The 121,896-nt window shown below is 42.5% G+C and overlaps 2 protein-coding genes across 2 annotated transcripts in view; both read right to left on the bottom strand.

Moving 5' to 3' along the window:
- Nucleotides 1-1,334: 1,334 nt before the first annotated feature.
- Nucleotides 1,335-108,691, bottom strand: LOC121002530 (collagen alpha-1(IX) chain-like). The gene is made up of 28 exons (XM_040433975.1): nucleotides 108,484-108,691; nucleotides 90,540-90,829; nucleotides 90,133-90,139; nucleotides 88,214-88,561; nucleotides 87,056-87,179; nucleotides 85,249-85,642; nucleotides 84,453-84,542; nucleotides 83,390-83,476; nucleotides 82,184-82,237; nucleotides 78,298-78,351; nucleotides 70,373-70,426; nucleotides 66,701-66,754; nucleotides 63,654-63,707; nucleotides 56,372-56,425; nucleotides 55,112-55,165; nucleotides 47,090-47,143; nucleotides 41,736-41,789; nucleotides 39,308-39,361; nucleotides 22,497-22,550; nucleotides 20,814-20,885; nucleotides 20,681-20,716; nucleotides 11,906-11,950; nucleotides 7,707-7,739; nucleotides 6,122-6,268; nucleotides 5,342-5,518; nucleotides 3,478-3,568; nucleotides 2,234-2,311; nucleotides 1,335-1,525 (listed from the first exon to the last, which is right to left on the bottom strand). Exons 1-28 carry the CDS (start codon nucleotides 108,689-108,691, stop codon nucleotides 1,335-1,337), a joined length of 3,012 nt encoding a protein of 1,003 aa, XP_040289909.1.
- A 9,712-nt stretch (nucleotides 108,692-118,403) lies between these two features.
- The window catches only part of SNRNP48 (small nuclear ribonucleoprotein U11/U12 subunit 48), a 23,808-nt gene continuing 20,315 nt past the window's right edge, over nucleotides 118,404-121,896 (bottom strand). The window contains exon 9 of the mRNA XM_040432108.1: nucleotides 118,404-118,695. Within this exon, the coding sequence (XP_040288042.1) occupies nucleotides 118,647-118,695 (49 nt within the window). The 3' untranslated portion in view covers nucleotides 118,404-118,646. The remainder of the gene's footprint in view (nucleotides 118,696-121,896) is intronic.

Genomic DNA, 121,896 nt, shown 5'->3' with positions numbered 1-121,896 from the left:
ACAGAGGGCTCCTGCATTGTTGTGTGTATATACTTTTTACTGAAACCACAAAGGTGCAGCACTCTACACCAGGCATTGCCAACCTGCGGCTCTCCAGCTGTTGTAAAACTACAACTCCCACCATGCCCTTCTGTAGGCTGATAGCTGTAGACTGTCCGGGCATGATGGGAGTTGTAGTTTAGTAACAGCTGGAGAGCCGCAGGATGGCCATCCCTGCTCTACATCTTTGGGTTTCATAGGCTCTGCTTGCCTTTTTTTTAGCATGTGGAGTACAGATCCCATATGCTTTCTATGGATCCGTACCTCACATACTGGAGAAGCAGAGCAGATGAAACCCGAAGGTGCAGAGTGCTCTGAGAAGCTCACCTGCCCATTTGTGGTTTTAGCAAAAGTTTAGGTCCCCTTCAAAACCTTCATCAGGAGGACAATGCCAAGAAGATAAAATACATATCATTCAAGCTTTGAGAGCCCAAAATTATTGTTGATTAGCACTCCCTGGCCAAAGCCTTGTCACATCATGGTTGCGGTTTTTTTTTACTACGTTGTTTATGATCATGCTGCTTTAAGAACATTATTTCTCTATTTCTATACCTATTGCATATTTCTTTTGTGTACCATAAAATTAAACATCAGCACACCATGGAGATTCTGAGAATACCACAAGCCCTTCATTGTTTCCATAGGCACAGGCTCTAGTTCATATGAGTGACTGTGCCTCGTGCTGTGGTACTGCCATAGTGTACAACTGCTTACTATGTAGCATAACTTCTCAAAATAAAATAACATTGAGGAGGTCTACACATGAAATAGGACACACATTACATACTTGTAAATACATATATCCTGAAGGAAGGGTATTGTAATTAGTTTAGAATATAAATCAAATATTCAGGAAAAACTGCAAAATGAATGTAGGTTTATTTATTTGGCACCTGATCCTTCTTGGCACATACACCACAATTTTATTCTGTATTACCACTTGGAGCACAAAGACGAATCCATGACTGAAATACAGTATGTTCTTTTTAGTTACAAATACTCAAATATTATTTTAAAAATTTCTGGAATCTTCATGTAGATCCAGGTGCTTCATTCTATTCAAGTTGGAGATGAATTTGGTAAAAATTGGCAGATGAAAGAATCCTACACATATGAGATCAGCAGATGCAGAGAAGCCAAGATTGTTTCTGTAGTCTTCTTTAGACATCTTCTTTATTAATCTGCATGTCCATTAGCCTAATAGGTAATGTTTCTACAGATCCATCATGTTGCTACCACACAATAAAGGTAGAATAAGCACCCAGTTATTGTCCTCTTCTGTGTCAGACTTTTACTCAAAATGGCATCCCCAGCCCCTGCTCATTTAGCATTGATGGAGCATTAATACCACAGTCCCTGGCTTCACAGAATCCTGGGACCCCTGCTGGGCCTTGTATCCCCTGCTGGCCTGGAGGTCCACTGTAACCAGGAGGACCTTGTGGTCCTGGTTGTCCTTCCTTGGCAACTCCTGGGTATCCTGGATAACCTATAAAATTGAAATAGGAATAGTTAAAACTACGTTGCAGTCCATAAGATGAATCAATGAGAATACACACATGCAGAGCGACTGTTTTCTCAGCGTGTGAGGTATTTTACAGGATATGTCAAAATGACAGGAACTGGTACTGAGGAATAAGTCATGAATGTTCCATATAGTTACATTTTCCATTCCATGTTCTGGCCAACCTAAAATCTACTAAAGAGCTATTCCTACAGATAAAATCAGGCAAAAGTACACATTAGTGTTGCACCCCATAAATATATTCCATTTATTGTCACCAAGTATTTCAAACTTCGTGGGTATTTATCTTATATATTAGATTTTAGCATTAGGTAGATAACATTTAGTTTATATAAAAAGAATAACAATTAAGCGAATGGGTGGAATAAATATACCTGTACATGGGCTGGTTTAAGATTTTTGGAGACACCATGTGATCTACTCTTGATGGTGAAGGATTTTAGAGATGTTTTTATCATGGGCTTCCAAATATTTCCTAGCCCCTGGTTACAAAGTTATCAGCAGATGATTGCAGAACCTAGTGGTAGGGATCCACAAGCTCTTCACCATTGTGAAATATAGATCTCAATTCGAAGGGGGTCATTTTATATTCTTGGCATCATTCAAATCTGCTTTTTCTTAAACAATAACTAAATCACAATATATTAACGTATACAAACATTCCGTTTTTACCTCTAGGTCCTTGAACTCCATCCGGGCCTGGTAGTCCTGTGCCTTGATTTCCTGTCTGCCCTTTCACACCCTTCTCACCTAAAATATGAATGCATGATAAACATAAAATATATAGAAACCGCATTCTTTTACAAAGGGAAGCTTCCTGGATGATCAAGACTAATGCAATGGGTCCTCTGGGATTGTGCGATAGAAATGATTTAGCTGTATTATATAACCGGACTCTTTATATCTCTATATTGTGTTGTTTTAATTGCTGTCTTGGTTACCATAGTGATGGCGCTGGCAAGAGCATAAATAGGCACATATGCCGACATCATGTAAGGCCTGAGGAAGCGCAGTACGTGCAACACGGCTGTTGCCTACCAGTTACGCTGCACCCGCGTCCGCTATGTTTTTATCAATGATGACAAAAAGCTGCTTAAGAATCGGTGAGTGCTGCTATTTATTTCTACCAAGAAAATTTTGCAAACTTGTTTAGCTGAGCACCAGTGTGTTCCATATAATTGAGGGCCGCTGATCCTGTTTGTTACCACATGGATGGCAGTGCCGACCAGTGACTTGCTATACTATAACATACATAAACCAAAATAGCTGTGAGTTAAAAGCTATAGTAAACCTGTTAACATTACAATATCTGAAACATCCAGCTTGGGAACTTCTCAACAACCTTGGCCTCTTTTCCCTTGATGTTATCCCCAATGGTGGATTTGAGTTGATGCCATGAAATTATACAGACTATGGCTTCTTTCACACTCGAGTTAGGCTTGTCAGGCAGGCTGTTCCAGCACACTGTGGTTTTTGTCCGCCCGCCTCTCGGCTTGTTTGCCGTGCTATGGCCTGTTCTCCGGCCCGTCCCCATTCCCTCTGCCGGAACAGCCTACAGGACAAGCCTAAAGTGAGTGTGAAAGAAGCCTATATTAGGATAACTTAACCATTAGTGAAGGTAATGTTCTTTTTCACGTTATCCATCCCACGCTTTAGCTAGGCCCTACCATATTTTTTCTTTGGTCTGTATTTGTTGGACGAGTGTGTATATTTATTTCAATAATGAGATGGACACAAGCTGCTGACACTTAAGACAGCTACTTATCCCTCAGCAGAACAAAGGGTTAGGCATGATAAAAATCCAACATACCCTATCCTCACTTTCACATCGGCTATCTGGCGAAATTAGGATGGCTAATACTGGAGTTCTCTAATATGTATGGATATGCCAAGTGTTTACGGTTTAACTAACTTACCTTGGTCACCCTGAGCGCCTTTTTGTCCAGGTACTCCAATGGGTCCTCTAGGGCCCCGTTTTCCATTCACTCCAGAAGAGCCTAGTTTTCCCTAAAAAAAACAAAAAACAATCCAGATTTATAAAGAAATTGTTGATGGATTTAGTCTCTCAATTATTTAGCCTCTGATGATGTCATATAAATAGATAATAGGCAAAGATAGCAGCACCCTCTCCACTTTGATTGACATTAGGAGTAGTCAAGGCCAGGCATGATGGCGTTTAAACTGCCTGGCCCTGTCAATCAATGTGCAGGGAGCACAGCAGTTGTAGATAGAGCAGAGTCTCTAGGTGTTCATCATATGAACATGGGACCAACACAGATGCCTTCAGCTGCCAAGTGCACATGAAACAAGTCAGACAGTTTCATAGGTACAAATCTACTGACAGATACCCTTTAACCATGTGCTTTTCATCTTTGTTCACCAGTGATCTCCCAGCACCAGATATCTCTGAGGGGCACAGTAAATGAGGTTCTCTACCAAATATCACTAACATAACACATGAAGAAGTACAGCCGCATCTGAGCTAATTAAAAATTGATCCACAAGTATTGAGGAAATTGAACTCCAGAAGACCACTGTATCTCTTCTTAATTTCTCTTGTAACAGGGTCAGTGCTAGAGGATTGGAGGATGGCTATGTTCAACTAATATTTAAGAAAGGTAAAAAGGTGGAACAGTGGAACTACTTTCCTCTAAGTTTGACATCTGTGGCGTGTAAAATATTTGAAGGTATAGAAGATGTGCTGCAAATGTATATAGCAGTTAATTAATTAATTAATTAATAAATGATAACCAGCATGGATTCAGGCAAAACAGGTCATGGACTAGGGGACAATATAGGCAAATGGGTAAAGGATTTGATACGGTGCAGAAAACAAGTAATTGTAAATGGTACAAAAATGGGCTAAAGTCAGCGGCAGGATTCCACAAGGATCTGTGTTAGGCCCATTTCTCTATAATCCCTTCATTAATGAACTTCTGGACAGGATTGAAAGTAAAGGGCAAGTTTTTGCAGATGACACTAAAACTTTGTAGGATACTAAAAACTCAACTTTATTGTAATGTATTACAGAAAGATCTAGATAAGCTGGGGTCATGGGCAAGAACGTGGCAGATGAATTTTAATGTTGATAAATGTAAAGTAATGCACCCATCATAATACTACATATACGCTAAACGGAATAAAACTGCAGACCACTGAATAAGAGAAGGATTTGGTTACATATAAGGTAAGCAGCGCTACTCAATTTCAAGTGGTAGCTACAAAAGAAAATAAGATTTTAGGGTGTATAAAAAGATAAAATTCAGTGATCCCAATGTGATATTACCCCTGTATAATATATCCCTTCAAGGCTAAATTTTGTAATATGGGATTCAGTTTTTAGGATTAACAAGGAAGGGGACAAATACTATTTTACAGCACTGTATATGACCATGCATTGATTTAGAGTTGCCTATGAATTTAGTTAAATCTTAATTTATTGTATAATTTATTGTATTGCAGGGCAGTGGTTTTAATAGAGTATACATAGCTGCATAGAAAAAGAGATATATCCAGCTCACCCATAGTTATCCTGTAATAGGTGCACAGAATGACCCAAGTAAGTCCTTATGTATTCTCATAAAAAAATTGAAATCCAGCACCAGTGTAGATCCTTTTGGTCCGGTCTTTATTTCACCAAACTTTGTTACTTTGGTGAACCAAAGACCGGACCGAAAGGATCTACACTGGTGCTGGATTTCAGTTTTTTTATGAGTATACATAGCTGTAACCAGTTTATGAACAGTGGTTGTATACTGCAGCTTAATTGCTTCTTCTAACCTTCTTTCCAGCTTTTCCTGTAACGCCCGGAGGTCCTGGTGGTCCTATCAAGGACACCCCTGCTGTGGGACAACCACTGGCACACTTTCCTCTTATGCTGGCTGCGTACTTTATTGTTGCCTCTATTACAACCTTGCGGCACAATTCATACACTAGCTGATCTGGCATGTCAGGTCCCTGTTAGAATAAATGAAAGAATTCAATGAAATAACACATAACTGCTTGAGATAACACCAACGATCGTTAACATGATGTGACTAATGCTATACTTGACCATAAAGAATATCTGCTCACAAAACCTTGAGTATCCCCAAAAAATAGACTGTACAATACCAAAAAATAAGTAGCTTTCAGTTGTAGTAATTATGAATTTGTAACTATGATGCACAGTAAACCATTTAAGGGTATATACAGATTATATTATATTAATATTATACTTTTTCATGTAAACTAAATAACATTTAGTTTATCAACATTAAATAAAGATTTCCCCAATTGGCCACAAAAATGAATAAAGCATAACTTTTACCAATTAAAAAACAACCTGTCATTTAACTGGACTTTTGGCTCTCTAGCGGAGGGAGTAACAGCACCATTAGGATAAATCCCCAATATAGTCCAAGAAAGCTCTAAAAGATTACAGACTGCTGTCTATTTAAGCCCACAATTGAACAATACTGATGTAGCTAGTGACTCCCTTCACTAAAGCCCAACAAGGAACTGTACAGCTAATTGTGTCACCATAGAGTGAGCTATAAACAGTCTAAATTATTTGTTTACTTGTTGTCCAGGTACTCCAGGAGGCCCAGGAGGACCTTGTTCTCCACGATCTCCAATTGGTCCAAGATGGCCTCTGGGGCCTGGTGATCCAGGAGCGCCTGTCCTGCCCACCTGACCTGATGGTCCTGCATGACCCCGTTTTCCTTGCTGTAGTAGAACACAAAAAGTTTTTAATTAGTTATACATATTTAATAATAATTTTTTAAATGTCCAAATGGATTAGAGATTTGATAAAATTAGAAATTTTGTTACTGACTATTGATTCATCACTATAGTAACATAGTTTAGGCCTCTTTCACATGGGTGTGTCCGGATTAGGTCCGGATGCGTCCCGGTGCATTGCGGCAAACCCGCGCGAGTAGGAACGCAATTGCAGTCAGTTTTGACTGCGATTGCGTTCCGATGTTCAGTTTTTATCGCGCGGATGCAATGTGTTTTGCACGCGCGTGATAAAAAACCGACTGTGGTACCCAGACCCGAACTTCTTCACAGAAGTTCAGGTTTGGGTTAGTTGTAGTGTAGATTGCATTATCTCCCCTTATAACATGGTTATAAGGGAAAATAATAGCATTCTGAATACAGAATGCATAGTAAAATAGGGCTGGAGGGGTTAAAAAAATAAAAAATGTAACTCACCTTAATCCACTTGTTCGCGCAGCGCGGCTTCTCTTCTGTCTTCATCTGTGAGCAATAGGACCTTTGATGATGTCACTGCGTTCATCACATGGTCCATCACATGATCCATCACCATGGTGATGGATCATGTGATGAGCGTAGTGACGTCATCAAAGGTCCTATTGCTCACAGATGAAGACAGAAGAGATGCCGGCTGCGCGAACAAGTGGATTAAGGTGAGTTAATTTATTTTTATTTTTTTTGCAACCCCTCCAGCCCTATTTTACTATGCATTCTGTATTCAGAATGCTATTATTTTCCCTTATAACCATGTTATAAGGGGAAATAATAATGATCGGGTCCCCATCCCGATCATCACCTAGCAACCGTGCGTGAAAATCGCACCGCATCCGCACTTGCTTGTGGATGCTTGCGATTTTCACGCAACCCCATTCATTTTTATGGGGCCTGCGTTAAGTGAACAACGCACCAAGAGGAGCATGCTGCGATTTTCACGCAACGCACAAGTGATGCGTGAAAATCACCGCTCGTGTGCACAGCCCCATAGAAATAAATGGGTCAGGATTCAGTGCGGGTGCAATGCGATCAACTCACGCATCGCATCCGCGCGGAATACTCGCCCGTGTGAAAGGGGCCTTATAAGGCTGAAAAAAGACATTCGTCCATCCAGTTCAGCCTGTAACCATTCACAATCCAATAGTAATTCAAGGATAATATCAGCTATAGCAGATGGGTAATGTTACATGGACTATACTAATGTACTGTATAAGTCACTGGTTGTGTAATGGTCTACATGGAATTATTTGGATATTGTAAAATAAAACTAAATCTGATGTTGAAGGGGAATTGCATTAGATAACATTTATCAGCTATTCACTGTGATAATTATTCTCCACTGGAATTTACCTTTAACACTAAAAACGGAAAAAAGCAACTCAGAATCACTTACAGAACCCTTGTCTCCAGTGTCACCTGGATCCCCCTGTTGTAAAACAAATTCAATCTTTAGAAATCCACACAAAAAATATACATCAATCTGCTCAGCTCCTCCTGCTCTATAACATGCTGCCTAAAGATTGCACTGAATGTTGTGGTTACCCTAAAGGGTTTCTTTAAGGTGAGCAGATCACAGATGGTCCCCAGCTGGAATCCCCATGGGTGAAAACCTATTTGTAAAGTACTGAACCGTCACTGGGGCTGCTGGAGGAGCCTGATGGCTAGCCTCCTTCCTACAGACTATGGACCGAGAACAATGGAGACCCCCTCAGACCTTTTGGGGTTACAAGGAACTATGAACCCTGATTTATGTGTGTAATTTATATGCCACATATTTCCTATGGCCCATTAAAAAGGCATGGTGTGGATTCAGCAACACAAAAAGGGTTAACTCTGCACTTAGACTCCCACTGATTGTGTTAGTGATGAGATTAAGATAGTTGATTATAATAGCAGCCAACTCCTATGATACACACACTCAGAAGATAATCCCATCAGACGTGTCTCCTCGTCCCCTATTCATTCATTATGGAGGGGGTGAAGATATCTGTTTGCATGTTAATTGTTGATTGCGTCAAAGACAATGCCAGTGTGTTTGTTAATTGCGTCACAGACAATGCCATTGTGTTTGTTGAATAGGGTTAGTTGTGTGTTTAAACTGTACAGGATTGGCTGCTATGTCATGTCCTCAGTATGTCATGTGTATATAAGACAATGCTGTGTGTTCAATAAAGAGTTCCTGTTTTACCCTTCATCATGTTGAGGCTGGTGTTTGGGTAACTGATCGACACTGGGGATTGCTATACGCTGAAGATTTTCTATACTCCCCTGGCTATACTATTAGCTCTTGTAAGAGCTGTTCCTGCTCTCTGGATTTAGGAAAGGTTCACCCACTGGAGCCTGGAGCCTTGTCGTAGGTTCAGGGTGGGTAGGAGACGGTGAGACCTCAGCCAAGCTTCGGCGGTTCGTGGGGTCTGCAGTGCTTACGGTGTCAAGTGGAGTGCTTGGAGTAGTCGGGAAGCACTAGGAGCATCTATCGACTGAGGTACCCGGCCGGGGTGCCAGGAGATCCGTTACACTATTATTAAAACCCCTTTACATGGTCCAACTGTGCAGGCAATTATTGGGAACAAACTGCTCATTCCAAATAATTGCTTGTCTGTGAGCTAAGGCGACAGGTACATTCACATGCAGCAATCACCTCCGCTGTATGAGGGCAAGGGAACTGTACTGCGATCGCTCATCCCCATACAGATTCATTGTTTCTGGGCAGCAGATTACTGTTTACACAGGGCGATCTGTTGCCCAGAAACAATAATGCCTTCATCCAATTAATGAACATTTGCCCATTCATCAGGTGATCAGCTATACCTTTATACCACAATATGCTCACATCATGAAGGATGCTGGTTTCTGAAACCAACAAAACATAATCCTTGCCCTCCACTTCTTTGCCCATTCAAATCTACATCAAAAAATGTTTGTTGCCAGCTGCTTTGAAGCCACCCATACACCCATGTAGAAATGCCACACGCTTGCGAAGGGAGGGGGTCAGCCCGCAGAGGGATCTGTGTTCTGCTCTGAAGGTTATGTCAGAGAACAAGTAACAGTTCTGAGAATCAGAGGGTTCAGTACTATTGAAAGCTAGGGAGAAAGAACAAAAGAATAATGCATGTTTTTTTTTAGAAAAAAAACATTGTAGTTCCATGTTGATGTCCAGGAAAAAGAAGAAAACAAAAAAGTTTAGACTATGAAAAGGTATTTAGAAAAACATTGATCTTCATACCCATATGTTAATCTAAAATCCATACCCTTTGGCCTAAAGGTTTATTCATACATTGTAGTCACATAACTTTTTTGGTAAAAATATGTCCATAACAGGTTTTTAAAAGTGGATTTCATTCGAATTTGTGGGTAATAATGAAATAATTAGTTAATCTCATATCTATTGGACAACTCCTTCTAAGGCCCTACGCACACAACCGTATCCACTTTGCGATTCGCAAATCACTGATCTGCAAAACATGGATACTAGCCGCGTGCATTCCACACTTTCCCGTTCTGCACGCCCCACCCTATGTTAAAAATGCTTATTCTTCTCCGCAAACGGACAATAGGACATGTTCTATACTTTTTGCGGCACGCACATACGTTGTGGCCCCATTGAAATGAATGGGTCAGCATCCAATCCGCAAAACAAGGGTAGATCAGATGTGTACCAAAAATACAGTGGTGTGAATGAGGCCTAAAAGAAAACATTTAAAGGGTTTCTGTCACCACAATTATCCCTATTAAACAGGCTGAAATTATACATGTGCAAACGTCAGCTGAATCTAACTGCTATTTTATTTTATTCTTTAAGTATGCCCCTGTTTTTGCGCAAGTATAACTTTTATTATATGCAAATTAGTCTTTAGGAGCAGGGGGGCGTCTCTAGGAGCAGGTAGAGGCTCAGTTTTTCCACCTCACTCCATGCCCTTCTACTGTTGATTGACAGGGCCCCGGCCAGGGTTTGTCTCCTCCTGCTGGCCCTGTGTGTTGGGGAAATCTTGCACCTGTGCCATCCCGTTCTGTATTCAGCGCAGGCACAGTGAGGGAAGGACGCTCGCCAGCTGCCAACTTCCTTACTACGCCTGCGCCGAATACGTCACAGTGCTCCTGGAAGAGAAGACAACCGTCATTGCAGAGAAGAAGGAGGAGAGTGCTGTGACGTCGTTGGATCCTCCTATGTGGTAAGTATTTTCCTAATTGGCCAGCGCTTTATTCCCACTGATACCACCAATGATCAAAGGGGGCATTAAATGAAACAATAATTTATATAAAAAAGCAATACTAATAATTATTAGATTTATTAACACTATATCACCAACGAATCAAATTAATTTGGCCATCAGATAATATATACATATATTTAAATATATATTTTTACATACAGTACAGACTAAAAGTTTAGACACACCTTCTCATTCAAAGAGTTTTCTTTATTTTCATGACTATGAAGGCATCAAAACTATGAATTAACACATGTGGAATTATATACATAACAAACAAGTGTGAAACAACTGAAAATATGTCATATTCTAGGTTCTTCAAAGTAGCCACCTTTTGCTTTGATTACTGCTTTGCATCTTGATTGGGTTCAGGTCCGGTCACTGTGGAGGCCAGGTCATCTGGCGCAGCACCCCATCACTCTCCTTCATGGTCAAATAGCCCTTACTTTCAAAGTTTTCCCAATTTTTCGGCTGACTGACTGACCTTCATTTCTTAAAGTAATGATGGCCACTCGTTTTTCTTTACTTAGCTGCTTTTTTCTTGCCATAATACAAATTCTAACAGTCTATTCAGTAGGACTATCAGCTGTGTATCCACCTGACTTCTCCTCAACCTGGTCCCAACTCCCAACCCCATTTATAAGACAAGAAATCCCACTTATTAAACCTGACAGGGCACACCTGTGAAGTGAAAACCATTTCAGGGGACTACCTCTTGAAGCTCATCAAGAGAATGCCAAGAGTGTGCAAAGCAGTAATCAAAGCAAAAGGTGGCTACTTTGAAGAACCTAGAATATGACATATTTTCAGTTGTTTCACACTTGTTTGTTATGTATATAATTCCACATGTGTTAATTCATAGTTTTGATGACTTCAGTGTGAATCTACAATTTTCATAGTCATGAAAATAAAGAAAACTCTGAATGAGAAGGTGTGTCCAAACTTTTGGTCTGTACTGTATATATATATATATATATATATACTGTATATATATATATTATCTGGTGGACAAATTAATTTGATTAGTTGGTGATATAGTGTTCAAAAATCTAATAATTATTAATACTGCAATTTTTTTTATGTCAGCCTGTTTAATAGGGATAATTGTGGTGACAGAGTAGCTGACCATTAATATAACAGTAGCCATAGGCGTAAACTGACTCAGATTCTAATAGGAGGTTGTTACAGGGGCTTACATGCATTAGTATATGCAACATGAATAATTTCCCATATTCTGTAAATCTCTTTTCCAGTGTTGTATATATATTTTACATGTTCAATTTCAATAAAATCTTTGATCACATTGCCTCACTATGTAACAGATGAGAATTTAGTGCAGTAGATATACTGTTTATGGTGGCATGATTAATATGTTATGTACCTTGGCTCCAGTCTTTCCTGTTGCACCTTGTCTCCCCTTTTCACCCTAAAAAATCAAAATGAAATGAGTACATGTAGACTTTACTAAATAATAATTTAGAATTTAGGTATACCATTGTTTTTATTAATCCCCTGATAGACATTGCCTGCCTATTTCTGGTATTGCTGACTACTGGGAATGGGTAAGGTATTATAAGGTACGTAGTGAGAGGATGACCAAACTTTGTTTTAATTTATGCTCCGAGGTGAAGAGGAATTTAAATGTGAAAGGGAAAAATGCATAAAACCAATGATAATAAGCTAATTGGTCTTATTAAGACCAACCAGACAGTGTTGCTTTGATTTTGGAAGTTAAAATTAACAAAAGCAACACAAGTATTTTACTAGTTGTATCATCACTGGTTTTCAGCTTCAGTGAATTTATACATGGCCAAGATACTTTCTGTTTCACAAACTGCCAATACCCACCATACTGATGGCTAGCTTTCATTTTTTTAAATAAAGAATCATAATGTCAAAATATCCTAGAATTTATAGTCTTATGTATAGTCTTATGAAATCAGATATGTCAACAGGTTATAACAGCTGGGGCTGGTAATTTGGACTCCATCAGTTCATGAAAAAATGGTTTTTGGCACCTACTTTCAGTAGGAGTTGTTGAATCCCCCCTCTAAGGCCTCATGCACACAACCATATGAATTTTGCGGTCCACAAAAAAACGAATCTGCAAAAAATACGGATGACATCCATGTGCGTTTCGTATTTCCGGAACAGCTGGCCCCTAATTGAACAGTCCTATCCTTGTCTGTAATGCGGACAATAATAGGACATGTTCTATTTTTCGGGGGAACGGAAATACGGACATAGGGAAACAGAATGCACACGGAGTACCTTACTTTTTTTTGCGGACCCCTTGAAATGAATGGTTCCGCATACGGTCCGCAAAGAAAACTGAACAGACACGGAAAGAAAATACATTCGTGTGCATGAAGCCTAACACTTGTCCCCCTCCAATCCATCCTCTTCTCTGCTCTCCAAAGAATCCACCTGTCACTTCATTCCTCTAAAGCCAAAGACTTGGGCCCAGCAGAAGAAATGGTTTGGAGGGTCCACCCTTTGAATATAGAACCTTAAGAACCCTGTTTTATTAGGGGTAAATTATAGTCAGAGCTTGGGCCCACCAAAAGGATCCTCGGGTATTCTGGAGAGCCAGTCCAACCCTGACCTCAACATATCAATTCAAAATATCCACCATTCAAACTTTCTGAAAAGCTCACAAGCATACATGTAACCATCTTCTACTTTCACCAACATCTCTTTCCCACTTTCCAAGCTCTTTTTCCTTTCATACCAGCCTGTTACTCAGGGCCGTATGTAACAAGGGGCAAAAAAGGCAGCTGCCCCGGGCCCAGTTGCTCCTGGGGGGCCCAAGGCAGCTGCCTCTTGAGCCCTGCTAGCCACTGCTCTGGGTGTCAGGCTGTCAGCTACACAGGGGGTGCTGCCATGCCATGCCATGCCTGCCGGCACTCCAGGCAGCGTACTGTGAGAGCTGTGATTCTCTAGGACCTTAGATGACATCCTCACCATGTGACCAGTAACCTAGCAATATTACTGGTCACATGGCTATGAGGTCATCAAGGTCCTTTCTACCAGGAGTGTTGCTGTAGAAGTTTGCCTTAACTGTGGAGCTTTTTTTGTGAAGATTACATCAGAAAAAGGTGACAGGGGCTGTTATGCTAATATACTGTAAACTACTGTATAGTGGGGTGCTGTATAGTGTGGGGGGCTGTATACTGTGGGGGGCTGTATACTGTGGGGGGCTGTATACTGTTGGGGCTGTATACTGTGGGGAGCTGTATACTGTGGGTGCTGTATATTGTGCAGTGCTATACTGCTGTACTGTATAGTGTGGGGGGCTGTATACTGTATACTGTGGGTGCTGTATATTGTGGAGTGCTATACTGCTGTACTGTATACTGTGGGGGGCTGTATACTGTATACTGTGGGTGCTGTATATTGTGGAGTGCTATACTGCTGTACTGTATACTGTGGGGGGCTGTATACTGTGGGGGGCTGTTTACTGTGGGGAGCTGTATACTGTATACTGTGGGTGCTGTATATTGTGGAGTGCTATACTGCTGTACTGTATAGTGTGGGGGCTGTATACTGTATACTGTGGGTGCTGTATATTGTGGAGTGCTATACTGCTGTACTGTATACTGTGGGGGGCTTTATACTGTATACTGTGGGTGCTGTATATTGTGGAGTGCTATACTGCTGTACTGTATACTGTGGGGGGCTGTATACTGTGGGGGGCTGTATACTGTATACTGTGGGTGCTGTATATTGTGGAGTGCTATACTGATGTACTGTATACTGTGGGGGTCTGTATACTGTGGGTGCTGTATATTGTTGAGTGCTATACTGCTGTACTGTATAGTGTGGGGGGCTGTATAGAGTGGGGTGCTGTATCGTGTATAGTTTGGGGTGCTGTATATGGTGAGGTGCTATACCGCTCTACTGTATACTGTGAGGGGGCTGTATACTGTGGTGCTGTATACTGTGGGCTGCTATACTGCTCTATTATATACTGTGGGGTACTGTATAGTGTAGGGTGCTATACTGCATACTGTGTGGTGCTGTATACTATAGGGTTCTAGACTGCATACTGTGGGTTGCTGTATACTATAGGGTGCTATACTGCATACTGTGGGGTGCTGGGGTGCACTGTAACACTAGGGTGAGCCGAGCTCTGGTCTCCTTCCTGCAGAGCGGTGCCCACTTCCAGCCTGAGCCCAGCTGCCCAGAGCACTGATCCTGAGCTGCTGGAGTCTTCAGAACTGGAAGTATTTACAGTCATTCACTGTACTCTACCAGATGTGTGGATTTTTTGTGTGTGTGTTGTGGTGGAGGGCGTGATTGCCTGCTAAGGTGTGGGAAGGCGGGATCCAGGGGTCCCAAGTAAATTTTTGCCCAGGGTCCAATCAATATTAAAGACGGCCCTGCTGTTACTCAGTAAGCTCATGATTATTGTACTTGCTTGTTTCTACTGTTGATTCATGTTATGTACCGTATTTTAAATATACAGAACCCTGGAAGTTGAAGGGGTTCTCTGGGATGTACACATTTATGAGGACCTCAGGATAGGTTATCAATATAAAAATGGTGGGGGTCCGACTTCTGGAATCCTCCTGATTAGCTGTTTTAAGAGGCCACAGCGCTCCCATGTGTGCCATGGCCTCCTCACAGCTTATCAAGAATTGGGCTGACCTGCGCCTAGGCCATGTGACCGATGAACGTGCCATCACATGACCTAAGAAGAGGCCTAAGCACTCACTGAGTGCAGCAGCCTCTTCGTACAGCTGATTGGCGGGGGAACCTGCCAATCTCATATTAATTACCTATCCTCAGGATAGGTCATCAATATGTAAATCCAGGAGAACCCCTTTAATGACATTAAAATAATAAAATAAACCTGATTATACTGAAAAATTTTGCTTTTTATTGTTTAATTGGTTTATGTAAAGACTATACTATTATTAAAAATAAACCAACAAATATGAGTAATGCTATGTTCCTTTAAAATGAGCTTTTATTGGACATGATTAAAAATAATAATTATCACTTCATGATTAAAGTAGCGCCATTGTACATAATCGTTACACAACCATGAATATACAATAGTATAAAGGTGCAATAATTTTAAGTGTAAAGTCTATGTAATTAGAGTAAGGTATGACTGACTACCTCTTTTTATATAATTCATACCAGCGGTATATGGGGTCAGCGTAACACATCCTAGGCTGTTCAATACAGCCTTCTGAACTAACCCCTAAATAATTATTAGCCTTCCCATGCTCAACAATAAGTGATAGTGAACTAATATTGTATAGATAGACTACAAGTTAACCTTACTACAGGGAGTGCAGAATTATTAGGCAAGTTGTATTTTTGAGGATTAATTTTATTATTGAACAACAACCATGTTCTCAATGAACCCAAAAAACTCATTAATATCAAAGCTGAATATTTTTGGAAGTAGTTTTTAGTTTGTTTTTAGTTTTAGCTATTTTAGGGGGATATCTGTGTGTGCAGGTGACTATTACTGTGCATAATTATTAGGCAACTTAACAAAAAACAAATATATACCCATTTCAATTATTTATTTTTACCAGTGAAACCAATATAACATCTCAACATTCACAAATATACATTTCTGACATTCAAAAACAAATCAGTGACCAATATAGCCACCCTTCTTTGCAAGGACACTCAAAAGCCTGCCATCCATGGATTCTGTCAGTGTTTTGATCTGTTCACCATCAACATTGCGTGCAGCAGCAACCACAGCCTCCCAGACACTGTTCAGAGAGGTGTACTGTTTTCCCTCCTTGTAAATCTCACATTTGATGATGGACCACAGGATCTCAATGGGGTTCAGATCAGGTGAACAAGGAGGCCATGTCATTAGATTTTCTTCTTTTATACCCTTTCTTGCCAGCCACGCTGTGGAGTACTTGGACGCGTGTGATGGAGCATTGTCCTGCATGAAAATCATGTTTTTCTTGAAGGATGCAGACTTCTTCCTGTACCACTGCTTGAAGAAGGTGTCTTCCAGAAACTGGCAGTAGGACTGGGAGTTGAGCTTGACTCCATCCTCAACCCGAAAAGGCCCCACAAGCTCATCTTTGATGATACCAGCCCAAACCAGTACTCCACCTCCACCTTGCTGGCGTCTGAGTCGGACTGGAGCTCTCTGCCCTTTACCAATCCAGCCACGGGCCCATCCATCTGGCCCATCAAGACTCACTCTCATTTCATCAGTCCATAAAACCTTAGAAAAATCTGTCTTGAGATATTTCTTGGTGGTGGTCTTTCAGTGGTGGTCATCTTTCAGCCTTTCTTACCTTGGCCATGTCTCTGAGTATTGCACACCTTGTGCTTTTGGGCACTCCAGTGATGTTGCAGCTCTGAAATATGGCCAAACTGGTGGCAAGTGGCATCTTGGCAGCTGCACGCTTGACTTTTCTCAGTTCATGGGCAGTTATTTTGCACCTTGGTTTTTCCACACGCTTCTTGCGACCCTGTTGACTATTTTGAATGAAACGCTTGATTGTTCGATGATCACGCTTCAGAAGCTTTGCAATTTTAAGAGTGCTGCATGCCTCTGCAAGATATCTCACTATTTTTGACTTTTCTGAGCCTGTCAAGTCCTTCTTTTGACCCATTTTGCCAAAGGAAAGGAAGTTGCCTAATAATTATGCACACCTGATATAGGGTGTTGATGTCATTAGACCACACCCCTTCTCATTACAGAGATGCACATCACCTAATATGCTTAATTGGTAGTAGGCTTTCGAGCCTATACAGCTTGGAGTAAGACAACATGCATAAAGAGGATGATGTGGTCAAAATACTCATTTGCCTAATAATTCTGTACACAGTGTATCTATGACATACCTTAGGTTAAATGTAAAATGGCGACTTCCCCTAAACGCGCTTTTCGCGTCACTGCTTCTTCAAGAGGATTATTATGCGATATGTAGAAGAAATAATCTTGCGGCACTCACCAGATTCCTTTGCAGTTCGTTTATTCAATGTTAAAACATGGTCGCTGGTGCGGGCACTCACTCAGGCTTCAGGTGACGGCCGTTTCGCGCTGACCTCTTTTCGTCTCGACGGCCAGACGGAGCGCGGTCAGCGCAGAAGGGCCGTCGCCTGAAGCTGAGTGAGTGCCCGCACCAGCAACCATGTTTTAACGTTGAATAAACTAACTGCAAAAGAATCTGGTGAGTGCCGCAAGTTTATTTCTTCTACACATCGCATGTGAATACAGTGTGTATTGCTGAGCACCACCTGAGGGCCACACGACTGGTGCGCAAGTCCCCTATAATGTACACTGGAATACTTCTCAATATCACAACTATACTTTTATTACTACTGTTAGGGATAAAAGAAGAATTTATCATCTGGCAAACACAGCAGTGTAATCATCTGTTTTGTATATATTTGCACGCTACACACCCTTTTACATGGGCAGAGGATTGGGTCAATTATTGTAAACGAACATTCATATGTAAAGGTGCCGCCACTCCAGTGGCATAACTACCATGGAGGCAGAACATACAACTGCCGTGGGGTCTGGACAAAGTGGGGCCCAGTGCTGAACTGCTTCCTCTGTTCTCAACATAGATTCATTGCATTTCCTGCAGTAGCCACTAGGGAGAACTAGGGAGTGCATAGAGATTTTACAACTTCTATTGAGTGCAATGGTAACTAAAAATGAAAATGCTGACCGCTCCCTAGCAGTGGCTACAGGCAGACAGATTTTTCAAGCACCAAGTAAAGGGAAAAAGAGGATTTAGAGCTGTATGGGGGACATTTACAAATGTATTTATGCAGTTGTCTAGTATAAATACATTTAGAAATATGGTATTCAGAATGAGCACCATATTCATGTAGCAGCTGTTCCACTTTTTCCAGCACAGTCAGGTAAAGGCTGTGAGATGGAGCATTTTTGTTTATAAATTCCTTCACTAATTTTTATTTTTATTTTGTCTGAAATCTCACAACGGTGGGTGGCCCATACCAAGTTTTGCTCTGGGGCCCTATGAGATCTGTGTACACTTCTATACCGCTCATTTGCCTAGGTGACCGCATCATTTGCACCAAATATAATTGTTTGTTGGTAGCACATCACCCTGTGTAAACCGGTTTATGGGGTGCTGACAATATGCAAAGTGAATGGGGAGGAACGATCGTAATAATTGATCATTTGTTCCTCATCCACTTTGTCTCTAACCATGTAAACGAGTGCCCATCAACTTGTATATCATCAATAGGTACTCAACTAGTGCTGTAATCACCAACTGTAAAAGGACCCTTATATTACACTGTGCATTATCACAAGTCTAATTACTTTCATGTGCATAACCTGTGTCGTAGGTCTGGTCATAGAAATCTCTTTCTGCATTCATTGCAAGTGCATAGTAGCTATGGTATGAGCAAAGTTTGAGACACCTCAACCCAAGCTTTAAAACTTCTGGGAAATAGATTATAGTAATAACCTGACTGCACAAAGGTGTATAGAGGAGCCCACCAGCATTATTGTTGGAAGTGAAGGGTCATACCACCTGGGCCAATGTTTGCTCTAGGAAACTATATTTCTATGCAGAATAGTAGAAAGCCACCTGCAAATATTTCCAGTGAATGTTATTTTGTGTGTTCTATAAATGCTTTGCTCTAGTAAATCAAAAGTATTAATCTTCATTTTGCATTTATGACTACACTAATGATGGTATGACTCCCAGATAAAAAGTGTGCAATCAACATACCAGAAAGGGCAATGAATGCAAAACAATATAAACTGAAAATTCACAAAACTATCAAACTTTATAGTATTTTCTTTATTATTTTTAGGAATTCAGATGTCCAATGGAGCTGGACTGTACATATCGCTTTCCATACTGTCATTGTGTTGCTTGTCTTTTTTGATTCAGCCAGATAAGTAATATTTAATGTGTCTCTAACTTTTCAGCAAACTCTGCATTTATAAGTTGTACAGTGTGTGTACATAGGGAATAACACTATTTAGGGCCACTATATGACTTGCAGCTGACATTTTTTAGCAGTTTTCCTCTGTGCATGCTGAATGTCTAGTTTGCAGTTCTCTCAGACATGGTGGGAAGAGTCTAGCTGCCATCAACTGCATACAGGAAGTAGAGGAGAATCTGCTTCCTAACCTTCTCTTACTCTCTCAGAAGGATCATGGAGGACATTGTATGGAAATACTGCATCGCATCCTGAGATGGAATCAAAGCATTTTTCAAAGTGAAAAGCAATTAGCAAGGGTGCAGTGGTAAACAGCTGATAACATGAAAACAAGCCTTTTCTTACTGATAAAATATATTACAGAGTTTCTTGTGGTCGCTTGTACTATTGATTTATGCAAAGTTACGTGAAGTAAGTGATCATTTAAATGTGTCCAGCATAGTGAATACTGACGTGCAACAGTGGCATACATTAAATAGAGAGGCCCTAATCAAATATCAAAATGGGATCACGTTTTGTTGGTTCACATTACCATACACCCCCATGCTGGTAGAGAGTGGAACATTTGCTTAGGTTCTAATCAACCCCTTTCTCCATGAGCCCTATAGCTGTATGAGTTGCCTCTATGGTGTGTGCGCCCTTGGCTTATATGACCAGTTTTTCTATGCATGGATTTAAAATCCCTGTTGTCAATTCTTGAGGAAACTGCAGAAAAACAACTGAGGGTAGCCACACACGGATTATCCTCATTGAATGGGGTTAATCTGCATGCAGATCCACAGGAGTGCAAATATAATTTTCTTTCAAATCAGTACTGGATTTTTCAGTCAGAAAAATCTATTGTCTAAATATGTCCTAACAGAGAAAAGTTTTATGACACCCAACACTGCACCCTTGACTCCAATGAAAATGGAAAAGATCTGTGTGTAATTAACTGGTATGTGTGGACTCAAGTTTTCAGCCTCTCTGGTTAACACTTTAGAGGCTCTTTAATGGTGCCCTCACATGTGGCAGATTTTCTTGCAGAAATTTCTGCTACAAAAAATCTGTTCCATCTATTTGAATGGGACTTGAAGAAATCCATGTGCTTCTTGCCAAAACAACCGCCTTCATGTAAACGGAACTGTTTTTTAGTCGCAGAATTTTCCGAGTACAACTGCACCAATTAACTGAATTATATTCCTAAAAAAAAACTGGTAAATAAATAACACAAGACTGACAATACCTGTATGCCATCATCTCCAGTATCCCCTTGTGAACCCTGTATAAAAGGACAGAAGGGAACATTACACCATATACAATACCCCGTAATAATGAAGCACTTACAACCAAGATTCATTCAAAACATGTTTGTTTACCTTGGGACCTCCGAGACCCTGTGGTCCTGGTTTTCCAGGGATCCCATCATCACCTCTTGAACCCATGGCACCCTATAATGACAATAAGCACGAACCAAACTTGTTAAAAAGTTAATATTTTATTGAATTTTTATTAGCTGATTGGATTTGTATCTTGTCAGTTTCCTAACTATTGTTAAAGCATATCTGTGCTCATCTCTCTACTAATTTCCAGATATATCCAGATTTTTACACTATTCTACAGTTTCGTTTTTTTTTATAATGGTTGCACCATTTGGAATTAACTATTTTTCCATTTACAGGCACAGTAAATTATTTCTCAGGTCTAAAGGTGGATTTATTACAAGAAAATTTAGACTGGCATATTCTTATTCATAGTCATAGGTGCATATCCATAAAGCAAACCTAATTTATAAAAAAAATTATGGCTGCACACACATATAAGCAGTAAAGCTGAGAAATGGGGATCATTCTAAATTCAAGTGGTATTATACCTACTATAAATGGATCAATGGAAGCTCTTAGTGCACATTTTGATCAAACTTGTGTCGGGCCCATCTACCAAGCGTCATGCAAGCACCTAACTTATCATTTCTGGGCAGCAGATTGTGCTGTCAAAACAGCAATCTGCTGCCTAGTAACAATGCATGAGGTCCTTGTACTGTGGAGGAGATTACTGCATGTAAATGCAACGCTTCACCCCCACTTAACAAGCAGCTGTTGGGAAAGAGAGCTTCCTTCACGACAATCTGCTGCTGCTTGGCATGTGTAAATGTGCCTTAACATTTCCCATCAGATCTGATGAAAATTGATACATTTCAAACCTAGTCTAATCTTTAGATGACCCGACAGAAATCTGAATTTCTCCTGGCAAGTCTGAATTAGATTTGGGGAGCTCCATGACACCATTTAATAAGGGAGGTGCTTTAAAGAGGTTTTCCAGGTCTTCAATATTGATGGTCTATCCTCAGGATAAGTCATCCATATCTGATCGGTGGAGGTCCAGTTTCCAGGACCTCCTCTTATCAGCTGTTTAAAAAGGCAGTGGTGCTATGGTGAGCACTGTGTCCTCTTCCTAGGCTAATGATGCTAAGTTGATCAGTTGATCACTCACAAGGCCTAGTTGCAGCTCAATCATAATTGATATGCAATGTATGGCGCTGTGCTTGGTAAGCTGCAAAGAGGCCACAGCGCTCACTGGTGCACAATGGTGTCTTCAAACAGCTGATCATTGGGGTGCTGGAAGCTCGATCACAAATTTATAACCTATCCTAAAGTAGCTGAAATTACATGGATTATGGAGAATGTAGCAAGGAATATGACTGAGAATATAATGATGTGAAGACCAGGGAAACATGACAGTATCATGCACATTAGGAGGGAGACCTGCCCGTGCAAGCTCACAGTGTTGGTCAAGGTTGACCAACTTGGACATCAACTTCTTAAAACTAAGCCACTCTGAGAAACTGCTGATTTATGTGGCTCTAAATAGGTTATGAATATGGTTAGAGAAATATAGAACAGGTTCTGGTTTCCACGCTCTGTGACTACCAACATTGATAGGATACATTCACCTTAAAATGATGTTCCTCTCGTATTCTCAAACTACAGTTCTAGCATATATTCTCAAAGAATTTTACATATGAACCTGCATAGTATACCTAGTAAATATACCAAACTTACCTCTGGTCCTTCAATACCTGGGGGACCAGGTGGCCCTCTGTCTCCCTTGTCTCCCTGTAATGAGAAGAACATATTTTTCTGTAAGCATACAATTTTTGAGAATTTTTCTGTAGGCATACAATTTTTGAGAATATGAAAAAACTAAACAAACACAGCATAGTAGCAGAGAAACTTCATGAAATCCAGCTTCTCCTTGGGCTATATATATATATATATATATATATATATAGTGGCCCCTCAGTCAGGGGGGCCCACGGGGCCCCCCAGGAGAGACAGAGTAAAGCCTGAGTGATTTACAATACCGGCTACGGGCGGCTAAGTAAGTTCACATAGGGTGGGGGCGGAGGCAGAGCGTGTGTGCGTGTAGGCGCAGCCAGGAGAGGGAGTGGTCTCGCTCCCGTCCGGCAGAGTTGTACGGGTCGTCAGGTGTGGAGGAGCTGAAGCTGCGTGCCGTGCACTGGAGTGAGTGAGGTGAGGCGGCGCTGTGGGTGGGCACAGACAAGGTGATTGGTGCCCACCTCAGGGGGTAGGAGCTGGTGCCTGGCAGTTGATCTGGATCTGGCAGCAGGCTGGCGCCTTTGGGTGATGGCTGGCATGCCAGTCTTCAGACCTGCGGACCCCCCTCAGTATGGCAGGGCAGGGGTGACCTGGATCTGGCAGCAGGCTGGTGGCTGTGTTTATTGGCATGGTAGGGCACTGGTACAGCAGGCATTTCCCAGCTGCTGAGCTGATCATTTGGCACACTCTGCTGTGAAGGGGCAGCACCACCTCCTGGGGGCAGAGGGTCTTATGCTCATACTCTTATGATGGGCAGAGAAGGGTTAATAACATACTAGTCCTGCTCCTGCTTGTGCCAGTGCTGATGGGCATGAGCTGGGATTATCTTGGCTGCAGAGCTGACATGTTTACAGCTGTACTGATGGGATATAGTGCACAGGTTTATGCCCTCCCTTGGCTGCAGATCTGACTCTCCCTCTCCATGCCTGTGCCTATATTGATGGGAATGATAATAAAAAGCCCTCCCTTGGCTACAGAGCTAACACTCTCCCTCTCTGTGCTTGTGTCTATATTGATGGGTATGACAGTACATAGCCTTCCCTTGGCTGCGGAGCTGACACTTTCCCTCTCTATGCTTGTGTCTATATTGATGGGTATGACAGTAAATAGCCTTCCCTTGGCTGCAGAGCTGACTCTCCCTCTCCATGCCTGTGTCTATATTGATGGGTAGGCATGTTATTTTAAATGTGATATCAGTCTCTTTATGTAGTTCAATTGTACGCTTTATTATAGATTGTATACTGTAGGTATTATTGTACCAGAGATGTGGTTGTTGTCACACAGTATAAAATGGTGTGTATTTTTTGACAGAACTATTATATCTATATCTGCATCATGTCTCACCATATGAGTGGTGCTCAAAAACGCAAAAAGAAAAGGGAGGAAGAGGAGAAATCTGCCAAGCTTACTAAAATAAGTAGTTTCTTTAAATACCTGGAGAAGCAAGTACATCCTCTGCCTCTCACAGTACAAATGAAGAAACTTTATCAACAGAAAATGTAAATGTAAGTCTTGGCAGTAGTGTGCAGACACCATTGCATGAGAGTGTATCAAGTCTAGATAAAGGCTGTAGCACAAGTGCAACAAAGGAACATATAGAAAGTCAATGACAGTCCAGCCTTATAGAACGTTGTCTAGCAGAGGAGCATGTAACAGACAGAGGCCATTACCCTATTCAAGATGGAAATCTGAAAAAGATTTATTATAAGTAATGGTCCATGTAGACCTAAAGGGCCATTTCTTCGAGGTGAAAAAGATCAAAGGTGTTTCTCAGCAAGTTTCTATAAGAGAGTCACTAAAACGGGCCTTAAAATACCTGTTACTTGGCTATGTTATTCACACAAACTTAATGCAGCCTATTGTGAACCTTGCTGGTTGTTTGGAGATTGCAAGAAACAGGGATTTGAACCAGCATGGGCAAAAGGTATCCAAAAGTGGCAAAGGTTGTCAGCGAAAATCCAAATACATGAAACTAGTCAATCCCACATAGAAGCCTGTATAATTTATGACCAATGGAGATGTCATAAAACCATACATGAGGAAAATGAAAGACAAATAAGAAGAGAGACTACATTTTGGAGACAAGCTTTACATAGAATTGTTAATGTTACATTAACAATGGCTATGGCCAACCTTGCTTTTCGTGGTCACAGGGAAAAAGTAGGGGAGGTAATTAATGGCAATTTTCTCACCATAATTGAATTACTTGCAGAGTATGATACTGTACTAAAGGACTTTTTGCAGAGGCCCCAAGGAACAGTTAAATATCTCAGTCCACAAATACAGAATGACCAGATAAGTCTTCTTGCAAACAAAGTGGAGGAAGAGATTGTTTCTGAAATCCAGAAATCACAGTTTTATTCTATAATTATGGATACAACCCAAGACATTGGGAAAATTCATCAATTAAGCCAAGTGTTTAGATATGTCATTGTTGAGAGAGATGAAAACCTTAGGACAACTGGTATTAAAATAGAGGAAGCATTTCTAGGTTTACAATGTGTTGAAGATCAATCAGTCGCTGGCCTTGAAAAACTATTATAGAATCCATAGAAAACAAAGGTCTGGATTTATCAAAATGCCAGGGCCAGTGCTATGATGGAGCTGCCAACACCTGTGGCATTTACACAGGTGTTCAGACTCGCTCTCAAGAAAGAAAAAAAAATGCTCTTTACATACATTGTGCTGCCCATAACCTCAATTTAGTTTTGCAGGAAGCAGCTTCAAATATAACTGAAATTTCAAATTTTTTAGACACTGTTCAGTCTTTGTATACTTTCTTTGGTGAAAGTGTGTAGAGATGGGCATTAGTGTTGAGCGAGCATGCTCTGCCGAACTGCTGTTGAGCTCAAGCATTGCTATGCTCGGCACATCCGAGTGCACGGTCGAATACTGCGGGTGCTCGAGTACAATTTAATACAATGAAAGTCAATAGGAAACCCAAGCATCACACCAGGCACCCCCTGCTCTGAAGAGAAGAGGGTGTCTGTTTAACAAAAAAAGGTTAGAAATTGATGGAAACCCCATCAAAATGGTTTGGAAACAGCATTAAGAGGGTGGCTGGATGCATCATAACGAGAGGCCCATCTTATTGGGCAAAGCTGTTTTAAAGTTAGGGAAAATTTAGAGTTAAAGGATGCTAAAAATGCCAATTAGTGTTTATCGAGCACCAAAGTGCTGGTGTGCTCTACCGAGCACAATGGAAGTCAATGGGAGAACCCCAGGTGTTTGTTTCACAAAAAAAGGTTAGAAATTGATGGAAACTACATCAAAATGGTTTGGAAACAGCATTAAGAGGATGGCTGGATGCATCTTGGACTCCTATTATCTATAACATACAATAGACAACGACACAAAGGCTATATGCCAGAAGCCAGGTATATGCAAGCCATCAATCTATCCATGAGACAGATAACAGGCTGAGTCAGCATACCTTACAATGGCAGCCTTGTGCACTATGAGACATTCCAAACCAGCTCTCATCTGACTGAGAGCCAGTAAGCCTCAAAGTTGCTTCACATCTGTCAGATGGCTTGTGTGGACCTGCACACCTAGATCAATATCATTAGGGAGACAAAAAGCTTTCTGATTGTCCTAACATAATATTTAATAACCTTTCTACACAGTTTTGTCATGTAAAAACTCATTTGCATAAACATGGGCATATGGGAAAGAAATGCAAATGAGCAGAATCTGCCTTGTTTTTCAGCTGAAAAACCATTTGCATGGAAAATGCAAATGTAACTCTGAGGCTTACTGACTCTCAGTCAGATGAGAGCTGGTTTGGAATGTCTCATAGTGCACAAGGCTGCCATTGTAAGGTCTGCTGACTGTTATCTGTCTCATGGATAGATTGATGGCTTGCATATACCTGGCTTCTGGCATATAGCCTTTGTGTGGTTGTCTATTGTATGTTATAAATAATAGAAGTCCAAGATGCATCCAGCTATCCTCTTAATGCTGTTTCCAAACCATTTTGATGTAGTTTCCATCAATTTCTAACCTGTTTTTGTGAAACAAACACCTGGGGTTCTCCCATTGACTTCCATTGTGCTCGGTAGAGCACACCAGCACTTTGGTGCTCGATAAACACTAATTGGCATTTTTAGCATCCTTTAACTCTGAATTCTCCCTAACTTTTAAACAGCTTTGCCCAATAAGATGGGCCTCTCGTTATGACTCAGTGCGAGCACTACGGTTTAGGTTTTCAGATATTTTACAGGCTTTGTCAAAAAGCCAAAAGAGAGAGATGAAGCTAGTGCATTGAAGGCAAAACTGGAATCCTTCGATTTTATTTTAATAATTGTCCTGCAAGCCAAAATTTTAGAAAATATTAATTCAGTTTCTAAAATGCTGCAGTCAAAAGACATGGATCTCTCTAATGCAACTAAACTACTACACAATGCTGCTCAAGTTCTCAGCAGGTTCTGAAATAATTATAAAGAGGCAAAAAGGACAGCAGTTTCTCTAGCGGACAAATGGGGCATTTAAGCGAAATTTGAAAATAAAAGAGTGAGGAAAGTGAAGCGACACTTTGATGAGCTGTGTTTGGATGAAAGACTACAAGACCCAGAAGAAAGATTCAAAACCGCAGTCTTTTATCGGTGTTTGGATATTGCCATAAGTCAGCTACAAAATCGGTTTATTGGCATGAATACTGTTCTACAAAGATTCAAAATTCTTCAGCCTGCAACACTTTCAATAGAATCAGATGATGCAGTCTTAAACCCCTTAAGGGCCGGGCCATTTTTGACCTTAAGGACCGGACTGATTTTTGCAAATCTGACATGTGTCACTTTGTGTGGTAATAACTTTAAAACGCTTTTATTTATCCAAGCCATTCTGAGATTGTTTTCTCGTCACATATTGTACTTCATGACACTGGTAAAAATGGATTAAAAAAATTCATTTTTATTTATAAAAAATACCAAATTTACCAAAAAGTTTGAAAAATGTGCAAATTTCCAAGTTTCAATTTCTCTACTTCTAGAATACATAGTAATACCTCCAAAAATAGTTATTAATTTACATTTCCCGTATGTCTACTTCATGTTTGGATCATTTTGGGAATGCCATTTTATTTTTTGGGATCATTACAAGGCTTAGAAGTTTAGAAGCAAATCTTGAAAAAATTTTTAGAAAATTTCCAAAACCCACTTTTTAAGGACCAGTTCAGGTCTGAAGTCACTTTGTGAGGCTTACATAATAGAAACCACCCAAAAATGACCCCATTTTAGAAATTACACCCCTCAAGGTATTCAAAACTGATCTTACAAACGTTGTTAACCTTTTAGGTGTTCCACAAGAATTAATGGAAAATGGAGATGAAATTTCAGAATTTCACTTTTTTGGCAGATTTTCCATTTAAGTAAATTTTTTCCAGTAACAAAGCAAGGGTTAACAGCCAAACCAAACTCAATATTTATTGCCCTGATTCTGTAGTTTACAGAAACACCCCATATGTGGCCGTAAACTGCTGTATGGTAACACGGCAGGACCGCTACATGGCTTTTGAAGGGCAGATTTCGCTGGAATAATTTTCAGGTGCCATGTCACATTTGAAGACACCCTGAGGTACCTCCACAGTGGAAAACCCCAAGAAGTGACCCCATTTTGGAAACTACACCCCCCAAGGAATTTTTCAAGGCATGTAGCGAGCACTTTGACTCAACAAGCGATTCATAGAATTTAGAAATATTTGGCTGTGAAAACGAAAATATTAATTTTTTACAAGAAAATGTTTCTTTAGGCCCACGTTATTTATTTTGACAAGGGGTAACAGAGTAAATTACACCCACAATTTGTTACCCATTCTCTCCTGAATATGGCAACACTTTATATGTGCCTGTAAACTGCTGTATGGGCACACTGCAGGGTTCAAAAGGCAAGGACCGCCATATGGCTTTTGGAGGGCAGATTTCGCTGGGATAATTTTCAGGTGCCATGTCACATTTGAAGACACCCTGAGGTACCCCTACAGTGGAAAACCCCAAGAAGTGACCCCATTTTGGAAACTACACCCCCCAAGGAATTTTTCAAGGCATGTAGCAAGCAGCCATCCTCTCCTGAATATGGCAACACTTCATATGTGTCCGTAAACTGCTGTATGGGCACACTGTAAAGTTCAGTGTACTGATAAGCAATACCTGATGTATTCGGTATCCTACAAATTTTATAGGAGGAAGGCTCCTGTGTAAGAGCCGAAACGTCGCAACAGCCTTATGGGTAAATAAAGTTATTTTTCATTTTTATCTTTAGGAGTGCTGCCCCCTTTTTCATTACTCCTACAAATTTTATATATATATATATATATAAGCTTTATATGGTAGGACATAGTCGCCAAATATAGCAGCTAAAAGAAACAATTGTCTCAAATTATATCAAAGAAATATGTTGTATATTATATGTCATCACATTGCAGAGGCACTGAGCTACCAGAACATACAAAGTTCTAGTCCCCTTTTGTAAAACAACACCCGTCAAGGTATTCATCTAGGGGTGTAATGAGAATTTTTAGCTTTGTTATGGGTTTTATTAGAATGCCAATTGAAATGTGGAGAAAAGGGAAATTAGAATTTTTACCAGCATACAGTTTCAAGGGGGTGTTTTATAAAATTATCAAAGAGGGTTTAGTTAAAAGTCAACAGAGGTGTGGTAGATTCTAAAACAATCTTTTATGCAAAGACCCGGCTTTGAGGGGCACGTCTCACAATGATGAATTGTGTCTTTCCTGATTCCATTTCTGGAGCATACCCGACACCTTTTTTGTGGCCTTCTCCGTGTCTCTGTGGGGGGAACTACCCCAGGGAAATGCTGTCCTCGTATTATTCTGCTCTCACTTCCTTAGGCCCTGCTCCCTTCCCCTTCCTGTTCCCCAAATAAAAAGTTCTTTATTACTTTTTCTTGAAAGTGCAGGAATTTTCCTCTGTTTCCTGAAGTTCTGTATATTACAAAAGCATTATAGAGGGCAATTTGCGTCAGGTGCAATGCCAATTTTTTATACCATGCCTGAGTTTTGCGGAGGGCAGTGTATGGTTGCAGTACCTGGTCTGACAGATCCACCCCTCCCATAAACTTATTATAGTCTTGGATGCACACAGGTTTGGGGACTGATTCTGTGGATCCACGAACTGGAACAGGGGTGGATCTGTCAGCATGCATGGTAGTAAGTACAAAGACATCACGCTTGTCTTTGTACTTAACAAGCATCCTGTTATCATTTCAAACTACCCTGCTTTCCCTAACTCTTATCCTTTGGTCTATAAAATTTTTAGGCAGATGTTTTTGGTTTCGTCTGATAGTTCCGCGTGTCTCTGGAAAACAGGCATTTCAGTAGTGGGACACTTGTGTAGAAGTTGTCAAGGTACAAGTTGTACCCTTGACCTAGCAAGGGGTGAATCAAGTCCCATACTATTTTTCCTGCTATTCCAAGGAGAGGGGGGCACTCTGGGGGTTAAATTTTTTTTATCTTTTCCCTCGTAAACTCTAAATTTATGTGTATAGCCACTTTGGCTTTCACATAGTTTGTAGAGTTTGATGCCATATCTGGTCCGTTTGTTGGGCAGGTATTGGCGAAAATGCAGTCTGCCCTTGAAGTGCACAAGGGATTCATCAATGGACAGATGCTTTTGAGGGGTGTAGACCTGGGCAAACTTGAGATTATAATGATCTATAATGGGCCTAATTTTGTATAAACGATCGTATCTAGGATTATTAGGGGGTGGACAATCTGCATTATTGTTATAATGTAGAAATTTCAGGAGACTTTCGAATCGGGTCCTGGACATAATGGTGTGGTATATTGGCGTGTGATGTAAAAGGTCATTACTCCAATATGACCATAGTGATCATTTTTTAATTATCCCCATATTAAGTATTAGACCCCCAAAAATTTTTATCTCCAAAGGGGTCGTGGGAGTCCACTGAAGGGGTCTTGCATAGTATGAGTTGGGATGGGCGGCTAAAAATTGATTGGCATAAAAATTAGTTTGCTCCACCATCATGTCTATCAATTCATCAGAAAAAAAAGGTGGAAAAAATCAGCTTCCGTGAACCCTGCAGTGTTCACATGAATGCCGATAGTGGCCGTAAAGTCCGGCACCTGAGGTACAAAGTTAGTTAGCAGAAGTCTAGCTGTGGTCATTTGTAGAAGCTGATGTGCTGCTAACTCTACTGCGTCTGTGAGAGGGTTCGTCAACTGAGGAATCAGATGAAGAGCTATACACAAGAAAAGATTCTTCTTCTCCACTGTCAGAGTCAGACTCTGAGGCTAGTATGGCATAAGCCTCCTCGGCGCTGTACACCCGTTGAGACATATTTTTTATTCATAAATTTTTTTTAAAAGAAAAATGCTCCAAAAGCAGCAGAGCTTTATGTCACTGGTGACAGAAATTTGTCACTGCTGGCAAATTCAGTGACAAGGACTGGTCACAGATAGAAGATAGAGGTTCGGAGGTATGGGGGGTTTGAAACAGAGTATTTATAATCGGGGACAAGTATATATATTTATTTTTTTTTTTTTTCCAAGAAAATTTTTTATTTTCAAAAGTAAGGACATATACAAAGTACAATTCAGAAGCATTGCATATTTGTTACAAAATATTTTCAGAAAACAGACATTTATGTCTATGTATACAGTAGAGACTCCAAACAAGTTGTCCTTCACTTCAATTATTTTCCTGACCTTTCAAAATAACCCCCCCCTCCCCCACTCTGAGAAAACTCAATTGCCCTCCCCCCCCCCTACCCCTATTCAAAACTAACTATCCTCCTGCCAAAACAATCGCCATACCTTTCGTCAGACATGGTTTAAAGCAATGATATCATCATATTAGTAACAATGTGGGTGTTTGTAGGAAACCTGTTATTGTGCCAATCGGCCTAGCGACCCTTTCAACTGCTCCTCCAGATACCATTTTGTCAAAGTGAAGGGTCTCATGATGTGTTCAATATCTGAGTCAGAGAAGAACTGTGTCAGAAAGCCTCTCCACCTCTTTAGAAATTTGCCTCCCTTTCCTTCCTTATGTTTCATAACATCCCCTCGCTCCAGATTCAGTAGTTCTTTAAGGCATGTTAATATGTCATCCCTTGAGGGGACCGAAGGCCGGAGCCAATGTTGTAAAATGCTCCTCTTAGTTACCATACAGAGTGCATGGAAAAGGGTCGGCAGTCTCCGCTCCAGAAGGACTCCATCCTTTAGCTCCTCCCAATAATGAAAGAGAAAGGTCATAGGGTTCAACGGGACCGTCAAATTCCAACTATCCTTAGATATTTGTGCCACCTGATTCCACAGATCCTGTATGCGGGGGCACGACCAAAGACCATGAAATAGATCAGTGTGCATGACCTTACACTTAGGACAACTAGTAATCCTGTCTAACCTGTTGGGGCCTGCCGGGAGGTTAAAAGCGTAAATAGCATTATGCATTATCCTGAAATGTGTGTCCCTCCAAACTTCATTTATGACTGAATTCCTCATGGCCCACCAGCCCTTAAGAATCTTCTCCCCTGCCTCGTTGTCCTCTAATATACCAACCCATGGGCGAAAAGCTAGACGTGGTAGTCCATCCCCCAAAATCAACCTTAATTGGGAGTACAATAGAGAAATGGATTGCGGGCCTGTACCCTTCATTACTATCTTATCAAAGTCATTCGTCACAATTTCCTTAGAGACATCCCTCAGCCTATCAGTTAAGAATTTATTAACCTGGGAGTATTGGATAGTTTGAAAAGGACTCAGGTGATAAGCATCCCTAACCTCCTGACATGATAACCATCTATTCTCATTCTTGTGTAACAACTGCTGGGCCGTCAGTATTCCTTTCTGCTTCCATTCCTTAAATAAAGCATTCCTCCTTCCCTGTTCAAATTCCGGATGTCCCCACAGAGGTAAGTATTTCGAGACTCCCTGACACAGTCGTAGACTCTTCCTAATAGTTCTCCATGCTGCCCATGTGTGGCGGAAGATAATCGAATTCCGCAGATGCATGGGTAGGGCTCTCAAAGCCGTATGTAATAGGGTGCAGGGATCCCATGGTGCGCAAAGTTCCCTCTCCAAAGAATAATCAGAGTGGAAACTTGTGTGGCGTAGCCAGTCAATAATGTGTCTAAGAAGACATGCCTGGTTATATATCCTGACATCCGGCATGTTCATTCCCCCTTTCAGTTTCAGGGCCATCAGCTTCCTCAGACCTATACGTGGTCTCTTTCCCTTCCAGATAAAGCGTGTCACCTCACCATGAAGTCTACAGATGTCTACATGCTTAATCAGCAAGGGCAAAGTCTGGAGAGGATAAAGGAGTCTGGAGAAGCTGATCATTTTGACTAAATGGATTCTGCCCAATAGGGGCAGGGGCAGGTTCTGCCATCCTCGCAGTTCCCTAGTCACTTTACTCAATAAGGGGGTATAATTCAGGCCGTATAATGAATCTGCCCTAGAACCTATCTTGATACCTAAATATGTAATGTGACCTTTAGCCACCGGTATCCCCTCTAGAGTGCTCCCAGGCTTTAATGTATTTTCCCCTCTCCCAAGCTGTAGAAGCGCACACTTGGCTGTATTTATCGTGAACCCTGAAAACTGACCAAATTTTGCAATGCTGCTCAGAACTACCTGTAGGTCTGTCACAGGGTTGCCCATGAATAGAAGTATGTCGTCTGCAAAAAAAATTGCCTTCAGTTCAGAGTTACCTATTTTAATACCCTCGAAAATCCCGCCCGAGTTTAGGAAACGGACCAGAGGCTCTACCGCCAGGTCAAACAACAGGGGGGATAAAGGGCAGCCCTGCCTTGTACCCCTATGTAAGCTAAAAGGATCAGAGAGAAAGCCCTGCATGCCTATCCTGGCCATAGGAGTTGTGTAAAGCTGAGTAAGGTATTCCCTAAAAGAGCCTCTCACCCCAAATTTATCCAACACCCTCCATAGCCACTCCCAATTTACCTTATCAAAAGCTTTTTCAGCGTCGAGAGTGACTATGGAGGGCGTCGAAACACCTCCCTTCCCCCGGCCCACCTCATCCAAGACCGCCAGGACCCTACGGATGTTGGCGACCGCTGACCGGTTTCTAACAAAACCAACCTGTGAAGGGCAGATCAGGCTCGGGAGGATGCTTGCTAACCTATTGGCCATAAGTTTCGAGAGGATTTTAACATCCTGATTTATAAGGGATATAGGTCTGTATGACGCGGGGTCCTCAGCTGGTTTGCCCTCCTTGGGGAGCATGCGTATGTGCGCCATATTCATTTGAGCAGATAACCTCCCCCCCTTTAAGAGGACATTACCCAGTTTAGATAGTATCGGTGATATTTGCGCTTTAAGGGCTTTATAGAAGGCACCCGAATACCCATCCGGGCCTGGTGCTTTATTCCCAGGTAGCAGTGCTATTGTTTTCAGGATTTCCTCTTCCGTGATGGGCCTATTAAGCTGGTCTAGATCCTCCTGCGCTATCACTGGGAGATTTAAGCCTTCCAAGATACTAGGGCCCAAGCCTACATTGTCTGGAGGTCTACTATATAGATCAGAATAGTAACTCCTAAAAATTTTTAGGATATCGGGGGGTTGGGATCTAATTTTCCCTGCTGAGTCACGTAGATGGGTGATAGGGATTGTTTGTCTACGCCCCTTAGCCAGATTTGCCAGGAGTTTGCCTGCCTTGTTGCCGAACTTGTGCAACTCTAGTTCCCATCTAGCTGTGTGAAAGCTTTCCTTTCTCTTTGCCCAAATCTCGAACTCCTCTCTTGCTGTGCTCCACTTTTCCTTGTTCTCTGGCGAAGGAGATTGCACAAAAACCCTATAGCAACCCTGAACTGTCCGGCTACACTTGATAAATTGTGCCTTTGTAGCTTTCTTGAGGCCTGTTATATATGCTATCAACCTGCCCCGTATAACTGATTTGCCTGCTTCCCAGAAAAGAAGGGGGTCAGATTCATGCTCCTGATTAGTAGTGCTGTATTCCAGCCACCAACCCCGTAGTAATTCTATAAAGGTCTCATCCTCAGATAGGAAAGACGGGAATTTCCAAATGTATTCTGTCCCTCTCGGTTCCATATCCGCCAGAGACAGAACCACTGGCGAGTGATCTGAGATCACCAGGTTTTCAATAGCTACCTCGCTGACTCTGGACAAGAGTTCTGGTTTGGCCAACCAGTAGTCTATACGAGACCACGAGTTTTGCGCATGGGAGAAGTGGGTAAAGTCCCTTTCATCTGGGTGTGACACCCTCCATGTATCCACCAAAGCAATGTCCTCTGTGAGGGAAGACAAAACCCCACCTCTCCCATGAGCCCTATTCCTCAACGCCCCTGACTGCTTACGGTCTTCACTTTCTACCATTGTGGCGTTAAAATCTCCTCCTACCAATATATTGCCCACCTGATCTGCCAGTATCTTATCTCTCAGGGAGGCAAAGAAACGACCTTGCTGTACATTGGGTGCATAAACATTATATATGTTGAGATTCCTGCTCCCATCTTTCAATGTCAGAATCAATATCCTGCCCTCATCATCAGCAGTGTAACCCTGGACCCTATTTAGTAGGTTCTTGTGTACCAGTGTGATCACACCTGCCTTGCCCTGTATAGCCGGAGAACCATAAACCTTGCCCACCCAGAGCCTTGACATTCTCATAAAATCCTCCTCCAGGAGATGCGTTTCCTGCAGAACCGCAATATCTGCCTTCAAGCGCTTGAGATGGCGCAGCACCATTATGCGTTTCTGCGGGGAGCGCAGGCCCTTGACGTTCCATGTTACTATCTTAATCATTACCCCACATTTTTAAAAGGTTTTCCCCCCCACTGTCGATTGTATGAGACAAAGAGATTGGCAGGACAGCATTAACATAACTAAAACAACAAACAGAAACAAACATCCCTGAGTAACCTGCAAAGGCAAGTGAAACAAACATTACATCCTGGACTTCACTTTTTTCTGGTACCATTTTACCCTCCCATACCATTTCCCCTGAATAGCTTATAGTGGAGGATTGAAGGCCACCAGCTCCTTTTTTTTTTTTTTTTTTTTTTCCCCCCCTCGCTTATTTCTTACACCCCCTTTACGCAGGCACGGATACATGAGGCATGACACCCCTCATTTTCGCTGCTTCCGCTGATTGCCAGACGAAAAGTGCTGGGTCTCATCTCTCCGTTGCGGCTTGCCTCTGGAAGTCCCTTGAAAGCCTGATTGTGGACTCTGCGACGCTCTTCTTCCTTGTTCCACCGGCTCTTCAGGCTCGGTGAGATATGGGCCTTGGGCAAAAAAAGCTGCAGCATCTGAGGCATTATTAAAGTTCCTGTAGACTCCATCCGCACACTTCACTTTTAACACTGCCGGATATAGTAGTTGAAAACGGATTTTCCTCTGGAACAGTGAAGTGCAAATTTCGCTGAAACCTCTCCTTTTCTTAGTGATCACTGCCGAGTAATCATTAAAAAGCATGATCTTCTGCCCCCTATAGGTTAGAGGCTCTTTTCGCGCCCTGAAAGCGCGTATAATGTCCTCTTTATCAGAGAAATCGAGGTATTTCATTATGACCTGTCTGCCTCTCTGCGGGCGATTAGCCAACTCCTTGGGTCCCTCCGGAGGGCTCTGCAGTGACCCCAGCCTATGCGCTCTTTCCACTTTACGGGGAATCGACAGTCCCAGCGCTCTGGGGAGTTCTGACTCACAAATATGCTTAAGCTCTGTGCCCGGTATGTCCTCAGGGAGACCCACTAACCTGAGGTTACTGCGACGTGAGCGGTTTTCAAGGTCGTCGACCTTATCCTTTAGCTCATTCACCGTCTGCATCAGCACTTTTATACGTGACTGTGTGCCCTGCATGTCTTCTTCCACACATGCCGTCCTCTGCTCCAGTTCGTCTATGCGGTACCCCTGTTGGCTGTAGGCTTCCTGCAGCTCTGTAAGGGAGTCTTGTATCGTCGCCGCCAGCGTAGATTTGAGATCAGGTGCCAGGTGGGCCGCAACCTCTAATGCCAGCCTTTTGAGATCTGCAGCTGGCAGCGGGGTAGACTGGAACAAGTCCTCTTGTGAGGATATCAGGGGCTGACTCAAATCAACTACCCGCGGCGTGGTCTCAGTCTCGGCCGCCATCTTGTCCTCTTTATGCAGCGGCGCCGGCCGCGGCTCTTCTCCGTCCTCCGGTCTCTTCCCGCTACGTAGCAGGTACCTCTCCATGCACACAGCGCTGCCTGTCAACACTTGCCACACTTAGTGTGGTTACTTGAGCCCGTAGGCGGTGATCGGAGGGTAAGGCTGTTAGGGAAGGTGGCGGAGCTCCGCTACACGCGTCTCCTCATACCAGCGCCGGAACCGGAAGTCCCATATTTATTTTTTCCACTAAACGTCTAACTTACCCTAAAACAAGAGCTCTAACCCTAATAACTCCCTAACTAACCCTAATGATTTGCCAAAAACAGGTTACTGACAGTATGGATGACAGGACTGGGGTGCTGATGTACTGTCAATATTGGTAGACAGCACACAGGTATAGAGGACAAATGGGGGTCACAGGGGACTAATGAGGGGTGATGAAGGGCACAGTGGACAAATGAGGGGCACTTTTGGTGTGTGTGTGTGTGTGTTTTGTTTTTCACAGGTCTAACTTTGCTCTGCCTCCGATCACTTCTCTGACTGAAATGAGAGGATCGAAGGTGAGAGATAGCATTCTGTACATAACACATTGTGATTGGTCCACAGTCAGGAACGGACCAATCACAACGAATTATGTACAGAAAGCTATTTCTCATCTCCGATCCTCTCATTGCAGCTACAGCCGGATGTCAGAAGAGGAGGAGATGGTTTGAGGACAAAAGTGAGTCCAGGTTCGAGGACAGGGAGTCCCCACCCTCAGGGGTCGTCCCTGGGCTGAGCACTAGACTAGGGTGAGAATATAGGGACAGTTCTCCCCACCCGTCAGGATACATTGGTGTAGCTGCCTGCGGTAGATTTATCTGAGATTATCAGTGATTTTTGTTCCGTGTGTCTTATTTTAAGGTAATTTAATTAAAGCCTATTAATTTTAAGGGTTATAATAATTGCTGGAACTAATTATATATATATATATATATATATATATATATATATATATTATACATATATACAGTGGTCTCTCAAGATACAATATTAATTGGTTCCAGGAGGACCATTGTATGTTGAAACCATTGTAAGTTGAGTAATCGGTTCCAGAGCCCCAAAATGTCATCCAAGATAAGAGAAAATGAAGATTTAAGACAAATAAGTAGATAACTAAGACAGATAAAACAAGTCCTTACATATATCAGTCAGGAATAGCTGCGAACTAGCAACTAATACAGATATTTTACCAGAGAAGCGGATTTGATTGGTTGGATATGAGTCTGAGACATTGTATGTTGAGTCTGGTTTCAACTTACAATGGGTCAGAAAAGACCATTGTATGTTGAAAATATCATATCTGAGGCCATTGTATCTTAAGGGACCACTGTATATACTATACATACATAAAAGAAGAATCATTTATAATTTTATTTATAATTCTTTTTTTTTTAATTTGCTAAATTTATACTAAAATAAAGCATTAGAATAGGCTCCTTATTTTGTTTTGGTCATTTCGATATGTAATATTTATAGTCTCAGATTACGGGGCAGCATTTTTTCACTCATTTTTGTATATATTTCTTCACATCTGTTCCCCATGAGTTTATAAAAGACCAATGGGCAAGATACCCACATTGCAAATTTTTATTATTTTGCAGTTTACACTATTAACTGGGGTACCTTTAGATGCCCAAGTTATCGGTGAAAACAGCCTTCAGTCGTTATATTAGTTACTCGCAGAGCAGATTGGGGTCTTCTAGGTATAGCAAAGTGTCAGTCTATTTATGCCTCATTGCAAGGACTGTATCCTTTTTGCAAATAGTTGCCTGTCACTATAAAATGGCAATATGCATTTGTTCTTCTGCAGGAGAACCTGGAGGGCTGAAGGCTGTAGAAGCACTGGTTGACTCGAGACTGGGAATAGATTGCCCACTGAAAGCATTGGGTGGTTAGATGCTGAGAGATTTGATATAGGCAAGAGGGTCGCCTGTCTGAGGGGCAGCAGTTCAGCTGCTAAACAAGGTCTGAGGGAGTATCATGGAGCTGACTTTGAGCTAATAGGCTGACTGCTCCTAATCTGGGGCTAGGGCAGTCTGGCTGTGAAGATTGCCTTGCAGTGTTCCATGTAGGCCATTGCTGAAGCAGTATAGGCTGAGTGCATTGTCAGCCTGGTACTGGTTAGCTCAGTAGAGTCTGCTGGGGCTGTGAAGGAAAAGTGATAAAGGTGTTGATTTGATGCCACAAAGCATAATAACTAATAAAAGATTCAAGAGACTACTGTGTCCAACAGAACCAGATGTGACCACAAGTTTAGATTTTCAGATTATTTCTTTAATTGAACCCATTTGAGAAATCCCACATTACAGGTGCACACTGGCCCAACAGAGGCCAAAAGAACTCTGGCCTTCTTCAACATGAATGTGGACCTATGGATTTCTTTGACATATACACCAGGAGCAGTGGGAATGCAACCTTAAATTTGTGATAAAAAAATGGATCTAGCATTTACATCAGTATTCCCAAAGAAAGACACATGTTAAACAATGAAAGTACAATTTTTCCTATGACACAAATAAATACGTTTATATGAAAACAATCATTTATATTGTTAGAAAAATATTTTTGTGTATGCCTCTTTCACAAGTGCCCCTGTAGGTGTTAGCTATGGACATATAGTACATACCTTTGGTCCCATTATTCCCAAATCACCTTCTTTGCCTCGTACTCCATTAACTCCCTGTAAAATTCAAAGAATTAAAGAGGTTTTAATGATTACATTTATTTTTCTAAATAACGGGATGTTGAACAACTTTGTAATATACAGTCGTGGCCAAAAGTTTTGAGAATGACAAAAATATTAGTTTTCACAAAGTTTGCTGCTAAACTGCTTTTAGACCTTTGTTTCAGTTGTTTCTGTGATGTAGTGAAATATAATTACACACACTTCATACGTTTCAAAGGCTTTTATCGACAATTACATGACATTTATGTAAAGAGTCAGTATTTGCAGTGTTGGCCCTTCTTTTTCAGGACCTCTGCAATTCGACTGGGCATGCTCTCAATCAACTTCTGGGCCAATTCCTGACTGATAGCAACCCATTCTTTCATAATCACTTCTTGGAGTTTGTCAGAATTAGTGGGTTTTTGTTTGTCCACCCGCCTCTTGAGGATTGACCACAAGTTCTCAATGGGATTATGATCTGGGGAGTTTCCAGGCCATGGACCCAAAATGTCAATGTTTTGGTCCCCGAGCCACTTAGTTATCACTATTACCTTATGGTACGGTGCTCCATGGTGCTGGAAAATGCATTGTTCTTCACCAAACTGTTGTTGGATTGTTGGAAGAAGTTGCTGTTGGAGGGTGTTTTGGTACCATTCTTTATTCATGGCTGTGTTTTTGGGCAAAATTGTGAGTGAGCCCACTCCCTTGGATGAGAAGCAACCCCACACATGAATGGTCTCAGGATGCTTAACTGTTGACATGACACAGGACTGATGGTAGCGCTCACCTTTTCTTCTCCGGACTAGCCTTTTTCCAGATGCCCCAAACAATCGGAAAGTGGCTTCATCGGAGAATATGACTTTGCCCCAGTCCTCAGGAAGCCATTCACCATACTTTCTGCAGAAGATCAATCTGTCCCTGATGTTTTTTTTGGAGAGAAGTGGCTTCTTTGCTGCCCTTCTTGACACCAGGCCATCTTCCAAAAGTCTTCGCCTCACTGTGCGTGCAAATGTGCTCACACCTGCCTGCTGCCATTCCTGAGCAAGCTCTGCACTGGTGGCACTCCGATCCCACAGCTGAATCCTCTTTAGGAGATGATCCTGGCGCTTGCTGGACTTTCTTGGACGCCCTGAAGCCTTCTTAACAAGAATTGAACCTCTTTCCTTGAAGTTCTTGATGATCCTATAAATTGTTGATTGAGGTGCAATCTTAGTAGCCACAATATCCTTGCCTGTGAAGCCATTTTTATGCAATGCAATGATGGCTGCACGCGTTTCTTTGCAGGTCACCATGGTTAACAATGGAAGAACAATGATTTCAAGCATCACCCTCCTTTTAACATGTCAAGTCTGCCATTTTAACCCAATCAGCCTGACATAATGATCTCCAGCCTTGTGCTCGTCAACATTCTCACCTGAGTTAACAAGACGATTACTGAAATGATCTCAGCAGGTCCTTTAATGACAGCAATGAAATGCAGTGGAAAGTTTTTTTTGGGATTAAGTTAATTTTCATGGCAAAGAAGGACTATGCAATTCATCTGATCCCTCTTCATAACATTCTGGAGTATATGCAAATTGCTATTATAAAAACTTAAGCAGCAACTTTTCCAATTTCAAATATTTATGTAATTCTCAAAACTTTTGGCCACGACTGTACATCAATGTAAAAATTTGCTTGCATGCCTTTATTATATCCATATAATAGCTTATCTCTAAAGATACAAATGGCACATCCCATTTTAGTGCTGTAAAATGCATCCATAGGAGAGCTGGATAGGACTAAACATGGTGTCAGTCATGTGACCCTCACAAGTATCATGTGACCTGGCTTTCAGTTAAATGCTCAGGTATCTAACAGGTAGTAGTAGAGTAGTGAGGAGCAGAACAGATACAGTATGTACAGCGCTACTATCTGCAGCGGCAGCAACAGTAAACCTTATTATCAACTTAACATCACCAAGATACAGGCAGCCATTGTACAACATCACCTAGAGGCAGGTAGCCATGTAATAACTACAATACAAATCATTATTCCAACACTAGTCCTATTTATTATCACATGGATATGTCATGTGTGCCGACCCAGCACATGTATGTTATGTAAAACTGCTGCTTACTGAATGTCAGGAATTATTTGATTTGAAGAGTGTCATTGATGCCTTGTTTCAGTTAGGCCATGGGTGCATTACACAGGACTATAACATCCTACTGCATATAGGGTCAACTGTCTGATATACAAAAGGTATGTATGCAGAATTTTAATAACATGTATATTAGAAAATTGTATGATTTGTATGATACATAAGTAAAAAAAAATTAAAACTGGATTACTCATTTAAAGGTTACAATAAGCTAACAATCTAGTATCATACACTTTGGTAACTCACATCTTTCCCATCGGTCCCACGGAAGCCAGGTATGCCAGACAATCCTGTTATGCCCTGTAAATAAAAAATATTCTTTTAATACTTCTTTTCATATTTAATACTTTGAATTATTACTTGACATAGCCCGCTTCCTCCATTTCGAGGGATATTTTATTTATCACGTGCCTATTAAAACAATACCTTTATTACTATAAGGGGGTAACGGAGCAAACAGTGGCTCAGGTGATATCCTATATTTAAGAGAAGGACACTCTTAAAGAAAAAACTCCTACTATGAATAGGATAATTAATTACAGGGAAAGATAGTCACTGCGCAATATTTTTCACACCTAGTGACTATCTATCTTTCCCTGTAATTAATTATCCTATTCATAGTAGGAGTTTTTTCTTAAAGAGTGTCCTTCTCTTAAATATAGGATATCACCTGAGCAACCATTTGCTCGGTTACCCCCTTATATTAATAAAGGTATTTTTTTAATAAGCACGTTATTTTCTACTTACTTCAAACTGATTCATTACGTGTCTACTATCTATATTATCTCTTTAAATAATTTTCTTATATTTTATTTATCTCAGGAAAATAATTTGTCATAAATTGTCACATTAATAAGGGAAACTCTAATCTTTATCTACTGGTGATCCTGTCTATGTTATGCTTGGTTCACTTCAGGTCCAGTTCTTCAGTGGGTCTGGGTCTTGAGGACATAACATGGACACTAAAATGTGGCTAAATATTAAGACAGGAGAGAGATATGAGAAGTATTAGATCTCTTCCAGTGCTGGCTATGGGGGTAAATAAGAATGTTCCTTTGCAAACTGAGTGAAATTAACCACTTAAAGTCCGGGTTATTTACCCCACTTCCTGACCAGGTAAATTTTTTTTCTTTTAGCACTTGTGTCTTTGAAAGTCATAACATTTTTGTCCGTTCGATCATGTAAATATTTTTTTTAGCTTTTTTGCAGTCATATATGGGGCTATATTTTTATGTCAACTTTATTTTAGTATTTTTTTATAGCCAGAAAATGTAAAAAAAAAAAAAAAAAAGAGATATAGGCCAGTTTTTTTTTTTTTCTGTTAACAGTAATGTGCAACTATTTTTTCATTTAATTATGTCCCCTTTATGTAAAGGTCACTTTGATATATGGAATGTAAGGGTTATGGTCACCGGGGGAGGGGCTAGAAGCTACTATGTGGCATGCAGTGGCTTTGTCATTTTTTATTTTATCTTTATATTTTTTACGCTTATTTATTTTTGTACACTTTGTTCCCCCATAAAGTCATACAAATCCTTTGGAGAGCATTTTAAATGAGCTGTGAGGTGGCTTCTGAGGAGGTGTGGCAGCAACTGCATCTGTTAAGGAGGAACCACTGAACACATAGTAAAAGCAATGAGCCTGAGGTTGTTTGGAGTATGGCTAGGACCGTGAGTATTTACAGAGGGGCCTTCTGTGAGCATTGCTTCTAATGTAGGCCTGACTTAGCTAGGTGCATCTGTGAGAGGTGCATCTGAGACTGAGAATAAGCCCAATGCAGTCAAAACAGTTGGCACCATTGGGATTAGTTGTATAAAGAAGCCTGCGTCTACATTAGAAGAAACCCACCCTGTCCCCCATTGTGTGGGGTTGGCAGAATAACACCTCTTAAACAATGGAGGGAGACACAGGATAATGGCTGTAGTGGCACAGTGCTAGGGACAGAATCAGCCTCCAGCTGAAGAGCCTTCAAGCATGAATGTGGTATGAAGAGCCTGGGTAAATGGGATTCTCTTCTCCTCCACAATTTATCACCTAAAGTCCCACATAAGATGACACTGCCCTTTGAAGTTAATATGTATTCTGATAACTGTTCAAATGAACATTTAGTTGGGCAAGTTAATCTGTAACAAATTACATGTGGTTGCCAGTCCTTGCATCTCACCACTCGTTTACATGTTAGCAGTGACATGTGGATGTAAAAGTGTTTATGGGTCATGCACACGTTGTTGGCTGGTGCACCGGCCGTTTGTGCTCCACATCAGATTCACGGATGCACATCCATTCACTTGAATGGGTCCGCAATCTGGAAGGTGCCTCATCACCGCCAAAAAGTAGTGCATGCGGACCGTCCGATACGGATCGCAAACCCCACTCAAGCGAATGGGTCCTGCGTTTGCATATAGCTGCCCAACGGTCGGTGCCTGTGCATTGTGGACCGCAATTTCTGGTCCGCAGCACAGGCTCGGCCAGCACATGTTTGTGTGCATGAGCCCTAATACTGTACGCTAGTGCCAAACTTATCGTACGCCATGTGCCATAGTGATACATTTGAGCAGGTTACACCTGGATGGATGTGTCTTCCTATAAAACAGTTGTCTTGCAAATTCCTTTCTAAGTGCATTCTCCAAGGTGGCCAATATTCCTAATCAACTTAAAACTAGGCATCTGTAAATAGTATAACCGTTAACAGCCTAAATGAATCGTTTTTCATGTTCCTATGAAATCTAACACTATTTATATATTAATTCACAACTTATAAAATGTAACCTCAAGCATCTCTATGATAACTACTGGTTAATTGGTTTATGGTGCCTGCTGGTATTTTTCTTGGCACAATGCACTTTGGCACGAGGGGCAGATTACAGCACTCCTCCTTGGAAGAAACCAGTACTTATAGGAGCACAGCATTTGATTTTTATTCATAGTATAAAGAACTTTTTTAGTCAGACTTGCTAAGTTTGCACAAAAGTTCTTCAATTGCTTTCTTTCCATCGTGTTAGTTTTAAGTGATTGCTCAACTCTGTATAAACACGGCAGAACCCAAAAGTAATAGTTCATTGTAAATGAGTCTTTGTACAAGCAGTGCTCGTTCCTGCACAGCATTTCACCTTCATGGATATATAATTATGATTACGGATATTTCTAGGAGTATACTTTTTATGCAATATTTACCGGTAACTCTTAAAATTAATTTGCCTCATTTTTAGGAACAATATTCTGTCTTCATCAAAGAGGCTTTTCTGCTCCCCAGCAGTTCAAGGTATTTTGGGAGATTTACATATTGATGGCCTATCCTCAGAATAGGTCATCAATTTCAGGTGGGGGTCCGACACCCTCCCTCAAGTGAATGGTACTGAGCTGCAATACCAAGCACAGCCGCTATACCATGTACAAACCTGTGCTTGGTGAGCTGAGAGGAGGCTGTTGCGTCCACAGGAGCACTGCTGCCTCCTCAATCAGCTTATTGGTGAGGGTGCATCTGTCAGAACACGGTCAATCTCATAATGATAACGTATCCTGAGGATAAGTAATCAATATGTAATTAAGCGTGCAATGTTAACCATACTGGATACAAAATGATCGCTATGGGGAAGAAAGGGAACCAGTTACATGCCACGGTCAGCATTGACTGCAGTAGCTAAGGGATTAATCTGCCAGGATTGGAGTTATCTCCGATTCCAGTAGTCAGAACAGGGTGCCAGCTAGATAATACAGTTGGCACTCACATGGGATGGCAAGGGCACAGCTCCTGAACTTGCACCATCACAGCACCGTAATAGTAAATTTTAGACACTTAATTAAAGAACCACATTCTGATAAAAATCTTACAAGGAGAAATTTGAGATTGAAATTAAAGTTTCATCCCTTCCTTAAAAAACAAGTAATACAAACCGATTATGAAATCTGCAATTACCGAACTAGAAGAATTCTGCATGTAAATGGGAAATAATCTCTAGGCCATGTCAGATTAGGTTATCTATTGCTACTTAATTTATTCAATTTATGCTAAATGCTTCTTTATGTTTTCACAATGGGATAAATGGTGTAGATGTTCAATATTAGCGAGTTTTACATAATCTCAATAGTTATTCCTTTCAGGCCTCATCTCTCACGTTTAGTGACCAAATAAAACTATTTATTTCCTATCAAAGCTTAGCCCCCAAGGTTTGATGTCAGAGATTGTGTGGTGTTTGTTCTGCAACCCTTATAACAAAAAATAGAAATTGAGTCCCCAAACTCCTTTCACCAACATCACCAAGCGAGTTCGAGAAATGCAAAGGTTATGATTATAATGCACAGTGCTTGTCCTCATTTTCTTTTCTACCCTTACATTGCCTATCACTGCCCTACATTCTATTACAGGCATGCTCAACCTGTGGCCCTTCAGCTGTTGCAAAACTACAACTCCTATCATTCCCGGACAGCCTACATCTATCAGCCTACAGCAGGGCACGGTGGGAGTTGTAGTTTTACAACAGCTGGAGGGCCACAGGTTGAGCATTCCTGTTCTATTACATGTCTCCACCCTCCGTTTTCTGTCTCCCTGCCCATCATTCAGAGTGATCTCTAACTGCCCCCTTCTGAGGCTTCTTAGAGAAACTCAGCTGCTGGGCCCCAAAGTAGCCACCATACCTGCTGTCCTGGACGTTAAACGCATGATTTACTTACAGAAGGATTTGTCCCATATATGGGGATGAATCAGACGCTTACCTCCCAGTAACTTTATTTCAACCAATACTGGAACAACATAGCAAAAATATTTTTCACGTGTGATACTTCAAGCTCCTTACCCAATACAATTACACCAATATTATATAAGGAAGTGGTTGTGATTGTGACCAGAACATGTATATGAAATGTGATACTTGACCTTCATGCCTTGCTCTCCAGGTTCACCAGGCATTCCTAGGTATCCCTAATAAAGAGCAGAAACAATGTTTGGCACTTAAAAGCAGATCACAGAGGTGTTTTTTAGTTACAATCTATTATATTTAGAAGGTTATATCGATTAGCCCTCATGTACATGGCCATCTCTGATTTTTGGTCTGAAAAAAAAAATAAAAGTTAAAAAAACGTCTCTTTGTGCATTCTGCTTGTTTTTGAATCTCATCAATGAAAATGGTTATTCTCCTTCTCATTAATGGACAAGAATAGGACCTGTGCCGAGATTGTAAGATTGGGCAAACAGAACCATGAAAAAAATGGACGTGTTCATGGCCCATTGACTTGTATGGGTCAGTCTGCTATCTTTTTTTAAAAGTAATAACACACTGAAGAAAAATATGGCCATGAGCAAGGCCTCATGCACGCGACCATATTTTGGTTGGTGTCCGATCTGCATTTTTCACAGATCGCACATGGACCCATTAATTTCTATGAGTCCACAAAAAATACAAACAGTCATTCATATGCTGGATGCGTCCATTTGGCCATTGCGCAAATTAGGCTTGAGCGAATCAACCTTCGGATCATAGATACCCTCTGATGAGGTATAGAAGGCCTGTCTTGAGTATAAGCCATCAATAATAACATCCTGGACAACACCTTTAAGTAAGCAGCTACCATATACAAACAAAAACCATCAAAGGTGTAGTTACCACATATCCTAGATCTCCAATGCTTCCGAAAAACCCAGGAGCACCAGCATCCCCCTGTTGTAAGAGAATATGTGGATTATTACTCTTCTTCACATAGAAATATTGCATATGCATATAAATATATTGGTCTTATTAGATACAATATGTATAATAACATATTTCAAGTTCAGATAAATTCATTGTATTCCTAATTCCTTTTATTTCTTCGTTTGAGTACATGCTGGACCAAGGGGATTTAAACAGGATCAAGTTATATATAATCAGAATTTTCTGTATAATATTTTTACTATTTGTATTTCAATATACAAGGCGGCATGACTTGGCAAAGGAGCATGACTTAGTGAAAAAGGGACATGGATGAAAGGGGTTGTACTATGATTTATATTGATGACCTATCCTCAGGATAGGAAGAGTCCGACACCCAGCACCCTCGCCGATTAGCTGTTTGAAGAGGAGGCGGCGTTCCGTGCGAGCGCTGCTTCCTCTTCATTACACTTCTTGTCATCTTCTAAGGAGCGGCGGCGTTGTGTAATTACAAGTACTTGCTCCATTCAAGTGAATAGAGCGAGTACTTGTCATTACACTGCACTTCGGGAAAGAGCAGGAAGCAGCACTCGCATGGATCGTTGCCTCTTCTTCATAAAGCTGATCGGAAGGGTTCCCAGGTGTCGAACCTCCATCGATCAGAAATGTTTGACTTATTCTGAGGATAGGTCATGCATATAAATCGCTGTACAACCCTCTAAAGATGAACAACATGTGCCAAAAAGTGCAACAAATTTTTAGCACAAAGTAAGCCAACCAATAGGTGGTATCAAGTTAGCCAAACTGTCCAGAAATGCATCAAAGTTGCTATCCATCATGAGCTACTTTAATAAATCAGACACATCTTTAGCCTGTCTAGAATAAGCTTACACTGTAATACAGGATTAGTAAATCTGTCCCTTTGTTCCATAGGTAAACTGTCCTATAGGTCCTCCTCTCCGTGCACAGTGACTATTGCATTGAACACAAAGTATGCTTATGACACTCTTTAAAAAATATGTCAATGGAGGTAAAATACTATTGCAAAATGGACATAAAAATACACCAAATTTATTATGCCTTCTAAGTATGCTTGCATTCTGCTTTGATCAATCAAAAACTTTATAAAAGAGGCTAAAATAATTGCCATTTTAGACATAATATACAGGTCCTTCTCAAAAAATTAGCATATTGTGATAAAGTTCATTATTTTCTGTAATGTACTGATAAACATTAGACTTTCATATATTTTAGATTCATTACACACAACTGAAGTAGTTCAAGCCTTTTCTTGTTTTAATATTGATGATTTTGGCATACAGCTCATGAAAACGCAAAATTCCTATCTCAAAAAATTTGCATATTTCATCCGACCAATAAAAGAAAAGTGTTTTTAATACAAAAAAAGTCAACCTTCAAATAATTAAGTTCAGTTATGCACTCAATACTTGGTCGGGAATCCTTTTGCAGAAATGACTGCTTCAATGCGGCGTGGCATGGAGGCAATCAGCCTGTGGCACTGCTGAGGTGTTATGGAGGCCCAGGATGCTTCGATAGCGGCCTTAAGCTCATCCAGAGTGTTGGGTCTTGCGTCTCTCAACTTTCTCTTCCCAATATCCCACAGATTCTCTATGGGGTTAAGGTCAGGAGAGTTGGCAGGCCAATTGAGCACAGTAATACCATGGTCCGTAAACCATTTACCAGTGGTTTTGGCACTGTGAGCAGGTGGCAGGTCATGCTGAAAAATGAAATCTTCATCTCCATAAAGCTTTTCAGCAGATGGAAGCATAAAGTGCTCCAAAATCTCCTGATAGCTAGCTGCATTGACCCTGCCCTTGATAAAACACAGTGGACCAACACCAGCAGCTGACATGGCACCCCAGACCATCACTGACTGTGGGTACTTGACATTGGACTTCAGGCATTTTGGCATTTCCCTCTCCCCAGTCTTCCTCCAGACTCTGGCACCTTGATTTCTGAATGACATGCAAAATTTGCTTTCATCCGAAAAAAGTACTTTGACCACTGAGCAACAGTCCAGCGCTGCTTCTCTGTAGCCCAGGTCAGGCGCTTCTGCCGCTGTTTCTGGTACAAAAGGGGCTTGACCTGGGGAATGCGGCACCTGTAGCCCATTTCCTGCACATGCCTGTACACGGTGGCTCTGGATGTTTCTACTCCAGACTCAGTCCACTGCTTCCGCAGGTCCCCCAAGGTCTGGAATCGGTCCTTCTCCACAATCTTCCTCAGGGTCCGGTCACCTCTTCTCGTTGTGCAGCGTTTTCTGCCACACTTTTTCCTTCCCACAGACTTCCCACTGAGGTGCCTTGATACAGCACTCTGGGAACAGCCTATTCATTCAGAAATTTCTTTCTGTGTCTTACCCTCTTGCTTGAGGGTGTCAATGATGGCCTTCTGGCCAGCAGTCAGGTCGGCAGTCTTACCCATGATTGCGGTTTTGAGTAATGAACCAGGCTGGGAGTTTTTAAAACTCTCAGGAATCTTTTGCAGGTGTTTAGAGTTAATTAGTTGATTCAGATGATTAGGTTACTAGCTCGTTTAGAGAACCTTTTCATGATATGCTAATTTTTTGAGATAGGAATTTTGGGTTTTCATGAGCTGTATGCCAAAATCATCAATATTAAAACAAGAAAAGGCTTGAACTACTTAAGTTGTGTGTAATGAATCTAAAATATATGAAAGTCTAATGTTTATCAGTACATTACAGAAAATAATGAACTTTATCACAATATGCTAATTTTTTGAGAAGGACCTGTATTGCTGTATATGCTATGCTGGTCATGAGGTGTCATAAGAAAGAGAATAGTGTCTAACTTGCTCTTAATACAGAGGTGGACTGGCCATAGAACCTACCGAGGCACTATATTTTATGCAGTATATTTTGGGGCATTGGGGAACACAACGGGTACAGTGTCACCTGGGCCCAACACAGGCTACTGGGGGAGCTAATGGCCAGCATTAATATCATGTATCTCCATTGTGGCTATAATCATCATGCCTTCTGGTAATGCTGTATCTAAGCCTTCCCTACTGAACATCTGTAGCTAAGTATCATTCTATTTACACTATCGCCCTTGTATCATCGATCACATCTATATCTTAGCTGGACCCAGTCCAATTTTCTACCTACCTCCTGATGAGCCTGATTGTTTACAGGTGAAACGCGTCGAGGTGGATGTAATAAGATGTGCATATTTTAAAACGTGCGTATTGTATTTTGAAGTGGAATGGTGATCTCCTCAGTATCTGGACCCCCTTCCACTCTGATACTGTCTGTATAACCTGTATTTTTGATTTTCGGAAATGGGCAGGTGGTGACCACATTTATTTTGAACCACCCTCCATTCCCGATTTATCCCCATTACTGTTTTTGCATACCATCTATTTTTTCCCTGGCTAGGGTCAATCTAGGGATTTGTTAGTCTTAGGTTCGGGGACAGGGAACCCCCACCATCAGGAGGTTACCCTGGGCTGAGCAGTCTTTTAGGGCTGTTTTAGGGTAAGCATTGTGTCTGCCCTGCCCTTTCCTCAGACCCTGTCTCATTTTTGATATGATCCTCTAACTGTCTAAGTCTACCGACATTTTGTATCACTAATATATGTTCTGTTTAGGGGTCACTACTCCCCTGTCAAAAGAAATTTATATTTAATCCTTTTGAAATTGTAGCACACTCTGTTGGTATATACATACCTATACCCACTTTATCACTAAGGGCTCTTTCACACTTGCGTTATTGTCTTCCGGCATAGAGTTCCGTCGTCGGGACTCTATGCCGGAAGAATACTGATCAGGATTATCCTAATGCATTCTGAATGGAGAGTAATCCGTTCAGGATGCATCAGGATGTCTTCAGTTCCGGTACGGAACGTTTTTTGGCCGGAGAAAATACCGCAGCATGCTGCGCTTTTTGCTCCGGCCAAAAATCCTGAAGACTTGCCGCAAGGCCGGATCCGGGATCAATGCCCATTGAAAGGCATTGATCCGGATCCGGCCTTAAGCTAAACGTCGTTTCGGCGCATTGCCGGACCCGACGTTTAGCTTTTTCTGAATAGTTACCATGGCTACCGGGACGCTAAAGTCCTGACAGCCATGGTAAGTGTAGCGGGGAGCAGGGGAGCAGCATACTTACCGTCCGTGCGGCTCCCCGGGCGCTCCAGAGTGACGTCAGGGCGCCCCAAGCGCATGGATCACGTGATCACATGGATCACGTCATCCATGCGCATGGGGCGCTCTGACGTCATTCTGGAGCGCCCCGGGAGCCGCACGGACTGTAAGTATACCGCTCCCCCGCTCCCCGCTCCTACTATGGCAACCAGGACTTTAATAGCGTCCTGGGTGCCATAGTAACACTGAAAGCATTTGGAAGACGGTTCCGTCTTCAAATGCTTTCAGTACACTTGCGTTGTTACGGATCCGGCAGGCACCTCCGGCAACGGAAGTGCATGCCGGATCCCAACAACGCAAGTGTGAAAGAGGCCTAATAAAGGTATTTTTAAAAGTCACTAATTCTAAATAGCAATCTATATAAAACCCACGTGATAAAAAAATCTAACAAAAATCTAATTATAAGACAATGAGTTTTTAAAACTCTCAGGAATCTTTTGCAGGTGTTTAGAGTTAATTAGTTGATTCAGATGATTAGGTTACTAGCTCGTTTAGAGAACCTTTTCATGATATGCTAATTTTTTGAGATAGGAATTTTGGGTTTTCATGAGCTGTATGCCAAAATCATCAATATTAAAACAAGAAAAGGCTTGAACTACTTCAGTTGTGTGTAATGAATCTAAAATATATGAAAGTCTAATGTTTATCAGTACATTACAGAAAATAATGAACTTTATCACAATATGCTAATTTTTTGAGAAGGACCTGTATTGCTGTATATGCTATGCTGGTCATGAGGTGTCATAAGAAAGAGAATAGTGTCTAACTTGCTCTTAATACAGAGGTGGACTGGCCATAGAACCTACCGAGGCACTATATTTTATGCAGTATATTTTGGGGCATTGGGGAACACAACGGCTACAGTGTTGGGATGGCAAAAGGAGGACACTGTTGGGGCACAAGGATGGGGAGTTTGTGTTAAGAAGGTGGAGAAGATGATAGAAAAGCAAGAAATCTAAAATGTCTGTGTAACAAACTCTGCAGAGATGAGACAAAGCTAAAAGGAGATGTCTTAGTGGTCTTGTAAGAATGGAGAAGATGAGGAAAGAGAATGAGCAGGCATCATGCTGAAGGTAGAACTATCTCGGTGCTGTGGCTCACGTCTCACCTCCTCAGCACCCGTATCCATATTTTCTTAGAGACAACTGGAGAAGGACAGAACATGTCAGCTGGTGCTGCCCACCACAGAGGGGCAGCTACTGGTGTGGTATTTGGTTCTACTGTATTATGTACTTCGCTGTGGCATTTGATTCTGCTGCGGCAGTATTTTGCGCTGCACTGTGGCATCTGATTCTGCTGCAGTTGTATTTTGCGCTGCACTGTGGCATTTGATTCTACTGAGATGGTATTTCGCGCTGCACTGTGGCATTTAAATCTGCTGAGATGGTATTTTGTGCTGCACTGTGGCATTTGATTCTGCTGAGATGGTATTTTGCGCTGCACTGTGGCATCTGATTCTGCTGCGGCTGTATTTTGCGCTGCACTGTGGCATTTGAATCTGCTGAGATGGTATTTTGTGCTGCACTGTGGCATTTGAATCTGCTGAGATGGTATTTTGCGCTGCACTGTGGCATTTGATTCTGCTGAGATGGTATTTTGTGCTGCACTGTGGCATTTGAATCTGCTGAGATGATATTTTGCGCTGCGCTGTGGCATTTGAATCTGCTGAGATGATATTTTGCGCTGCGCTGTGGCATTTGAATCTGCTGAGATGGTATTTTGCGCTGCACTGTGGCATTTGAATCTGCTGAGATCATATTTTGCGCTGCGCTGTGGCATTTGAATCTGCTGAGATGGTATTTTGCGCTGCACTGTGGCATTTGATTCTGCTGAGATGGTATTTTGCGCTGCACTGTGGCATTTGATTCTGCTGAGATGGTATTTTGCGCTGCACTGTGGCATTTGATTCTGCTGAGATGGTATTTTGCGCTGCACTGTGGCATTTGATTCTGCTGAGATGGTATTTTGCGCTGCACTGTGGCATTTGATTCTGCTGAGATGGTATTTTGCGCTGCACTGTGGCATTTGATTCTGCTGAGATGGTATTTTGTGCTGCACTGTGGCATTTGATTCTAGTGGGGCAATATTTTGTGCTGCACTGTAGCTTTTGATTCTGCTGGGGCAATATTTTGTGCTGCACTATGGTATGATATGATATTATGTTATGATTAAGGGATCATGCACATAACCATTGCCTGTTTTGCGGTCCGCAAAATACAGATACCAGCCGTGTGCATTGCGCATTTTGTGGAACAGAACGTCTGGCCCACAACAGAACTGTCCTATCCTTGTCCGTAATACAGAGAATAGGACATGTTCTATTGTTTTGTGGAAGGGCCATAAGAAAACAGAATTCACATGGAGTATATTTCATTTTATATGCAGACCCATTGATGGGAATGGATCCGCATACGGGCCGCAAAAAGAACTACACATAAACTGAAAAAAAATCTTCGTGTGCAGGCGCCCTAAGAGATCACATAAGACACATCCGAAACATGTCAACTATTCAGACTGGGACTGTTTGTATCTTTTTCACTTGGAGGCCGGATTTTTCCACATTTGATTGGTGTTGGTGCTGTCCTGCATTTTCCGTGCCCCGGGTGAGCTAGCTATTTGCAACATTGCACTATGCTATTTAGTATTGCTAACCCTGCCTACTTGTGTTTTTCCCATCTCTTGTCAACTTGGACCTGCTACAACACGGGGCCACTTTTAGTTTTTTTTTCCAGGGCCACTTTAAGTACCCAATCCGCCCCTCTCCAAGTATATGAAAGGAAAAGACAGTTTTTTTGCTGCCTACAGCAACCAATCAGCGCTCAGCATTCATTGCTTAAAGAGGACCTTTCACCGATCCTGACATTGTGAACTAAGTATCATGACATATACAGTACAGCGGCGCCCAGGGATCTCACTGCACTTACTATTATCCCTGGGCGCCGCTCCGTTCTCCCGTTATGTACTCCTGTATGTTCGGGGACTTGGTTATAGTAGGCGGAGTCTGCTGTAGCGCTGGCCAATTGCATCGCAGAGCTCACAGCCTGGGAGAAAAAAACCTCCCAGGCTGTGAGCTCTGCGCTGCGATTGGCCAGCGCTACAGCAGACTCCGCCTACTATAACCAAGTCTCCTAAGTCTCTGCCTACTATAACCAAGTCCCCGAACATACTGGAGGACATAACGGGAGAACGGAGCGGCGCCCAGGGATAATAGTAAGTGCAGTGAGATCCCTGGGCGCCGCTGTATATGTCATGACACTTAGTTCACAATGTCAGGATCGGTGAAAGGTCCTCTCTAAACTGCTCTGGTAATGGGAGATGTGCTGTGATTGCTTGCTATAGTTTTTTCAGCACCTGAAAGCTTCTCTGGGCAGATATATCACATGGCTAAACATACACCTAATAATACAATATTAATTCATATTAAATCCATAGGTCATCATTTACAAAACACTGTTTCATTCTCAGTTTGCAGTAGGGCGTGATTATTGGCCAGCCCAAGCGTATTTGTGTTGCACATTTTGCTCCACATAGACCTTAAGAAAGAGCCTTTATGTTGCTAAAGGACTTTACCTGGAAATTTCACTGAAAGATAATAAGCTTGAAAGCCATGTCTGTGTAGTGTTGGAAATTTAGATTTTTCAGCTGGCCTCCACTTCACTTATCCCGGTTTGCCAAGGTCTTTGGAAAGGGAGCCTTGTAAACTTTGCATATTCCAAGACTAACTGTTTACAATGATGTATCTCAATCGCATTAATATTATTCTCTTCATCCCTTAAACTGGAACGTTTTCCAGACTAGGAGAACTAAAAACATACCTTCTGTCCTTTTGGTCCCTCAGGTCCTTGCTTTCCCAGTAGCCCTCGAGATCCCTGCAATAAATAATTCCATGATATCAATTCCAAGTATTATTATACTATACCATTTAGACTAATGAGTATATCGATGTTATTAGTCATAATGGATGCCAAGTTCTTTACAAGTTATTTTTGACATATCCCTTAAACCGCTGGTTCTTCGGTATTTTATCCAGGGATATCTGCACCTTTTAAGCAAATTCTGACAAGTCACTGAGACATGCCATAAGATTGCATTGCTGGGGCTGAGGGGTAAACGAGTAAGGAGTCCTATCGATTTCATTCAGAGTACGTCAGAATCAGCCTGAAATATTGGAAACCTACAAGTAGAGCTAAAGGAATACATGCTGAAACTCATTTACAGCAGAGCTTAGTGGGGTCTCCAGTTTATGAAAGCAATCCATGTCAGTCACTGCCTAAAAACACATATCCTTAAACGGGTTATCCCATAATTAATGTAAAAAAATAAATAAATGAAAATCTGATATCCTCTAGTGTGGGGATCAGCAACTTCCGGCACTCCAGATGTTCAGAAACTACAACTCCCAGAATCCTTTTTTTACTTCGTTGGGAGTTACAAGAACAGCTGAGCGAGTATGCATGCTGGGAGTTGTAGTTTCACAGCAGCTGGAGTGCCCAAGGTTGCTGAACCCTGATCTAATACATGACAATATCTTTCTAAAAACTAAAACTAAAATTTCATTTATGGATATTTTTATGCTACCGCATAAAGCTTTTTCAGCTATAGTAACCACATAATGTAGCCGTTCTGTGCCCCCTCCTGCTTTCTCCTCATCCTTCTTCTGTCAGTCCCTCCCTCTTCTTGATTGACAGGGCCAGGCGAGATAACTCTGCAAGCATCTGCCCTGTCAATCAAGAAGGAGAGCTGGCAGAGGAAGCAGGAGGGTGCACAGAATGGCTTGGGATCGCCCTCAGGGCACTTAAGTGCTCATTTGCATATGAATAAAAATACCCTTTCTTCAGAATGAAGCAATAGATCTCTAAGTGAAGGTATCATTACAGTCAGCTGACTAGTTCTACAAGACATTGTGCCCGGTTCAACAGTGAACTTCCTGGTGACAGATTCCCTTTAAAAAATGTAGTGATGTTAGAAAGGCTTAAATGATGAAAAATTGAATTAAATTGTTCGCCGAAGTTTACATGTTAAACTTCTTCTGAATATAATACATTGTCAACATTTGAAGGTATACGTCAATTTACCTTTCCACCAGGAGGCCCATCTATACCAGTATTACCAATCTTGCCAATGGCACCCTGGAACAAAAAGTTAACAAAGATATTAAACAATATGGGTCCCAGAACAGATCCCTGAGGTACCGCACTGGTAACAAGACCATGGTCTGAATATACTCCATTGACTACAACCCTCTGCTGTCTGTCCCTCAGCCACTGCCTAATCCATTCAACAATATGGGAGTCCACGTACAGCCTTATTCTACATAATTAAAAAACGAATCTTTATTTCATGATGGAATAACCTTTGGATGGTAATATATTTTCCTCAAAACATTTTTTTTTTTAACAAATCTTTATTTATGAATTACTGCGATTTACAAATTCAAGAAAATAAAGTGCATGACATATTCAAGAAACATTAACAAATATGAACATTACATCCTTGGGTCAGAGAATATCATAAATGATATTTAGTGGGTAAGACAATACATCACGTGTGGTAGATATAAGATGACGTATACATTATGAATTGTGGTATGTTTGTAGACATGTTAGCAGATTAATACATAGAATGCATTACTGATAAGCATAAGGTTATGGTGAAAAAGAAAGCTACTATTTTTAATTTAATCTTAGATTCTCTTTTGAACAATAACCCATTATTGTAGAGAGAAGAAGGGGGAGGGGGTTAGGGTTCCATTACGCCGTTAAGCCCGCACACATTCATTCAGTTGGTAGGATAAACAGTGTATGCATAAGCACAATAAGTTTTACTCACTATCAGCAGGGTTAGATGACATTCCCCTTGTTAAAGTATTTTGATTTTGATTTTTAGTTTGCCATTGCAGCCATGGAGCCCATATTTTCAGGTGTTTTTCGTGTGATAGAGATTCCCAGCTAGATAGCTCCTCCAACAAGCGAATTTCCTGGACTTTGTTGATCCAGTCTCCACTTGTTGGAATTAAGTTGGTGAGCCAGTGGACTGGAACTAGAAGCTTTGCTGCAGCTATAAGGGATGGTAAAAGGGAATGTTTGGTGAGAATGAATTTTTCATTAGGGAGGTTTAGTAGGACCACTAGGGGAGTCAGTGAGGATGAGGTAGGGATGATTTCCAATATGTTCCTAGAAATCATTTCCCAATATGGTTTTATCAGGGGGCAGGTCCACCAGATGTGCAATAGGGTGCCGCTAGAATTTTTACATCTCCAACATTGTTCTGTATACGAGGGATCCATGGCATGCAATTTTGCTGGCGTATTATACCACCTAGATACTAACTTGAAGGCATTTTCTTGGATCCTTATACACCGAGAATATCCATGTGAGTGGCGTAAAATCTTTTCTACCATTCCCTTATCAAATGTGGTGTTAAGGTCCTTTTCCCAGTGGGAAATAAACCAAGGTTTTTCTTGGCCCTCTTCCTCCAACAACTTATTGTATGTCTTAGATATAGCTCCTTTCTTGTTCCCCTGACTTAGTAGACAAGTATCATACCATGTGGGGTCTAGTTTGCTAGGGGTACACGCCAGGTACAGATTGCACATCTTTTGGAACTGCGAATATTGAATGGACGACCAAGGGATATGAGGGAATTTTCTTGACAAACCTTGAGCTGAAGGGATTAATCTTTTTTCCAGGATATCCCCGATTGCTACATTGCCCATTGCCTTCCATAGACCTAGATCGTCTTGAAATCCCTGAGTGACCAAATACGGGACGTAGCATATGGGAGTGTGCGGTGATATGCACGGGGAGTTACGCAGAAGCGGTGATATCTTTGACCAAGTGGCCATAACTCCTTGAAGAGGGTCCAGGCCCCTTTTGCTTATGATGTGGCTCGTCACTAATTTTGGGTCCCATAAAGCTGCCATTCCTTCAGGGCCTAGTATAGTCCTAGCTAGCTTACAGCCGAGTTTTGTATTTGTATGGTTACAAAGTTCGGAATGCAGCCTAAGCTGGACCGCTCTGTAATAAGCTGCAACATCAGGGAGACCAAATCCTCCTTTAAATATGGGTTTGGTGAGGATCTTGTATGCTAGCCTAGGCCTACATCCCCCCCATACAAAAGAGGAGAATAGACTTCTGAGTCTAGCTAGGAAAGATTGAGGAAGGGGTATGGGCAAGGTCTGAAGAGTGTATAGTATTCTAGGAAGCACATAGGTCTTCAGTAAATTTTTCCTCCCCAACCAGGATAAAAAAGGGATTTTTATATCAATTAGTTGTTGTTTTATACTGTCGAATAATGGAATGTAGTTTTTGTGGAATAATAAGCTAGGGTCTTTGGTTATATTAATACCAAGGTACTTTATGTGGGAGTTATTCCACTCGAATGGGAAATCCCTCTCCAATTTCATGACAGATGTATGAGATATATTAATACCCATTGCCGTACATTTGGCATGATTTATCCTGAAATTGGAAAGGGCTCCGTATACTTCTAGCTGCTGTAAGAGGGATGGGAGTGCCTTTTCAGGGTTGGTCATAAATATGAGCATGTCGTCTGCGAAAGCGGCGACAGTGTGTACATCCGTACCTATTGTGAGTCCCTGTATCTCAGGATCTTGTCTCAGTGATTGTAGAAAAGTCTCTAAGCACAGAATGAATAGAGCGGGCGAGAGTGGGCAACCCTGACGTGTTCCGTTTAAGATTTTAAAAGGGGGTGACAAGATGCCATTCACCTGAACCTTTGCGGAGGGGTTAGAATACAGAGACAGCACCGCCCCCACAAATTGCGGGGGGAGGCCAAACTTATGTAGTGTGGCTTCCATAAAATCCCAGGCGACTCTATCAAACGCCTTTTCGGCATCGGTACTTAGGTACACAAGCTTTTTCCCCTGTTTTAAGGCAAATTGTTGAGTCTGAAGAACTCTAAAGGTGCTGTCTCTGCATTCCCTGCCCTCCACAAAGCCTGATTGTTCGGGGGATATAATCTCCGGGAGTAGGGGTGATAGTCTATTGGCCAGGATTTTGGCCCATAGCTTGATGTCTGCATTTAGCAGAGAGATTGGCCTGTAACTAGAAGGGACTTCGACATCTTTACCCGGCTTAGGTATCACAACTATATGTGCCTCTAGGGCCTGATTGGCTATAGTAGAGCCACTTAAAAGGGCGTTGAAAAAACTAACTAGCTGTGGGCCCAAAACCGGGAAAAAAATTTTGTAATAGGCCACCGTGAACCCATCTGGGCCTGGGCTCTTACCCGAAGGTGTTGAGTTCAGGGCTTTTTTTACTTCTGCTAATGAAATGGGGGCCAACAGTGATGATTTGGAAGCGTCATTTATGGTGGGAAGTTTTAGTGTCTCTAGGAATTGCTCAATCTTCCCTTTCCGGTCTGTTTTTACCTCCTCCTGTTCTTCCCCTTTAAGGTTGTATAGGTTATGGTAGTAATCTCTAAAGATCTTTGATATATCCCTTGAGTCAGTCATAACCGATCCCGTTTGTGATTTCATGCGCTTAATGAAAATCTGATCATTTTGTTTTTTAATAAGAGCCGTCATTATTTTTCCGCCCCTGTTACCGTGAACGTAATGTTTGTGTTTCACTTTTAGGTATGCTTTAGACGCCTTAATGTTTAACAGCTCCCGTAACTCTCGTCTTGCTATTTTTAGCTCCTCTAGATCTCTAATTGCACCAGACCGTTTGTGGGACGATTCTAGGGAGGCAATGCGAGATAAGAGGTCTGACATTTTACGTGTTCTTAATTTGCTAATGTGGGACCCCAGTGCAATAAATTCACCTCTAATCACCACCTTATGCGCCTCCCATATTGTTGCCTGGGATACATCGGGCGTTGTGTTGGTAGAAAAGTACGATTGTAACTTCTGTGATATGGAGTCAACCCTAGACTGTGAATCTAAGAGGGTGTGGTTTAACCTCCAGGTCCACTCCCTGCTACATAACTCAGGAAAGCTAATGACAAGGGAGACCGGCGCATGGTCAGAGACCGTGATGTTGTGGAGAGTAGAGGACTTGATAGCAGGTAGGTATTTATCCTGCACAAACAGATAATCCAACCTCTGGTATGATTTGTGAGGGTTTGAGTAAAAAGTGAAATCACGTCTGTCACCATGCGCCGACCTCCAGACATCACTAAGGTGCAAAGATCTAAGACGTGAATGAACTGTCCTGAGAGCCCGAAATGAAACAGCAGATTTCTGGGCAGAGGAGTCAAGTAAAGGATTCAGAGTTAGATTGAGGTCGCCCCCTATCAACAATAGCCCCGCAGCGAATGTACCTATCTTGTCTAGTGTTTCAGTCAGCCAATCAACCGTCTTCACGTTTGGTGCATAGAGATTACATATTGTGACGGTTACGTGTCCTATCTCTCCCTTCAATAAAAGGTATCTCCCCTCTGGATCTTCCACTGCAGAATTAAAAGTAAAAGGGGTGCCCCGTCTGAAGCCTATACTGACTCCTCTGGCCGCAGAACTGCTGGAGGTAGCATGATACCACATATTAAAAGGGCTGTTTTCTAAGTTAGGGACGTGCGAATGGGAAAAGTGGGTCTCTTGGAGAAGTATTATATCCGCACCAATTCTCCTAAGAACCTGAAACACTCTACTACGTTTTTTAGGGCTATTACATCCATGTACGTTGAAGGTGTTAAAGCATAAAGTTAATGGAGCCATCTTATAATAGTGATAATCTGCATATTTAGGGCATTTGTCTTACTCGACCACTTTGATGTACCAAACAGGATGAAAAACCAATACAAACAGTATTTATAGTTATAACTTAAAAATAACATAGAAGTACGGCCTTTTGGGCCGGGGGGGGGGTAAAGAATTGCACATGTAGAAACCATGTGCATCCCAACCAGCCCAGCACCTCACTTCTAAACCTCGTGCGTATTAGTATATATAATACCCCAATAATAAGGCTATGTTAGTGCTATAATAAAGCTATTATACCAAAGCTATAATAAAGCTATAATACTAAGGCTGTTATAAAGCCAACCTGACCAACATTTTTGTTGAAGAAGGAGGACATAATGCATAGCAGCATGACAGAGTGTAGCAATAGGCACTATAGCCCAGCTGGGCAAGCACCCTTGTCTATCAAGATGCTAATAAACTAGTGAGTGTCAGTAATACTGATTATCATGGAACATTTTTAAAAGACAAGGCAAAGTAGACCCAATCAGGGTTATTAACAGCTAAACGGGGTTATTAACAGCTATACAGGGGCGCATTACCACTGTGTCAGAAAATGCAACCCTACTGTAGGATAGAAAGAGAGAGAGATGCATTAACACTGAACCCTTAGTCCGGGACTCCCTGCGGCCATGTTCTTTTATTCTTCCCGGATCTCTGGGGCTTCGGCTTCATCCATCTAGACGCCTGGGGAAGCGGTGGAAGATCATCCGCGGGCAGGACAGGTAACCAGGAGGGGATCTCCACCGGAGGTTGTTGAAGCGCTTCCCAGACGGGTGGTAAGTCCTCCGGTAAACGGACCGTGTAGCGGCGGTTCCCTATCGTGATTGAAATCCCAAAGGGAAAGAGCCATCTGTATGGAATTTTGGACGACCGTAGGAGGTCAGTGAGAGGCTTCAGTAATCGACGCTTTTGCAACGTGGATGCAGCTAGATCTTGGTAGATTTGCACTTGCACTCCTTTAAGTTTCACTTCCCCTTGTTTCCTAGCTGCTTGGAGAATTAATTCAGTGTCTCTGAAACTTAAGATACCGCAAATTATATCTCTCGGGTTGTCTCTGGTCATTGGTTTCGGCTTCAATGCTCTATGTACCCTTTCCACAGTAATATGTGGCGCCTGTTCTGGGCCTAGTAGCGTATTAAAGAGGGAGTCCATTATTTGAAAAAGATCTTCTTTATCCTCCGCCTCTGGTAGCCCCCTGAGCCTGATATTCCTTCTTCTATTTCTGTTCTCCTGGTCTTCCATCTGAAGCAGGAGCGTGTTCATCGCCCTGGCATGCGAGGTCAAGGAATCTTTTACAGACGCATTAAAGGTTAGTATGGCGTCCTGTGATTGTTCAAGCGCCTCGACGCGGTCACCTATGTGGTGCACGTCTGCTTTGATCGCCCCCAGATCCGCGGCCAGAGGGGCTAGTGCTCGTTGCAGAGCCTCCTCAAGGATTTCCCTGGTGAGTCCTGACCTTTCGTCAGTGTGCGGTGTCCCCTCATCTTCCGGGACCTGGGCAATAGCATGGTCTCCTGTGGCCTCGCCGGGAGGCTTCGGCGCCATCTTAGAAGGTCGTGCCGGTGGCTGTGCTGTCGATTTACTTAGGAATCTGTCCATCTCTGAATTGGGGTTCGGGTTCTCTCTGCGTCCCGGTGCAGCCTGCATGCAATCTTTTGACTGTATCTTCATGCCGGGGTCAGGGTAGCGCTAAAATGAGGTTTAGACGGGTGCTGGTGGCGAGAGCTCTGCTAACAAGCAGCCGCCATCTAGCTCGGTCAGGCCACGCCCCCCCCTCAAAACATTTTATATAAAAAAATCTGATCACAGCACAGTAATTCATATCACACTACCTAACACCCTGCACTGGCTATCTCCCACTAACTATCTGTATTATATATATATGAGCTAACTATCTAGTGTAATTGGATAAGGAATAGGATCCAGATGAAAGCACAGAGCACAGCAATGACACTGCTCTCTCTCAGAACTGCAAAAAACTGTAGAAAATGGCTGCTGGGGAGTTTCTTATATAGTAAGGGGTAGGCAACTTTCCTACTGGTTGCTAGGGATGTTGCTAAGCTCAGACAAAGACATTGCAGCCTTCTCATTGGCCCACAAGCAAGAAGCAGTGAGGGTACTGATGGAAAATAAAATCTAGAATGTTCGCGATTACGAAGATATAGCACTATATTCTAGATCTTCATGAATTCTCGGAGTGACGATATTCTCGATAAAAATTTGTGATTAGAATATTCGCGATCAACACTAGCTCTGATACCATAATGGGCCTCAAAAATCCAGGAGAAAAAAAAAACTGTTTGGCTGATTTGGAGCTAATAGTTTGCCAGCAGGGTCTATTTCTGTGATTCAAAACCTAGTAAACTTTATGTTTAATGACAATTAAACTTTTGATGATATCGAGGTTGGGCCTCGGGAATCATTTCCTCTCGTTGGCCCCAGGAAGCCCAGTACGAAACTGGAAGGGGCTTTCCAGTTGGGATCATCCCTTTATGTATTGTTGTAAGGAAATGTCTGTTCTAGTTTTTGTATTTTTTTCAGAACTATTACAGTCATAAAATTGTGATATTACTGAGACTGAAGACAGAGGGGAGTATCCATCTGTTATCCTACCCTCTAAGATGACTACATATAGGTTTTAACTTACTCACCATATCTCCTTTCTCACCAGATTCTCCTTGTGGCCCTGTAAGTCCAGGTTCACCCTGTAACATAGAAGAGTCATTAGTCTAGTGTCTATGTCAATCCTTAATTGTATAGCAAGGCTCATTTTCTATAGTGTGCTAGAAAAGAGTGTGGATATGCTGCTATGCTATTGGTGTGTAGTGAAAGACCTATCAGTGAAGCTGAGCTTGACATGGAGAAGATGATGGGGATTGCCCTCATGGCTCTTATCCCCATTTCCGGCATAATACATAGCTGTCTGTAACCAGGGAGCCAGTTAGGATTTCATGCTGCCTGTGGTAGGAACAAAGCTCCTGACAAAGAATTATGGGTTTAGGGTTATCTTTCACGCTCTCTTTTTACTTTGTTCTATTATTGTATTGAATCTTCCTTTTTCAGTTTATAGGTTTGATCATCGGTTTCTGATTTGTGTGGTTACTAACCCCTATCTTCAATTATTGGATGATGTGATAAATGACAGAATTCTCAGTAATAATTCTTTTTACAGTTTCCTCTAAACTGGAAAAGTGTCTATGAAGTCCTGGGAAGTAATTTCTGTAGCTGTGCTGGTATGTAATGCAGTGCACTGTGAAATTTGTAAGAATTTCAAACTGCGGATTACAGCTTAGAGCTATGGCTGCCACAAGCTCATAAAATGGAAATAAGAGTGACCTACTAAGGCAGTGATACTATCCGCCTGTAAGGCTGGATGTCCATAGGATGGTTGCAGCCCCAGCTGCAATGGCCAATTATCCCATGAGTTTGCAGATTAAAAGAGGTATGGTACCATGCGTGGCTGCCCAGTGGAACCCCAGCCGAAGTGTACTGAGAAACCACCACATACAGAAGACAAAAACTTTCCCTTTCATATAGAAGCAACGTACAATACAATTGCTTAGTTATTCCAAAAGATGTCCAATTACATTTAGGACTGACTGGGCCACTGAAGAACGTACCTTTGGCTATTGCCTATAAACCTATCAGCCACAATGCTTTTTGCCATTATCTATCTGGGGTCTATGAGGCATTTTTTTTCTTCCATTTTAAGGCAAAATAGTCTCCTCAGTGATGTTCTCAGCTCAATAGGCTTCAACTGCAGATGAAGAGACGTGCCCATAGTTTATCACAGAGGCACTTTCATGGATTTACTGTAGTCTAATTAAAAATAGGTTGCTTGGTGAAAAGAGGTGCACTGTGTTCATAAATTGGTGCATCTTATGCTGTCAATGCACCAGAGACTGATTAGATTTACATATTGCATGTAAAGTCTACATATAATTGCATATTTTCTGTTTCAGGATTCATATTTCAGTGAAGTCTAACAGCGGAAGTGTGTGTCACAGTGGTATTCAACCATGCTAAAACACTGCCACTGAACTAAGGCATCTATCCCAACTTGGATGGAAAGAAAAACATTGCAGACTGACTAGGTATAGAAAGGAAAAGATTATTCCAGCTGATTATAGTGTCATCTTCTACCCTCAATACTAGTATGGAGTACAGCTAGCAAGCTGGAGTTACTGAATATAGTCTCTCAAATGTATGCTATTCTACCCACCAGCTGCTGCTAGGTGGTCGCCCCCCGAGGACAAAAGAAGAGTTTGCAGGAATCTATGACCTGCAAACTATATTTTCTCTCGGGAAAGGACAGCCACCTAGTAACAGCCCCTATCTTGACCTCCCATTTTTAGGCCTGACCTTACTCTCAGAATTATTACCACATGTTATCTAGGTATAACCAATGACAGTTCCTGGGGGTTGTTTGTAGTCTAACCACAAGCATAACATAGGCACATTTCTCCACAAAGACCATAACATATGTGGACTAAAAGAAGTTGTAATTATGGTTTTCTATCTCATTGCAAGCTCCTGCATGCTATGATGTTACAGGGGATAGACATTCTTTATATTCTAGATACACCTAAGACTGAACTCATTAACCCAAAAATACACACATTTTACTGAATTTACAATAATTTGGTTGCTTTCGATCAAATAACTCAAACATGTCTAATGAATGAATAAGTAATCGCCTCAGAAAAATCCTGAAGAAAGGTTCTGCCTGGGTGGGATTGTCATCTGAAGTGAAGCCCCATCCCCAATCAGGACTTTCTCTAAAGCAGTGATTATTTGCACAGTAATCGATCACTTTATTCAGATGACATTTAGGAGGCAGTCACCTACCCGGTCATCTGCTGCTAAGTGGCTGTCCTTTCTTTCCCTGGTGTAATTTGCAGTCAGCAAATAAGCAAACATCATTTTGAGAGCATTTATATTGCAAAGATGCTTAACACTAGTGATGAGTGGCAGGGGCTATATTCGAATTCGCGATATTTCACGAATATTTTGTAGAATATTCGTCATATATTCACGAATTTCAAGAATTCAAGATTATTTTATTGAATGCGAAAAATCGGCAATGTAAAAATCGCGTAATGTGATTTTGTAACGCGAAATACAGGCGTGGGTCACTTTGGCTACATTTTTCAAGCTGCTAGAAGTTTCCTGAGACTGGAGAAAATGGTTGGCACGGCAGAACATTACAATAGCTTTATATGCAGATAGAGTCAAGTGCTCCAATATATTCGCGATTGCACTAATCGGCAGTGATTCAAATATTTTTTCGTACTATGTGCAACTTCACATTTTAGCAGGTCTGACTACAGATTACTGATTGGTGCACTAAGTATTGTTGTGAACTTGACATTGCTTCCTTCTCATTGGCCCACAAGCAAGAAGCAGAGAGGAATCAGGTGTTCAGATGGAAAAAAAATGCTGAATATTCGATATAACGAATATATAGCACTATATTCTCGAAGTGGCGATATTCGCGAATAATATTCGCTATTCGAATATTCGCATTCAACACTACTTAACACATGTCCTTGATATATTTTGGTGAATTTAGCCATTAACGACAAAGGAAATGTCATACTCTAAGGACAGTTCTAGTAGTTCAGTAGCTGTAAGGCAGGCACTATTGCCTCCAACATCTGCAAATTTATTGGGGGCTATGGTACAGACCACATTTTACCTTCTTTCCTGGTAAGCCTTGTATTCCCTTTTCTCCAGGAACACCAACATAGCCCTACAACATGAACACAGAAACATTAGTCAGCTTAATTGGAAACATCATTGAATTGGTATTATGGACATGCATACCAAAGAGGCAACATGAGAGGAGAGGCCAGAGCATGCCCCCTTCTCAAAAATCACAGCAACATTAACAAGTGAGGAAGAAATAGTTTCCAGGTTCCAGGTGGCAATGTTTCCAGGTCCTCAATGGTTAGCACTGTTGCCTTATAATACTGGGGGCCTGGGTTCAAATCCAAGTAAGGGCAGCATTTGCATGAAGTACGCAAGTTCTCTCTGTGTTTGTGTGGGTTTCCTACAGGTACTCTAGCTTCCTCCTAAAGACATTCTGATAAGGACTCTAGATCTTGAGCCCCACTGGGGACAGTGAATGATGATAAATGCCTATAAAGCGCTGTAGAATATGGTAGCGCTATATAAGCAAGAGAAATAAAATAATCCTGGATAGAGGGTTGTGGTGGCAGCAAACAGTACAGTGTCACCTTTGCTGACATAATGACCAGGGATGAGCGAATCGACTTCGGATGAAACATCCAAAGTCGATTCGTATAAAACTTCGTTCTAATACTGTACGGAGCAGGGGGTCCGTACAATATTAGAATGTATTGGCTCAGATGAGCCGAAGTTATTGCTTCGCAAAGTCTCACGAGACTTTGCGCAATAGCTTCTTAAATTAATTTGTACTGTAAAAAAAAAACATTTCCCGAACTTGGGTTCGGTTCCAAGTGGATTTATGAAGTTATTGCGAGAAGTCTTGCGAGACTTCGCGAAGCAATAACTTTGGCTCATCGAAGCCAATACATTCTAATACTGTACGGAGCACCTTCTCCGTACAGTATTAGACGGAAGTTTTATACGAATCGACTTCGGATGTTTCATCCGAAGTCAATTTGCTCATCCCTAATAATGACATATTTGGATTATTTAATCATAGTAGATACATTTTGAAAGCTAAGCCAAACGCTGAATTGTACCTGTATTTTGATACAGTGGTCTCAGGATACACTATTTTCAACATATAATGGTCTTCCCTGGGTCATCGTAAGTTGAAACCACACTCAACATATAATGATTTAACCAAACAACATGGGTATTTCTCTGGTAAAACACATTTATTGGTTGTCTAGCAGCTCCTCTTTACAGTACAGTGTGGTACTACATGTTATGTACTGCCTTCTGTCAGTGCCAGGATGAGCTGCTCATTTAGACGTCCAATGAGGGCGACTCCATTTTATTTCTCTAGTCTACTGTGTGTTGTATGGGACCCTGAAGAAGTTCCTATCCTCATCACAGAAAGTTATTTACAGCTTCTACTTATGACTGTTAGGGCTGTTTCACACGAGCGAGTCCATTGTGGGAATCGCGCTCCGTGTGGGAGTGTGATCCTCCGCTCTGGACTTGCAGGAGCACGGCATTATCATGATTTATAATGCTATGTGTCTCTGCATGGCCTTATTTCTACAGAATCATAGTGAGATAAAGCTGTCACTATGATTCTGTAGAAATAAGGTCAAGCAGAGACACATAGCATAATAAATCATGATAATGCCGTGCGCTCCTGCAAGTCCAGAGCGGAGGATCACACTCACACACGGAGAGTGATTCCCGCAATGGACTCGCTTGTGTGAAACAGCCCTTATATGTAAAGCCTGTATTAGACGGGCAGATTTTCTGCCAGGTGATCGCTAACGAGTGTTTGTAGTAACGCTTGTTAGCTATCATCTGGCAGTGTAATACTGCCACCGATGCATCGGACAATAGTGATCTTTCAGCATGCTTAAAGATCACGATTTGCTGGCAGCAGATCGTGGTATGAAATCACGATCTGCTGCAGGCAAATAACTAGACAGCATGGGAATGAGCCATGGCATAACAATCGCTCCTCCACATGCTGTAGAGGAGATCGCTGAATGTAATAGCAGCCGCCTTCTCCGCTAGCGAGCAGTCAATTGTCGGGAAGGAATGCTTCTCTCCCGACAATCGCCTGCAGAATCGGGCTGTGTAATACAGCCTAAGGGTCCATTCACACGTCCGTAGTGTATTGCGGATCCAGAATACTCCCGGCCGGCACCCCCATAGAACTGCCTATTTTTGTCTGCAATTGCGGACAAGAATAGGACATGTTCTATTTTTTTACAGAGCCGCAGACCTGAAGATCGGGGACACGCTCCGGAAATGCGGATGCGGACAGCACACTGTGTGCTGTCCACATCCATTCCTACCCCATAGAGAATGAATGAGTCCGCACCCGTTCCACAATTTATCTGCTTATTTTTCTTAAATCTTCATCTTTTCTTATTTTGGGATGACACTTTGAGGTTAGTTCTCCATAGAATTATGGTCTCAAGTTCCAATGGTTTCAACATAGAATGGTCGTCCTGGAACCAATTAATATTTTAACTTGAGGGACCACTGTATTTTCACATATTTTATATTTGAACCACCACCAATCACTAGAAAAAGGGCTTCTGAGCCCTCATTCCTCTTACTATGGGCCATCAATATCAGACTGTGGGGGTCTGACATCTGCCGCCCCCCCCCCCCCCCCCCCCTTCCCGAGAGATCAGATGAGCAAGTACTGCAGCCTCTTCATTAGCAGGCACAGTGCTGTACATTTTGTAGAACTTGTGCATGGTGCTACAGCTTTTTCCAGCTATATCTCATTCAAGTGAATGGGACAGAGCTATGTGTACAGAATGTATGTCACTGCTTGGTAATGAAGAGGCCACAATGGTCACCTGAGTGCCATGGGTTCTTCAAAAAGCCGATATTTGGGGTTCCCAAAGACAGTCCCAAATGGTTCTGATACCGATGATGGATGGGCCATCAAGATTAAAGCCTTTTTATGTACAAGCATGTTCGCATTGACAAACTTTGAGCTTATCATTAATTTGAACCAATAGGAGGGTTTTAATTAAGTTACATTTAATATGCTGCACAGTATGAGTATCTTGTGGGTTAGTTTGCAATAGTTAAGACATTTTATTTAATTTTTTAAAGAAACAGATTTTTTCTTAATTGTGTATATGGTATGTATCTTGCAACTGGCCTCAGTGTCTAACCTAAAGCTTATACTGTATATCATCAATATAAATCAGTTCACACTAACCTTTGGCGCAGTAAAAGCCAAAATATACAGGGATGCATGCCGTGCATGCAGTTTTTAAAGGAAGAATAAAAGTGAAGTTTAAAATCACCCATGGAATCCTGCTGCTGGAGTTGTTTCCGCTGAACATACCTTAAGACTGCTCTGGACTTTTACAGGCATGAAATGTGGTGCGAGACAACATTGTGGGTGACCTGACACATTTTTTTACAAGGATAAATCTATGACTACATTAGTTATCTACATAATAAAGATATGGGCCAGCACAGTGATAAAAGGAATGCCTAGATAGGTATCACAGGAGTCAGGAAAGCCTCCGTTATTCCTGTTCAGTTCCTTTTTACCCCTCAGAGCTCCATCAAGGCATAGCATCCAGCCAACCAACTAGTACCCTGCTCTGTACTAACAGGAATCTCTGGTTAGACTGGTAAGAGTTGACCTAATTTGCATACAATTTGAAATAAGACAATACACAATAATTTTCAGTAAGTACAACTGAGGACTTACAATGTCTCCTGCGAACCCAGAAGGACCGTCAGAACCATCTTGACCTGGGTCTCCCTGTTCAGAAATGCACAGAGAAGTAAAATGAACAAGTTTATTATAACATTTTATCCAAGAATACTCAACCATTTCAAGTTCAAGATTTGTTCTTAGTTAGTCAAGTTGCACTACTAAACTTAAAGGGGTTGACCAGGTTCAGAGCACCTCTGATATGAGCATTGGAGCATTTCATGTGTGGTGTACGGGGACTGTAATGCCCGTCACTACAGAAGGGTCACTTGTGTGCTGTCGTCCCCCTTATTTATGGGGAAGTTGGTATAAGTCGTCTTTATAAAATGTAATGTAATGTAATGCTATGTACTTCCCTGTTACTTTGAAATTTGCATGTGCAGGCCTGCTAGGGGTGTCATTCCAGCTCTTAGTCACAAGAGGGAGCTAGGGAGCCCTAGTTTATATAAGGCCCAGTCAGGGAAGGAGAGGTGAGTCTAGAGTCTGGAGTTGGAGTCTAGAGTTGGAGTTGTAGTTGAAGTCTGTAGTCTAGTCCAACCAGGGATTAGGCTATGTCAGAGTCAAGTCCAGGCCTGAAGCCTGTGGACCAGGAGAGGGTAATGCAGTCCCTGTAACCGTGTTCCAGATCCAAGGAAAAGGTTCCCCTCCTGAATTTATATATGCAGAAGCAGGAACACCACTGTTAAACAGCCTGAGGACACTGAGAGAGACAGAGGCAAGTCAAGAAAAGCAAGAGGTACTCAAGACAACAGAGGAGGTACTTGATAGAGATAAAACCAAGGATATACGCCAGAGCTAGGGCATTGGACCTTGGAGAAGAGTTTCTATGTTCCAGGATCAGTCAGGAATAGAGTGCAAGCTGCCTGTACTGCAAGTCCTGTGTTTAACACTCTAAAGTCACCTTGCTATTTATATATATATTGCCTGCATCAACTGTATTGAAAATCAACTGTCTTCAAAGGAACTGCGCTTCCGTCAATGTCCCTAAATGATGACTACTAAAGTTTGAATTCTGTTTTAACATCACGTGGTTCCTCAGTTATTCCTGCTATCAGCAAACGGCGTGCCACCGTTTAATTGGCACTGGCGTCACGAACATTTCTCATCATCACCTGCCCTTGCAGAGAGTCAGCCGTCTCAGGTTAGTGTCTATTGCACTACAACACCCAGGAACATTTCTAAACCTAACTTGAGTACGCTGCACCTCTCTTTTGGCGTCACGAACAGGATACGCACGCTTTCTAGTGCAAGAAGCGTGAAGTTTGTGCCTTATACAGTTGCCCTGTGACCAAAGTGACGAATTGCCTGTTTTATTAAAGTGGACTTTGTGGACTGAAAAACATACCCAAAGTGTGCCTAAAACCTCCAAAAAGCGCTGTGCAGTGTTGCGCTATCAAGAGGAAAGAAATCGCCACACCGGAGTGTGGTTTTATGGACTTTTCATCATCCTGCTTGCTGTCAGTGAATAGACAGCGCTTCTACCAAAGATGGCCGCTGAGGCTACTGAAATAGCTGCTGCGTCATCTTCATCCCGAAAAAGCGGGAAAAGTTGGCGCCCTTCTGATGAAAAAGCGGGAAGGAGTTCAAGGTCAGGCGCCACTGCTTACCTGGACATTTGCATGTCGGCCAGCATGGACTCCACCTTCCCCATACTGGAATACCTGGGGGGCAGCCTCCCAGTGCAATGGGAGGGTCTGGCTGATCTTATTGGCGCCACCCTATCGCTCTCCAGAGAAGGTTCGAGCATGTTGGAGAGTGAGCAGAGCTTTGCTGCAACGTCCGCGCCTGAAATATCAAAGATGGAGAATGATGGTGTAGAGCCTGAGGACGCTCCACCGGCCTACTCTCCGGGACCGGAGAAACCCGCCTGCCCGCCACGGGAGAAAGAACCAGAGCCCTGCTATGGCTCTTGGAGAGACTTCTTTCAGCCCTCTTTCAAGTGGTCCTCATTAATGCCAGAGATCCGGGAGGCCGCTATAAAGCGGAATACAAAGACTAAAATATATTATGAGGAACTGACCAAGACTATCCATGAACGACACACCAACACCCAACCCCGCCTGGAAAGGAGAAAGGGGTTGGTGGTGTCCTTTGACAAAACCCGTGGCTACAGGTTCATCCAAGATTATCTAACTGGCAGAGACTTATATGTTAACAGAAGATCTGTCAAGAGAGACTACCTCCCTTCCTATCAGCACAGCCTCCGCGAGGGAGAGGAAGTGGAGTTCACCCCTGCCGAGAGCCTGAGAGGCCCTTATGCAACTGCTGTGACCCGTCCCAAGCGAGAACCTGAGGACTGGGAGGCAGAAGAAGACTACTCTGGCTGCGAGCGGGAACCTGAACGCTCTCCAGAGCCGGCCCATCACGCCTTCCAAGAGCGGGGGTCCTTCATTGGGCCTAATGTCTTCTGGCAGCCAACCGTGTTGGAAAAATGGGTGAGCCCCTATCCTTCCCCCGAGCTGCCTCGTCGGGAGAAGACCGTACAGGACATGGAGAATTTAAAAGGACTTCGGGTTACCTTGGAGAATATCCGGAAGGGTAGGAGACCCGATGCGCCACTGGAATCTGCAAAGGCCGCGTCCGAGCCATCGTTGACTGTACCTGCGCCGGCGGCGCCAGCAGAGGACGGCGATTCCGACACAGAGAGCATTGGTGACCAGATCGTCCGGCTGGAGGAAAAGTTGTGGGAGCTGCGCAAGATTGCCACCGCCAGGATCCGGACGCCGCCTAAGGAGGATGAGGTAAGGGTGCCTGTCACCACCCGTAGACCACCTTCTGTCACCCCCGCTCCGTTGCGGCCCCAAAGAGGACCCGCTATTGCTGTGAACTGCTGCACAGAGCCCACCGGACCGCTTGCGGCGGTACCCAATGCAGCACAACCCACAATCATTGTGCCGGGACCGGTACGGTCCACAAGAGGGTCTACCCCTAGGCCCATGGGGCCAATATCTATTAGGGGCCCCTTTACCTTGCAGCTGCCCCCTGACACCGTTATGTGGGCACATCCTCCTGTAGAGGACTACTACAGGCCGTACTTGCCAGCAGAGCCGGGTAATTATGACATGCCACTGTGAATCAGCCTGCTAGGCCTTTGATTTATTTTGTTAGAAAAGATGATGTTGAAAGCTTAACCCTTCCAGGACAGGAGTCCTATGTTTTCTGGTCCTTTGTTGCTGCTGCCAGTTTATCCACGGCTCAGTGGTAGGTGTTAACCACTGAAGTATTAAAGTCAACGAAGTCAAGTTTGTTTCCAGGACCTCTTGCCTGCTTTTGCTATCCCACGCCAAGTTGTGCCTGTTCCTTTGTTGCACCTTTTACCCTTAACCCCCTTTTCAGGTTGATCAGGGGTATTACAGCACTTATTTTATATTGTGCAACTTGATACTAAGGAACCGTGCCCGGAGATAGACTCAAAAGAACCTGAGCCTCTGAGATTTTTACTCGTTTTAAAGGAAATGTGCCCAGAGATGGACTCCACCGCATGAGAGCCTCTGTGATTTATAGGAAAATAACCTGGGTACGGACTCATATTTGTTCTTTGAGCCTCCAAGAACTTTTATACTGTTTTACCGTTTCTTGCTGTTCTAATATGGACTTATTCATTGTCATGGACTATCCTGGTATTAATGTCACACTGTGCCAGGTCAGCGCCCCAGTTCCATTCACTATCCTGAGAGAAGAGAACGACGCCCCTTGTCATCACCCTTCACCTTTGCCAATTGGACCTGATATGAATGTAAATGCAGATGAATGACATATATGTATGCCTGCATGTGTCTTTTTCTGTTTCAGGTAAAGATTCCAGTTGGGCGGGCCCTGATGGAGTACGAGGTCGTACTCAGCTTAAAGCAGTGGGGTATGTAGTGTACGGGGACTGTAATGCCCGTCACTACAGAAGGGTCACTTGTGTGCTGTCGTCCCCCTTATTTATGGGGAAGTTGGTATAAGTCGTCTTTATAAAATGTAATGTAATGTAATGCTATGTACTTCCCTGTTACTGTGAAATTTGCATGTGCAGGCCTGCTAGGGGTGTCATTCCAGCTCTTAGTCACAAGAGGGAGCTAGGGAGCCCTAGTTTATATAAGGCCCAGTCAGGGAAGGAGAGATGAGTCTAGAGTCTGGAGTTGGAGTCTAGAGTTGGAGTTGTAGTTGAAGTCTGTAGTCTAGTCCAACCAGGGATTAGGCTATGTCAGAGTCAAGTCCAGGCCTGAAGCCTGTGGACCAGGAGAGGGTAATGCAGTCCCTGTAACCGTGTTCCAGATCCAAGGAAAAGGTTCCCCTCCTGAATTTATATATGCAGAAGCAGGAACACCACAGCTAATCAGCCTGAGGACACTGAGAGAGACAGAGGCAAGTCAAGAAAAGCAAGAGGTACTCAAGACAACAGAGGAGGTACTTGATAGAGATAAAACCAAGGATATACGCCAGAGCTAGGGCATTGGACCTTGGAGAAGAGTTTCTATGTTCCAGGATCAGTCAGGAATAGAGTGCAAGCTGCCTGTACTGCAAGTCCTGTGTTTAACACTCTAAAGTCACCTTGCTATATACATATATATTGCCTGCATCAACTGTATTGAAAATCAACTGTCTTCAAAGGAACTGCGCTTCCGTCAATGTCCCTAAATGATGACTACTAAAGTTTGAATTCTGTTTTAACATCACGTGGTTCCTCAGTTATTCCTGCTATCAGCAAACGGCGTGCCACCGTTTAATTGGCACTGGCGTCACGAACATTTCTCATCATCACCTGCCCTTGCAGAGAGTCAGCCGTCTCAGGTTAGTGTCTATTGCACTACAACACCCAGGAACATTTCTAAACCTAACTTGAGTACGCTGCACATGCTCTGATACTCCCCCTTGCCTTCCCCTGAATCGTGCAGGACCAGGGCCGTCTGTAACGCAGGGCAGAAGGGGCGGCTGCCCCTGGCCCAGTTGCTCCTGGGGGGCCCAAGTGTCACGGCCTATGGTCGTGACTCTTTGTGTCGCATGCAGTTACCAGCGGTCTGCTTGTTGTCTACCGCAGGTGAGGACAGTTTGTATGTTTGTCTCACGTATGGTTGCCGCTGGCAACATAATTATGTTTGGCAGTGTAGCAGCCTGTGCTGCTTGCTAGGCGGCTCGCTGTCAAGGCATGCGGTTGCTTCTGGCAACATATGTATGTATGTGTTCACTTTCTATGTTTGGTGTGCACGGGATTCATGTTATGTGTGCATTTCCCCTTTAAGTGACACTTACCTGGTCTGGTGTTGGAAGGGTTAACTCCTTTCCTAGTTTGTGGGTGTGGATACTTGGGCTATTTAGCCTCTGCTGGATCCCTGTAGCTGAGGGGTACTCCAGCCATGCCTTATGCTGGAGTCATCCTCCTGGTCTTATACCATCTGTCCAGTGAGGGCCACCCTTGTGGTCATAAAACATGTTAAGCTTATGTTTGTGTGGTGTCTTTCCTTATTGCAGCTTTGGATCTGGTTTCCTGTGTGTTTATGTGTGTGTGCTGTCTCCCTCTATGTTTGGTGTGGACATCAGCATTTGAACACGTGTTCCAGTCAGTGTGTCTGTGGCAGGTAGGTGTGGAAGGTAGGTGTTGTATATGTTTCCCTTTCCTTGCAGCTTGGTCAGTTTAGACTCCTGTTCGTCCGTGTCTAGGAGGAACAGGTTTTCTTACCCTGCTCCTAATTCAGGGATATCCTGAGGGCTAGTAGGAACCCGAGGTTCCGGAGTATGAGCCCTCCTACCATCTGGGTTGGCTCATACAGTTAGGAGTCAGGGTCAGAGTTAGGGACGCTTTAGGAGGTGACCTGCTCCCTGAATCTGTTGTCCTGGCCTAGCAGCTTCCCCATTCTTATAACATCGCACGGTTGAGGGTTCCCCCACTCTCAGCCGTGACACCAAGGCAGCTGCTTCTTGAGCCCCGCTGGCCACTCCAGTGGCATATCGATCGCGGTCGCAGAGGGTGTGACCGTGACCGGGACAGGTGGGAGGGGGGCCACAGTCCCACAGCCCCGCAAGTGCTTTTTTTTTTTTTTTTAAGTACGGCAGCCAGGCCCTCTCTGTATTTGAAGTGCGGCTGCGCTGCACTGAATTCTATTCCACAGCTGGGACTGGGAGGGTATCGGGATTGCGATTTGCACGCCACCTAACTGAAGCCTGCCGCAGCCCGCAACTTAGTACAGAGCGTAACAAGTACCGTATTTTTCGCCCTATAAGACACACCAGCCCATAAGACGCACCTAGGATTTTGGGGAGGAAAATAAGAAAAAAAAATGTTTTAACCAAAAAGGTGTGCTTTTGGTGTGGTTTGGAACTAATGGTGGTCTGTGGATGACGGACACTGTTATGGGGGGATCTGTGGATGACGGACACTGTTATGGGGGGATCTGTGGATGACGGACACTGTTATGGGGGATCTGTGGATGACGGACACTGTTATGGGGGATCTGTGGATGACGGACACTGTTATGGGGGGATCTGTGGATGACGGACACTGTTATGGAGGGATCTGTGGATGACGGACACTGTTATGGGGGGATCTGTGGATGACGGACACTGTTATGGGGGGATCTGTAGATGACGGACACTGTTATGGGGGGATCTGTGACGGACATTGTTATGGGGGGATCTGTAGCTTGCACGGTTACAGGGGGGATCTGTGGATGGCACTGTTATGGGGAATCTGTCGGTGGCACTGTTATATATGTGCCATCCACAGACCCCCCACCCCATAACAGTGCCATCCACAGACCCCCCCAGCCCATAACAGTGCCATCCACAGACCCCCCACCCCATAACAGTGCCATCCACAGACCCCCCCAGCCCATAACAGTGCCATCCACAGACCCCCCCACCCCATAACAGTGCCATCCACAGACCCCCCCAGCCCATAACAGTGCCATCCACAGACCCCCCACCCCTTAACTGTGCCACCCACGGATATTCCCCATAAAACTGTCATCCTCAGATCCCCCCCCCCCCCCCCCCGCCGCTCTAGTATACAAATATAAAATGTCTTATTCAATTAAAAGTGATTAAACATGCCCCCTCACTCCTAATATTACCGTAGATCCTAACAGCTTCAGTACAACGCAGGCAGGAAGGCCGGACGGCCGGCGCGTCACTCACTGACGTCACTTGCCTGCACCGCCTGCTTCATTCATAAAGTAGCGGCGCAGGCACGTGACATCAGGGAGTTACGCTGCCGCCCGCCCGGCCTGCCTGCATTCTACTGAAGCTGTTAGGATGTACGGTAATATTAGGAGTGGGGGGGCATGTGTAATCACTTTTAATTGAATGAGACATTTTATATTTGAATATTGCAGCACTGGAGCGGCGGGGCTATAGTACAGTGACTGCACTGCCCCGCCGCTATTGCCACCCCTCAGCTCCTCTTCCCAGTCCCTCCCCGCTCGCTCGTACATCGCAGCCTGCGATGTAAAACTGTCAGCATTCACCCCATAAGAAGCAGGGGCATTTTTCCCCCATTTTGGAGGGAGAAAAAGTGCGTCTTATGGGGCGAAAAATACGGTAGGTAGTAGTATTTTTTTAAATAATGTATGGTACTGCCCTGGCACACTAATCCTGCTTTATCTGGGGGTGGGGGTGGGATCTGAGGTGAGGTGATGATCAGTGGTGCGGCAGTGCTGGCTACGGCCAGCTGTATGAGGGCAGGAGGGCAGCAGTTATCTTACTGGAAAACCCTTTAAGGGAAGTAGGGAGTTGAGGAATGATACATGACCAGAGATAATTCTTTTCTTGCATAATTTTACATTGTGTACTGGACATTCGTCTGCAGTTCGAGATTACAAAAAAATGTTTACACATAGACTGAATTTTTTATAGAATTCCCAAAACCTGAATATCATGAATTTTACCGAGTTCAGCCAGAAATTTGCACAAAGTTTACATACTGGACTTGGATTACATACCCTGGGCCCTGTATCACCTCTTCTTCCTTGTGCTCCCCTAGATCCTTTATATCCCTGTAAACAACATGCAAATATGTGATAAAATATCTTGTATGTCTACACATACAGTATAAAAGGTATTACATATCCCTTTCATACTAACTATCTGAGCCACGGGTGCCCATATGTCTAGGTACCTTTTTACTAAACACCCCATTTGTCATTGCAGATCACATTTTCTGATAAGTGCCAGAACACATCGTGGTGCAACTAAACCAAATCTGAGAAGAGCAATAATAACGTTCTTGCATAGCAAGATATTTACTGAAACTAAATAGGATATGCATGGGATCTGTAGGTTTAGTGTAGCAGGTGTGATGAAGTCAACTATGAGCCTTTTAGGATGTGTCACAAATGTTAAGTATTCATATGATGTATCCCAACAGAGTTTAGATGGTTTCATATTGTACAATTGGCACTGCAAAAATGGAACAAAATTCCAAAGGATTGGGCAGTATGAAATCCAAGATGCCTTGTGTATGGCTTTATTGTACTGCTTGTGCTATCGGTTATAATGTCACTGTTTTTTATAAAAAAAATTGATATGTCATAGTGACATATTAAAGGTTTCGATCTGTGGGGGTTCAAGTGCTTCGACCTCCACTGATCGCTAAAACAAGTAGAAAGAAATGCCAACAGCTCTGTCTCTCCTCCCTGCTCAATAGAAAGTCTACGGGGCACATTTCGAGTCTCCTGCAGTGAGGCGAGTCTGAGCTCAGTGTGAGCGCCTCTTCTTGTTTTACTGATTGGCAGGGATCTCAGCACTCCGACCCCACTGATCAAAACCTTTGTTATGTAACTATGAAATATCAAAAGTTTTGCTAAAATACACTCACACACTAAGGGCTCATTGAGACGAACTTAAGGGCTCCATACCCGTGCTGCGGACCGCAAATAGCAGTCTGCAATGCATGGGCACCAGGCTTATGCACTCCGTTGTGCGGATGCGGACACGTTGACTTGAATGGGTCCACGATCCGCAAGATAGGGCAAAAGATAGGATATGTTTTATCTGTTGAAGTGCAGAGGCAAGGAACAGAAGGCCCATGTAAGCGCTTCCAATCCCTGCCTCTATTCCGCAAAAGATAGGACATGTCCTATCTTTTGTTGTATCTTGCGGATCACGGACTCAAGTCAATAGGTCCGCATCCACATCACAGAGTCCACACGGAGTGTGAACAGAGCCCTTACAGTCGTGTGAATGGGGCCCAAACCTGACATTGGCATGGGTCACGGCTGCACAGATGTGTCCGTCTAGCACTTGCATACCTTATTTTAAATATTACTTACCTTATTTGAAATATTACTTAATTTTACACTTCACTGTTGACAACTTTGACCTTCACCATCAGAGGCAAATACATTTTATATATATATATATATATATATATATATATATATACACAGTACAGACCAAATGTTTGGACACACCTTCTCATTCAAAGAGTTTTCTTTATTTTCATGACTATGAAGGCATCAAAACTATGAATTAACACATGTGGAATTATATACATAACAAACAAGTGTGAAACAACTGAAAATATGTCATATTCTAGGTTCTTCAAAGTAGCCACCTTTTGCTTTGATTACTGCTTTGCACACTCTTGGCATTCTCTTGATGAGCTTCAAGAGGTAGTCCCCTGAAATGGTATTCCAACAGTCTTGAAGGAGTTCCTAGAGATGCTTAGCACTTGTTGGCCCTTTTGCCTTCTCTCTGTGGTCCAGCTCACCCCAAACCATCTCGATTGGGTTCAGGTCCGGTGACTGTGGAGGCCAGGTCATCTGGCGCAGCACCCCATCACTCTCCTTCATGGTCAAATAGCCCTTACTTTCAAAATTTTCCCAATTTTTCGGCTGACTGACTGACTGACCTTCATTTCTTAAAGTAATGATGGCCACTCGTTTTTCTTTACTTAGCTGCTTTTTACTTGCCATGATACAAATTCTAACAGTCTATTCAGTAGGACTATCAGCTGTGTATCCACCTGACTTCTCCTCAACGCAACTGATGGTCCCAACCCCATTCATAAGGCAAGAAATCCCACTTATTAAACCTGACAGGGCACACCTGTGAAGTGAGAACCATTTCAGGGGACTACCTCTTGAAGCTCATCAAGAGAATGCCAAGAGTGTGCAAAGCAGTAATCAAAGCAAAAGGTGGCTACTTTGAAGAACCTAGAATATGACATATTTTCAGTTGTTTCACACTTGTTTGTTATGTATATAATTCCACATGTGTTAATTCATAGTTTTGATGCCTTCAGTGTGAATCTACAATTTTCATAGTCATGAAAATAAAAAAAACTCTTTGAATGAGAAGGTGTGTCCAAACTTTTGGTCTGTACTGTATATAGACACATTTACTTATAGGATTTGGCTACCTTCTTGGTATCTGTTTGTAAGATAATTACATTACATTTACTAACACCGCCTTTATTGATATTCTACACCATTTTCTATATTTCATATCCCCCTTGTTTACAAAGAATTTTGTGCTGCCCACACAGAGATCCTGTCCATAAAATGGCTGCTAATGGAAGGTCATGTAACCTGGCAAATCACCCCCATGTGATGTCTCTTTCTTTCAGATACACTGGACCTGCCGTCTGCACTTGTTTTGCTGGAAGTTTAGTGCAGGGGCAGTGTGTTTGAATGGAGGAGACATCTCATGGAGGTGATCTGCCTGGTCACATTACCCTCCATCAGCAGCCATTTTATTGGCAGGACCTCTGTCTAGATAGCACAAAAGACTTTGGTGCGGAATTCCAACAAAGGCTATATTAGTAAGTGCCATATAATCATCTGACAAACATATTGATCAACAATAACCAGAAAGTGGGCAACACTTTTAAGTAGTGTTAAGCAAATCGAAGTTCACGAAGTCGACTTCGATCTGATTTTCAGGGAAAATTCGATTAGCCGTGAAGCCGAATTTCCTCATGATTCATAGTAACGAATCGATTTTAACGAAACCACTGCAATACTTTAATATGGCTCTCAGAAGCCGCGATCAGCGATGAACGCGGCATCTGAGTGGTTTAATGACTGTCATTGAACCCGCTATTTACTAAGAAATGCACTAAGACTTTGTCACAAAGCCAATTTTTTGTAAAATCTAATTTTAGAGAACTTTGCTCATCTCTACTTTTAAGTACAGGTATATATCTATACCTTTCTAGAAAATAGTGATGAACCCCCCGCACTACATGCCGCATAGCAGTATCATAGTTTACGTAGACACAGCACAGTTTCATATTAAAGTTCTCTTTTTTATTTGTTAGCCCCAGAATGTGATACATCTATAGCTTCATACAACTGAATTAAAGGGTTTTTATGGAGATTTAATGTTTTTGGCCTATTCTCAGGATCCTGCACCCCTGCCGATCAGATGTTTTGCAGCTCCAGCACTGGAAGTTACACCAAAACTACACAGCTCCATACATCTGTGTAGTGGATGGAGCTGGATATTGCAGCGCTGCTCCTATTGAAGTGAATGGAAGCACTGTTTTAGTAACCATCTCTGTTCACTACAGAAACTGAGCTGTGTAGTTGACTTCTGGTGCCTGAGCTACTTCATCTACTGTTAAACAGTTGATCGGCAGGTGTGCAGGGTTCAGACCCCCACCAATTAAGCTATTAATGTTAAAGTACCAGAGAACCCCTTTAAGACCTTCCTCCTTCTACTGGTAAGTACTAGTTACTAAGTTCCTGTAGTGACACACTCTAGAAGTCTACCAACTGTCCCTACTGTCTGAAGACATGGCTTGCTCATTTTATTAAACACCCCAAGTTTTCCTTTGCATTTGACTTTAACTATACGCCAAATATCCCAGGTACATTAACTTACTTGTCTTCCGTAAACTCCTCCATAACCTACTGATCCTTGTTTGCCTTTTTCACCCTAGAAAATAAAAGGCACAATTTTAGCTCTTAGGGGCACCACCATAAGAAAAGGATGCTTTTTTTTACTCAATATTCATAGAAAACAATTATTTTTAGAATTTTTGGCATTTTTTTCTTTTTCATTTCTGCATTACTATGTAATTGAACATTAAATGCTAAATATTGTCCTTCTATAGTAGTCAACACAAATAAGACCTCCTATATAGATAGGTAAACCAATGTCAGTTTACTGCTGTGAGAAGGTGTTAAGTGAATGGTGATCCACATAATAATAGTAGACCTAGAACTGGGATAACAGTATCACAGCTTTATTTATCTCTTAATAGGCCTAGATGCCCACAGCATTGCATTGCTTAGTGTTGTGTGGGGTGCTCTGATTGAGTTATGCAGGGGAACTTTCTCTGGTCACACTGACGAGGATAAACAAGACTATTTGCTGTGCTAAAGGTCCAACCAAAGAGGAACTTAAAGGATAACTATCATATTTTCCTAAAAACAATTTTTTTTAGCATATGTTACTGCTGCAGCAGCATTATGCATAAAGCAATCTTTAGTTTCTTCACTTACCGCTGTTTTCCTTGAGTTTTCCCCTTAGTTATGGCTCTTTTGAATCCTACATTATGAGGATCTTCTCAAGATGGCTCCTCTGCCAGTTCTCTGAGGCAAAAACTGCATTCCCTCAGGTCACATACAAATCGGCTGTAGCCAGCAGCTTTCTGCCAGCCAATCAGATTGGATTACTGAGAGACACGCCTCCTCACTCTGAAGCCTAATGCAGGCATGCAGTGTGAAGGACCGCCCCTCTGTCTTCCTAGCCGGAGACAGATGAGCCCTAGCAACGGTCTTTTAAGGGAGCAGTGGAAAGGGACAGAGGACATTAATGAAAGCTGTTATTATAAGGTAATTACAGATCCTTTTACAATCATTGACAGACTAACTCAGATATACATGCCTAGCTCTAATAAACTAGCAAATAAAGAAAATATGACAGTTATCCTTTAAAGAGCCAGGACAGGAAGCAGAATACATGGAGTAATCAAAAAATAATATTCACAAATAGATTGTTAATATCTGATAAAAAAATTTTTTTATGGAGTGTCCGTTTAAACTGTCTCTTTATATACATGCATCTAATATGAATTTTCCTTACTTTTGATCCAGGAAATCCAGAAAAGCCTGGTTCCCCAGGGAGGCAGTTGCAACCGGTTGGTGCTTCATTTTGACCTAAATTTGAACACTTCATACAAAAGAAAAATAAAGAAACAATATCCATTAAAACATATTCATAAAAAACCCTAACACATAGCACAGAGTTTGTAACTTTTCCAAGAGATGAAATCTCTCCAAAAGACCACCCTTTTGAGAGGACTAATCCTTTGTCTACGCCAGATTCCCTGTGATCTATTTTCAAAATCATTATATCCCATGCACATTGGCCTGTGTCGGACTGGAGTGCCTAGGGCTCACCAGTAAAATTAATTCTAAGGGCCCACTGAAAAGGCAAATATTACCTCCCTGCACAACAGTAAGATGCTGCAAGATGCTACACGATGATTGATTATGGGGATCTCTGCAACAACTTCAAAAGGTGGTTCCAGGGGAAAGATGATACTGTACACTGGATGTCACAGATATTTTTAGTATGCGCACACGTTACACAGGAGATGTAGCGCAGATAATGTCGCTGTCTGCAGCAGCCAAACAATTGCAAACTATTTATCGCAAGTTGCGCTAAAAATATATATTGCTGCCAGATACAATAGTCCTTAAAAGGACTTTTGGATCTCTAACAATTGCACGCAATTTAGCGCAGGTTGCGCTAAAAATATATATTGCTGCCAGACACAACAATAGTCCTTAAAAAGACTTTTGGGTCTCTAACACCAACCCTGCCTAACAAAAAAATAAAATTCAATTCCCTACACTATCTGTCCCTTCTACAGCACAGCTCTCTCTGACTAAGACTAAACCGAACCACGTGTCATGACGCGTTCCGGACAGCCAATCACTGTAATGCCAGTAACCAACATGGCTACGGCATTACAGTGAATGGCAGTACTTACCTGCACGTTTATTGGCTGCGTAGCAGCTAACAAACGTGCGGGGAGGAGACTCGAGCACACGCGGTATTTGGCCGAACACCGTGATGCACAAGCTGAACTGGTGTTCGGCCGAGCATGCTCGCTCAACACTAAATATTACCATAAGTTAACCAATAAACTTACTAGTCCGGTTAATTCACAACATGTAGCTTCCTCTGCTCTTGCTGCGTCAGCTAAAATATCCAATTGTTGTATGTCAATCTAAGTAAAAAAAAAACAAATAATTGAATTGATTCTTTTGGCTCTTGACAGAGTGCAGTACATTGTAAACCTTTTATACCATTTTGAAAAGTTGTTACTAGAAAGATTCAGAAACTAATTAGTAAGCATAAATCAATAACATTTAAAACTGCATCACAAAAATATATATGTTATTAATATCTTAATAATTGGGAAACAATTTTTTTCTTTGTAATATTTTTAAACATATACATACTGTATATTCTGTTTTTCTAATTTGTGATAATCAGCTACAGAAAGGCATTCTATGGTATTCTGTTTTTGCTAAATTTTTGTAGAGAAACATTTTTATTAACACCCATGGGGATTTGATTGTTGAAAATGTAATCCTTTATTACGTCAGGCATACGTTGTTTTTGGTTGGCAGAATGGCAGAATCTGTTACCCAGTAACAGGAACCTAGATGTGGATATGAGTAAAACCTAAAATAATTTACTGATTGGCCACACAAGAAGCGTAGACAACATTGTCAGTCAAATTTATGGCATATCCATTGGATATGCCATAAATGTCCTTTTTGCAATATAAATGACAATATACCAGCAGTGACAATCAAGAGATGGAGAAGCAGAGAGAGCTACAGACCAGTCAACCATTTGTGACTTGCCCTCCACACTTACCAAAAACATCCTGTTAGATGGACCTTCTACAAATACACCTTACTCACATTAGCTGTAGCATCATCTTTCAATTTACGAGCCATAGTGCTGATTCCATCTGTCTTGATTGTGCCATACAGACTGACAGGCGAAGATCCAACTTGTTGGCAATCCACATAGAGAGTAAACTGATTTCTCCGAACACTCAAGGACAGCTTGTGCCATTTTCCATCGAAGAGTTTGTCCACATTCTCGAATGTTATTACTTTATCTCGCCCTGACGCAGCTACACTGTAAACATCTACAGCATTCATTTCCCCATAAAGTCGCAGCCTGAATTGTTCAATCCCAGTTCTTGACTCAATCTGCAATAGATTCCAAACCTCTCCCGGTGTCTTTTCTTTTATTCTAAAAGTGGAGATCAAGGAAAATTCCTGTGGTACTCCATATGGGAAAATAAGCCTAAAAGAGGAACGGAAAAAGAAGAAATTTGATATTGTATCATCACTGCGATATGTGAGAAATAGCGAGAACTACTGATCTGGATATAAATGAAATTGCAAGAGATATCCTAATGCAAACAGATACCAGAAGTGCTAGATATTTATTACACCAGGCTATAGTCATTATTGACTATAATATAAGCATCTTTTGTGATAATTGTTCATCACACAAATGTCTGTAGACACTTTTAGAAACAAAAATCCAAACAGATGATGGAATTGCTTGCAGAAGAACAGTTAAAGGTGTCTCATCACAGGCAACCCCTTTCACAATAGGGTCCAACTTGACATCCCTAGCAAACAGCTGATTTTCCCAAGGGGAAGCCATATCCAGCCAGGTATTTCCACAGCTGTAGCATTCGAAACCTAACATTGCATGGTGGGAATTTACACAAATGACTGTCCATTAGAGATCAGCAAATTCATTTTAAACAAATTTAATTTTTTCAGATTCAGATTCCAGCCCAAAACGAAATCCTTTGCTATTCGATTGGGAGGAATCTCTCAAAATGGCAGCCACCATTTTACAGGACAGAAGATGCAGAAGAAAGCATTTGCCACCACAAGGTGATAATTTGTGGACCATGTTTTAATTTAAAATCCTACAGTACAGTGTGTTATTAAACATGCTACCACCGGCTACCATCCGTTTACCCATAACCATATATGTCACTGTCACTTTCACATTACCAATGCTGTCTTGACATTAAAGGACTTGACAGGGGTTGGACACAGTCCTAGGAGATCTCAGAATGTCATACACAACTTTTCAGGCACTTTCTAATCAAGCTTTGTTTCAGATTTATTCGTACTTGCATTGAATCTGCCAACCGATTCATTAGACTAGGAACCAAAATGACCTTCAAGGAATTCATTCTTCTCTACTGTCCATGTAATAGAAGGACAACTCAATGCTAGAATGGGAGTCTCTTGTATTGTTTTTGTCTTCATGTGGCACTGTGGCAGACCTTTTAAGAAGGAATTGTGGTGACCCTGACTGAACACTCATCTGTCTAACACCATGGATGTATTGATTGATTTATTTAAACCACAATTAAAAGCAATATTCTACTGAGCCAAAACTTTACTTTACGGTACTTTAGAAACTGACTTACTAGTTGAGCCAGAAAAAGTGATGACTAACTCATGTTTAGAAAGGATGTATGATTAAGACTTTGTGGGCAAAGTTTTGTTTGGAAAGAGTAGAAACCACTTAGAGAGTCTCAGAAAAAAGTGTGTGTGTTAGAGAAAATGTGTGAGTGTATAAAAGATACATAGATATTTAGTTTTCTAACATTTAATCTATGAACACTCTTAATTTGGTTAAAATATTAGTAAGCTATGCCAGATTTCCAGGTAAAGAATACAATACCGTGATTGTCTTGTAACATGGGCTCTTGAGCCAAGTTGATATGCTTTCATATTATTTTGTGATCCAGTAACGATTCTCACTCCAGAAATACTTGATACCCGTAATTCTTCAATTAAGTTTGTTGCTAAAAAAAAAAGTTAGAACAAAAAGAAAATACAATGGAACAATTTGTATGCACTAATACCACCACTCCCATGTCTACAAATAGGAATTAAAGTATAGTAGATAATAAAGAAATCATACAAAAAAATTATTTTCCTGCATTGTATAAACCAGGGACACCCAACCTGCGGCCCTCCAGCTGTTGCAAAACTACAATTTCCTGCACAGCCTACAGCTCTTAGGGCATGTTGGGAGTTGTAGTTTTGCAACAGCTGGAGGGCCACAGGTTGAGCATTCCTGGTATAAACTGTCTGAAAAATACATTAATTCAAAACATATTTTCTTCACAAAGTTTCCATACTGTGCAATTTGCTTCATCTAACTTAATTTAGAATCTAGCTTTTGTCATAAGCAGAGGCAGCTATCCCCTTCATACTAGGGGCATAGCTGTAAGAGGTGCTCTCACACTCAGACCCTGGTGTCTGAGGGGGCCCAAAAGGTGTCCTGACACATAAGACATCAGTAAACTATACATACGGCATATGTTAGGTGGGGACCATGTCACAGATTTTGCTTTGGGGCTCAGAAGCTTTAGGTTCACCTCTACCCCCAGCTCATCCCAAACTTACTTATTAGGTGCCTGTTGACCCTGAAATCTATTGTTGTAGAGTGCTAACCCTGCTACATCTGTACATCTGTCAGATTACCAAAATGTGAGGGACACAATGGAGAATGGCTTCTGTAATATAATATTATGCTATGGACATTAAGGCACCCTTAATGGAACATACAATTCCAAGAGACTGCACCTCGACCCTGTGTGGTTCTACTGAGTCAACTTAGTCCATCATTTGGTCTTATGGTGCTTTCAGTGTCTCCCAGTAGAACTACGCAGGGTCCAAATGTTGCACCCATAATATGCACCTCAATATGCATGTGCATTGTAGCACCTGAAATGGGCGTACAGACTTTTATAGAAGTATTATGCTCTACTGACGGGCTAGCACAGAGACAATCAAGTGACAACATAAACATGGTGGAAAATGTAATGAATACCTTCATCCTGGTAGGAAAGCTCTGGTGCTGGTAAACTATTCTCATTCTCACTTGGGGTGGTGCGGCCATGATATGGAAATATTGTTGTAATTGTAGTCACATCTCTTGCTGCAAAAAATGATTCTGTGGGATATGGGTAAGGACCTGATTGTTCTGGTACAAGCTGTGTGTCCGGATAGTAGCCAGAGAATGTAACTTCATCTGTATAATGTCCTTCTGGGACATTTGTTCTAGAGGGAATCTCTGATGCAGTTATCAAAAAATTATCTCCTGATGAGTAGTTATCATATGGATCTCTCCCATTTTCATTCTCTTCGGAATAGATTTTTCCCTGAAATTCATTATCACCTAATTTGAAAACACAAACACATACGGTAAGTGAAAGGATATGATTTTGACAGTTGAGCGATTAGAGAGGAGAAAATAATTACGAACCAAGTATGATCTAGGCTACAAAATAACCTCTAATGCAAAATTAAATCTATAATATGTTAGATGTGTGCTGAAAATTTTCTAAGTGCTGGTGGTTGTAACATAAAGGGGGGCACAATCTAAATGTGTTTGGTTCATTGCTTAGTAGCAGACAAAGTGGAATCTATTGCAGATTCAGCCCCAGCGCTATTATACCCACAGGGTAAATCAGCCTACAGTCGCCCGCAGGCAAGGATTACTATGAAAGTTATTCTGTTTTTGTGTTCTAATGTGAGACTTTGTAGAGAGCCTAAAGAAAAACTGAAAGGGGATGTCATGTACGTATTTGCCTTTCTGCAGCAGCGGTGGCACCGGCATCACTCAGTTACCACAGTAATCAGCCCCGCTGACAATGCGACTGATCAGCCTATCAGGTAGCAGGACGCCGAGCCAATCAGGCTTGGTACCGGCTTCATGTGCTTACTGTGAAAGTGTTTTTTAAAGAGGACCTGTCACCGCTCCTGACATGCCTGTTTTAATGGCTATATGTATTCCCCAGGTAATAACCATTCTGGAACATCTTATGGCTCTATGCTGTGCCATTTCTGTGTTATTTCTACTAGAAATAACCACCCCTCTGTACCCTTAGTGCAGATTGCTAGCAATTCATTCATAACTTCTAGTAGAAATAACAAAGGAATGGCACTACATAGAGCCATAAGAATAGATGCTCCAGAATTGTTATCACAGGGGGATGCATGAAGCTAATAACACAGGCATGTCAGGAGAGGTGAAAAGTCCTTTTTAAACCGCCAAATGCTGGCAGTTGCCTTTGATCGGTCTTTATGCCTCACTAGCATGTATTGTACTATTGTTTAGAACCCTGGTATTCTGACTTTTGGATTGTCCCTGATCTTGCTTCTGACTGCCGAGTATTCCTCCGACATTATTTCCTGGCACTAACCCCATCTGGTAATTGACTCAATTTGTATCTTAGTTCTGACGTATCACTCAGGTTTGGACTCTGGCCTGATTTTGATTCTGATCTGGTCCTGGTCTTGCCTGTCTGGTTCTGACCTGTTTTTTTCTGACTACTCTTTTACCCCACCAGGTTTGGGCCCCTGCACTTAGTCAAGTTAGGGGCTGTCGCCAAGTTGGGAGCCACCAATTAGGGAGGATTGTCCAAGTAGGTATGAACAGTGGTGCAGTGGACTACAGGGCTGCAATTTCCCCTACCCCACTTGACAGGGGCCTTTTTTTTTATCCTGCAAGATTTCTTTTAATCTTACATACAATTAATTTTCAATGTTCAATTATGTAAAATATGAAGGTCATCCCATATAAAGCTTTCTGTTAACATTTATGGAAAATATCAATATTTGATCTTCACGAATACAGTATAAAAAAGGTGAAGCAGCAGAGTACAGTGGTGCGTGAAAGTTTGGGAACTCTTCAGAATTTTTTTTATTTCTGCATAATTTTGACCTAAAACTACATCACATATTTACACAGGTCCTAAAAGTAGATAAAGATAACCAAGTCAAACAAATGAGTTAAAAATATTAGACATTGTAATTTAGTTATTGAGGGAAGTAATCCAATATCACCTGTCGTGTAGTAATAACTGTAATTAAACATTTCTAGTAAATGTTGATTAGTCCTGCTCATCGGCTTGGAGGAATTATAGCCCATTCCTCTGCACAAAACAGCTTCAACTCTGTTATGTTGGTAGGTTTTCTCCTATGAACTGCTCGATCAGGTCCTTCTACAACAGGGATGCTTAACCTTCGGCCCTCCAGTTGTTGTAAAACTACAACTCCCACCATGCCCTTCTGTAGGCTGATAGCTGTAGGCTGTCCGGGAATGATGGGAGTTGTAGTTTTGCAACAGCTGGAGGGCCGCAGGTTGAGCATGCCTGTTCTACAACATTCCTGTTGGAATAAGTTCTGGGCTTTGACTTGGCTATTCCAAATTGTGGGGGGGGATTTATCATAGACTGGCTAATGTTTATGAGTCCATCATCAGGAGGACACTGAACAACAATGGTGTGCATGGCAGGATTGCAAGAAGAAAGTTGCTGCTCTCCAGTAAGAACATTGCTCCCTGTCTGCAGTTTGATAAAGATCACCTGGACAAGATTGCCAAACAATTGGACATTATTGCCAAACAATTGGACATTAATCACCCCACTGTCCAGAAGATTATCTAAAAGAGGAAAAGGTTTCAAACAATTTCTAACTTAAGCCTGTATTACACTGGCAGATTTTCTGCCAGATGATCGCTAACAAGCATTCGTAGCAGGCTCGTTAGCGATCATCTGGCAGCCTAATACTGCCACAGATTACCCAATGAATGAGCAAAGGCTTGTTCATCTGGAAATCGTGATCTTTCAGCATGCTGAAAGATCATGATTTGCCGGCAGCAGATTGTAATGTCTAATCATGATCTGCTACCGGCAAAACACTAAACAGCATGGGGATGAGCAAAGGCATAACGATCCTCCTCATGTTGTGGAGGAGATCGCTGCATGTTATAGCATAGTTATATGTTCTTTATGAACTCCTGAATTTTATCACAGGATCTGCAAGTAGGTCTTTGGACTTTGCATCATGACAATGAAGCTAACTATACCAATAGAGGCACTAATCGCTAAAAAAAGGAATGAGGTTTCTTGAGTGGCCAGGTCACAGTCCAGGTCTAACTAGAGAAAGCATGCAAGAATCCCCTTAAACTGCTCACATCTAAAAGTAAAAAAATAAAAAAAAGTTCTCCAAGGCAATCTTAGAGAGTAGTAGAGAGTAATTATAAGAAACGCCTGCAAAAAGTGAAAAGTGGTTCTTGCCAAATTACAGGGGATTAGAACTAAAGTTATACCTGTTTTTTCAAAAAGAGCAACTGGCATATATAGGGATATTTTGTGTAAAAGTATTGCACCATTTTTTTTTCAACTACTTTATTTTTATATGTTGTTTAAAGGTAGAGGAAATATTGCTATGTCAATGTATGATAAAAATTTTTTTCCAAGGCATGCTTCTTTTTTGCATGACTGTACATGATCAATATTTTACATGCTAAATAGCTTTTATTCATCCTTGCTTGTTGCCAGCTAGTGTAACGCCCCAGAGGTGCATTACCACCTTTGCACCCCGCTACTATCTCCTGTGGTTAACCTAATGTCATTCTATGTATTTATTTCCAGGTCTTGTATAATGTGCATATATTTTTCTATGTAACCGTTATGTTTAAGTCTAATATGCCTGGTTCACCAGCAGGTGGAAGCAAACACGGCAGAGCTATCTCACATAGAATGGAGCTTTTCCTTCCATTCTAACACCCCCCTCTGTGGTGTGGTGGGCGTGTCCCACTTGCTGCAGGGATGGAGGAGTTCAGTTTAGACTTAGTCGAGCTTAACCCATGCTAGGGGAAGGTTCGAGTTTACCCCCTGCTAAGGGAGGGGTGCAGCAGATGCACGTCCCTGCTGGACCTACCTTGTCCAGGCCAGCAACAGCACCTATAGCTCTGCTGGATGTGGAGTTCACAGCTGGTAGCCTCTGAAGCCAGGAGTGAAGTTCCCTGGACAGTTTAGAGTCAGACTACAGAGAGAAGTTGGGGCCCCCAGAGAAAGCCAAGTTATACAGCTATCTTGTCAGTACAGCAGAGCCAGAGAGCAACAGATGTAGCAGAGAAGAGTTTGCCTGCCAAAGCCTGCTGGAACCAAGATAAAGCCTGAAACTGTTTGGAGAAATGTATATGCAAAGTAAAGCTGTTATCAACTTCATTGCAAGGTCTGGACTCAATTTATTTCTCCATCCCTTTCATCAATAACCCCCTTTCCAATGCTGCGTAGCCAAAGCCTAGGGTCCAGCGTATCCAGGTAGGAGCACCGTGACACGTGCACCAACATTTAGGGTCATTATAGGTTACACTACACTACTCTGGCATTCCTACACCTGGATACCATCCACAATATCACTAAAAGGGGCCCTGTGCCCTTGTTGCTTCACTGCAACTGGCGTCACGAAAACAAGTACTTTATTTTTTCTCTTAAAGGGCCCTGGGGGGAGGCGCCCGCTGCACTAGCATTGGAATGATCCATGCATCGTTGTTTTCACTTTCAACAAACTGTGATTGCTATAATTAGAGTAAATGGCTTTCAACTTTGGTTAATTTCCAGTATGTCAAATGGCAGATTCCATGTCATATGTAGAATTATGAGTCATAATTTAAGCCAGGCAATCTTCATTCAGGAGATCAGGAGGTTACTCACGTCATAAAGGAGTTGTGAAATTTACATAGCTGTAAACTCAAACTATAGCGAATGTGTAACCTATTGAATAGTTAAAGTCACAAACATCATCATCATGAAAAACATACAGATGAATTCAAGGCAAGTCTGCAGCTAGAACATTACATGGGAGACTCCCAATATAAATTCTCAAAATTGCTTCTTCTCCAGAGGCTAGAGATGACACCATCACAAAATGTTTATGTATTTAGATAGCAGTACAAGTTTTAGAAAAATAAATTAACAAATCAATATTTTTCCATGTTGAAATTTCTTAGGAACTTCTACACAATCAGTACAGTTTGTAGGGGATTTAGTCGTCAGGGAACATTAAAAAGGTAGTCCTCGTCACTACGTAGCCACGAGATATGTCTACATACTGTAAATTGAGCATTGTGAATAGTATAGAATGTAGAGATGAGCGAATCGAAGTGGAATTCAATCCGAATTTCAGGAAAAATTTGATTTGCACCGAATCCGAATTTCCTCAGGATTCGTGGAAACTAATAGCATTTTTTCCTAAAATGGCTGCTGCACGTGTTAGGACATGGAGCAAGGAACTCTGGGAACGAGGGATCACCCACAATGCCATGCATGCATCCAATCAGCAGCCAGCGAGCCCTGTGATGTCACAGACCTATAAATAGCCTCAGCCATCTTGGATTCTGCCATTTTCCAGTGTACTTAGTGCAGGAAAAAAAATAAGGGCCTATTTGCCATTTAGCGGTGCAGTTATATGTTCTAAAGCCCTTTTTGGCGTGTATTAGTGGCAAAAAAATATATATTATTTGCCGTTCAGCGGTGCAGTTATATGTTCTAAAGCCTTTTGTAGCATGTATAAGTGGAAAAAAATAAGGGCCTATTTGCTGTTCAGCGGTGAAGTTATATGTTCTAAAGCCCTTTTTGGCATGTATTAATGGCAAAAAAATATATATTATTTGCCGTTCAGTGGTGCAGTTAAATGTTCTAAAGCAGTGATGCCCAACCTACGGCCCGCGGGCCAGACCGTCCCGCAAAGCTGTGTCATGAGGCCCGTGCAGTTAGGCTGGACAGTCCAGTTTTAAGACTCCTGGTCCTCCTTCCGGCGCAAGTCCAGGACGGACAGCCAGGAGTCCTCCTTTAGGGTCCATTCACACGTCTGTAGTGTATTGCGGATCCGTAATACACCCGGCCGGCACCCCCCATAGAACTGCCTATTTTTGTCTACAATTGCGGACAAGAATAGGACATGTTCTATTTTTTTGCGGAGCTGTGGCCCAGAAGTTCGGGGCCGCGCTCCGGAAATGCGGATGCGGAGAGCACATAGTGTGCTGTCCGCATCTCTTCCGGCCCCTTAGAGAATGAATGGGTACACACGGATGCGGACCCATTTGCGGACGTGTGAATGGACCCTTGGTGTGGTAAAGGGTCAGGGTCCGTTTAAGTTTACCCATGGCAGGCACAGGCAGGTAGCACGTCGTCTGCACAGTGTGCTGTATGACATGACGTCACAATGCCATCTAGCGCTGCCTGCGTTGTCGGAGAGAACTGTTATCTACAGCAGGCAGGACGGAGCGCGGGTGCCACTGCCAGCAGTGTACGTTGGTTTAATGGCGGTGCATCTCCGACAGGTATTTGTATAGCGCAGTCACGCAGCAATATTGTGCTCACAGCATCTCTGTTCCTGTGCCGCGTGTACAGGGAGCAGCTCAGTCATCTGCACAGCCATCACTATATAGGGGAGGAACATCAGATAGACGGGGTGAGGGGAACCAGGCGCCCCTCAAATCACCACTGTAGCTAATAATATACATGCCCCCCCCACCCCAAAGAGTACAACACACGAGGAGAAGAGATTCGCTGTGTACTAGGGGCACATGTTTTACATGACTCCTCTTTACTAGTCCCAATGTTCCCAAAAAGAAGTCACATATACCCCCATAACAGTGTGCCACCCATATATACCGCATAACAGTGTGCCACCCATATATACCCCATAACAGTGTGCCACCCATATATACCCCATAACTGTGTGCCACCCATATATACCCCATAACAGTGTGCCACCCATATATACCCCATAACAGTGTGCCACCCATATATACCCCATAACAGTGTGCCACCCATATATACCCACATAACAGTGTGCCACTCATGAGGACGAGTCAGATGGGAGCAGGAGGTCTATGGAGGATGTGACTGGCGAGGGTGGTAGTGGAGGAAGTGATTGGACCTGAGCCTATTTCTTAATATGTGATTACTATGTCTGGTGCCCGTGTGAGAGAACTCATAATATTGTAGGACAAGGCATTTCTAAAGAGAGTTTCCTGCATTCCACTCCTTAGTCTTGCTATGCCCAGAGATGTGTCACCTTCACAGTAATGCCCAGATGTGCCCCCTTCACATGGTACAAATGCCCAGATGCGCCCCTTTACAGTAAAAATTCCCAGATATTTGCCCATTCACAGTAGTAATGCTCACACGTGCCCCCTCTCAGTGTTTGCATTTCTTTCTGGCAAAGTTACCTGGTTCTGGCCCGCGACCCAGAGACCGTTGAGGAGGACATCAGTGACATGCAGATAGTACTCAATGATGATGATGATGTAGCTGATCGCACTTGGGAGCCAGGTGAATTAGGGGCTTCATCATCATCGGGAGAAGAGGGTGGCAGCTTGCCCATGAGGCAGCAGTGGAGCCAGCAAGTCGCTAGCGTGGCCGGGAGTCAGCAAGGTGGCAGCAGTGGGAGGTTGGGAGCCAAACGTGCCAAGGGTAGACCTTTTGCTTCTCAGGAGCCTACCTGCCTGGAAACTAGTGGTGCCGGGGTTCACGGAAGCAACGGCGGTAGCAGTTAGTCAGTCCGGAGTGTTGGGGTAAAATCACCTACTCGGTGGTGTGGCAGTTTTTTGTTAAGCCGCTGGAGGAGGTGAACATGGCCATTTTTAGAATCTGTGGGCAGAAGATGAGGCGTGTCCAGGGTGCCAATGTTGGCACCAAAGCCTTGTATATGCAGAATCACCATAAAGTGGCCTGGGAGAACCGTGGCTCTAATGTGGTGGTCCAGCCTGCCGCAGCAACCGCTGCATCACCCAGTGGCACGCACTCGATTTCACGCAGTCAAGGCTCCACCACCTCAGCCGAAGGGAGATGTCTGTCCTTCCTATCGACTGCTAGTCCTGATGCTCCTGCTCCTCCTACTCCTCATCAGTCATTCCGTCAGCAATCGATCACCAAAGCGATTGCCAAGAGACAACAGTATGCGTGCACTCATCCAACGGCGCAGAAGCTGAATGTGCTCCTGGACAAGTTGCAAGTTGCTGGTTCTGCAGTCTCTCCCTTTCCAAGTGGTGGACTCTGCACATTTCAGAGAACTGATGGCTTGTGCCGAGCCGAGGTGGCGAGTCCCAAGCCGTCATTTCTTTGCCAAAAAGGCAGCACCAGCCCTGCACCCGTATGTAGAACAGAAGGTGGGCCAGTCCTTGAGCCTGTGCACGGCAGCACCGACGTGTGGAGCTGTATCTACGGTCAGGGAAAAAACATGTCCTTTACGGCCCACTGTGTGAATGTGGTTCCTGCACAGCCACACCAGCAACTTGGCCAGGTGATGCCTCTTCCGCCTCCACGTTCTCAGGCCGTTGATCCTGCAACATTGTCCACCTCAGTCTTCTTATCCTCCACCGTGTCCTCAGCATCCACTGCAGGGACAATTCACAGTGCCCCTCCAGCATACCACATGTGCAGGGCACAGCGGTGTCACGCTGTTCTGCACCTCGTTTGCCTGGGCGAATGGAGTCACACAGGGGAGGAACTGCTCCGTGTCCTTCATCAAGAAGTTGAATCCTGGCTTTTTCCGCGACAACTCAAAATCGGAACTATGGTGACCGACAACGGTAAGAACATGCTGTTGGCTCTGTGTCAAGGAGGGCTAAGCCATGCGCCGTGTTCAATCTGGTTGTCAAGCCGTTCCTGAAGTCTTCCACCCATCTGCAAGACATCCTAAAAATGGCAGGAAACTTTGCATGCACTTCAGCCACTCATACACGGCAAAGCACACCCTCCTTGAGCTGCAGCGGCAGAACAGCATCCCCCAACATAGGCTGATATTCGATGTTTCCACCCGTTGGAATTTCACCCTCCAGATGTTGGACTAACTATACGAACAGAGAAAGGCCATAAACGATTTCTTGATGATCCAAGCGGACAGGAGTACTCCCCTGTATAACTTCGATGTCAGACAGTGGCAGCTCATGCATGACACCTTCCGTTTGCTCAGGCCCTTTGAGGAGGCCACACTATTTGTCAGTCGCCAGGACTATGGGATGAACAACGTGATTCCACTGTTTCATGTCCTGGAACAGATACTAATAAATCTGGCTGGTTAGGGGACTGGAGACGTGGCGCCTAGATCTCACGGACAAATGAGCCCTGTGGGGGCTGAACTGGAGGAGGAGGACATTGGAGCACAAGCAATGTGTAGCGAAATAGGTGTTTTTTCTACATAGGTGACAGGAGAGGAGGAGCAGGAGCAGCCAGAGGAGCTACAGGGAGATGAGGAAGACAAGGCAGAGGACCCAGACACACCGTGGCTGTATGCAGTGGAGATGGAGGCAGGGAGTCCCTCCGAGTCACTTGCACAAAAGGCTCGATGCATGCTCACTTGCTTGTGTAGTGACAGCCAAGTTGTCACCATTCGGCAGAGAGATGACTTCTGGCTCTCCACCTTGTTGGACCCTCGCTACTGGTCTAAAATGAAGGCCTTTTTTACACCCACTGAGAGGGAGGACAAACTGAACTATTATAGAGACATCCTATGTAGTCAGTTGGCCGCTGCCTATATGCGCCATCATCCATCTTCTCGCAGGTCTGATCTGGGGGGTCCTCTGCACTCACGTTCCTCTACCATGGCTGCTGTGGCAGGGTGGGGGCGGGGTAGGAGCAGTTCCAGCTACATCAGCAGCAACTTGAGTCTAGGGTAGCTGATGAGCAGCTTTCTTCACCCGCCTAGTGAAGAAACTACTCATCAGCAGCAACAGCTAGACCTGGAGCAGGACGTGAACCAGCAGGTGGTGTCATACTTGGACAGCACCCTGCCACCCCACATTGAAGATCCGCTGGACTACTGGGCAGCCAAACTGGATTTGTGACCGCAACTGACAGAGTTTGCCCTGGAAAAGCTGTCCTGCCCAGCCAGTAGTGTGGCATAAGAGCGGGTGTTTAGTTCGGTGGGGGCCATATTTACCCCAAGAACTCGCCTGTCCACCCAAAATGTGGAGAGACTGACCTTTGTAAAGATGAATCAGGCGTGGATCAGCCAGGATTTCCACCCACCACTGCCTGATGCATCAGACTAGATCATCCATGGTGCCACACCAACACTTTGACAAAAGAGACCGGTTTCTTCTGGCTACCTGCCTCAGCTACTATTCTGATGCTGCAACCCACCTGATGCCACACATTGATGCCAAGTGCTCCTTCTTTCACCCACAATATTCCGCTGGTACTGGTATTGCCACCCACCTCCCCACTCTGTGGTCTCCTAAAGCTGCTTCTGCCTCCACACTATGTCACCTTGCCACTCTGTGGTCTCCTGATGCTGCTTTCACCTCCACACTATGTCACCTTGCCACTCTGTGGTCTCCTGATGCTGCTGCCACCTCCACACTATGTCACCTTGCCCTACTCTGTGGTCTTCTGATGCTGCTGCTACCTCAACACTATGTCATCTTGCCACTCTGTGGCCTCCTGATGCTGCTGCCACCTCCACACTATCATTGTGCCACCCTGTGGCCTCCTGCCAATGCTGCTGCCGCCTCCAGAATCTGTCATCTCCTCATGCTGCTTCCACCTCACCACTATGTCATAGGGCCACTCTGTGGACTTCTTATGCTGTTCCCACCCTCCCCACTTCATGACTGGGCCACTATTTTGCCTTTCGGCCTGGCTGACAACATTTATTTGACCCTTCTTTTGATCTGTCAGAAGGAAGGAAAAATGAGACGCACAACGGATCCTGTCTATGTAACAGCTGTAACACCTCCACACTCTGTCATTGTGCCACCCTGTGGCCTCCTCCTGATGCTGCTGCTGCTGCTGCCACCTCCACACTGTTATTGTGCCACCCTGTGGACTCCTCCTGATGCTGCTGCTGCCACCTCCACACTGTCATTGTGCCACTCTGTTGTCTCCTGATGATGCTACTGCCACCTCAACACTATCATTGTGCCACTCTGTGGCCTCCTGATGCTGCTGCTGCCATCTCCACACTGTTATTGTGCCTCTCTGTGGCCTCCTCCTGATGATGCTGCCGCCACCTCCACACTCTGTCATTGGGCCACTCTGTGGTCTCCTCATGCTGCTTCCACCTCACCACTATGTCACTCTGTGGACTTCTCATGCTGTTCCCACCCTCCCCATTTCATGACTGGGCCACTATTTTACCTTTCGGCCTGGCTGACATCATTTATTTGACCCTTCTTCTGATTTGTCAGAAGGAAGTAAAAATGAGACGCACAACGGATCCTGTCTATGTAACAGTTGTAAGGTCTGCATGACATGGTCCCTACTTTGCATCAGAATTGGCTTATTATTTGGTAGCCAAAAGCAGGAGTGGGTACAAAACACAGAAGACATGCAAAATTCACGTGTCATCTCTATTTTGGATCCACTCCTCTTTTTTTGGGCTTTAGCAATACTGATGAATTACTGACCAAATGCTGACCAAGTGATTGCGGATGCTCCACAGACAGGATCCGCTTTTTGGGGGTTATTGTTCTGATGGATCAGAGGAAGGGCAAAATAATCAGTGACATCAACACAAACTTACTGCTGACACCCTCTCCACTCTGTCGGGGGGCTCTACTTGTATAAGTGTTTAATAAAACAGGTTCTGTAGACATGTGGAATCAGCTGCCGACGGTGTAAAAGGAGTGCGCTTCTTCTTGACGCTAACATTGACCTGTAAGGCTGAGTTGACACTTGAGTTATTTGGTCAGCTTTGGCCCCGTAACTGCCCAAATAAGTGAAGTGTGCAGTTATTCTAAGAGTGACGCCTGTCATCTGCATGTCATACTGACTCACAGTATTGTTTCACTACCACAGACTCCCTATGCATGTTACTGCAAGGCACAGTGTTCTACACCACTATAAAGGCTCTCTGCAGCCAGGAAATAGCCGTTTTTTAACGCGATTCGCTGTGAATAAGTTCGGATCAAACCAAATTTTTTCAAAAACTCGACGAACCAGCCGAATCAAAGTTTTGAGAAATTCGTTCATCTCTAATAGTGTGAATTGGGACTATGACTACCAAATAAAATAGCATATAAATGGAGCTGTAAAACCAGGCACGACAACATGAACAAGAGTGGTGCTATGAAAGACAGCAGCCAGGTTCTTCTAATCTCATAGCACAGCTTAAAATTACTGAGGGACAACACATCCTCAATCTTGCTGCCCATCCCAGAACAAAAGTCTGTTAATATCTGGCACTGGTTTGCATTCTTGTATAAGTGTTGTACAGAATGTTTCTGATTTACAAACTCTCTGGAACATTAATATGATGATGATTATGGTGGTAGCCATCTTGCCTCAATTGCTACTGTGTGAACAGCAGTCCAGAAATTTACTTTGCAGCAGCCAAATGGACGTAGGAACCTGTAATCGGGAGATGAACAATTTATTTCTGTGGGAGAGTGTTCTGTGACCTGTGCAGAGGTCACTGTGGAGGTAGGATCTCTACAGGACAAGACTATTACATGCCCCCCTCAACCACTTTGGATCCAGTGGGACAGTCCTAGATTCTAGACACTGTATTGCCATCCTAGGAAGGCTGCCACATGCTCCAGCTTTAAAGGGGTTTTCCAAGACTTAATTACTGATGACCTATTTTCTGGAAAGGTCATCAGTATCTGATCGTGTTGGTCCGACACCCGGGACCCCTGTCGATCAGCTGTGTGAGAAGGCACCAGCACTCGCAGTAGCGCCATGGCCTTCTCTCAGCTTTTCGTAGGCCAGTGACGACACATTCATCGGTCACATGGCCTAGGCGTAGCTCAGTCCGATAGAAGTGAATGCGGTTGAGCACAATGTACAGTGCTGTGCTTGATAAGCATGAAGCACGAAGAAGGCCGTGGTGCTCACAGAACAGCCAGTGCCTTGTCAAAGAGTTGATTGATGGGGGTTCTGGGTGTTGATTAGATACAGATACCTGAGGATAGGTCATCAGTATTAAAGTCTTGGAAACCCCTTTTAACTGTATCTGCATCCTCAAGAGACAGACACAATTGAATAGAATGCTGAAGAAGGGAGTTATCAGTTCCCTGCTCCCCCATCCACCCTGAGACTACTGTTGTCAGTGACCTGGCACAGGTGTGATGTTATCTCATTGCACTTGCTGTCACAGCACAAGCCGGAAGAGGCCTGCACTAGGGGATGAGCTTTGCATGTTATGGAAAAGCAACTAGATGAGTATTAATTTTGGAGGCACTAAAGGGCATCATACTGCATGCGGAACACTAAAGCAGCATTATACTGCATGGGGGAATTAAGGGACCATCATACTGAGTAGGGGTCACTAAGGGGGCATCATACTTTGTGGGGCACTAAGAGTGGAACAATACTGCCTGGGGGCAATTTTACTGTGTAAGGGTTCTTGCACACAACCGTATGCCCTCCGAGATATAAGGTCCGTGAGCGGGCCATATGTCCCGGGACAATAGTCCCGCGGGTGGCCCGACGTCCACAGCATCATTGTAATCTATGATGCTGTGTGCTCCTGTGCACCTGATCAATGCCGCTCCGGGACATATGGCCTGCTCACAGACCATATATCTCGGAGGGCATATGGTTGTGTGCAACAGGCCTGAGGAGCACTAACAGGCATTACTGTTATAAAGGGGCCACAAAGGGGACATTCTTACTGTGTTGGGGAACTAAGGGGCATCACTACTATGAGTGGAACACTAAAGGAGCATCCTTACAGTAGGGAGCACAATGGAGCACTATTACTGCATGGGAGCACAAAGGGGGCTGGGAGAGATTGGTCATGTATGGATGGGGATTAAGGAGGATTTAGAAGTGTGGCTTAATGTAAAATTTTATCTGATGTGTTATGCACGCTGCTGGTGTTGTCCCAGACCTCTCAAAGCTGGGATGTACGGCCTATCATTAGTCACAGTGTTCAGTGTAAAAACTGTGATATTTCAAGTTTATTTATAAATTATAGATGGTGGCATTGAAAATGAAAAAAGTCATTTTCTATTAATACTTTCATTTTTAGTATAAATTTACCTGAATTGTCTCCTGAATACTCCTGTCCTTGACTATAAAGTAATTGTGTAGCAATCAGTGAACACATAAACAGCCATGTTCCAATATGTTTCCTCTTCCCACACATATTCTGAAAGAAAAGGACAAGAAGTGTGAGTAAAGACACCACTAGAAATACAGGAACATAGAAAATACTATATATATATATATATATATATATATATAGTGGGGATTCTCTCTGGTAGACAGGGTGTGCGGACGCAGTACAGAGAAAAATTAACAGTTCTTAAATCAAACTTCCGTGCTTATTCACACATAAAGCAAAAACAAAACGTCACTTTGCAGTCTTGGTGTTATCTGTAAAGAATAAATCAAGGCAACTGGACTTACTGTAGATTTCTTGAAAACGTTTCACTCGTTCTTCCAACGAGCTTTCTCAATTAGGATAATGGAATCTACACCTTTGACCCCATGCTGGGTATAATTACCAGATGTTGATTCAGTTACATATTTATTCCCAGAGAATTCTTGTTCAGTCACTCAGAATTGAGAAAGCTCGTTGGAAGAACGTTCGTTTTCAAGAAATCTACAGTAAGTCCAATTGCCTTGATTTATTCTTTACAGATATACCATGACCTGGATAAATGAGAACCTTCACAGACAGTCTTGGTGTTAGTTCACACACAATGGAAAGTCCACATAGCAAAAATCACCTTGTTGGCAGTTCTGCCTCCAACAGTCCATAGCAGGTTTTTAGGAGGCCAGTTTCTCTTACAGACGGGTGTCAGCCTTACAGCACGGCATAAGCCTCAGATCCCAGCACACACACACCTCCTGAGCTCCACTGTCAGACTGAGGTAATCCTCCTCACCTGGTAGTGATAGCTGTTTTTTTAGGCCTGGCAAAACCCGGCCTGGAACATGGGGAGTAGTCACCCACCCAGCACTTTGACTACTCCCAGTAAGAGCTGTCCCGGATCAGCTATACAGTCATACTAAGTATTAAGGTGTCAAACAGCAACTGCTGCTGACACATAAAAACCGTCTCTTACTCCACCGAGGCCAGGAACCTCGGTGACACGTACCTATCATCCACTATGATTCCTTGTACCTTCTTACTATATATATATATATATATATATATATATACAGTACAGACCAAAAGTTTGGACACACCTTCTCATTCAAAGAGTTTTCTTTATTTTCATGACTATGAAGGCATCAAAACTATGAATTAACACATGTGGAATTATATACATAACAAACAAGTGTGAAACAACTGAAAATATGTCATATTCTAGGTTCTTCAAAGTAGCCACCTTTTGCTTTGATTACTGCTTTGCACACTCTTGGCATTCTCTTGATGAGCTTCAAGAGCTAGTCCCCTGAAATGGTCTTCCAACAGTCTTGAAGGAGTTCCCAGAGATGCTTAGCACTTGTTGGCCCTTTTGCCTTCACTCTGCGGTCCAGCTCACCCCAAACCATCTCGATTGGGTTCAGGTCCGGTGACTGTGGAGGCCACCGCAGCACTCCATCACTCTCCTTCATGGTCAAATAGCCCTTACTTTCAAAGTTTTCCCAATTTTTCGGCTGACTGACTGACCTTAATTTCTTAAAGTAATGATGGCCACTCGTTTTTCTTTACTTACCTGCTTTTTTCTTGCCATAATACAAATTCTAACAGTCTATTCAGTAGGACTATCAGCTGTGTATCCACCTGACTTCTCCTCAACGCAACTGATGGTCCTAACCCCATTTATAAGGCAACAAATCCCACTTATTACACCTGACAGGGCACACCTGTGAAGTGAAAACCATTTCAGGGGACTACCTCTTGAAGCTCATCAAGAGAATGCCAAGAGTGTGCAAAGCAGTAATCAAAGCAAAAGGTGGCTACTTCGAAGAACCTAGAATATGACATATTTTCAGTTGTTTCACACTTGTTTGTTATGTATATAGTTCCACATGTGTTAATTCATAGTTTTGATGCCATCAGTGTGAATCTACAATTTTCATAGTCATGAAAATAAAGAAAACTCTTTGAATGAGAAGGTGTGTCCAAACTTTTGGTCTGTACTGTATATATATATATATATATATATATATATATATATATATATATATATTATTCATGAACTTGCAAAACCATGATAAAATGTAACTAACCCCAAAATACATAATTTCCATAGTTGTGCATGAGGGGTCTTATGTCTATATTATGTGGCTCCTCCATTGTAAACATACAGACTACTCTTATAAATTATTTCAAGAAATCTTCTGGATTCTACACCAGTATGACTGCGTGCAGATGTGGATAAGTATAGGTACATATGTATTCAAGCAAAATATCCCAGGAAACACATAAGAGAAGGACTTTTAGGATTCCATTGTTTTTCTTCCCCCTATAATTCCTCAAAGATTGAGGCGTGACACTTCACATACTTCCACCAGATACATTCTCAGCCCCCTATGCATAAGACATGCCTCTTTGTTCTAAGTAAAGACCATGCTAGACTAAAACAAAGATTGCTTTCATAAGATACCGACCAAGCAAAACCAACAAGTACATGCAAACGTATGAGAAGATAACTAGGACTTTGTTTTGTATTACAATAAAGTTTTTACATGTTCTTAGGAAGCCATGATGTGTGCAAGTTGACATTATTCAAAAATTATGATAAAACTGTATGAAGGTGGAATATTAGTGATTGGGTAAGCAGTATATAAATGTACACTTCTCAAACTGGGTATAAGGATGTCTGCTGCATCAAAGAGAATGGGGAGATCTGTTACTAATACATGAGTTACAAGTCACCAAAAATGGTGCAAGTACTGCTCATGCTACCTCTGGCGTTTTCAGCGGTTACTATAAGTATGGTTCTTTCCTCATGCGCCTTACCGCCACACTATCGCGGATGCCTTCACGCCCTGGGCCCTCCCTTGATTTTGTCACATACTTTGGGCTGATTCTACCCACTGCCTCCTACCTCAGGGACGCACAAGTATTTTTATTACGTATGATGGTAGCCATTAGCTTATAGGGGGGCCTTTTTGCCCTTGCTTGAGCAAATTTGACTGGTTATGCAGGCTATACTCTATCTGGCCTCCTTCTGATAGCGTTACATTTATTTTCTTTGTTTGCATTATCGTTTAGAGCTATCTCAAAGGCACTCTAGGTTTATGCACAATGGATAAATGCCTGTTGGCAACCTCATTGTGGTATATGAGTGACTCAAATTAAAAAGGGGGCTTAGGTGGCCATTTGGTTGGATCTCATTTTTGTCCAACCAACGTTTCAACTCTATTATTGATTGGGATATTCATTTGCTTTATTGTTCATCCTATTATGCTATGCTTGTCCCCTGATGAGCCCCTACACTGAATCGGGCAAAAAGCGTTGGGACTGGGACATTGAATTAAGTAAACATCTCATGAACTTTTATTATAATGTTGTGGCATAAACTTTTGTTATTGCTCTGAATAATTAATTATTGTATTTAATCACTGGTGTTGGTTAATCTGTGTCAGCATTTTTTGTCACTGTATATTATTAATTCTTTATGATAGTTTTTGTTATTTTTGGCATTTACAGTAGCTCATGTGTTAGTAGCCAGTTTAGGTATGTTTTAATATACAATATTAAAGGCTATGTTTTAAAGGTGGCAGTCTGTGAATACTAGTTGTTTTATTAACCACTGTTTCTACATTTACCCTCTGGCGGGTTTAAGCCTTAGCTGTGATACCCGTGAGAACATTCTAGTCAGACGAGTCAGTCTACTTTGAGCCAGTGAAGAGAACAGAAGTAGAAATTTAGGAGCGGACAGAGATTTCAGCCCCCGGTCAGACATCAGCTAGAGTTAGGCCATAAAAGAACTTTACTGGAAAAGCAGACCATAAGAAAGAGAGAGAGGTGCAGAGTAGAAGGTCTGTACAAGTGAGTTGCATTCCAGAAGGTTATAGACTCTACAGCCACATTGTTCAGTACTGTAAAGCCCTAGACAAGTTTACGAAAGGCAAAAATCCAGATATGTGAAACTGTTCCACATCCTGCCAAGGACATTGTTTAAACCTAAATGGGGAGTACAGCAACCTGTTCAAAAAATGTGCAGAGCAAATTCTGACATTAGTGTCCACCCTGTGGTTGCATCATACCAGAGAAAGTGTGCACCCTCATTCCTGAATGCTTATGCCAAAGTCATTGACAGAAGTGCAGCATACCCTAAGGGCTCTTTCACACAAGTGTGTCCCTTGCGGGAATCACGCTCCGTGTGAGAGAGGGATTGTGCGGTCTGGACTACAGAAGCGCATAGCATTATCATGATTGATAAAGCTGTCAGTATGATTCTGTCATGGAAAAGTCAGGCAGAGGCACACAGCATTATTAATCATGATAATGCCTTGCGCTTCTGTAGTCCACACAGCACAGTCTCACTCTCACATGGAGCGTGATTCCCGCAAAGGGACATAATCGTGTGAAAGAGCTCTAAACAGCAGTTTACGCCCACATTTATAGCATTCCAGTAGAATTCGCCTAACAATTTAAGGGGTGTGGTGTTTCTCAGATAGCACAAGCTGGGCAGAGCATATTGGCCACTGAAATGCCATATCTGTGGAAAAAGTGTAATTTTCTTTTTACACTACTGCACATTAATTTCTTCAAAATACTTGTGGTGTCAAAATGCTCGCTCCACCCCGTGATAAATAACTTGAGGGTTTTAATTTCCAAAATAGAGTCACTTATTGGGGGCTTACACTGTATGGGTGTATTCCAGCAAAATTCGCACACCAAAAGCCAAATGGCGCTCCGTTCCTTCTGAGCTGGGCCGTGTGCCCATTCAGCAGGTTACGTCCACATTTATTGCATTTCCATACCCAGTAGAACCTTCCTATGAATAAAAGAAGTGTGGTGTGAGTCTCAGATGGCACCAGCTGGGCACAGTGTATTGGGCACTGAAATGCCATATTTGTGGAAAAATTGCAATTGCGGGTGAATTTCTACAACATACCTGTGGCGTAAAAATGGTCATTCCATTCCTTTAGACTTTAAGGGGAGGAGTTTCTAAAGTGGGATCACTTATTGAGGTTTCTATATTATTTCATGCAGAGTGGTAAAAAGCACCACATTGGGCCTCAAAATGTGCATGTTGTTCTTATACTCCTTAACCCTCTCATACATCTAGGCAAAAGAATAGGGTCACATGTAGAGCGTTTCTAAAACCCACATAATAATACTTACTTTTCACACTGGCACAACATATTGGGCACTGAATGGCATATCTGCGTAGAAATTGCAATTTTCACTTTGCCCTATCTGCTGTGCATTGATTTTTCAAAACACCCGTGGGATCAAAATGACCTTGGTAAATTCTGTGAGGAATGTGGTTCCTAAAATGTGGTAAATTCTTCGGGGGTTCTATCATTTTTAGAGCCTTTGCAGTTGTCGACCAGTGCTGTATCAATCATCAAACTAGACCTCAAATGTACATGGTGCTTTTTATCTTCTAAAACAGCAATTTATGACCACATAGGCGTTATTGTTGTACTTGGGGAAAATTATATAACAAAATTTGGGTGCATTTTCTCCTATTGCCACTTATGAAAATGAAACATTTGAGGCTAAAACTGCATATAATTGAAATACTAGGTACTTTTTTATTTTTAAAGGAAATTAAAAAGGTGGAAGGTGTGTATGCCCAGCGGACTGTATTAAAAACGGAACTAATGTCTGACAGATTAGTAAAAAGCTCATCTCTAATAAGAATATAAAAAATAATTTATAAATTAATATAAAAAATTATTTCTCATCCCAGCTGCTACAGGCAGGTGTCACATGTAACACAGCTGGCAGCCGCTGTGTATGAAGTGGGCTCAATACCTGAGCCTGCTCCGTACACTCCCTGCGTATCTATGAAGTTAGGTCACTAATTTGCTTAAGATGTTTCAGACTTCCAGCAACAGAAACTGATGAGAAATGCCCAGGGGTGTAGCTATTGGGGGTGCAGCGGTAACATTTGTACCCAGTGACCAAAGGCCAATCTGCCTTTGAGCACTGGGCACAATCATTTTAAATTTGTATGCCTTACAGTTCTCTATCAGCTACTCCTCCAGTTTCTATAGACCACTTAAAAAGCAGCCTTCTTTTCTGTTACTATATTACTTACATCTCTAATAAACCATAGTGGTCTCTTTTACGTTTGCTAATCTGTCAGACATTAGTTCCGTTTTTAATACAGTCCGCTGGGCATACACACCTTCCACCTTTTTAATTTCCTTTAAAACAGTCTAGCACTTTTGTAGTAGTGTAAGATTGTTCCCACTTTGTTTTTATGTTGAACCATAAGCATTGGTGGTCACTGAACCCCAATGTTCTTCCACCTTAACCTCAAGCACCAGATCTCCACTTGTGAAGACTAAATCTAGAATTTTATCTCTTTTGGTTGGTGACTTAACTTGCTGTTTCAGAGATGCTCCTTTAAGGGCATCAATTAGACTCCTGCTCTTGCATGAAAAAGCACTAGAGATATTCCAGTCTACACCAGGCATGTTGAAGTCACCCATAACTACAATATCTCCTTTTTCATCCACCAATTTGAAATCATAATCCTTACTTTGCCATGGAGGCCTATATACCACACCAATTCTACTAACAGTTCCCGCTTTAGTTTGAATGCATATCCAATGAGTTTCCAGCACTTTGTGTGTCTCCAGAATTACTGTAGATTTAAGACTACCCTGACATAAATGGCTACTCCACCGCCTCTGTCTACTCTGTCTTTCCTGTACAGTGTGTACCTGGTATGGCTATTTCCCAGTCATTGCAATCATTGAACCATTTCTGAGTTATAACTAGATCCAAATTATCCCTAGACATGATCACCATAAGTTCTCATAGCATTTTTTTCCTAAGCTACAAGCATTTTTACACGTAGTATGTAGAACTTACTGTTATACCCGGTACTATTCATAACATCAGCGGCATCTACTGGACAAACAACCACATTTCCCTAATTACCATCCCACTGGCCGGGGACAGAGATCATCCTCATGGCTTAAACTTCTGTACCCTACTTCTAGTGTAAAGATCTGTCCAAAAGGCTTCTGAACTCTGCACCAAGAACTTGTTCTATCTGAACTTATGCCAAGTTTTCAGATATGAGAAGAAGACCACATAAATGGCTGTTTTTTATTAAAGGGAACGATAGTCCCACTGATTACAACGGAAGAGGAGGCATCATAAATGGTATATTAGACGAAACTTAACATAAGCTTTATGAGTGGGCCATCTTTCCAGATTGCCCTGCTTTCATTCAGTGAAAAGTTCAATAGTAATATGGGTTTGAGTCTTGGCTCCTGCACATCATTTTTATATATTTTTTTTGTGTGTAGAATTTATCACTTTTCATTCTTTTATTGTCAATTATCAAAAATATCAGTTTAAAAAAAAGAATGGGCAGAGATTTGAGCAATGCTAGATTTACACTACCCAATTGTCAGGCAGATTATTGGGAACGAACTTTCATACAAACGCTTGTTCCAGATGATCGACCCGTGTAAATGTGCCGCAGATAACCTGATAAACAAGCAAATCGCTCAAAGTGAAAAGATCTTTCCTCTGGACACCTCAATCATCGTTTCTGGCAGCAGATCAATGGCAGTAGCCATCGCTTGTCCTCATTCAGTGGATGTGATTGCTACCAGTAAATGCAGCTCTTCACCACTTCCTTCCCGATAATGGTCTGCTCGTCAGTGTGGTGTAAACGCTACTTAAAGTGGCTGTCTCACCTGGAACACTGGCGGTATATTGCTAGGATATGCCACCAATGTAAGATAGGCACATCTCCTAAAGAGAACAAGAGCGCCTCGCACATGCGCAGCCACTCTTCATTTATTTCTATGGGAGTGCTGGCGGCTCCATAGAAGTCAATGGGGCAGTAGCCTCACTTGCGAGGTGAGCTCTCCATTCATTTCGATAAGCTTTCTGGAACTAGCTGCATGTGCTGTTCCCATAGGAATGAATAGCATGCGACCATGCATGTGCACTCTTATTCTCTTTGGGAGCTTGGTTCTACAGATAGGTGCCGGTCCAAGAGACAGAACCAGCACCTATCTGACATTAGGGGCATATCCTAGCAATATGTCACCAGGTTCCACGTGAGACAACTCCTTTAAGCGTCAAACACAAATACTGTGAATTCATTGCCACTTTAACAGGATGCGAGTCTGGACATGTAATGACCCTCAGGCTACAAGTGATATACTGTATGTAGCTACCAGACATTGCACCTTGCAGGTCAGTCATTTTACTATGGGTTATGCAAATAAGCAAATCAAGGAAGGCATTTCAGTCTGCTATGAAGGCAGTTTGCTCTCCAGGACATGTGAAATAAACGCCTAGGTGTAAAAGGTATGCAAAATATTTTATGTTCCAGCTATCCATTCATATTGTTCTCAACCTCAAGAATGAAAAACGTAAGTCAACTGTTTGCACATATTAGATGAAAGCAATTTATTGACTTAAAAAAAAGCACAAGAATATATTGTTATAGAAGCACAGACAACTCTTCTTCAGTCCTTGTATTGCTTTATCAAATGAACTGATAATTCTGGTAACAGCGATTTATATAATACTGCTATGTCTAATTACATGGTTTGTCATATCCTCAAACAGAATACATCTACATTTGCATGTTTAACACTTGCTGTCATTAACTTAGTTAATTATGAACACGTACTTATTTATTTCTATAGGGCTCCAACTCATGCCTTAAGGCCACTTTCACATAGTCAGTATAAATTAAATTAATCCTTCCATTATATATATATATATATATATATATATATATATATATATATATATATACATACATACATATACAGTGGATATAAAAAGTCTACACACCCCTGTTAAAATGTCAGGTTTCTGTGCTGTAAAAAAAAATGAGCCAAAGATAAATCATTTCAGAACTTTTTCCACCTTTAATGTGACCTATAAACTGTACCACTCAATTGAAAAACAAACTGAAATCTTTTAGGTGGAGGGAAGAAAACAAAAAAAAACTAAAATAATGTGGTTGCATAAGTGTGCACACCCTCTTATAACTGGGGATGTAGTTGTGTTCAGAATTAAGCAATCACATTCGGAATCCTGTTAAATAGGAGTCAGCATACACCTGCCATCATTTAAAGTGCCTCTGATTAACCCCAAATAAAAGTTCTGCTGCTCTAGTTGTTTTTTCCTGAAAATTTCTTAGTCGCATTTCACAGCAAAAGCCATGGTCCACAGAGAGCTTCCAAAGCATCAGAGGGATCTCATTGTTAAAAGGTATCAGTCAGGAGAAGGGTACAAAAGAATTTCCAAGGCATTAGCAATACCATGGAACATAGTGAAGATAGGCATCATCAAGTGGAGAAAATATGGCACAACAGTGACTTTACCAAGAACTGGACGTCCCTCCAAAATTGATGAAAAGATGAGAAGAAAACTGGTCTGGGAGGCTACCAAGAGGCCTACAGCAACAATAAAGGAGCTGCAGGAATATCTGGCACGTACTGGCTGTGTGGTACATGTGACAACAATCTCCCGTATTCTTCATATGTCTGGGCTATTAGGATAGAGTGACAAGACGAAAGCCTTTTCTTACGAAGAAAAACATCCAAGCCAGGCTACATTTTGCAAAAACACATCTGAAGTCTCCCAAAAGCATGTGGAAAAAGGTGTTATGGTCTGATGAAACCAAGGTTGAACTTTTTGAACATAATTCCAAAAGATATGTTTGGTGCAAAAACAACACTGCACATCACCAAAAGAACATCATACCCACAGTGAAGCATGGTGGTGGCAGCATCATGCTTTGGGGCTGTTTTTTTTTCAGCTGGAACTGGGGCCTTAGTTAAGCTAGAGGAAATTAATAACCGTTCCAAATACCAGTCAATATTGCCACAAAACCTTCAGGCTTCTGCTAGAAAGCTGAACATGAAGAGGAACTTCATCTTTCAGCATGACAACGACCCAAAGCATACATCCAAGTCAACAAAGGAATGGCTTCACCAGAAGAAGATTAAAGTTTTGGAATGGCCCAGCCAGAGCCTAGACCTGAATCCGATAGAAAATCTGTGGTGTGATCTGAAGAGGCCTGTGCACAGGAGATGCCATCGCAATCTGACAGATTTGGAGTGTTTTTGCAAAGAAGAGTGGGCAAATCTTGCCAAGTCAAAAAATGCCATGCTGATAGACTCATACACAAAAATACTGAGTGCTGTAATAAAATCAAAAGGTGCTTCAACAAAGTATTAGTTTAAGGGTGTGCACACTTATGCAACCATATATTTTTTTCTTCCCTCTACCTAAAAGATTTCAGTTTTTCAATTGAGTTATAGTTTATAGGTCACAAAGGTGGAAAAAGTTCTGAAATGATTTATCTTTGTCTCATTTTTTTTTTACATCACAGAAACTTGACATTTTAACAGGTGTGTGTAGACGTTTTATATTCACTGTGTAATATATATATATATATATATATATATATATATATATATATATATATATATATATATATACATATACATATACACACACACACACACACACAGTACAGACCAAAAGTTTGGACACACCTTCTCATTCAAAGAGTTTTCTTTATTTTCATGACTATAAAAAATGTAGATTCACACTGAAGGCATCAAAACTATGAATGAACACATGTGGAATTATATACATAACAAACAAGTGTGAAACAACTGAAAATATGTCATATTCTAGGTTCTTCAAAGTAGCCACCTTTTGCTTTGATTACTGCTTTGCACACTTTTGGCATTCTCTTGATGAGCTTCAAGAGGTAGTCCCCTGAAATGGTTTTCACTTCACAGGTGTGCCCTGTCAGGTTTAATAAGTGGGATTTCTTGCCTTATAAATGGGGTTGGGACCATCAGTTGCGATGAGGAGAAGTCAGGTGGATACACAGCTGATAGTCCTACTGAATAGACTGTTAGAATTGGTATTATGGCAAGAAAAAAGCAGCTAAGTAAAGAAAAACGAGTGGCCATCATTACTTTAAGAAATGAAGGTCAGTCAGTCAGCCGAAAAATTGGGAAAACTTTGAAAGTAAGGGCTATTTGACCATGAAGGAGAGTGATGGGGTGCTGCGCCAGATGACCTGGCCTCCAGTCACCGGACCTGAACCCAATCGAGATGGTTTGGGGTGATCTGGACCGCAGAGTGAAGGCAAAAGGGCCAACAAGTGCTAAGCATCTCTGGGAACTCCTTCAAGACTGTTGGAAGACCATTTCAGGGGACTAGCTCTTGAAGCTCATCAAGAGAATGCCAAGAGTGTGCAAAGCAGTAATCAAAGCAAAAGGTGGCTACTTTGAAGAACCTAGAATATGACATATTTTCAGTTGTTTCACACTTGTTTGTTATGTATATAATTCCACATGTGTTAATTCATAGTTTTGATGCCTTCATAGTCATGAAAATAAAGAAAACTCTTTGAATGAGGTGTGTCCAAACTTTTGGTCTGAATATATATATATATATATATATATATATATATATATACACACACACACACGCACATACACACACATTTTTTTCCCCTTCTCTGTAGGACCCACTGCTGGCTTTGGCTTACAAACACTGTTGCAAAATACAAAGCAAATACTGACTGTGTGAAAATGGCCAAAGTGCAACATAGATATTCTATAGAATCTGCTACAACCACAGCAACTTTCACATAGCAGTATTTGGTAGATTTTTTTTTTCCATTATATTTTTCTTTGTAGGTTCCATTCCAGATGGAAAAAATGTTTTGTCATGAAATAGACTGTCATAGCCTCAATCATATTAAAAAAACACAACCTCTTTGTTATGGGATGTCTTCCATATATGACTCAAATGTATGTGAATCTAATTTGTAATTTGAACTCTTTCGTTGCAGGTTTTTAAAGGATGAAATATGTTGACATGTACAATGTGCATGGTACAGTATATACTTTGCATACATACATGATCTCTACACTAAATATAGTGTATGGCAATGTCCACAGTAAATCTCTTTACAACACAGGAGATAAAATTTTACAGGTTGTATAGCAAAAATCAGAGCATCCTAACAGAACATGCAAATCATAAGGTAGCAACATTTGGTCCATCACTTACCTTCAGATTTGGTAGAATCACAATATTCATATACTCAATGGCAATTTCACTTTGAGCTTGGATTTAAGAAACCTTTTTACTACAATATGTATATTACACTCTATTACACTATTACATTCTATTAATTTGCTGGATCCTTAGAATTAATTTTGGCCAACGTGTCAGAGCTTCGGAGAGACAGGTCTTTACTGCAGCATGTCAAAGGCCTTCTGCATTTTACTGAGTATCTGCAGCGTTCAGAGGACCCCGAGTAGCCAATCTGGTGAGAAATACCTGACCTAGCAAATATATTCACAAAAATGTTAAGCTCTCAATGTTAGCCCTTTACTCATATTCACAGAAGCCAAGATTTATGAGATGTCTCACCCATGTGATATATCGTGCATCTCAAAGTGCCGCCTGTGTGAGAAGAGCAACTCGAGTTACAGGGCATATGTATTCTCTAATAGAAGAAGACAATTTTTTAAATTTGCTCTTTTTTATATTAAGTTTTTTTCTACCGTATATTAAGGCTACTTTCACACTTGTGATTAACTTTTCTGGTATGGAGATCTGGCAGAGAATCTGAATACCGGAGAAAAACGCTTCAGTTTTGTCCCTATTCATTGTCAATGGGGAAAAAACTCAATTTCAAAATGCATTGTGTTCCTTTTGGTTACGTTCCCATACCAGAGGAAAAAACCACAGCATGCTGTGGTTTTCTGTCCGCCATCGGATGCGGAGCAAAATGGATCCGGCGTGACACACAATGCAAGTCAAGGATGCCGGATCCGTTTTCTCAGACACAATAGAAACGTCACTGCTATTTAAAGATAATACATCTAAATTACAGCCTACGATACAGTCCTAAGAAGAGTCAGAACAACAGCCCGGATCATCAGTGTGGGGGGGGGGGGGGATTAACACTCTATTGGGCATATTAAAGGTAACCTGTCATCCACTTTATGCTGACCTCACTGAGGGCAGCATAAAATAGTGACAGAAATGCTGATGTCAGCGGTGTCACTCATGAGCTAAAAGTAAGTGGTTGTCAAGAACCAGGATCATAGTCATTGCAGCCTGGGCCTGGAAAAGAGTCAAATCTACCTGAGAAGAGTCCTGGTTATTCATAATATCCTGCGATCCCCGCCCATCTGCTGATGATTGGCAGTTCTCTCCTACAGAGAAAGGGAGAAAACTAGGTAGAAGACTGTCAGTCATCAGCAGGTGGGCAGGAGAACAGGAAGTCATGAATAACCAGGACTCTTCTCAGGTGGCCGGGACTCTTCTCAGGCGCAGTCTGCAAGGATCGTGATGTTGGTTCTCAGCAACCACTTACTTTTAACTTATAAATGACAGACCGCTGAAATCCACTCACCTGTCTCTACCTTATTCTGCCGTTAGTATGGGCAGCATAAAGTTGATGACAGATTCCTTTAAATAATAAATGTACTACAACACATTAACAGCATCTAATAATACTGATGTTCTATTTTGTAGCAAAATCATTGAATAAAAAGACATAACACAAATACTTGGAATTTCCAGTTTTCCTTTAATAAATGAGTAAAATGGCTAGCCACGACACCTCACAATTCCAACTGTTAATATTGACAATTGTACCCTAAATGTATAGAAAGAATAAGATACTTAAAGGGGTTTTCACAAGACCTATAACTCCCCCCCCCCCCCCCCCAAATATTCCCAAACCCCTCACACAGATTGTACGTACCTCGCTCCCTGGCACCCAAGTCGCTTCTGATGCTGGCATGGCCGCCACTGCATATCCCTGCGGGACGGGGGGGGGGGGGGGGGGGCAGCCAATAGCAGGCCGAAACGGTAACGAGACTCCCTAGCGTCACCCGCGATGCTAGAGAGGCTAGTTCCCGTCGTGGTCTGCTATTAGCTGCAACTAAACCATCACCCCCCTGGATGCTTTCATCAGCGCAGCGGGGAGATGCAGTGGCAGCCGTGTATGTTCAGAAGCAACGCGGGTGGCGGGGAGAGAGATAAGTACAATCTGTGTGACGGTCCCAAGCATATGGGGGCATTATAGGTCTTCAATAACCCCTTTGAGAATAGATGCTGTCAAGGTATCTTGATCCCTGACATATGATATGTCATATTTTGACACAGTGCTGGCTAAATGCATATACTCCCTAGACATAGATGATAGTCTTAGGAGGGTGGACCATTCCTAGAAGTGTGTCAGGTCAGAGGGAAATGTTCAAACAACTTTTGTTTGTTTCTACTAAGAGTCAACATGAAGGTTTCATATAGAGGGTTAGGTGTATTGAACACTCTTGCTGGGGTCATCTGCAAGTTCCTAGTCTCCTGATCAGCAGACTCAATGGAGCACTCACCATTAGAACGGCGACACAAGCCACTACTCAAACCTAAAACCTAGACTTTCTGCACACTAACCCTAGTTGTAGACTATATTGTGCTCCTCTGACGCATTTTGTCTGGATGTCGGAGTACATGGATCTAGGTCTGTGCAAGATGACAAGGCACAATGTGGTCTACGACTAGGGCACTATAAAGGGGCCTATGATAACTACAGGGTGCAGTATAAAGGGGCCTTATAAATACAGGGAGCATTATGGAAGGGCCTATGATAACTACTATGACAGTGCCCTTCTTTTCAATAACAGACATAGTCCTTCCATCCATGGAGTCTGACAGTTTCGATCAACATTTTGTGCAGCAGCAACCACTGCCTCCCAGACACTGTTTCGAGAGGTGGACTGTTTTTCATAAATCTCCCGTTTAAGAAGGGCCCACAAGTTCTCAATAGGGTTTATGTCAGATAAAGAAGGGGACCATGTCATTATTCTTTCATCTTTAATAGGGTTGTCTCACCTCAGACATTGGGGGCTACCTTTGGGACCTGCACCTATCTTTAGAAGGGAGCCCGCAAAGTGAAGGCTGGCGCACCGTGCATGCGTGACCACCCTCCATTTATTCCTATAGGAGAGACGAAAATAGCTGAGCGTTGGCCCGGGTTTTTCCATCAGCCCCATAGAAGTGATATGCTTCAATCTAATAAGCATTCAAGTTTATACAGCTTGGAGTTGGGAAATAGGCATAAAAATTATGATATGGTCAAAATACTCACTTGCCTAATAATTGTGCACACAGTGTATAATACGGAGAAGTTCGATTATGAGCTTATGCCAGGCTCTGCTTCTGCAAGTGTCCAGGAGGTGGCGCTTCACTGTGAAGAATTGTTCTCTGCTTTCTTCATTCAGATGTGTTACAGCCCCTCACCTCTGCTTCTCTTGACTGACAGTTCTTCTGGTTGGATTCTACAGCTGTCACTCAAAGAAGAGGGGCAGAGCTGTGAAGCCCATTGCAGACAGCACTTCACAGTAAAGCTCCGCCTACTTGACACTTGTAGGAGCAGAATAAAAGTTCAGTCGTACCCCTCCTGATAATTAAGGTTCTGCAAAAAATATATGTTTGTCCTATTGTCCCCGATCCCACCTAGTGCTGTCAAAAGTTTTATATAGTGAAAACGGCTGAAGTCACATTCTGTTTCTTGACCCCCATTGTACTTTTACCATCTCTGAGAAAACACAAAACTTGGCATACAAACACATACAGTACTCTGCAGGAGTTCTAGGCAGGTGTGGAAAGAATGCTGCTTAGTAAGAATGCTTTCAAAAATAGAAGTGTTATCAGTTTATTTCTGATCAATTTTTTATAAATCATTAGGTCAGAACAGGAACTCACAGGGCCGCACACAGCAAGTCTCTTGCATTAAACGTGCTTGTCTGTGTCTGGCCTAAACCATTTGACAGATGTCCCTGAATGTGTTTGCGGCTCAGCTATCATAAAGAGTTTACCGCTGGCCCAGTGACGTCACGACTAGCATAAACTGGCCTAGGCGGGGCTAAGCTCCATTCAAGAGAACAGAGCTTAGCCCAGCCCAGGCCTTTGATACTAGTCGTGACGTCACTGGGCCTGCGGTAAACAGTGAGAAGGCCGCGGCGCTGCTGCCTTCTCAAACAGCTGATCCGCGGGGGTCCCGGGTTTTGGACCCCCGCCTATCAGAAGCTGATGATCTATCCAGAGGATAGATCATCAGTTTAAACAAAGTGCAGAACCCCCATTAAAAAAAAATATATATATTGATGCAGAAGAAAGTCTCTTAAGAAAACAGCAGAAGAAAGTCAGTTTCCTGATAACGAGATTACTCTATTTTTGTAAATTTACAATTGAATTTATTGCAAAATAACCATTGACACATGACTAGAAAACTGTAACTTTTCAATTTAAATGTATTAAGCAACATGCTGAACAAGGGATAACTTCTAATGAAGCCAAACAAAAATATCCTGGAGTGTGCAACACAAGCGGGAGCTACTCCTCGCCCCTTCTCCTCTTGTAGCTGTGGTGGGTATCTCCATCCCTGAAGCAAAAGAAAGAAAAATTATATTTTACATGGTAAGATTTCAGAAAGTAAGGCAATCTCTGGGCAACATCTAGTTAAAAGGAGTTTTCCAGATGTAAATAATACTTAGTCGCTGTGTATAAGAAATAATAAGAAAATGTATTATTTAAGACTTCAAAATCATATGAAATATATATCATTACCAATACAAAGCATTTTCCATGAACCACCAACCTGCCATGGGTCTAAGGCTACTTTCACTCTGGCATTTTGGCTTTCCGTTTGTGAGATCAGTCATGAGCTCTCACAAGAGGTCCAAAGCGGATCAGTTTTGCCCTAATGCATTCTGAATGGAAAAGGATCGACTCAGAATGCATCAGTTTGCCTCCGTTCAGTCTCCATTCCGCTTTGGAGACAGACACTAAAACGCTGCTTGCAGCGTTCTGATGTCCGTTTGACGAAACTGAGCCAATCGGATCTATTCTGACACACTATGTAAGTCAATGGGGATGGATCCGTTTTATATGACACAATAGAAAACGGATCCTTCTTCCATTGACTTTCAGTGGTGTTTAAGACGGATCCGTTTTGGCTATGTTACAGATAATACAAACGGATCCGTTCTGAACTGGTACATGCGGTTGTATTATCTGAACGGATCCGTCTGTGCAGATCCATGACGGATCCGCACCAAAGCAAGTGTGAAAGTAGCCTAAAAGGAAAGAAGAAAAATATACGTATATATATTTTACCCCTTCTCCAATTAAACCTATTCATGTTACAGGGGTTCTCCGAGACGGCTGCACGGAGCAGAGGCTGTGAAAAATTAAAAAAAAAAAAAACACACTTCTTCATCTTTGAAATGCTCCGTCAGTCTGGTCCCTAATGCTCTGATCCGAAGGTGCTATTCCGTTTCTCTGACCACTTGCAGCCAATCACAGGCCTAAGCAGTCACAGGCCATTCATGTACACTTGACTGCTGAGGTCAGCGATTGGCTACAGTGGTCACAGGAACAATGAATGTGATGTAACAGACCAAAAAGGGACGCTGGGGACCTGACTGGAAGCATGGGACATTTTAAAGGTAAGGGTTTTGTTTTGTTTTTTTCAGTTTACACAGCCCCCTGGCTCGCTGTAAATAAAAAAAAAAAAAATCCTGGAAACCCCTTTAACATTCATATTCTGATAACCATCGTCTTTATATGTTTTTAGTTAATTTGACCAAGCTAATTCAGGAAAATAATTTGAGCTATATGTGGAGACAACACATTTCTATCTGAAGCTGGGACAAGAAAGGCAGCTTAGTCAGACGGTACCTTTTCCTTTGTGATATGGGATATCCGCCATTAGGGGACATTCACATGGCAGTTTATGCAGCCACAATTTTTACGTGGACTCTGCACCAAAGTTCTGGCGGAGGCTGTGTGGCGTCTGCCTCTCACTGTTTAATAGGAGGCAGTGCGCAGTTCGTGCAGCTGGTGGTTAAAAGCCATGACTGCACAAAGAAGGGATATGTCCCGATGTTTTTGGTGTGTGGACAGATGATACTTGAAGACATGGTGGACGTTCGCTTGTAGTTTAAGTCCATTCAATGGCATCCAATCTGAAGAACCGCAGTATACGCAGCAGATTGTGAACATAACCTTCCAATACAATGTGCAGACCCCCTGCCTCACTGTCCACATCTGGGAAAGTTTGAGCTGTTTTATACTGTGCGAAACCGAGCAGTATAATAATGTCTAGAATGTTTAACTTTTATATGGATTATATCCCACTGTTTTTCAGAAATATAACCAAGCTCCTTCAACTATTATAACAACTCCCTGATATACACTGCTCAAAAAACACTTAAACAACACAATGTAACTCCAAGTCAATCACACTTCTGTGAAATCAAACTGTCCACTTAGGAAGCAACACTGAGCGACAATCAATTTCACATGCTGTTGTGCAAATGGGATAGACAACAGGTGGAAATTATAGGCAATTAGCAAGACACCCCCAATAAAGGAGTGGTTCTGCAGGTGGTTACCATAGACCACTTCTCAGTTCCTATGCTTCCTGGCTGATGTTTTGGTCACTTTTGAATGCTGGCGGTGCTTTCACTCTAGTGGTAGCATGAGACGGAGTCTACAACCCACACAAGTGGCTCAGGTAGTGCAGCTTATCCAGGATGGCACATCAATGCGAGCTGTGGCAAGAAGGTTTGCTGTGTCTGCCAGCGTAGTGTCCAGAGCATGGAGGCGCTACCAGGAGACAGGCCAGTACATCAGGAGATGTGGAGGAGGCCGTAGGAGGGCAAAAACCCAGCAGCAGGACCGCTACCTCCGCCTTTGTGCAAGGAGGAACAGTAGGAGCACTGCCAGAGCCCTGCAAAATGACCTCCAGCAGGCCACAAATGTGCATGTGTCTGCTCAAACGGTCAGAAACAGACTCCATGAGGGTGATATGAGGGCCCGACGTCCACAGGTGGGGGTTGGGCTTACAGCCCAACACCGTGCAGGACGTTTGGCATTTGCCAGAGAACACCAAGATTGGCAAATTCGCCACTGGCGCCCTATGCTCTTCACAGATGAAAGCAGGTTCACACTGACACATGTGACAGACGTGACAGTCTGGAGACGCCGTGGAGAACGTTCTGCTGCCTGCAACATCCTCCAGCATGACCGGTTTGGCATTGGGTCAGTAATGGTGTGGGGTGGCATTTCTTTGGAGGGCCGCACAGCCCTCCATGTGCTCGCCAGAGGTAGCCTGACTGCCATTAGGTACCGAGATGAGATCCTCAGACCCCTTGTGAGACCATATGCTGGTGCGGTTGGCCCTGGGTTCCTCCTAATGCAAGACAATGCTAGACCTCATGTGGCTGAAGTGTGTTAGCAGTTCCTGCAAGACAAAGGCATTGATGCTATGGACTGGCCCGCCCGTTCCCCAGACCTGAATCCAATTGAGCACATCTGGGACATCATGTCTCGCTCTATCCACCAATGTCACATTGCACCACAGACTGTCCAGGAGTTGGCAGATGCTTTAGTCCAGGTCTGGGAGGAGATCCCTCAGGAGACCGTCCGCCACCTCATCAGAAGCATGCACAGGCATTGTAGGGAGGTCATACAGGCACGTGGAGGCCACACACACTACTGAGCCTCATTTTGACTTGTTTTAAGGACATTACATCAAAGTTGGATCAGCCTGTAGTGTGTTTTTCCACTTTAATTTTGA

This window comes from Bufo bufo, chromosome 5 (genome assembly GCF_905171765.1).
Source record: "Bufo bufo chromosome 5, aBufBuf1.1, whole genome shotgun sequence".
In the NCBI taxonomy this organism is placed as follows: Eukaryota; Metazoa; Chordata; class Amphibia; order Anura; family Bufonidae; genus Bufo; species Bufo bufo.
Note: the sequence above shows the minus strand (reverse complement) of the source record. Positions and strands in the feature narration are given on the sequence as shown.

Coding starts and splice junctions, on each gene's coding strand:
- LOC121002530 (XM_040433975.1), bottom strand. CDS start 108,691: ATGCCTGGTGTAGACTGGAATATCTCTAGTGCTTTTTCATGCAAGAGC. Junction 82,238..83,389: donor CTGGATTTCCTGGATCAAAA/GTAAGGAAAATT, acceptor TTTATTTTCTAG/GGTGAAAAAGGCAAACAAGG. Junction 78,352..82,183: donor GAGGAGTTTACGGAAGACAA/GTAAGTTAATGT, acceptor TGTTGTTTACAG/GGATATAAAGGATCTAGGGG.